Source organism: Tauraco erythrolophus, chromosome 10 (genome assembly GCF_009769465.1).
Source record: "Tauraco erythrolophus isolate bTauEry1 chromosome 10, bTauEry1.pri, whole genome shotgun sequence".
In the NCBI taxonomy this organism is placed as follows: Eukaryota; Metazoa; Chordata; class Aves; order Musophagiformes; family Musophagidae; genus Tauraco; species Tauraco erythrolophus.
In genome coordinates, this window is record NC_141474.1 from 16,765,554 (window position 1) to 16,872,589 (window position 107,036).

The 107,036-nt window shown below is 37.3% G+C and overlaps 5 protein-coding genes across 8 annotated transcripts; 1 reads left to right on the plus strand and 4 right to left on the minus strand.

Moving 5' to 3' along the window:
- Positions 1-9,064: 9,064 nt before the first annotated feature.
- On the minus strand, positions 9,065-20,614 carry DR1 (down-regulator of transcription 1). The gene is made up of 3 exons (XM_086617666.1): positions 20,359-20,614; positions 14,643-14,806; positions 9,065-11,286 (listed from the first exon to the last, which is right to left on the minus strand). The coding sequence occupies exons 1-3, from the start codon at positions 20,576-20,578 to the stop codon at positions 11,140-11,142; spliced, it is 531 nt and encodes a 176-aa protein (XP_086473792.1). The 5' UTR covers positions 20,579-20,614; the 3' UTR covers positions 9,065-11,139.
- A 2,152-nt stretch (positions 20,615-22,766) lies between these two features.
- On the minus strand, positions 22,767-36,524 carry LOC104370483 (retinol dehydrogenase 8). Of its 2 annotated transcripts, none has more exons than XM_086617112.1 (6): positions 36,492-36,524; positions 29,266-29,427; positions 27,830-28,009; positions 26,631-26,724; positions 24,327-24,510; positions 22,767-23,411 (listed from the first exon to the last, which is right to left on the minus strand). In XM_086617112.1, the coding sequence occupies exons 2-6, from the start codon at positions 29,414-29,416 to the stop codon at positions 23,178-23,180; spliced, it is 843 nt and encodes a 280-aa protein (XP_086473238.1). In that variant the 5' UTR covers positions 29,417-29,427; positions 36,492-36,524; the 3' UTR covers positions 22,767-23,177. The 2 variants fall into 2 exon arrangements, with proteins under 2 accessions (XP_086473238.1, XP_009986309.1); XM_009988007.2 differs by lacking the exon at positions 36,492-36,524 and adding an exon at positions 30,475-31,159.
- CCDC18 (coiled-coil domain containing 18) lies at positions 36,300-58,858 on the minus strand. Its single transcript, XM_086617111.1, has 24 exons — positions 58,832-58,858; positions 57,798-57,945; positions 57,464-57,620; positions 57,052-57,219; positions 56,018-56,127; positions 55,006-55,134; positions 52,328-52,424; positions 51,441-51,562; positions 49,882-50,191; positions 48,782-48,885; positions 48,513-48,673; positions 47,612-47,832; positions 46,899-47,009; positions 45,579-45,710; positions 44,674-44,808; positions 44,210-44,287; positions 42,862-42,978; positions 41,349-41,516; positions 40,629-40,771; positions 40,008-40,171; positions 38,906-39,119; positions 38,233-38,332; positions 37,082-37,198; positions 36,300-36,635 (listed from the first exon to the last, which is right to left on the minus strand). Exons 2-24 carry the CDS (start codon positions 57,926-57,928, stop codon positions 36,450-36,452), a joined length of 3,375 nt encoding a protein of 1,124 aa, XP_086473237.1. The 5' UTR covers positions 57,929-57,945; positions 58,832-58,858; the 3' UTR covers positions 36,300-36,449.
- Positions 58,859-59,297: 439 nt separating this feature from the next.
- On the plus strand, positions 59,298-72,757 carry TMED5 (transmembrane p24 trafficking protein 5). Of its 2 annotated transcripts, XR_015222354.1 has the most exons (6): positions 59,298-59,486; positions 60,742-60,839; positions 61,515-61,698; positions 63,664-63,911; positions 66,974-67,035; positions 72,721-72,757. XR_015222354.1 is itself a non-coding variant. In XM_086617092.1 (4 exons), the coding sequence occupies exons 1-4, from the start codon at positions 59,298-59,300 to the stop codon at positions 63,880-63,882; spliced, it is 690 nt and encodes a 229-aa protein (XP_086473218.1). In that variant the 3' UTR covers positions 63,883-65,740. The 2 variants fall into 2 exon arrangements, 1 of the variants encoding a protein (XP_086473218.1); XM_086617092.1 differs by lacking the exons at positions 66,974-67,035; positions 72,721-72,757 and having other exon boundaries at positions 63,664-65,740.
- An 864-nt stretch (positions 72,758-73,621) lies between these two features.
- Positions 73,622-99,376, minus strand: MTF2 (metal response element binding transcription factor 2). 2 transcript variants are annotated; one of them, XM_086617090.1, is made up of 15 exons: positions 99,294-99,376; positions 87,476-87,674; positions 87,251-87,332; positions 85,609-85,704; positions 85,134-85,234; positions 84,632-84,780; positions 83,309-83,404; positions 82,225-82,293; positions 81,264-81,387; positions 77,925-77,992; positions 77,389-77,559; positions 76,605-76,713; positions 76,376-76,434; positions 76,128-76,232; positions 73,622-73,986 (listed from the first exon to the last, which is right to left on the minus strand). In XM_086617090.1, exons 1-15 carry the CDS (start codon positions 99,296-99,298, stop codon positions 73,632-73,634), a joined length of 1,788 nt encoding a protein of 595 aa, XP_086473216.1. In that variant the 5' UTR covers positions 99,299-99,376; the 3' UTR covers positions 73,622-73,631. The 2 variants fall into 2 exon arrangements, with proteins under 2 accessions (XP_086473216.1, XP_086473217.1); XM_086617091.1 differs by lacking the exons at positions 87,476-87,674; positions 99,294-99,376 and having other exon boundaries at positions 87,220-87,251.
- Positions 99,377-107,036: the final 7,660 nt, after the last annotated feature.

Here is a 107,036-nt window from a genome sequence, read left to right on the forward strand (position 1 = left end):
GAGCATATGTACACTATAAAGAGGAGCAATCGAAAGATATTGCTGAACAGGTTTTGCACAAGCTAACACCGGAATAGGCAACTGTATCGTTGCATTAGAGCACTACTGCAGTCTGACTAATTCTTCACATTCAGTGGTTAATAATTAGACTCGGGAAGCAAGGCTGATTACGCCAGAAGCTGTACACATTAACACACTGTTTCTGGGACCCAGCTTAGTGTTTCTGCACGGAGGCGCAATGAGCTGTTCAGCTGCATCAGTTCATTCACAACTAGCTCAGATCTCGGACCTTCATTGTGCAATGCAGAAACACCCCTAGACGATCAGCACAAAATTTGACTCAAAGGATACAGTTCACAATTGTCTGAGATACTGCTGATAGCCGCTGCTTCTTCAGGTTGAAGTAAATGAAACAGATTGGGGACAGTTGGACAACTATAGGGAAATGGAGGGAATGATTGCCTCCAATATTCCTGGAAAAGCAGTAAGTATTTCTTAATCTAATCTGGACATATTGTTATTTTAAAACATCAAAAAAACAATGTAAGCTTTTAAAGTCTGTGTGATTTAGGATAAAAACCTTCATACTGCCTTTTATACAGTTTTCACATTACAGGATTCACAAAAAATTGAAGTGCAAAGTCTGTTTCTTGCCAACAGATTTCAGTGGCTTTATTAGTGTTTGAATTGAAATATAGGCAACAACTGTTTTCAAGATTGGTTTCTGATTCTTAGTTTGCTATTCATCTGTACTTCTTCCAAAACCAGAAGTACATACATGTATCAGGTATGTATACAGATATTTGCACTTCACCTTTACCTCAACTAGGAGCCACCTCTTCATCCGTAAAGAGAAGATCATAGCTCATTACAACAACAAGCTACAAAGGTATTTGATTCTAAGTTAGTTAAAAGACAAAAAGCACTTAAATAAGTTATCACATAACTTGGAATTCATAAACAATATATTAAGATCATGTGATCAAATCAAATTTTAACTCATTAAAAATAAAACAGTCTTAGCAGCAGAACACTTACCATTTCAGCTTAGCAAGAAGTCTGTCATCAGTCATCATTAGGCCCTTTCCCTGCTTGAATACACTCTTGCTTTAGGAGATTCCCATCTATATAGTGAGCTACACTCTCCTCCAGTTCAGCAGTTCAGGATGTGAAATGACCTAGATGTAATATGAGGGGAAGCGTCTACTGCATCTCTGCAGGATATTGCCGGAAATGTTACAATTAATCATTTATAATTTTGACATTGTTTCTGTTATCGGGGATTGCAACTGGCCCTAGGCCTGGAAGTAATTAAACAAATCACCCTACATATTTTTATTCTTCTAGTCACATCCTTAAAAACATTAGTCAGGAGGGGATTACAAAAAGTCTCACTAAAGGGACTCAAGAATATATTAAAGATATATTGAAGTAATTTTTACATGCATCAAAGGCTTCATGATAAATTGCATTGTTCTAGTATCCTTGTAAACCATTATCATTTTCTGGAAGATGATGACAATTTGAGCTTACAAAATTTACTGTTATATTTAGCTGTTTTCCCCATCAACTAATTAATGCAGGCTTTAAAACTGCCTGACTTTATTTTTAGACTGAATCCACATCGCTCCCATTATTACAATAGTTATGCATTTTGTTAATTCTGTTCACTTCTCAATAAAATCTACTTCAGTTTACAAGTGTACCTAAGGATATCATCTTGGCAGAACAACAATTTGCATGATTAATCTAGAAAGGCAGAAAAGCTGTCTGGCACTCCCAGCGGGCACACTTTTCTAAAGAGAGAAGCGGCTTAGCTTTCCATTGCCACAGAAAATCAGCAGGACCAAACAAATTACTTTCAAATATCTCTTTCTCAGTGTGAGGTGCCATTAATCCTTTTCTCTGCTAGCTAGCAGTCTCTTTGTCATATTAAAATTGGATTTTTACTCCACAAAGAAAATGTAATGTTGCAAAAAACATACTATCTATTTCTGCTTCAAAACGTATTATCTATTTTTGCTTCAAAACCAAAAGAATTTAGCTCCCTCCCCTCTCTACCCATGTATTTCCCCCATCACCAGCACTCTAAGTGCTCCAATTTTTAAAAAAATTAATGTTCATAACACCTTCCTGTGGTGAGTGGGTAATCATTACTTTACAGCTCAGGAAATACTTTGAGACAAAATAGGTGTCTTGCCACTTCAGCTTGTGCCGAGTTCTCCACAGACTTCCTCCGTCTCCCAGAGGCTGGTTATTTAACCACAACCAGCAGTATGCAAAGAGTTCGTAGCTGAGCATCTGACTCGAGGCTTACTTCCATTGGGTTCCTATTTCAACTATTAGGCAAAATAAACTTACAGTTTTACTCTGAGTACCGACTTTTTTTTTAAGCAAAAAATTAGCAGGAACTTGTATTTAGACCACACCACCCCTGCTTCAAGGCAGAAGGAAAACTGTGCTTATTAGTAGAGCCTCAGCCACTGCTTAGGGTGACCTAATTCTAATGTTTCTCCCATCTCTGAATTTTTTGTGGGAAGAACTGTATCTTCCCCTTTTTTTCCAGTCTGTACTGAAATGCATTTTCTATAGCAGAAGAAAGCTATGTTTCTTCTTTTTTTCTTGTCTCAGCAAGCAAAACAGAAAGACATTACCAGTGACCGGCTAACAGAACTGAAAGGACACTACTTACACCAACTATAAAATAGGGGGAAAATGAGAACTGACGGTCCATCTGCTTTTATGAAATACCCTGTCTTCACTCTTTTTGCCTGCACTATAGCTAAGAGCACATCTTTCTGTGCCGTATGTAGCAGAGGAAATGTGGTGTCAATCAGCATCAACTAGCGATATTCTAAGTACAAACAGCTTCTTATTTCACAGGAATTTGCTTTTCACCCTTGAAGCAAGACTGTCACATGATAACTCAGCATTTCCTTTTGATAGCATACAACTGTATCCCGAGCTGGAGGCTGGACAATTACAAAATCTCTGGGAATACCCATAAATCATGATCTCAAAATACGATTTTCAACTCTAATGCTTGCATTACCTACTTCAATGCTATAAATCCATTAGTTTTCATTGCACTTGCTTTCAGAATTATATTAAAACATAACCATATATGGCATTTGCTACCCTAATTTCTGATATCTCCAGTTCATCTAACCCATGTCTTCTTCATTCTCCCACCAACCTCACTGATGCACATTTCTTTACATTAAAAGAACATCAAGCTGTATCGAATATGCAGTTAGGTATAGCTATGGTGAATTCTGATAGTCAAAATTTTTCATTACCATATTATCTACAGGCATAAAGATTATTAGTTTTGAGATAATAACCAAAGACTTGAAGAGTAGCTGCTATCTGCATCAATTAGCCCAGCAGCTTTCAAGCAGAGTGTATAGATTGACATAGTGTATCAATACTGAAAAACTGAGCGTGTGTCATGGTACTAATTTATGCTGTAGAAAAATGAATAGTGGATGAAAGTGTAGATAACGATCAGCACCACCCACTTGCAGACTTGCTAAAACATTTTACTATCATCTGACTTTGAATTATGATCAGAAACACAAATATATATGCAGCTGTGCAAAGTCTGCCATAACATTTGAACTTAACCAGTATCCCACATTACTGGTTAATCTCATTAAAGGAATTTTTAATTTAATTCATGAATTATCATATAAGGTTCAGTTCACAGGTTTCCAGTAGTTTCAACACATCCAGCTGAAACTAATTTCTGAACTTGACAGCCGCCTGCTGGCAATCGAAAGAACAAGCAGTGTAACACAATACCAACCTGTTTCTGCTGTAATCAAACAGATCCTGTTTCATTGAATACGGTATGAGTTACATTAATTTGAAACTGAGAAGGCCAATGATCCCTTGATTGTCCTACCTTCCATACCACTGCAGGTCTTGACTTCTCTGCTTTAAAGGGTTTCATTTCAGTGGTCACTGGTTTAATTTCACATGTCCCTCCCTTGCTTTTTAAAATCTGTGGTGGTTCCTCCTTTTCTCTTCAGAATGTTGATGCCCATATTGCGTAATACCGCTTTTAATTGGTGCATGAAAAAAACTGTCAAAGGATCATAATCTGGAAGGAAACTCAAGATTAATTCACATATCCGAGAAAACTCTCTCTTTCTCACTATTAATCACTTTAGAAGAACATGAATCAGTAAATAGATGAACAATAGGAATGAGAACACAGTATGCTGTGCATAGAATAGATATCCCACTAAGCAAATCAATTACCTTTCCGTGTCTCTCTCTCACATTAATAGAGATAGCTACAACTCTGTTTATCATTCTTATTTGTCCAAAGTGAGATTCTGATCGGAGACTAACTGCAGAAATTTTCAAATAATCCCAAAGAAACAAAACCACAAATAAATCACTCATTTAGGAAGGAATTTTATTTTTGACATTACATTTTTGAAGCTCTATTTAACTAAATTTGAAGACCAGCGCCTGCTCTTTGGACTTAAAAGGCAGATCAAACTGAACAGGTAACCAACTGAATCCTAGGAAGAGACTTTCCCTCACCACCGCTTTGTCTTTGCATGTTCTTCCCTTTGAGACAAGGTGAGATGAGAAGAGAGAATATACACAATTTCTTAAGACTGTTCTTTTTCCTCCCTAACACACTCATTTTCTAGTAGCCAAGGTTTTTCCCTTTGGATTTACCACTATCTTGGGAACTCTCTTTATGTCCAAGATCTCCTCAGTTGACAAATTTTTGAAAGTGAAATACACAGAACATAAGGGTTCAGTTTTGTTGCTACTACCTTTGTGTCGTCTTTAATAGCAAGTCCACAAAAAGAAGTTATCATGTCACTATTTCCTATGACCTTTTTTCCTCACAGTAAAAAAATGCACCATTTTCAGCACCAAGTAAAAAAACTGACTGAATTTGAGGACAAAACTGCCCCTCTCTGGGTTGGAATACATACACCACTGAGGCAGGTTACAAAAATATATCCAAAACAGATACATATTAAAAAACTATTTCAGCATTCAGAAGCTTTATTCTACGTTCATAAAGGAGAAATTTTTAAAATATGCTATTATGACACAGTCAATACCAGAGATTTCATGTTAGGGCAACGTTCAATTCTCATTCCCTTTTTCACATCATTAAAGCAAAAACACAGTTAAAGCAATCAATAAAATGCCTTCTCCCTCCAGGCTTGTCTGCTACTACAGGTCTTCCCACAGGACTGTGATTCATGCCCTAGATCCTTCTCATCTATGAAGAGAAGCCAGTTCCTTGTTTTCCTGAGAGAAAAGTTTGAGGGGTGATTTTTGTCTCAGAACATCAACTACACTTTTAATACAGGTAAAATAATGTTTTTCCACATTTTGGAAAAGATAAAACAACAGAGACAGACAGTTTAGCCCTATGTTTTCACATCCTGCAGACCGCATCTCTTTTTCCACACTCAGTCAAATATTGCCCCTTTCATTTTAATGATACAATATATTAAGAGAAACTAATTTCATTTGTTTATAAAACTTTGATTTTGTTTAAATTTTATTTAGAACTATATTTTTAAAAACAATTTTGTAAGCATCTTGAAAACTAAAATTTTTGTAGGAATGAAAACATGATTGTTTCCAACATTTTCAGGTTTCAAAACATTAGAATATATTGAAAGCAAGAAAAGAAAATTCATAATTTAAGAGTTTAGCTGCATGCAACTTACCCAGCAATCCCAGACAATTAAATTACCATAGGTATAGAATACACAATACCATCAGAGAATATGGAAGATGTACATAAGTGCATATTTAAGAAGCAACAGTCTTTATTTAAAAGTTTTGAATTTTACCTGCCTGAAAAATAATTATCTATGCATGAAAAGTTGTACCAGTTAACTGTTTGCATTGCAGTAGGGAATAAAAAAAAAAAAAAATCTTTGTTGCTCATATTCCTCCTCCACGATGCAGACTTTCTAACATTTTTAGAAGTGAAGTCTCCTTTACTACTGGATGGGATGGTGAAGACAGATTTTTTTTTTTTTTTCCATTACTAACGCTGGCACTGCCCTGACAAATTTAGTTCTCTTCCATGGGTTATGCTGCTGCTTAAATGAGAAAAAATCGTACCTGAAACAAAAAGGACATTGAATTCAATTTCTAATTCAGCTGTGTTTTTTTCACTGTGTGTGACATAGTGAAACTTGAACACAATATTAATGAAAACAAGTCCTAGCCCACACCCAGCAATCCCAAGCACTGTACTATTACAAATAAATGCTTTCATCTCTGACAATGACTTTTATAACAAGCCTGTTTGTTTTTCCAATTACTTGCTCTCTAGATGAGTCACACTTCCATGAAGTTTGACATGAAGATAACATCTTTTTCCTCTACACAATGCACTACCTTTTAGTTCTGCAGCATGTGAAAGGGTTAACTTCAAAGCACAGCACAGACTGCTCAAACACCAACATTACACTGGGCAGTGTAGCACAGTACCTACACCTAATTAATGCTTGTACAATGCTTTGAAGGTATAAAAGTTTATGATTACCGACTAGTAACAGGATTGAACTAATACCAAAGCTGGACAGTGAAATAATTCCTACTGAAGTGTGGAAATCGTTCTAAGTTACACCATGCAATACTTCAACTCCAACATTAGTTACCCTAGGTGGGGGCTGCAGGGGAAGGGGAGAAATCAAGCCCAGACCTTGCTATGGTGAGATTCTTCTGCCTCTGATGCAAATGAAAACAGAGTCCAGTGCCTCTAGTTTAACATCCACGACTTTGAAACAAGCAAAAAAAATAACCTCCAAAGTATCACAAAAACTAATCACATGAACATTCAGCCTTAAAATTAAACGTAATCTTTACATAATTTAATATGCCTCTTTACCCCAGATATGTAAAGCATAGTAACTCTTCACATTTAAAACTCAGGAAAAAGGAGACAGGTTGCAGCAAGTACTGTCAATCCTTATTTGAACATTTGGTTCAGACTGTGGGATAGAGATCTTCATGTTCTATTCTTGTAGTTGACATGACAATAAATCACAGCCATGCATAATTAAAATCAAATGTCCCCTTCCCCACCATATGCACAAGCATCATCTGCTACATATTTCTACCCTAGATTATTCAAGTTTATGCTAGACTCGTCCATACAGCAAAACTCACACTTACTGGATTTACAAATTACTGATGTATAGGATCTGGCATATCCCACTGGATTCACTGTCTAATCATTTTGCTGCAAAGCCTCCACTCCTCAACCATTGGCTCAGCCGCAGTGTAGCGCAGTACCACAGAAAGGAACAGCCTTTAATTCAAGCATTCACTGGATCTCCTTTTTTCCAGGAATGTACAGCTCTAGCATACTTGTTGCCTCACGTACTCAAGAACTGGGATAACTACTTCCAATGCCGTTATTAAATTCTTAAAATTACTAATTTCCGTAGCTATGTTTGCATAGAACCAAGAAAACCCACTCATTTCAATCAAGAAAAAAAAAACCCAAACAAACTCAAACTAAGCACAAACATCTTTTGAAGAGTAACCTACAGTTCCTGATTGCCAGAAAACCTTAACTGGCCTACGCTATGTCTCACTGACACCCCTTTTCATCACTGAGTTGTACTGAGTTGTACCCAGCATACATACTCTAGTCACAGATGGCACATTCACTGAATAGACTTTTAGCAAGACCAAGGGATCAAAGGGCCAGACTGTCTAATTTATGTAAGCAAAATCCATCTTAACATTGGCCAGTATCCCACTGATGTGCTCCCGCTGTGTAAGCTGCAAAGTAAAACTTTTTCATCTTAGACAGATTAATAGTGTAATACCAAAAGTAAATTTAACCACGGCATCCTTAACCTTTCGTATTACACTACTCCTTCCACATTATTTTATGCATGGTTTACTCAAAATTGCAATCCAGCACTGCGAGACTAAAATGAGGTGTATCTTAGGGTAAGGGGTTTTGCTGTTCCAAAACAATCATAAGTCACTTTATGCCCTTGACTTGGCACTGTTTCAAAATTACAAAAAGATCAACACAGGCATTATAACACAGAGTCCTCCTTAATGGAGGTACTTGTACAAAATCTGAAGAGCACCATTTATAATTGTGGCTTTTGGACACTTTTTCCATTCTTGCAGAAACTTCTTTCCAGTGTTTCAATACCAAACTCAACTAGCCACATTTAAGTAGTGAAATTCAAATCTCATTTTAAGTATTTGATGTTTAGAATCCTTAAGACACTTCCTTTAAAAGTACCTGTGTAGTAAATACAACTATATTCATTATCCATGATGTCATGCAGACATACGCTTTATTAAAGTAACAGAAAAGAAAGATTTCGCAAGAAAGTCACTTGTGAAAGCACTCTGAAACAGACTGTCAGAATAATGGAAAACCCACAGATAATCTCATCAACTCAGTATTTAAGAAACAGACACATCCTTATACATGTTTCTTCTGAGACAAAGTAACAATAGAGTTCACTAACCAAACTTTACACTACATGTATCTGGTGTACCAAAAAATGAGTGGTACCACAAATTCAGAAATCTCGTCGTCACTGAACAGCTAGTACAAGGAAGCACAACAGGAAAGTAACACAAAAATTCTTAGTTTGTTGAAAGATCAGTGAAAGTTCTCCCCCTGAAACTGCCAGTTTACTTTTCATACTTGAGGTGGAATGGCTGAATACGTAAAGTAGCCTCTAAACAAGACTATCTATATGAAATTAATTCAACAGGAGACTAACATACATTTCCCCAGCCTCTGCCTGCAGTCTTTCACTTTGTTAACTGAAAGTATTTCAGTAGGTTATACCTGATGTACAGGGGTTTTGTCCAACTTTTCAAGTTAAGGAGGTCAGGTTTTAAAAATGCATATACAAAAAATGCAATTTCCAAGACAAAAGAGCGGGTCAAGCCCAGAAATATTGTTTGCAAGCATTAACAACCCCAGTGAACAGCAATGCCATCCAACAGCACTCAGGTTGTAAAGACTTTGGTCACAAGAAGTGTTCAGTGGGTCAAAATAACAGCAGAGTTTAAGTAGTCTTAACTTTCTTCTTTATAAATGTAATGAAGAAGACAGACTATTCATTAAATATAAAAGCAATTTTATAAAAACACATCAGAATTTTATTGCTTGAAGAATACAGCACATGAAAAAGCACAAGAATGTCCAAAAGAAAGGTCACAAGGATCCAAACATATTACACCATACATACCAGATGCAGTAAAATGTTAACCTGAATTCTGCATCAGAAAAGAAAGGTGTGAAAATATATCTAATAGTATTTAAAAGGAAAAGACTCATTTAAAATAGAAAGTGTGAAGGTGTTACAGTACAAATTAGAAAAGCCAACACTGCACATTAACATTGCATCACTAGACTAGATTTTCTACCTTTGGTACTTAAACCTTTACAGAAAACCACTTCCTTGATCAAACCTTGCCTAACATATTTTGTATAGTATCCATGAAAGGTTTTTGTTTTGTTTTTCTTTTTTAAACTTAAACATTCAACCAAATACTTTTCTGAGTTTTCACTGCAGTAATGGATTTAAGGAAGTGTTCACATTTATTCAATATGCAACTTAATGTATCTCAAATTTAAATCAAAAGTCAGTAAGTGACTGAGATCTGAATATATGCCAATTGTATGCTGTTCAGATCTTCATGTAAAAATGGGCACACGATTTTCCATTTGCATCCTTATGTAAACAGACTGCTGCAGCCCTCATCAAGAATTCGAACTAGAGTAACTTGCTGAGGACATAAGTTAATAAAACAATCCACATTGTTAGAGAGCTATGGGATCATCTACAGCAGCATGCAAGTGGCTTTTCTAGTCTGTTCAGATTAGTGTACCAGAAGATATGCCAGTATTACTTCAAGTAACACATTAAAAACTCAGCAATGGACACTACTGTGCTTTATTTCAACACAAAGAACAGCTGCTCATCCATTAATCAACAGAATTTTCAAATCAACTATCAAAAGGACTACTACATCATTTCTGTTCCATGTATTGCTGATCACTCTTGGGGAATAGTTTGTCAAAAACCTGGACTTACCTACGAACCAATCTGAACGAAGATGATGTTATCTTTCAACAAGGTATTTTAGTAATCCAGTGGCAATCTAGTCTGGAGAATGTTAGCATTATGCTGACAACAGTGACTAATCAAGGTTAAATAAATTACCTCTTTAATGGTAAGGATGCTCTTAGCTTCAGCTTTTGCCTTTTTAGGCTTGAATATTTAATCATTCCCAGTTACGTCAGTGGAATGAAAACAGTTTTGTTTCATCAAGTTCCAGCTTTGTATTTCAACAACATGAACAGATCTGTACTATGAAATACCATCAACAACAGTTAACAGTAAACTGGAGTGAAATAATAGAAGAGTTAGTTCTTCAAACCAGGCAGTCTTTGAAGTGAAATATTGAGTTAGGACTGTCAAATGATGTCATAATAAAACCATGGGTTCATTTTTTTCACCCCTATACAAAAAAATTACTGAATTTGTACAACTCCTATTAAACATACCTTTTCCTAGCTTGGTGAAAATGTATCATTTTCAAATTTTAACAAGTGTGGTATTTGAGCATATATAATATTTATTGCCATATACATCCTCATTTTTAAAAAGAACTAAGAATTCAGACTCTACTATGCTGAACTCTGCTTTTTTTCTCCATTAACAGATGTCTACTGTACCACTCCCCCCAAAAACAATTAAAAATTCTAAGTAAGATTTTTATAGCTTAGTTAAAAGGGAAGAAATGCAAATGTGGATTTGGAGCTTTTTGTATAAATCTCGCTGTATTTTATAAACTCGCTGTTTATTGTAATACTGTTTATTGATCAAATAAATGATGCACTGCTATCTAAAATTTCCATATACACCATTAAAAATCCAAAGTTGATATGATACTGAACCTTAAATCTTCAAGAGTTCAAAAAAAGACAGTTTATACATGTACAGCACACAACAGCAGACACCCCCAGAATACCAATTGCCAGTCCATGATGCATACAAACTTACAGGTAAGCATTCATTTCACTGTTTTCATTGTGCAGGAAAAACATTTCTTAGTAAAGACAAACTCAGCTGGTGAATTTCAGATATCATCTTCATCATCTTCATCCTGAGAGGATCCTGCCTGATTGGATGCACTGGCTGAGGCAGCAGCAAGCTGTGCCTGTTGAGCTGCTTGTTGCATCTGTAGCCATTCCTGCTGCGCCAGTTCTGCTTGCTGTTGTCTAGCCTAAAGACATGAATTTACTTGTTAAGGCCACATACAGCTTGTGAATAATCTATGGAGCACCTTATCTTTAAAAGCAGTTTTATCTGTACCTGCAGATTCCTTTTGTGTAATTGTTATTAATTGTACATATAAAAACACATCTAAAAGTACCATAATTATTTGTACCAAGATGTTTAGATATAGTCTCTCTTCCTCTGAAAAGACCACCATTTGGAGGTTTTAGTTACAAAAACAAGAGGCAGGAGCTAGTGTACTGAAGTTCCATTTTAAGGACTGTGCTGAACCATTTCTTGATGGAAAAATTAATTTAGGCAAAGCCACGGAAATTTTAGGCTTCAAATTCAAAGGACCTCAACACTTAATCATAGTTCAGAAAGAGAACAGCCCTACTTTGTTGATTACAAATATTAAAACTTGCAATTATGAAATCATTCAATTGTTCCACAAAGGCACACATTATTATAAAAACATAGAAAGCCATTATCTTACTTTGCTAAGTAATCTTTGGTAAACAGAGCAATGCAAGGTCGTCTCAAATTCAGGTATGCAGACTGAGGATGGCTTTGCTACAGAAAGGTACAGTCCTTTACCAAAAGGTACAAGACATTCTAATAAAACATTTCAAATAGTTCAACTGACGACCTCTCATTTTTCTATCTACGATTTTCACCTGTTTTTCAGCAACTACTATTGATTTCAACAGTATGTTAGTCAATTGTTTTAAAAGTTAAAACTTCAATTTCTATTTTGAGTGAACATTAGGAAAAAGTTCTTAAAATTAAAAATCTTCAGTCATCTTTACTTCTCAACTTTTACAAGTCTCAGTGATGACTGTAATGATTTCTTTTCTAATCCCACCGCTCTTACTGAATTTTCCTATTTTTTCCCAAAGCATCAACAAATTTTACAGTTTTGCAAACTTCAAGATGCCAAAAGATGACACTTTGGAAAACGATCAAAATCAGTTTATCTACTTAGCGAAATGAAAAAACAGGTGTCTTCCCTTATTGTAAGAAGTGTCACATTTCCTCAGCATTATTGTACATATATTTTCTATATTTCCTAATTTTCTAGCATTAAAAGTAAATATTTTTACAGAGGTAGAAATCTCTACTCAATGAAGACTCTTCAGTATTTCCAACTTCAAGTGGTAGTGAAGTTACAAAGGTTGGAAAACAATTTAAGGCATTGTAGTTTTAAACAAAGGAAGACTACAGCATTGGTACACAAAGGAGAGGCATAAATATTTATCACACACAGATAACAATAGGACTCTCTTCTGACTCCGCTACAATTAAGTTTACTGTACACTCAATGAGGTGATACACATGCATGCACCAGGAATTAGAGGCTCAGCACTTCACACTGGATGGATCGTTTTGTCAGGGCCTACCCTCACTGCCATACTTATAATGATATCACTTACCCATTTCAAAAATGGAAAAAAAAAAATATTCCACAGAGTTGGATTGACTAAGAAGCTTTATAAACATGTGGTAAACTTGACTCATTTATTGCACAGATGAACTTTAGTGAGGAAGCCTCAAAAAACCACAGATCTGTTAAGGCCCTCGTCTTGCACAGAAACTTATAGACATGCATGAACACTGGGATAAGCCATTCCTCTGAGTTCAAATATTTACAACTATCCAAGCTACAGGTGTCAAACATTCATAACATTAACAGGCAAGTATTTTAAAACCAGAGCAAGAAGTCAGCATTATTGTTATGCTCTAGAACATTAACAAGATTAGCACAAATAAATGAACATGCTCTTGTGTAACTATTTTTAAGAATAATTACAGTACCTCCAACAGTATATCACAACTAGTATTTTTGAAAAATGAGACTGCCATGTTGAATCTCAGCAAAGATTTTCCATATTACCAGAGACTATTTAAAAAAAATCATTCATACAATATCATCAAACTTGCATGCATTGCCCTAATTTAGGCACTAAGGCACAGTATTATAGAATTTAAAAAGAATATACCTCAAGGCGTCATTCTTTAGATAAAGTGTGGCTTACATAAGGGGGCCATGGTTTCAGCATTTTTATTTATTTTTTTTAATGTTACTCAGCAGCTAGTATTCCCTAAACATGCCCTACCTTTGCTGCTTTTTTATTTTGTGTACTATGCTAAGTTATTTGAACAAAATAATAAGTAAAAACCAGGTATCAAACTGACTATTATTTGCAAATCTCACCCTTAATCCAGAAGCAGCTGTATTGGTCTTTCTAATGTCAGTACAGTCAAACAAAAGTTAGGCACACATGAATTTACCATAACTAGTTCACTGAATGCTGACAATAGCTACGTGATATGCTGAAATTCTAAATGTCTTAAAATTTGTCATGCAATTAAGATTAAAATAGTTGGCATGTTATAATATGAACAACAACAGTTATTGTTTCAGCAAGACACAAGCATAGCAAAGGGGGGAGAAGGTCACAGTAATCAGACACGACAACGCATAACTGAATAAACATTTTCACCAGAAGAAATTAATGTAAATTGAGAAAACAAGACTCATGCCTTGGGTAAGAGGAAAGAGAAATGCAAGATAATTTTCACATCACTTAGTTTAGAGAACGGTCTTCTTGTCAAACTAAGAGAATAGAAGAAAGATAGTGTAGAAAGATAAATAAACAAAATTGGCTTTTAGTCATTTAAACTTGGAGATGTTCACAAAATATCTTGGAAAACTAGGAGGGGAGAGGCTGGTATGAAGAAGAACATGTGTGCGTGTGTACATGGACAGTATTTGCAGGCAAATGGTCTTCCTATGCCTGAATTGCCTCTTTAAAAATTTATGCATGAATTCACTCAATTAGAGTCTTGCCAAGAGTAAAGGAAGATGAGAAAGAGCAAATTAGAAGTTTTGAACAATTAAATGTTTCTTTCAAAGCGTAAGAAAAAACATTTCTTACACTTAACACTGACAGCAAGAAAGAGAAAAGATATTCTCAATTTTTAATGCATCAAAACTGGTAATTTTCTACAACACCAGCTGTCATTCTTTTATTTCCTCAGCCAAGAAATTCTTAATGTATTTTCTACAGTAGAATGGAAATACCTAAGTAGCAGCAAAAAACAATGCTTTTTAAACCTAGAGTATAAAATTTGTTTGCATACAAAGTCCTGTATGTCGAATCACAGAAGTAAAAAGTAGCAGCATCTTATTTGTTGAATTTACTTTGCCCAATTCAAATAAGCCCAGGTAAATAGAACCTTAGATGCCACAGAAATTCACAAGGAAGGGGATATTTCTTGAGGTGCACACATGTTTTTGTGGCACTAGATCTGCAGTATTAATTATTCCAACCTCATCAGTACAAGTATTGCTTCACTTACTTTTGCAAATAATTCCTGTTGCTGCCTTAGAAGCTCTTCTTCCGGAATGCCGAGGTTCTCCAAGCGTGAACTGGCCTTTCTTCTCTTTAGTGCTACTGTTTTGCATTCTTGTAAGACTTCTTTTACTTCACTGATATAGGAGCCAAAACCCAAACTTTCTAGTGCTAGAAAGAAAGAAAACACATTGTTCATCTTTTACAGAGATTTTGATAATAGATACTAACTTGTTTATTTAAAAGATTAAAAAAAAATTATCACTTTTCTATCATCTGGTGATGAAAATCTATGTTCATAAGAAGATCTGACAGCTATTTTCCCTGTCTCTTCTCCTATGCCATTTAAGAGTGCACGTTTTCAGCCTAGAAAAATTAAAGTTAGTTAAGTACAGACAAAGAAATCTGCACTTGCAGAGGATTTAGGGCTTTCAGATACGTTTTGCTAGATAGGCATTATTCTTCAAAACATGTCCTCCTCCCATCTTCTACATATCAGAATCAAGCTGAGTTTATACAACTAAGAAGTCCTTCCTATCAGAATTGTTAACCTTTAATCTCTCATGGATTCCATCTTTCCAGTTTTGTTGCAAGTTTTCAGTAGAAGGTAAATAATAACTATTATTACATTGGACATGTGAAGTTTTTCTTTTATCTTTTAATATCTAAATTCATATTTCAAGTGCCAAGAATTTAAAAATGGATAGTTCACGCACATAAAGTTATATAAAATTACATATGAGCTCTTCATCATCTTGTTTTTCAGAAGAAATCCTTTTATTTCCACATGAAAATGTATTCAGAAACTAAAATCTTGCACATTTATCTGACAAAGATATCTGAGATGCAGCTATACCCTGCAACAATAGTTTTTTAAAGAATGCAAAAGTACCAGGAAGGATTATAGAAACCCAGGCAGAACATGTGACAAAAAGCACACTCTGTTTCCAGATTCACCATTCACTACACTATGCCTCCACATATAACACACACTCCGAAGTGGAAACTATTACCGAATATGCTAGAAATATTACATAAATACCAATTATACTAGAAACGAGTCTCAGTTTAATAAAACACCCTGTTCATTTCCAGTATATACACAAATCAGTTTTCCTTATGGAATGATAGTTGTTTTAACGTTTATCTTACTGTATTTCAACCTTATGTCACAATCTATTCAACAAACAGCACCGAAATAAACTGCACAACAGCAATCAACAACTTGTTATAAACAAGCTCGTAGTTACAGCAACCCAGACTACATTCTAACATTAATTTTGTAAGCGATGTTTTCCTACCCATAATTCCAGCAGCATGCCATTGTATCACACACCTAAACAATAACCCAAAGGCATTCTCTAAGTTTTCAGCTTCCAATCTGCACTTGAGGAGACAATTACTACACTGTCTTCAACAGGGCAGTACAGCACAGCTCTCTAGTCATGCAGGACTACCGTTCCTTTAACAGGTAACGTTGGGCAAATGAATTTACATAATACCAATGTCTTAAGAAAAATAAAGTTAAAAGACAAACTGATTTAGAGATAACCAAATTACTTCAGAGACAGCATGCCAGTTCAGCCTCAGCCCACACACAGATACTGGAAACACTTCCCCCCCCACCTTGAATCAGCACACAGTTACTATGAGAATCACCAAAAACCTTCAGAAACTTGTTCAATCCAACCTCAGCAGATGGGAGGCAAATCCATGTCTCAGCCCAGAACTGGTTACCTAAGCAGTCTACAAATAAGAACTCATTCAATTTTAAAACATAAACAGTATATACAGTAAGATATCCAAAGTCATATTTATTTTTTTTACACCAAAGTATAAAATTTTAAGAATCCTACAAGTCTAACATCACTAAGACAAACCATCACAGCCAATACATAGGTGTTCACCAAAAGAACATCCACAGTGATCAGAGCTGGCAATCTGCTACATCACAATATGAACAACTGCCCAATCTGAAGTCAACAGCAAGATGTGTTTTTACAGAAATTTTAAATGGTCCTTAAAAGAAAATAAATTAATGGAAAGAACTTACAGTTATGTACTGAATACAGCACACTAAAAAAAAAAAAAATCCAAAAGAAAACACAATATAACCAAGACAGATCTGTACAATTGTTCAACACAATAAAGCTATGAAGAACTATGTATGAACCATAGGTCTGGTGCACCAAAATTCTTTTGGCTGTGAAATGACTTAAGAAATTTATTACCTTGTTGAAACACATCAAGGCTTTACAGAACACATGCACGGAAGGAATACAAAACCCTTTATACCAGCATGGTGCTAAACTGTGGGACAAGCGATCACTACTTTAGCAGAGATACTATTCCACCAAAACTCAAGAGTCTTTCTGTTTCTTGAGTCTGAAACCCACATGTCTAGCCATACTGCTGAAAATTCAGTATCTTACTAAGGTTAGAATGATCACACCAAATTTTAAACAACTGAATTCCAAAATACAGGTTTTGAGAGTTGGGGGGGTTTTTTGATTGTTTTTTGTTTGTTTGTGGGTTGTTGGGGTTTTTTTTGAGGGGAGAGAGAGGTGTGGAACTTTTCATATTTTCACAGCTATCCTTTCCCCAGTTTCAAACCAGTCTTAAGGACAGCATGAAGGTGCAGATCTCTGATTAGTCAGTTAAGCATAATTAGTTCTACGTTTGTTTTTTATACAATTAGGTCGTTCATACCTGAGATTTTTAACTTTTTATTCTCCTTTCAAAGAAAAATAACTTTCAAGGTAATATCCCAAACATTAACAGTTGTTTAGTTTTTTTTAACATTAAACACTAATGTAAACACTGTCAGTATCCTAACAGTCCATGAAAAGAAGCTACAGGATTTGCCATCAATGCACAGCCTACCTTACTGCACAACAGTTCTATTAAGACCAAGTAATCAAAGAGATTAACTTGATAAAAAGGGTTATTTAACATCTCACCATTTTTAGAATTCAGTGGAATTTTAATTTATCATAAAAATCCTGCTTCATCACAACTCACATAACAACCAAATTAGGCTCTTTCTGTTCCAGAGTGGAGGAATATTAATTCACTTCTTAGAGTCTCAGACTCACAGCTGGGTTCGCACAACAAACATGGAGACTATCTCCACTCACGACTATTGCGTAGCCTTGATGCCTTTGAGTACTCTCCAGGGAAGCTGCTTTGTGTTTTATTGCTAGTATTAAGTGCTTGGCATAGTCTGAGTACATCTACCAAATCAGATCTCCAATGGGATGCAAGAAGCCTCTGCTCTCCTTTCCCTATGCTGTTGGCAGCACTGTGCCAATCAAGTGTTCGTGCTACCACACACCGAAACAAGGCAGAGACTTCATCTATCTGAAGCGTAACCCAGTGGTATGGGGAAGAGCTCTAGCTCAGCACGTGGCCACACAACCATTTTAATAGTGCAGCAAAGGAGGGGTGTCTCAAGCACCACTGTTGCCAAACACACAAATACAGTGACAAAGCGCAGTTTCACATCACTTCTAACACAATTCAATGGCACGGTGTCATCAACTGCAGTGTCTCTTTTCCCTTCCTCCTTCCCAGTGAAATACCCTTCCTGCTCCTTGCTTCTAATCTATTAACTTCTTGTTTACAGGAACAGTCAGACCAGCAAACTCACCTGACAGAAAACTGTGCTTCCCCCCCCGCCCAGATTCTCAAAAAGCCACAGGGTCAATTTGGATCAGCTCTTGCTAGAACCAGCTCTAGGGAGGTTACAAAAAGATTCCTCTTGGCAGCAACCTGTGTTTAGACTGGACCAGGTGTGATGTGATGGCCGTTAGCCTCATTTTACTTCCAAATGAACTGGTATAAGCATTTAAAAGGACAGAGATATCTAGATGACCACAACAAACATATTTCAATTACCTAATTTATTAGCATCATTGCTATGGAGGTACATTAAGAGGCAGTGAAAATAGCAAGTATCTAGAATGTATGAAGATGGATGAAAACACTATGCCTATATACTCATAATCACTGTTTCCAAAGTTAGCAACCTAAACCCTCATGCCTCACAGATGGATTATCTGCCAACTGACCAGCATCTGGAAGAAACTAATAGCACATACACTTCCCCAAAGACAAGAAGAGCAGAAAATCCAAGAACAACAACTTCCATCTCCAGAGCATTATGAAAACGGACACATCTCCAAAGTTTTCCTCAGCAATATTTGACTAAAAAGCACAGATCTAATTTGAAAATAATTTTTCCTAACTCCAAGACATAGAACCCAGCAAAACACTTGGTTTGGGACCACTCACTGATGATATGCACACAAACGTGTGTATATACACACACACACATTTTAGTTTCAACTTGTTTTCCAAAAAACCCAGACTAACTCTAGGGCAGTAATAGGTGAGATCTTTTCTAAGGACCACTGCCACTGAGTTAAAAACACTTTCATACATGATTTTTTTTACTGTCCTCAATCTTAAAGATCACATCTGTTCCTGTGTTAAGAACTGAGCTCAAACGTTTTGGTGATCACTTGAAGAAACTATCCCTTAAGAAGCATCAAACCCAAAGTATGCTTCCATGTGCAAGCACAAGTTTTACTCTTTACATCCTGAGCTTCTGTGACAGAGTCGCTTTTGTAAACTTCCAGATTTACATGCATTTTATTTAATATTAAAGCTCCTAAACACTATATATTTTCTTTTAGCTGCTCTTAATCAAGTCAAGTACTTAAAACTCTTCTGGTGAGCAAGTTGATACAACCCAAAGTAACTGGGTTGTTTTTCTTTTGTTTCGGAGAATCGTTATCAAATAAACACAACATTTTTAAACTAACTTGATACCATCACAGTCCTGAAAATAGTTCTACTACAAACACTACTGTTAATATCTCTACTAGGCAGCAAAATAAAGTACTCTTTCACTATTACTGATATAAATTTGTTTGCAGCAGACACTGGTATCGACCACCTTTCCTTAAGCAGCAAAATGAATGATTCCTGGTAAAAGATGCCTGTTGCAGACTTAAGGATGAGTCAAGGAAACTCCCTGTTTGGGACAGAATTTAAAGAAAAGCAGATTAGAGACAGAGAGAAAACTCCCCTTTTATTTAAGCAAAGGTAAGTGGAAGTCAACAGCAGAAAAAGATGCAAGGGCACAGGTCACGTTTAAATGCTTTCTACAACACAAACAAATACTTAATTTTAAACAATCAGACTCCAAGGATGGCTCTAAAGGAGTATTTTACTCTCCACAGGATCCAGACAGGGCGACTCTCAATTAAAGCTTTGGTGCCCACATACCCAATCATACATCTTTTGTCAATCTCCAATTAGAAAGACATTAAATGAGTTCAGGATCTTAAAACATGCTGTAAAAGAAGTCTACGTAAGCATTCAAAAAAGCAAGCCTCGTTTCACAGGTGCGGAAAAGACAAACGGATCTGGTGACTACACTCAAAACACCACAGACTTCCCTGAACCACAAAACGCGATCTGGTCCTAAGCACACTCATCGCTCACTCTAACTACACAAAGACGACCCTCCCTTGCAATGCGACTGACAAGCCAGACAACATGAACGTTTCCTCCAGACCCTTCAAAGACCTTTGCCTTTTGTCTTCTGCATAGCTACAAGAAACCACAGAGGAAAAAGTCGGAAGGGACAGGAGCGGCTCCAAGCCTGAATGACCCGCGGCGTACCGGGCAGAAGCGCATCGCCTCCGGAAGCTCACCTTGTATGACATGCTCCGGGGAGATGGTCTTCTTCTCCGATTTGTTGCAGATCTCGTTGGCCTCGGAGGAGATGAGGTGGATGAATTCAGTGCAGCAGTTCACCACCAGCTCCCGGGCATCGTTTGCCACGCGGACGTTGGGGAGCGTTTCTTTGATCATCTTGTTGATGGCAGCCCTGGGGATGGTGAGGTCGTCGTCGTTGCCCGACGACGAGGCCATCCTGGCTGCCGCTGGCTCCCGCGCTCACGGGCTCCCCCTCAGCTCCCGCGCGGGGCTCCAGCGCGCGGGGAGCCGGCGAGGGGCGGGCGGTGCCGCGGGCGGCGACGCTGCGGAGGGGCGGCGCCGCCGCTGGGCGAGCGGGCCGGGCCGCGCTGCCGGTGCGCGAAGCCGGGAAGCGCTGCTCGGGCTCAGGGCTCCTTCGGCCGCGGCGCCTGCCACTGCCGCCTCCGCCACATCCTTCGGGCGCTGGCGCCGCCGGCTTATGAGCAGCCCGAGCGGAGGCGAGCCGCCGAACTACCCGCGCGCGGCTCCGCACCCTTCTCCGCCAGCGGCGGCGTCTGGCCCGGCGGTGAGGGCGGCCGCGAGGCGGAAACGGTCTGACTACGGGAGGGACGCTACTTCCGCTGGAAGCCAGCACACGCTTCCGCCGCCGCGCCCCTCCCACCCCGGGAGCGCCGGAAGCGTGGCGGCGCGCGGCCCGTGGCCCGCGAGTGGCGCTGCGGCGGCGGCACCAGCGGCTGGGCGGCACCGGCGGGGCCCGCCGCCCTCCTGACCCTCGGGCGGGGGCTGCGGACGGCCGCCTCGGTCCGGCGTCTCCTTCGCGCTGCTCCCCGTCCCCGCCTGGGCTCCCCCGGGCCCGGCTCGCCCGTCCCCTCAGTATCCGCAGCAGACGGGGATTCACACCCTCGGTACGCTCGTTCCGGAGCAGGACGAGCGGCCGGTGCTTGGTTCTTCCGTGGTTTATCCTCGAGGTGCAGCCATTGCTGGGTTCATCCATGAAGCTGTGTTTTATGGTGTCACCCGCTCCACAAACAGAAGCGTAAGAGTCCTATGAAACGAAATGGACCAAACCACGCACCTGGCAGTGGCGGCAGGCTCGTTAAAACCGGTGGTCCCGGTAGTTCCTCGCTGCTTGGTGCTGCAAAGGGAAAACACGGGGTGAAGCAGCCCAGTCCCAAGCTGCAGCCCAGAGACAACCGCGCCTAAGCCACCCTGAGAAAAGGGGATGCTCCAGCTGCAGCTTCCACTGCTGACAGGTCCTGCTGTTCTTTGGACCTGTGTCCAAGCCATAACGCTGTGTTGAACCCTAACCCTCAGCAGGTGGCACTTTGGGTGCTGAGGGGCAAGCAGCCATGCTCCCTTCAGCACTCCAGTGTCGTTTAGTTCCTGCCTTCCTATTTGCAGGCTAGCTGCTCTTTCCGCCTCTCCGCCATCCACACACTTGTCGGGGTGCAGGCACAAACGTGATATTTTAGAGGAGGAGGTCTGAGTTACAGGGGCTGCTGCAGACACTGCCTTCCAAGCGCTCCTGCCCGTGGTCCTGGGAGGTCCCTGTGCACTCCCATGCCTTGGGCCTCACCAAAGGGTCGTTACTGCAGAGCAAGCCCAGCGTTACTTGAAGCACACGGTATCTGCAGCAGCTGCCTACATGGGGGCTGCTGCTTGGCTCCTCTTTGGGGAGAGGCAGTGCAGGGCCACGAAGTCCGAGCATGGGGTTAGATTTAGGTGTAGTGAGAAAATACAAGAGGGGAAAAAGAAGGCCAATTCTTGTATCGCCAGTGAGCTCCTGTTGGGCTCTGAGTGAAACCAGGAGTGCTGCTGGAACAGGCTGAGAAACCGCATCCTATACGCTGGAGGCACTGGGCCTTCATCTCAGCCCAGAGCAGCGCTGAGGCAAGGCTGGAGGTCAACAAACAAGGCGGCCACGCAGGAACAGCACTTAGACACAGGCCCCTGGCTTAGCCCTCAGCTGACTTGAAGCACTTCCATGACTAGAGTGAGAAACAAGAGGGAAAAGACCTCATGCTAGAATTTTGGTTTAATAAGTACTTATTAGGATGCCTTGGCAAAGGAGAGCCTGTGGCTCAGCTTCAGCCATTCAAGGCACTGAAGGCATTTGTTGGATTTAAATTACTTCTTACTGACAATATTTTGTTATTTCTGAAAAAAAAAAAAAAGCACCTAGACAGTAAGAAGATACTTTATTTTAACAGACGTTTTATTGTCCACTATGTGTAGTATGTATACCAGTAACCACTGCATATAAAGGAAGCATTCAGAATATTGTAACTTATATGTATGAATAATAAATACTCTAGTTGTGACATTTTAAGACTGATGAGACTTTCTCTTATGTTACTGGCAAATAGACACAATTTCTGAAAATGAGAATGAATGCTATTGTGATTGAGTGATTACTTCAATAATTCTATTATATTCCAATAAGTAAATAGATAAAATATTTTTATGATATTAAGAATCTAAATAATTTACATACGGTACACATCTCAGTATGTATTCTATTCTAAAAAAGTTAAGGGAATTGAGTTAATATTGAATACACAAGTATCAGTCAATGTTCACGTTCCCAAAAAGCAAACACTAAACAGAATAAACGTATAGTTAGAGGATTTTAATTTCAAGGTTCTGCAAACTGTGACGTTCAAGAAAAACAAATTGAGCTGAATATCTTAGTTAAGCTCAAACAAACATTTGAATTCCGTTTCACAATTACAGAGCAAACGCATCTGAATAACAACATACTGCGTTATCAGTAGCTACAACAAGTAATTCCCATTTGCACTATATAATCTCATACTTATTGTGAGGGTTTTCCCAGATCAAAGCTCTTTCTACTTCTCCACCTTAGCAATTTGATGAAGTTAAGACTTGCACTGAAGATTTTGTCATGATGAAAAACCATTTTGTAGAATATATCAATGGGTAGATCTCCATTTGGATCTGCATATTTCAGAGTTGTCATCGGAGTATACAAAGTGTTGGTCTGATGGCGAAAAGGTGGATTTTCTGCAAGAATTATTTTTACTGTATGCTGTCAAGAATGAGAAATAGAATTGTTAAATAACTTTTACCAAAATAATAAAGAACCTAGTTTTCAGTTAAGCAGAGAAAAAGTGTAAGAAAAAAGAGCTAGAATTATGTAAAACCTTGTATGTAGTTTTATTGGAAGTTAATGAGAAATTTTTCTTAAAATAATTCTGAGGCCATAAGTAGTACTACTTATTTATTCTTAGACCTATTTCTGTTTATCTATACCATGGTGATAGCCCCTTACACTTAAGTATCCTGAATAGTCCTCCAAAATTATGCCAATATGCCCACAATAGGTAGACTCTTTCTTCGCTGGGAAAGGATCAGAACAGTGCACTTCGCAGCAAGATCTGGGAACCTTCAAGTTGGCACTGAAGCTATTTCTTAGCCACAAGCACCTGAAATCATTGTCCCCTTCCACAGCTTGCCTAAACCTGTTTTCCTGCAGGAAGCCCCAAGCACCAAAACCGACATCCATCTATCTTCTATTGTGCCTTGGTGGTCTGGGGTAGCTGAGTGAACTTCCCATTAGTGGAGGGATTACTAGTGAGATGAAGAGGAGAGCGGCTTTAACCAACAGTGTGAACCCTGTTTAGATGCATGGTGACACCGCAGAATGGCCAGACTTCACCAGATGATGTATAAGTGCATGTAATACCTCAGTGGTATTTAAATTATGATTCAAAGTTGTCTTCAATACTTCAAAATGAGCATTCTTTTCATATTCTAAAGGGTTTTGTTTAAAACTCTTGAGATTATTTTGAGTTTTTTAAAAAAATTCTAAATCGTGTAAATTACATGTAATTAAATCTAACATGTCTGCCAAAAAACCCCACCAACCAACCAGTGCATTTGAAAATTACAAGAAAAAAAAAAAAATCAAGAAAAAGAAGATGGAGAATTGTTGATGAGTTACCTCTGCAACATCTTCAGCACTTTGTCCCAGGCTCTGGAAAATCTGCTTGTAATTTTTAAGGTAAATATTAGTAAACATCTCAGCTGTTTCCTCATCTGCAGCTGAAAGATCCATTTTCATCCCATCTTCAAACACTTTTCTCTCAAACTCTGTAACCACTGGGCCTGGTTCAATCAAACTTAACCTGTTCAAAAAGCAAAGACACACTGGTTATTGACTATCCTCCACGGGAAATACACCTCTCCATCCTTCGCAAAAAAGAATATTGAAGAGCTCCGCAGTGCGTACATGTCAGCAAGCACTATTAAACAGTGCATTCTGTAAAGGCAACCTGTATTGTCGCGGACCGCTGGTATCTCGTCTTCAGGAATCACAACCCAAAAGGCCGTTGTGATTCCCCTCGTATACCAGAAGGCTTTATCTCAACTCTTAAGGGTCTCAATCCCAATGGACCCAATCAAAGGCTATCCAACAGAGAGCCTCAACTCACTGCTCTCTCAATCAGAAGGCTATTCAACCAAGAGCTCCAATACACTGCTCTCCAGGGGCTCCTACCACTCCAGTACCCAGGAGGGAAATGCCCCCACTCCTCTCCGGGGGCTCCCTCCTCTCCAATCTCCAGGAGGGAACTGCCCCACTCCCTTCTGGGAGTGCCCCGCCTTTAACCATCCACGAGTCGCGTGGTTCCTGGCTGACCAGCATGACTCACAGCACCTGTCTTGACGAGGCACAGGTGCTTTCTATTTAGCCCATGTAGCAGCCAGAAAACTTCCCCGACACTGTACCACATTACTGCTCTCATGTTCCCACCCATCACATGTAGTAGTAGAAATCTGCACAGCTTAAATATCAGCGAAGTGCTGTAACTTAATTCACAGCAGAAGTGAGTGCGGTTGCCACCTGCTGTCTCACAGCTGTGGAATCTAAGGATGATTTATCCACAAGAACTTATCAAATATTAAGAAAAATAATTAAAGTATGATAAAATTCATTACTTTCCAGACAAAATCCTACATAGATGTCTTTATTATAGCTTTCCCATTATAATACTAGAAGTATCTGAAAGAGAGGGGAGAATTAACCAAACATGGATTTTCTTTGTCAAGCTGTCAGTGTTACGTAATTCAAGATCCCTCCACAATATTATAATAAAATACAACATAAAGAATTTTGCTGTGAGTGGACAGATTTTGTCTGCTGTCAAATCTGGAAATTTTATTTTGCTCAGTAGTATATTACAGCAAATCACTGAAATACAGTTACTGGTCAGTTCTTTCCCAGTTCTTTTCTCAGCCAGTAATTACTCCCAGTCACTATGTTTATCAAAACACTCTTTGGGATGGGACCTCTTCCTAGACTTGAGTTCTAATCAGGCTCTTCTTTAGAACTAAAACAAGCTATTGACCTTGACAGCAGAATTCCAGCTGCTGCTGGAATTAAAGCCTTATCTCTTGCATCACTCTTCACACTGGACCTTAAACTTTTCCCATTCAACTTTCTTTTTAAACCTCCTTTTTGCTGTATCTTATACAATATATTTATTTTACATCCATCCAAACTTTTCAGAGTGGTATGCAAAAATCACAGTGTGGATACCGCTTTGCCTCTGAAATCCTGCAACAGCAGCTGTCTCTTCTCCCACAGCACAAGGGCTAAATGCTTAGGCACACAGAGATGCAATGGGTACTTAACAATTGTTGGATTTCACACAGAAATCCACAGAATAGTAGCAGAATTACATGAAAGTGAATATACATATGAAAAATCAAACTCTGAAGTCCCACAGATGATGAACAGGACCATTCTCTTAAATACTGTCTTAAACATTGAGAAATAGAACACCACATTCTTTCTTCTCACTTTCCTCCCACCTCTTGCCATTATAGGTATTTCACCCTATTCTGTTCTGATGGATTTCCACTTGCTGTCTCTCTATGATGAGCCCTTGAACATTTTTATCTGTGAATTGCCTAAGAAGTTTGTTATCCTTTCTAAAGGAAAATATTACAGGTTGATATTACAATTTCATTCCTATGATATTGTATGCAAGAATCTGTTTTCAGATTACAAGTACAAAAATCTGTATTTAGAAGAGAACATGTTTATTTTAACATCTAGATCTTTTTATTTGCTTATGAAGTGTGAAAAACGTGGACATTTCTACACCTTTTGTGATGTACAGTTTCCATGGGTTCCTCAATCTGTTTCTCCTGGATAGCAGCGAGATTTAAAAATTTGTTTACTACCTCTGAATATATTTACAACTATCTAAAATACAATTTACACCAGTGGATCAATACTTACTGCAGTTTGAACTTGAGCGCTTGTATAGCTAAACTTTCACAGAATCCTTCCACAGCAAACTTAGATGCAGCATAAACATCATTAAATAAGATACCTGATGGTACAAACAAAACATCCTGAGAATGTGATTGTATTCAATATAAAATAGTTTAGTTTTAAAAATTTGCCCAAAATTTCTAGTGTCTTGCTGGCAAAACATTAGAAAAATCCTTGTGTATACTGAATCTAAATACTGATTTTTTGCATATGTTCTCAGAATTGCTCATTCTAGGAAGAGATGCTTGACTAACGCTTCTCCTCTTCCTAGCTGATGCTGTGATCTCTTTGGATGATATTAAATATTTTGTAATCTAAGATACGAAATTGTCTGTGCATACAATCCCATCTGCATTATTTATCAGCAAGACTTTAATAGGCTGTAGATGAACACAGAAGCTGAGTGCAATGCAGGAGATAACGATCATGCAAGAGATCTTGCTTGCATCTGAGTGATTTAGAAAAAGGACTACATCGATCCATTTAGGTGGACGGTAAGCATTGTATTAAACAACTACAACTCCTGCAGTTTGACTTAGGACCCTTGCAAACCAGAATAATCCAGGTAAGATCAATGCCACTGTTGTAATAATCGAAACAACTACAGCTAGACTGGATGGAACACAAGAGCAGGAGCATCATTATCTGTCGCTAAAATTAGACTCTGTGGAATTTTATGAGAGGAGAAACTTTACAAAAAGGTGGTGCAGTTGTCCAGGACGTGATAGGATTTTATTCTGTTATTACTGTGCAGAGTGTAGTAAGCATGTTTGCCTGTCCTCATTATCTTTTCCAAGAGGAAAGAGTAAAGTAGTGCTACAAAGCCCTGTTTTCCAGATAATAAAAATAAAATTATAAACTTTAAAAAAAATAAATAAAAATCATTAGTTTGAGTTAAAAATCTTAAATAAAAAAGTCACTCTGCAGGTTTTGTTGTTAAAACATCTTAAGAGTATACATACTACCTAGATGCATTAAAAACATCAGGTCTAAGTGCTGTGATTTTATAGTTGGAACTTCAGCATTACAGAGCACAATAGTTAGATATGCCATCTCCGACACACTTTTTTTCCAGATAAAAAGAGGTAAGCTTTAGATTTTGCATACTCAACTCTCTAGTTCAAAAAAAAAAAACCAAAAAAAAACCAAAACAACAACTTTGCCTTGTATTCCCATAACACTGCTTATTATAACTATATGCCCGCTCTTTCTCCTCTTCATGTCCGGTAAAATCTCCTTCAGGAGTCGAACCAATCCAAAGAAGTTGGTATCCATCACAGTTTTCATGTCATCTATGGTCTGACATTCAATAGGTCCAATAAGCCCCATTCCAGCATTGCTAACTGCACAAAATGGAAGACAACAATGAGCAATAACCTCCATAAACATTAACTTGTAATCTTCACTGGAAAACATTTGAAAGTAAAATGAGGATTAAGGATTAAATGACCCTTAAATAATCCTTAAAGAAAGGATTAAAAGATGTTATTCTGTCACTAAAGCTTTGCAAAAGCACTTGAAATTTCCGTATTTTTTATTTTTAATTATGCTTTGAATCCAATTTAAAGTATCTGATATTTTGCATTTTAACTAATTTATTTCTGATTAGTCCTTTTTCTTTAAATTATAAAAGGATTACAGGAAAACAAGCCGAGACTGATCTATATTTGTTTATAATTCAGTATAAAGAATTAGAGGCTACAGTCGATATCCATAGGAATGAACAGAAGTCTTCAGTTTATTCCAAAAGATGACAGATCAGGCCGTATTTGGGTCTGCTTTTTGTTTATTTTTTAACATTCATATATTCAATAAAAAACCCCACCAAAACGCACACTTCCATTGATTTTTATTTGTCTTCTGGATACTTGTAAGTGGGGAATGATTGATAGAACTGGCATCCTGGACTAAAACTAGAGAGTCAAATTAGAATATAAGACAGTTTGCAGAAGCAGCTTGTTAAGCAGTGCTTTAATAATTAATCAAAATAAAGGCAGGCCCCAAATTTTCTATTAGAGAAGATTTAATAGTTGGTGGTGTAAGCAATTTCCATCTTACTAATATATTAATATTTATTTTTAGCAACACCGTATGGAAACACTTCTTGTTGAATTATTTGTAAAGTACAATTCTCAATATAAAATGAAAGTACTCTTACTTTCTTTGCATTTCTTCTTTTACTTGCTAATTCCCAAATGCTGTTGCTTTCTCAGTACAGGGAGCTGTTGCCTTCATAGTAAATAGGGCTATGCTTCACCGGTAGGGCAGAAAGACTTGTGCATGAAGATGCCAGTTTAGGCAAAAGTTCTCTTCTCACATTTACTAAAAACTGTATCCTCTTATCCAAGACACTTCTCTGTGATTATGTTTCTCCTTTGTAAACAGGGAAAACAAGCTTCCCTACTCCATAGAAGTACGGTGAGATTTAATCCACTCCTGTCTGCATGAAGCCTTAAGAATCTTGAACAGAATACACTTTATCACTGTTAGTACTTCAGTCTAACTAATGAAATACCCTAATGAAACTTCTCCAGGGTATTTCAGAAGATGTTAAATAGAAAACCAATATCTGTTCATAGCATACACATCCTGTACTTACCTAGGACATCAATCCTTCTGTCAGGAATACTATTCACACAAGTTTTAATAGACTGTTCATCACAGACGTCCAGTTGTTTAATTTCGAGCGTTTTGCCCAGCCTGCGACCTGCCGCTTCCTCGAGTGGCTCTTTCTTGGACAGATTCCGCATTGTGGCATACACTGCAACACACCAGAAGCAACAGTTATCAGAAGTAAAACTTTTTCTGTGGCAGTCTTACTGAGAAGTATTAAAGAACATCGCTTTCATCTCCGTATCTTAAAGATCAGTGATAGAACCAAGATAAAACTTAAAGTACAAAGGATCTATTTTCAACATATGTTGCCACTGATTTCTCAGACTCTGGTTCCGAAATCTTCAAGAAATTCAAAAGGAGAATAAACTGCTATGCACATGAAGAACATGCAGCATATGAAGATATTATCATCAAAACTTTAAATAATGGGTATCAAGTTATATCACAAAATCATTTTTAGGTACCTAAACCTAACTTTAAATTCTAGACAAAATAGAAATTAGTTTTATCATTATTGTGGCCTAAGTACCCAGAAAACTGAATTTGCATCCAAGCAGTCAGCAGTAAAATACTGCAAGATCAAGCATGAGAAACTGAATTACCAAGGATTGCTGTTTGCCTTGCCATCCATTTTCAGTCTTAGTAAATATCCCATTTTTCAGCAGAAAGACAAATCCCAGCCCCTTTGCTCACCTACTGAGCTCACCTACCAACTGCTCACCTCTGCTTATGCCTACACAGGGTTGGAATTATAAAACAGGCTTTAAGGAAAAAATTGCAAATTTAAGAACTGTTTGCCTAAATTCATTTGTTTGGTCCTCAAATGGGCATGCATGTTTCATTAAACAAAGATTTTAATAGCCAGAAGGAAAGCTAACTACAACTGTGATCGTATATCTAAGGTAGCATAACTGCAGACGTTTTCAGATATTTGTTTTTATATTACTTTTTTTTTTAGTAAACTGTTCAGTTCAAGTAGCTGTTCAACTTCAATACAGGTACAGAAATATCATCTGCTTACAGAAAGCAGTGTATTTTCACTGTATTGTATTTTCATGACAGTAGGAGGAGGGAAACTAACAAGAAACAAGTCACCAAACTGAATATAATCACCTGTTAAATCACAGAGGAAAAAATAGTACTGCCTTGCAGAATATATTTTCATAAAGATAAGTAACAGATACATTGTTACCTTTAAATCTTTTCTGTTCATCTTTTGCCATTTTTACAGCTAAGGCCAGTCCAATTCCTGAGGAGCAACCTGTAATGAGGACATTTCTTCTTGCCATTCTTTTCACTGGGTGGTTGAAGCAAGAGTTCTTGTTCAGAGGAGCAACAACCTAAATGTAGCTACAGTATTATGTCACTGGCCTTTAATGCCATCTCCAGCTTTCCTGAGTCAACAAATCTGAAAATGCACACCTGCACCCTACATGATTAAGGGATAATCTCCAACTAGACAAAACCAGAAGCAGATGTTCTTGCATGAGCTTATAATCTGCATTATCAACATGGACTATATTTAATACAAAATTAGATGAAACTTTAAAATGAGACATTTATAAGCTACACGGATTTTTTTTAATAGTGGAATAACCAGTTTGCAAACTATTGGGAGGAAAAGCTTTGCCACAATTACAATCGGTCCGTAGTGTCAAGTACTCCACTCACGTCTATGGAAGATAAACCGCATCCAAAATAGAATCCCACTGCTTACCCCTCTCCTCACTCTTTTGCAACAGAATGACAAATGGATTTCTTCCCTGATGCCTTACTATTGTAAGAGTCCTAATAGGCTTTACGGAAAAAGTAAATTGAAAAATGGGATGTGGATTTGGAAAGAGACAAGTTGTTTAGACAGATTCCTCACATTTCTTTTTGGCATTGTTCCCAACCAAGAATACAGAAAGTAAGCTGGCAGCAAACAACAGCCAGGAAGACAGTGAACAGACCGGACTACATCCTTGCTAACACTGAAATGTCTTTGAATACTTTCTATTCTTCAATTGACAAGTTGAAAAAATAATTAAAAAAAAAAAAATCACAACTAGCATGATGTTTGACTCAGTTTTAGTTTTGGAGAAAATATTCCACCAACTTTGCCTATAAACTCTGAATTAAACAGAGGGACATTTGGACTGGCAATTTGGTGCCTTTATGTTTAACACAGAGTAACTCTAGGCATACTACGTTCAGAAAAAAAATCAGTCTCTTGTAATATTTATAACCCATGCCAAGTGACAGAAAAAGAATCACCTTAATAAGCAATTAGCCTTCTGAACAGCATTCAGCTAACTGCAATGCCATTATACACAGAAAAATGTTTTCCAAGATTCAATAATCCTATGTTAATGCAATGCAGTTCAGAAGAATGAACTTCAGTGTTCCAGGAATTACATAGATGTAAATTGGTTAGTAACTCAAGAATAGGACTCTACAGAAACATTTAACTGAAATTATGATGTTAGGAAAAAAAATGTCCCTCCTTTCCAAAACAAATAAATTCACTTGAACAGTATAACAAGTGGAATCATTAACTTCTCAGGCAAGCAACAAAACAGCAAGACAGCATCTAAAGTTAATGAGAAAATGTAATTATGATTCTACTTATTTATTAGATTTGACCCATGGTTTTACCAGAGTAGTAGTGAGATACACAATTTTAGCACAAATGCTCTTTAGCTGATTCAGATATTAGGCAAACTGCTTTCGCTGCCCAAGCACATTTACATTTAGTGCATGTAGGAGGAGCAAGCAAGGCTTTATGCAACACTACCTTAGTTGAATTCCACTAGTGTTGTGATGCAACAGGAATTACAGATTGGTTATATTTTCTACTTGAAACCCTGGTTTGAAGGGCTTACGTGTTCCTTTGCTTTAAAAAAACCCCAAAAGTCTGAAATTTGATGCATAGATTTCTAGCCTGAAGGAAACTGATATGCCTAAAGAGAGGAAAAAATTAAGGTAGTTTAATATTTTTCAATTATTACACTGGTCAAACTAATTCTAATGTTTTTCATTTACTATTATGTAGAGAAACAAATAACTTGATTTAAAACACACAATATATTTCCATAAGTAAACAATATTTTTTTGCTACATCATAATTTTCACAATAGCAAAATAAATAATCTGAAATACTTTAGATGAGTGTATCTTGACCCTGTCAATGGTAGCAAAACACGTGCCTGGTTTTATATAACCACCTGAAGTAGAACAGCTGCATTTGTGGAACATGTTTGTATAAACAATGAAAAGAGTTTAGCACACTTGCACCTGCAGAGTTGCTAAAATACAACAGATAAGTGTTTTGTGTATTAAAAGTGTCTCAGTCAACAAACCTAACTTAGACCTAATCTTTAAATTGCAATACATTCAATTTTGTTCCTCTGCTTTATGTCAAATAACTTTATCAACTTGATTTTCTGAAATCTGAATCACGTCTTAATGCTTGCATTAATCATACTCAGATTTAGGCCTCTTATATTTGCAGTTTCTCACGCTTATATAAACATAAAAGTGTTAGAAACTGGGTTCACTAGCCATTTGTACTAGCTAGATTATGTAGTACTTTTGGAAAACTGGAAATAAATGTTTTAGAATGCAAAGCTATGATGCCATTTTAATCAAAGGTAATTTTTGTATGGATTTTGGATTAGGAAAAAAAAAAATTCAAGCTTTATGGCCCTGTCCCACACCCCTTTGCATCTGAAAGATACTGCTTGGAGTAAAGCAAGCAGGTTTTGCCAGTGTCTATGATCAAATCAGTATCCTAAAATGTCTTACAAACAGGTCAATTTTAATAAAATATTGTGTCTGCAACATTGTATGTGTACCAAAAAAAAAAAAGAGATAAGATATTCTCAAAGCAAAAATTGTTAATAAGGCAATACCATTATGCTTCTAATTAGAAGTTACATGTGAAACACAAGTACACAGTTTAAAATCCTTGGGAAAAAATGACTGCTGAAATTAATTCCTCAAACTCAGGATACTTAAAAAATAAAATTTATTTCTCAAAAATAAATATCAAGGCAATAATCTCTAAAACAGTTGGAAAAATAAAAAGTTTGTCATTTGTGTAAGTGCAAATAACCACATTCATTATTTACAAATACAATGTTAAAATTGCCTCTTTGAATACACAATTACATTGACAGCAGCAGCATTCCTGGGTTGCTGCTTGTCCAGCTGGCAACATTCCTTCCTTCACAATTCTTGCCCCTGAAAACAAAATATCTGTCATCAGAACCTTCCTTTAAACTTCTGCACTCAATTTACTAAATCCCTTTGTATCAAGATGTTACTTTTCATTATTAAGATTTACCTTACAAATTTAAGAAAACTAGCTGCAGGTCTCAAGTCCATAGCTTCTTTCTCAAATTCTGTCCCCTGACTGAAGTTAATGCATTTTTGTTCACTGTTCTAGTAACTGAAGTGCATTTGCTTTCAAAATTACCATAATTTACAATTTTTTCAACATATATTAAGTGCTAGCAGATATGTAGGATATTTTGAGAAGAAATCTTCATATGCAAATCCCTGTAAAAATTTTATCCAGTTTAAACGAATACTGTCTTTTGAAATAACTCCTCTGTGTAAGGCTGAAGGTTTCACATTGAACTATGCTATTGTGTTTAAGTTCCTAAAAACTTAAGTTTCTAATAATTCAGGAAGTGTTTGTAAAAACCCTATCAACGGTGTCAAGGTATAAAGTATCAAGAGGAAAAAAGTCTATGATTGCTACCAATATAAAGTAAGGAAAATCTTATCAACATTAATGTAATTGTTCTGGATTTTCTACAGTATACAGAAATAAATGCAGCCAAGCACAGTATGTTTGGGGTTTGGGGTTTTTTTGTTCATTTCTAGAGGTATAGCTTCCCCTGCCTCTCTCCTCCTTTAAAAAGCAGGCTTACATGCTGGACCTAATTGACAATTCATTTATAGAAAAAAAACAACAGGAGTATTAGGCGATGAACAAAATGGTCTCTCTAGCACATGATCCACAGCAGCTATGTTTACATTAGCCAGTACTGCGGCACAACAGAGGCCATATCAGCCACTAGTATTTCATAACGTCACATAATACTATGGCTCTTGTTAATTATAAATATAAAAATGATTGTTGTATCTATTCACGTTTAGCTAAGTGCTTATTCTTTATGATGAATGCTATAAATAGAGTACAGAGACATCTGTAAGTAGCATATAATAAGCTTACAGCTAATGAATGAAATATTACAATTTTTTTACTATGTATACTTTTACAAAAACTTTAAAATTACTCTTTTTATTTTTAATCAATCTTTGTAAGCACTAATTTTTTCTTACTAAACTTATCATTTTAAACACAACTTTATTTCTCATTTCAGTAAAGAACTGTCCCCACAAAACATTAACTTGCTGTAAGTCAAATCTGGGTTTTCAGGTTGTTTTTGTTTGTTTTTTAATAAGAGGAAGTTACTTCAAATTTCCCAGAAAAATGAAAAAGACATTCTGAATGTTCAGCAAGATGTTTCCACTTCCTTTATTTGGAATAATTACAATTTCTAATGGTAGCAGAGTGCTGTATTGTTAGATCTTCACTGCAGATTAAAGCAGAGTAAGAACAAAGAATGATTCAACTGAAAAATCTGTGACCTGGTTATTTCATGAGTTCCAAAAGGGCAGAGTGGACCAGAACCGAAATCAACCCTTGCTAACAACTTCCGTGAACTAACTTATTTCCTGTAATAAGCAGGGAAGGTAGCATATTAAGGGGAAAAACAATGAGACAGACTATACCCCTGGGCAAAATGCACACACCCCCACTCTCTCTCTCTCTCACCACCCTCCCCCCCGGCGTCTTCACAGATAGATTAGGAAACTGAGTTTTTACAAATAGGACAGAAAGTTCCTGTAGAAGATTGGTCAGTCAGTCTGCAATGTGTTACTAATGGAGAAAGTCTTTTCTCACATCATGCTAATATACACAGTTTTTAAACAAAGAAGCAATCATATAGTCTATGTGGAACCAGACCCTCTCTGGAATATATTTCATATTTTATGCAGAATGCTCCCGAAATCCAGTGGTTTATCTGCTTAGCTATGATGAAAATAAACTTGAAATTTCATTTCCTTCATCCCAAGTCTCTAAAGGAACATGACTGGAGTAGGTCTACTTCCAAAGACTTTCTTGTACCACTCTTGGGCCTCTCCGTATATAGCATTCCATAGCAAAAACAATAACAAGGCAATTTGCCTGGAAAGGAAGGGTCTAGTCAGCAGTTGTATAGAGACTAGCTGGGAAATCCTTTCTTTCAGAATCATCTCCAAAGGCTTAGGAAAAGCTGGAAATATGTTAATGATGTGTGTGAAGGGTTGCAGCAGGCACTGTCCTGTTCTCAACTGTCTTAACCTTTAACGGAAATCAAGATGGAAAAGCTGAGTTTCACTGCTTTAGTTTGCAGTGAAAGAACCTTCACATTCAGCTGTGGCACAGCCAAGCTCCCATGATTGAAAGTACAAATCAAATGCCTTTGGTGACTACACAAAAAGAAGACTCTCCAATGTCTTACCCTAGGGAAAGAAACAACACACAAATGCAACATATCAAAATGGCAGGAGCCATTTCAATTTTGCTGTTTATCTCTAGCTGGCAAGCATCTTTCAATGAACTTATTTCTGCAGAAAGCCTGTTTATCTCAGATTGCATTTGTACTTGTAGTTACTGATTCATACCCCAAACCAAAGATTTGTATCATTCATAAAATAAAATTATCTATCTTCTCTACTCTATCTGTATGCTCCCATTCACTATGCCAAAAAATTCTCTGTGTTCCTATACGCATGCCAGATCTCAGTGCTCTTTGATGCAATTATTTTCACAAGATAGATACCTAAGCTCTCATCATACAGCGTATTGTTCCATTTCATTTCAAGGAAGACCACAGCTATAGCCAGAACATCAAGTTGCTAAAGATAATCAATACTCAAATTTTTTTACAAAGCAGACAATTAAATGTGACATTAAATTTGTAATTTTAAAATCATTAAACTGGTTTAACTTTAAGGGATAAGATTCAGCAAACACGAGGATATACAATACAATTACTTGGGCAGAAGTAACGACACTTATTCAAAGAGACACCATATCGTTCCTTCTAGGCAGTTACGGTAACGGCATTAAAAACTGATAATTTGTTGTGTATCTGAAGAACATTTTACCTTTTCAATAGCTTCTAGGCTCTGTTCTTTTCTTTCATTTTTTTTCTTCAGCTGATTTATTTCTTGATCTCTCTGGAGCAATTCAAATTCTTTTTCACGAAGCTCATTTTTAGAACACTGGAGTTTCTTCTGTAAACTCTCAATCTGAACAGAAAACGCAATCAGAACAGATATTTTACCGAAATCAAGACAATTTGAAAAAAACATAAAACACCCCAAACAAAACTCTCAAATACCATCAGTATTACCTCTGACTTTAGATTCCCTTGTCTTTTTTTATTTTTATTTTGTCAACATTTTCCTTTATTTAAAAGAGCAGTTTGGGAGCTATATTATATCAAATAAAAAAAAAAATAAATTCATTTTTATCCAGTTATTTCTCTGAAAAATTTTTAGTTTTAGTTGACAAACATAAAATATTTTTGCTGGTACGCTATTAAGGTACTCCCTTCCCTCTCCCTACAATAAGGATCCAGTTTTACTCTTCTAGATTAAACTTGGTCAGCTATCGTGTCCTAGGACCAGACTTTCTCATAGAATTAGCTGCCCTTTGTTAGGGAAACTGAGTTTTTAATTTAAACAAGAATTACCTGTTTATTGCATTCCTTAATTTCTAACTCTGATTTCTCTAAATTGCACTCTAATCGAATTATTTGTTGTTCCATTTCTCCTCTATGTTCACGAACTGTCATATCCAACTGTGTAATCTAGAGATTAAAAAAGAAGAAATGGAAATATTTTATTTTCAACTAGTATGCAGATTTTTAAAAGTAGTATTACAAAATATGACAGCAAGAAGAATGAAACTAAACCTTTGCAGTCTCATGAATATTCTCTCAAGCAGTCAATATAAAAATGCACCTTAGCTATCTTGTTTAAAAAACTGGGGCCAAAGACAAGAGAAAAAGGAAAAATGAGGAAAAAGTTCATAACTCAATATGTTTGGTCCTCAGATGCACAGAATACAAACCTACTTCTCATTCTAAATGGAATGTAATAAGTAGCTTAGTATACTAATAAATCTTGTTAGAAAGTGCCCAATTTTGCCAAAGTCAAAAAAATCCTATTTCTTTTATGAATTCCCAGAGCAGCTCATCACAGAGTACTGCAGAAAGAATATATTGGAAGGTCTGTCCTCCTTACAGTGTCAGTTCCTTGACCAGATTTTATTTATTTTTTTTTTTTTAATCCCCACTCCTCCTTCTCTCTGCACCTCAAATATTCTTGGATACAAAGGCTGGTAACTCCTGTAGGAAGTAGCTATTAGAAGGCTAATTATAAGTGACAGAAGAACTTTCCATGATGGGTAACAAATCCTAAAGCCAGACCAAAAGACTGAAAATATTTCAACTGAGCTACAAAAATTTTTTCACAACAAAGACATTGTTTCATATGTAGAGGCTGCTTTAGAGCTAATCAGATATGCTCCAGTGCAAACAAGGAAAGGAATCTCCAGGCATACTTCAGTGCAGATCTTTCCTTTGTTTTATCAAACATCAAGATGACCACCATTGTCCTACAACTTTATCACTAGGGAATAATTATAAGACAGGTTTGCATGAACAGGCTTCTGTTCTATGCCAACAGTAGTCTGTGGTCCCTTACAGGAGCACAACCTGATTGTCTTGGTACCATAAGGCTTTTGAGGTTGACACTGTGGCTATATTAACAGTACAGTTTGGAACGACTCGTGAAGGGTATTAAAACCTAGTGATCAGTAGCATACTTAAAGTGAGCTGACCTGAGCTGCTCTTTGTTTCAGTTCCCAATTCCTTTCTTTCAATGCTTGGTCCATGTCAAGGAGTTCTTGTGTTTTCTCTTCAATTTCTCCCTTGCAATACCTGAAATTCTCATATGTTTAGTTGCTTAATGCACATTCAGTTGCTTAGCTTCAAGTATCCAGCTTGAAAATCATGAGATCTATTACTTACTTAAAAAACGTGAATCAACTAATTGATTGCAAAGAAAACAAACTCAAATGGAATAATTCTGAACTATATTCCAGGTGGTAATTTCCCAATAACTTTGTTACTCAAGTTATTTAATTGGGTTATCAGGACAATATATTCTTAAAAAAGAAGAAAGTATCTACTACAGAAGAAAGTATCATTAATTTATGGTCAGAAAGGAAACTGGATGATTTTACTATAGAAGAAACTAATTCCTCTTACAATTACTTCAGAAAATAATTTTAGCAGATTTTAAAACAGAATTGTCAAAAAAGAATTCACCACCACTTTTAGAAATTAAAAGTGAGCTGAGGAGCTACTGTATCAAGTTATCTTACAGCCACAAACCACCTAAAAATTATAGAGCTGATAAGAAGGTTAAAAAAAGACCATCCAAACTACTTGCTACTCCTAAGGAAAAACTAACAAAACTAAGTTTTCATGATGGAAAAGATACCAGCTTACCTGAGCTCAGTTGTTAGATCCATGATAGCAACATGCTTCTCCTCCAGAGAGGACTGCGCATTCTGTAACGCATCTTGCGATTCCTGAAGCTGTGTTAAAGTGATTTTTAATTCTCCATGGGCATTCTGTAACGCGGATTCTAGTTCTACTATTTTCTGTAAGGCTTCCCTGTGGCAAGTCTCACTTTGAAGCAGCTTATCTTCTAAATCATTCACTATTTTACACACACACACAACACAAAACACAAAACGTTTAATCATCAGTAAGTCAGGGTCTTTAATGCAACACCACTGCCTGCTAGCACTTGTGGTCATAACCAATTTTCAGTATCGCTATTTTTAGGAAAATCTAGAAAAACAATGACTTCTGAGATTACACAACAACCTTGTCATGGCACAAGACTTTGGTGTCTTTATTCAGCTCATAATCTATAACTGACTTGAAATATGAGGATGTATCTAAAAACATTTGGCCAAGGAGAAAGTACAAAGGCAACATAATAACTGGACAAGTATGCTATGGAAAATGGAAGCAGAATTGCTAGGAAGTCTCTGGTTTAAAAAAAAATTGTAAAATTAAATGGAGGAGGAGGGGTTGGAAAGTTTTTATTTCCATAGACTCTCTTGTGGGGTTTTCTGTTTGTTTTTAAGAGCTGAATTTCTTTAAATAGCATATGCCTTTTTAAAATCCGTGTGTCATGTCTGATTACCACATTAAGAATCTGCATTACCAATTTACAGGGAAAACTATTCATTCATTTCACCTGGGGTCAAGGTGCATCCCACAGAAGTGAGTATTTGCAAAGATACACTAAAAAAAGTTAGTGTTTTTTTTGAGGGGAGTGTTGCTTGGTTGCAGTGAGGGGAGGTAGGTTTTTTTTCTGTTGTGGGTTTTTTTTTCTTTTCTTTCTTTTAAAAGCTACAGAATTACCAATACATTTTGGGGGCAGGGGAAGAATAATTCCTCCATCAAAATTATCATATTTTCACTCTCATGTACTTGATTATAAAACAACAGGGGGAAAAGGAAAAATGTCTAATCTAATACATACAGAGAAATAGCACGATGAAAGGAAGCCTGAGAAACAAAATAGTGACATTACCCTCATTTGCTTTTTCATTGAGCTCTGATCGTGCTTCTTCCAAAGTAATATCCAACTGATTTATCTGCATTGCTTTGTCTTCACCATCTCGTTTTAATTGCACTACTTCTTTTTCCATACCAGTAAGTTCATTCTTGCACCGATCCATCTCCAATTTCATTTGCCTAAATAGAAGAAACCAGAAAAAAAACCACCTTGTAAATACAAAACCAACGCATATATGTCCTTACATGCTCTACGACAAGCATTTGTGAATAAAATAGTAATAAAAAAGTCATATTAAGTAGGCTTTTCTTGCAGTCAAAACCTATTGTTTAAGACTACCAAGCCCTCCTAGAATCTACTATCTAGAATTGCAAGCAACTTGATGTATTTTTTAATTGAACTGCATTATGAAGTGCCATCTTAAGGCTAGCTGGGCTGCTGAGACATGCATTAATTCCATTGGAAAGCTGTTCCAGAAACTCATGCCTCTGCTAGTTAGAAACTTCCCTTCTGATTTTCAGTCTATGCTTATATGGAGACTGAATTGTATAACTACATAGCTGAATATCAAACAGCAATCTTTCTTATTGATACGTCTATGTGCAGAAATATACCTCTAAGTTACTCTAAACCTACCTGATTGTACTATTAAGTTCATCCACCTTCTGTCTGTTTAAAACTGCTTCTTGAGCAGCTAGGCGAAGTTTCTCCTCTACGTTTCTCAACTCATCTTCCGCATATGCTTTCTGCTTCTGAAGCTCTTGTTCCAAATTGGATACCTATTTAAAATGGTATTTTAAAAAGTGTCGGTACTTTTAAATTATATATCAAAGAAATGCACATCTTTGTCTTGCAACTCACATAGTGAGTTTTAACACAACAGATTTCTTTATCATTTAAAATTTTATATAATTTAAGACTAGAACTTTGCAGTCACATTTGAAAGACAAATAGTTTCTAGTAAATATAACAAGATTCAACTTTCTGAATTTCAATACACCTCTCTTTAATTGCAGTCTACGGTTTGATTTTCCAAGTACTTAGCCGCTCTAAAGCTACCTAGAGTTTCTAGTAGCACAGAATCTGGTTTTAGACAAAATGAAACAATAAAATATTTATTTTAGATATATCTAAAATATATTAGATATATTTTAGATATATCTAAAATATTATTTTTATTTTAATATTTAATTTATTATTATTTAAAATAAAATATCTATTATTTTAGATATATCTAAAATAATAACTATCAACTCAGTTATCAAAGAAACATTCAGATTTTAAAGGTATTACAAAAACATACATAAAATCATTTCATTATCTGTCTCTGTGTAGATACTTCTCACCATACTGTACCTGGTTTTCAAGTTTAATTTGATTATCTTCCAGCTCTCCATTTCTAATAGTTTCTTGCTGTAACATTTGCTGATGATGATGCAAAGTTTGTTGTAGGAGAATATTTTGTTCATTTGTGTCTTGAATATTCTGATTTTTTAGTTTTATTTCTTTCTGTAAATAATGAACCTGAAAACACATTTATTTTCCATTACAATAAAACATTTTTTTGTACTTGCATCAGCTATTCTCTTTGTTCTTAATGAGCATAGAATCACACCCATGATTCAGTATAACTTGACTCTGAATTTAGTTGCATTACAGTTTCAACAGTACATAATACCTCTCAATTCATCACCAAGTTGTGCTTTATAAAGTGAGGAAAGAAGTAACTTATCAGCACCGGTATTTGACCTCTGCTTTCTAATTATACCTAAAACGGTCAATATTTTAAAAACATATATAACAAAGATTTTTCATTTCTAAATTACTAAACTACTTTTCTTTCTGTCACTCTTCTTATTTTATTTCTCAGAAATTCCTTGTTTTCCCCTTGAGATTTTGTTCTCAGTCCTCCCTTTTATTTCTTCCTGCCTCTATGACAATAGTCATGCCAACAAAAAAACAGGAATTCTGAATGCCCAACTTGTCACATGTTGAATGGACTCACTTCTCAATGATGAATGCAAAGAATTTTCTACAAAAAGGAAGGGTTCTTTAAAGAAAAAACAAACAAAACAACGCTAACTGCTCACCTCCAAGTGGAAGTAGTGACTCTGTCACTTACTTATGAGAACTGGTCACAATTACAAAGCCTCACTTGCTACCCTGGAGCTTCTCACAGCATCCAGTCTCTTCTTATGCAGTATAAGAACAACAGATTTTAGTGCTTAGAAAGCAGCAGTAAATATCACAGGCTTATGCACAACACAGACCATGGATTTCCATCCGGTGACTCCTGTACAGAGTCTAGTAATCTCCGGTTGCCTACAACCTATCTCTCAGCAGGTAGGGCAGCGCTGACATGAACAGCCTACTGTGATAATTAGTTCATGTGGTTACTCATCCCCACAAATAAAGATTCATACTAATATTTAAACTTAATTCTTTCTTGCTTTCATGTAGTAGTGGAAAGTATGATAAAACTCAGGAGCTTGAAGTAAAAATTTTCTTATGCTCAGGACTTCTTCCCCATTAAGACACTTGAAACAAATCAATTATGTGCACCTAAGTTTGCAATAGCAGGCTCTTCATTTTTTTTTCCAAGATAATGCTTTCTTTCACTTAATTCTGATTTTTTTACTTTTCTCAACAATTCATTTACCTTGATATTGCCTTTTCCCTAAGCTTACCCAGTGTTTTTTAGTTATGACCTTCCCCTTTACCCTCATAAAATGTATACTCTTTTCCCAGCTTACTTCCTATTCACAGCTCCTGCTGCAAATGTTTTCTCTTGTTTCACAAACTTTTAGATTAAATAATTCATAACAAGTGTTTTCTGCAATATAGAAGAGTTTTTAAAACAAGCTATTACCTCTTCAGACTTTTTTTTGAGGTGATTTTCAAATACCTCTTTATTTTCTTGTGATTGACTCAAATACAGTGCAACTTCTTCCTTACATACGTCTAGTGCTGACTCAAGTTGTCTCACCTAGTTGAATGTAACAGATTACTTAAAACTGCATGGTAAAATGTGAAAAAAACATTTTTGTATAAAATGTGTGAAAAGCTACATTAGTATCTAAAGAGTATCAAAACAGGCATGGAATATTATGATAAACTTCAAAACTGAAAGTGTTCAGAAATTAAAATTATCTATGAAATTAACTTACAATACTTTAGACTGTGTTTAAATCAGATGAGACTATCAGTTATGACAAGATATTCCAGTAAATACTGGATTCAGTAGCTAGAATTTAAAAGCAAACATATGTCCAACACCAAATCATTAACCCACCATATTTTATTACATATTAAATGTTACATATAAATTGTATAAATAAATTTGGAATGATAATCAGATGTGGGTTGTGACAAGTCTTTTCCAAAAATAACATTCAGATCTTAATACAATTCCTCTCAGAAAGCTACCAAACAGCATTTTTTTTCCTTTCTGCACTGACAGTGCCCGAATTCTGTCAAAAGGGAAAGGAAAGACTTCTAGCCATGTCAACACTGTTAAATTTATTTTACTCTTTTACTATTAATTTGGATTTGAGTAATTTCTAACAAATAGCTTATAACTTCAAATAGATAAAAGTTTTAATGAACAAATCCCCAGAGGTCTTAAGCCGTAATAATTACTTTTTTTAACTGTTTGGTTTCAATGCTAAGAAGATTTTTCTCATCACCGAGAACTGTGCTGAGTTTAGCTGCAGATTGGCTACTGCTTTCAATGCTACCAATTTTCTAAACCATATTGATAAAATCCTCTCTCCCCACCCAATTCAAGAGCTTTTTGAAGAGAATTGATCTTGGGTCCTAATTTTAAACCTCTGGAAAACATCCCAAATACTATAAAGCCACTTGGATAGAAAACTGGTCCAACACAAGTTCAGAAACAGCATGCTAACAGATAAGTCCACATATGTCTAAAAATATATTTCGTATCTAGAGCAAAAACCTACATAATATTATCTGTTAGATGACGTCTTACTTTAAGAACACAACAAGCACAAATCTGCCCTATTTGTAACTACAGCAATTTTATAAAGCAATTTTGCATTGCATAATCTTTTATTGCAGGTTTCACCATACTACTTCTAATTAAAAAAAAAGGGAATTCTTCAGGTTAATGACTTTGTCTATAGAGGATAAAAGGAAATACACCACTACTGCAAACTTTAAAACTATTACTTGAAAATTACAAATTGCTTACTAACTTTGATGGTTTCTTCTGTTAACTGGCTTTTCAGCATCTTCAATCCTTGATCCTTCTTGACATTTTGGTTTTCTATTTTCTGTTTGTGCGCATATTTTTATTCAAGAGAACAAAATGTAAATATAGTAATTTAACTAATAAAAACTCATACTAAGAATCAGGGAAAAAAAACAGATCAGTGTATTTAAAACACAATTGCTTGTATACTGTATTTGTATACATCAATCTTTGAAGTGAATTTGGTTAACGACAGGTGTCCCTTCATACTCTGCAGCAGCAGCAGTTATTAAAAGAATAAAACATTGACATAATAGATCATTCTTGGTTTTCTACCTAGTGCAAAATAACGCAATTGTTCTTTAACCAGATCATCTCCAATTTTCCCATGTGTTCATGGACAAACTTTTCACCATTATTAGTCACTTGTTTGATTTGCTTTTAAAGAAAGCCCAGAGCCAACCTTACCTCTCTGCTTTCTATCAGCAGCCCATCCAATGATTCAATGTGATGCTGTTTATGTATAACATCTTGTTGCAAAATAGATATTATTTTCTCTTGTTCAATGAATTGTTGATGTTTCTTCTCCAGCTGTGTCTGAAGCTGTCCATAAGTAATTAATGATTATTTTAATAAGGTTTTTCAGAGACTTCGTGCATCTAAATATGTAATTCAGTTCCATTTAAGAATGAAAATTAAATATACTGCTGCCATCAGTAGTATTGCACAGTATTAACAATATCAAGAAATTTCAAACCCTTAATATTTTAAAGCAACAGGAGAATCAAGAGAATGAGGGCAGGCAGAATAATGTAATTGCCTGTCATCAGCCAAGACAGTAAGACTTGCATACCTTCTTTTGTAAAAGACGACAATCTTCTTTAACAGCTAGAAATACCCACGGTTATATTTCTAATCACAAGAAGCAACAGAATTCTTCTCTAAAGACTGAAAAACCCGACTGACAGTTCTGCCTGAACACAGATGCTCATAAGGCTCAGGCTAGCAGAGGCTCAGTAAACAAGAGAATATTGTTAGAAGCTGTCATGCTTTAGCCTTGGTAGGCAAAAAAATCTATACTACTTTTTTGTGTGTGTGCTAGGTGTTTGGAGCAAAGGACATCAGTATTCTTCCTAAGTTCCTATTTCTCTTCATTTGAGGAGAAAAGAGGATATTATTTTCTCAGAGGGAAATAATGAGATTGTGTAGTGTTAGATAGGAAACAAACTAAAATCAGGAAGTGTCAGAAGAAGATAATATAACTTTTTAATTGGACATCTGCCTCAGAATTACTAAAAAGACAAATAAATTAATACAGGAGAAAAGTTACAAGTAGATCATTCATACATACTAGCACACAAAGAAGGTCTTACTAGTTCAATCTGTTTCTCCATTGCTTTGTGCTGCTCAAGGTGAACCAACTTTTCTTTCTCAAAAGTACAAGTTATTTGCTCATGTTCTTTGCTAATAGTGGTTTCCAGCTCATGAATGTGTCTGTTTTTTCCCTGGGAAAGAGCAACAACAAAGAGAACTTAATAAAAATGTTTAGCTGTGATATTAAATAGTGTTTTATCTGATGATTGAGTTCCTAGATTTCATAGGCGAACAACACAGAAAATACTGAAGTTATACACAGCATGTTTTATCTCAAAGGATGTCACACCCATAATACAGGTGTAAAATGCCACTAAATGCAGCCACTACACAGAGACAAGGTGTCTGCCGAAGTGGACTACTGACAGAGATATAGCAACTGGAGTAAGGAACTTTTGACAAAGACAAAAAGAAATTCTATGTTCACATGGATAGATGGAATCTTTAAAACCCAGGTTTCCATTTGAAAGGGACGACATAAGTATTTTCCCTTTCTAGTAACCTTAGACCCCTTCCCAAAACTAAATAAGTTTGTATGACAATATCCAGACCAGAATTTACAGTGCTCTAAGTGTTAGATCACCATCTTATTACCATTTAGAAGACTTGCATTCACAGGTCTACATGTATTTCTTAAATGTACACGGTTTAAGAACAACAATGAAAAAAAGAAATAGAGAAGTGATTTGTCCAATGTCCCAGCTGACATTTGGAACCAACCTTTATCACCTCTTACCCTAATAATTTCATACAGAAGACTACTTGAGAACTTCAGAAAAAGAAATAGAGAACAGTGCCAACACAGTACAGTCTAACGTATTAATGCTACACACCAAATCAATCATGTATATGCTATTTTAGGAGTAGTTTTATTCTGTTGGTGGGGAAGATAACTTTACTAAGTGGGGATTAAAAAGAGATTTATAGAGTGAGCTCAAAGGATGGAAAACATTAATCCTGACAAAGACAAAAAGAAATTCTTCATAGTAAGGATAAAATTCTGATCTCACTGAAACAAATGGCAATGCTACAATTTATTTCAATAGGATCAGATTTTCATTACATATATCATCACAAAGAAAAAGTAATATGTCCATTAATAACTTACCATGTTCAAAAGCAGGAAAAAAGGGATGTTTTATTTCAAGAAAGATTATTCTGTTTTTTAAAACAGCACTGTCTAAAAATTGCACAGGTAGTTTAGCTGATCTAAAAGTCTATTCATTTTTAATACAGGGAATAATACTTTTTTAACTTAAAATTTGATCTCCATTTACGTCATTTTACATAAGTGTAGTTTGTCACTGAGAACATTTTACCATGAGTTCCTGTTCCAACTCAGTATTTCTTGCTGCAGCAGTGGAATAAGCAATAGTCTTTTCTTCCAACTGTTTCTCAAGTGCAGAAATTTGAGAAGATTTACTTTTTATCTGAAATTAAATATGGCATAAAACGGCATGAAGACAACTGTTTCGGGATTATTCAATTATTTGTATGTACTTTCTTACCACCAATTCCATTATAGCTACTACTATTTCCTAGTATTTTTAATGAATTATTTATTTGTTTGTTCATTTTTGTATGATCTATTAAACTTTATTACTTACAGAGAAGAATTCAGGACAATTTACCTCAAATTTATCCAATTCATGATAATTATCAGTGCCATATAAGCAAATTAGCTGTTACAGATTTATAACATTTATGGCAATTATGAGGAAATACTGCAAATCCTATAATGCTGGACCAGAATGTAAACATTAGGATTTTAACTTATCCAACCAGAGAAGAGCAAGCTGAAGCTGAATTTCTTTCTTTTGTAACTGTCTGGTAATGATGTTAATCTCTGGCAACTGCACTAAAATTTAATGAAGTAAAATACAATTGTTTTTCTGCTTGCTCGAAGTTTATTGCTTAAATAAGCCAGATTTTAAAATTAATATGTCAATTGCAGTTTTTCCATAACTACTGTCTTAACTATCTTTGATTACTGAAAAAGTGACAAATTTTTTCAGTGCTGCTAGAAACTTACTTCTCTCTCCAAGCTACTAGCTTTTGAAGCCTTCTTCAGTAGGTCCTCCTGTATGATTTGAAACTGGCTGGCTCTCTGAGTCATGCTGGTCTTCAAAGAAGAATTCTCATCATCTGCTTTTGTCAGTTTAGTGCGTAACTCTTCTATCTCTTTCTGGAATCTTTGCCTCTCCTTTTCAAACTGCTTGCTGATAAGTTCCAACTGTTGGCATTTTCTCCTCTCTTAAAGTAGAAAAAGTAAATTTAAGATTAATTTATAAAAGAACATACAAACCAGCACTCAAGCAAACAATCATACGAACCAAAGAGAGGAAAAATATAATTTAATGACAGGATGTTTAACTAACATATATAGTATTCAGACCCAAGACTGTTTATTTTTTCCCTGTAATGTAACTGAAAGCTGTGACTTTTAAAAACAAACAAAACCCTCACAAATAAACACACACATCCCCCCAAACAAACAAAACAATTGAAGACAGAATCATTATATAGGTGCCCTGAAGTCATTTCATGGAGCAGTCCTAACAGAAATTGCAGAAGCAATTGCAGAAATTCTGCAACAGGAGGATACAGAGAAAAGAATCAAAGAAAATACGGAGACGCTAGCATAACCTGCATAAAGAAAAAAATACATGGTTCTATTTCAACACAACTCATAGCTTGCATACTGCTGAACAAGTAACTTAACTAGCAAAAGGAAAAAGAATATCATGCCTGGAAAACATGACAATTTCCAGAATTCCAAGGTGGCAAAATGCTCTGTGTTCAACCAAACCTTATCCATTAGTTCACAGAGATGTATTTTAAAAAAACACTATTCAACTACTTAAACCTCACCAAAAAATACCTATTCTGTGGATTAATCAGACAGAACTGCACAGCTGTTTTGGTAAGCTTACCTCCTTGACTTCCGATCAATTTGACAGGCTCTGTTTCCAGGCCACATAACCTGCTATTTTCTTGTCCTTCATTACCATTAGAAACATGCTCAGGTCCATTAGAGATTGTTAAATTTGCATGAGGCTTTTGAATTTCTGCTTCTTTCATTGCCAGTTTAATGCTATTATAAAAGAGGATAAAATTATTTAACATTCTTTCTACATGCTACTTCTAATACCACCTTATTCTCTCCCTATTCTTGCCATAATTCAGTAACCAGAAGTTATACCTTAGGTCTGCAATCGAAGGTTTATTTGATTCACAAGAAGATTCAGAGAGAGCTGCCTTTGTTGAGGAACTGGATAGCTGGTGTTTCAAGCGGTGCCATTTAAACTAAAAGTTAAGGGAAAACCAAGGTCAATACAAAAATCACCTTTTTATTGCTTCACAGTGCGAATAATACATGGGTTATACCAGCATATAATTTCTAAGACACATATGCTAGGATGTTAAAAGTTTGGATAACTTGATCTTTAACATTATTCTCCTAAGCACGTGCTTGCAGAGCACTGCAGGTTTGTCTCACATTAGTAGAAGTTATAAGCATTAAGGCCCTCGGAAATGAAGATCGTTCCTTTAGGTATTTTTGAACGGGTACTGAAGCATGAATGTTTTCACTGCAAAAAATTAAGTAAATGGAGAAACTATCACTAATTCCACATTTTGAACGTCTCACATTATCCTTCCTTTCAGATTCAATGACTGCATTTAATACCATTTTTTCCTCAAGTTACAGAAGGCTTCCGAATATTCCATTAAATTACAAGAATAATTTGGTGATAAGCTTCACCAGTACAATCGTCAAGCTCATAAGCCAGGGTTCATCCTGGTAAAACAAAAGTTCATTTGCAGTTAGGGAAGGTGTGCCTTCTCTTTCCTGACAAAAAAAAAGTCCCTACAAACGTCTCTCCTCCTCTAATCTCTCCATTGCTGAGGCTGACACATCGACTCTGTGTGACACAATGCATCTGCCATATAGGAAATGTCATACTGTTCCACTGAGAACCAACTCAGTGTCATATAATAGAATGTCATAATGTTTTAGAGAATATACCTACATCTGAAGCATTAATACATAGAACAAAGGAACAGAAAGTGCAATTTTAAATGCTTGCTGATTAATCAATTCCGAAGCACCTATTCCTTGTTCTTGAATGAGAAAACAAATTAAATGTATTTAAATTAGGAAAACATTTCATCCATGCATCTTGAAAACCAAAGATATTTTACTCAGATTACTTCAAGAACATCACAGGACTTCCATGCAATGTCAGTTAGAGTTGTTTAAGACACATAATACAATTTGTAAGGATGTATCAGTTACTGTACCTCTTCAGATGTACTTAGAGACAACTGGAAAATAATGGTTTCTAGTATGTTGAGCTCTTCCCTTGAATCTTCAATTTCTTGACGGCATAATTTCAAGCGGTTATGTTGCTGTGCGGTAAGTGCTCTCAGCTCTGCATTTTCACTTATTAGAGCTTTTTTCTCTTTAAGAACTATTTCTTGTTCACTGAGTTCACTCTCAAGCTCAATGATCTTCTGATCAGATTGAGTCAGCATTGATACCATTTCAGTGTTCTTTGCCTCTAGAGTCTTAATTTTTTCTTTTGTGCTATGATTCTCCTCCTTTAAATGCCTAAAAAAGTATAGCCATGTAAAAGGTACAGCTCAACATAGAGAAGTAGACTCAGATTTTCAGTATTAAAACTACTAGAAGAACGCACTGTAACTATACTGTTTTACTAGTTTTCTCCCTCCCAAAGTCTAGGATTAGCTCTATACACAGGATAGAAAAATTTTCACTGCTTTACTATGCTTTCGCTGTTCCTAAGGACCAAGATGCAAACTGCTACCAGCAAATAAAACGAGAGAATAAATTACTTCTCCTTCTTAAGAAACTTAAAGTTTTAAGTGCTATCATGAGGGTCACTGGCAGGAAACAGATTGAGGTAGCTTTAAATGTGCTGAACCAAGGAAATTTAAGAACAAGATAAAATAACTATGTAACTACATCTAAAATGACAATGGATGAAGACTAAGACTGAGCTAGTCAAAACTCCCCTCATATCTGACTGCACAGTGAACCAATTGCATTTTTAGCCCACCACAAATTATACAATTTTTTAAGCACCTGTTGATTTAGTAAACTGAATTAGCTCAGCAAAGGCCCTGATGAGTGCCAAAGCCAGTGCAGGTTAGCAGAGAAAAGAGAGCAGTCTAGAGGAAAGAGCCCAAACAGCAGCAGCAGTGAGCTATTAAACAGCCTGAAGCTAGCGTAAGGGTGCTCACACACTGCCCAGCCTTGCCAAGTGGCCTAAAGAACCATTGTTAAGACAGAAACATGGGTGTGGACAGTGCCTGAGTGCAGCCTCCCCACTGGATGTCACAAGCATGCTGCATTCTAGCTAGGGACTGACAATATGGTGGGTGACAAGTAGGAACTCGCACCTGGCAGTGTAGGTGAACTCACAGGGTGATCTCTCATCTGCACGTACGTTAGCAGACATAGGCAGCAGAAGAGGAACACAAAGCCAGAGTATCCACATCTCCCACAGAACCAGTGTGTGAGCAAGGGAACTTATGCTCCTAGAAGGCTTGGTGGGGTGTTGCTTATTACTGTGAATATGTGTCAGTGTGTGGTATTAGGACTTTCAAGGATTGGTTACAGAAAGCATTTAGAAATTTTAAGTGTATGTTAACATTTTTTACCTGTTTAGTATTATGGTTTATCTGTTGTACTGCTGATACTGATTCTAAGTGTTCACTGATGCTGGTCCTGGTTTGGTTTGAACTACGCAAATTGTGCAGCACGTTCATAGTGATGGTTGTAATACACAATTTCTTTCAAATAACTGCACGGAAATTTTGAAAAGCCTTTGCATTACCTTAATTGCTCTTCTAGGACATCTAGGTCTTTTCTGTAGCTGACACACTTCTCATTCAACTTCTCTTTTTCTTTTTCACAATTAATTAAACGTTTTCCCAAGGCTACTTCTTCAGCTTTAACCTTAAAAAGCAATTTTTTTCATTACTGTACAACAATAATCTAAGGTTCCACGGCTAACAGGCTTATTTAAAACAATACTATAAACACTACGCTGTTTCTTTTTTTTCCTTTCTGGTAAGCCTGAAGATAATTCTATTGCTCACTGTTGTGAGGAAAAGGAGAAGGGCAAAGAAATTTCCTTTTTTTATGTCATTTGGGGAAAAAGTAATGTTATTATGGTTTAATATTTTAAGGCATATCTGTGGTTGGTGATCTCCTTCCACAAGGAAAGAAGTCTAATAAAATAAAAATTGTCTGTAAGAACTAACTGTCTCAGGCCTGTATTTTCTTTTTCCACAAGGCAGGAAGCATTAACAGTTTTGAACACTAGAACTTTGAGAGACGATTTCATTTTCATTTTAGCTCTTCTCTAGCTCATGTTTCATTTAACAGGTTATACAGATGGGATCAACAGAGTTCTTTTAAAAGGATCGTATACTTTTAAAATGTAAAATTCCCAACTGCCAAGTAAGAGACAAAAGAAACAGCAACAGTATTAGGATCTCTCAAAGGTGCAGACTGTCCAGACTGTGCGAAGACAGTTTATAACTGTATAACTGAAGTTATCACCACAAAGAGTTGCTTACCCTGTCTCACCTCTCTCAAGACCACCAATAAGCAGAAACAATTGACCCACTGGTGAACCCATTGCTGTTTGCTGTGCAGCTTATTGGAAGAAGCAAAATCCTATAAGTGTGGCAAAACAAGCGAACAAAAAACGCTTACCTTTTCTAATTCTTTAGTTATTTTCTGTTTATACTTTTTGAAAGCTCTTGTCAGCTCCTCCGCATTCAATAAAGCTTCATTTCTTTGCTGTTCTGCTCTGCAAAGAAGCATACCAATTTTAAATATCACAAATTTCAGTCATTATGTAAATGTCCCCCCCAGATACTAAAAATAGCTAATAAATTAACTGCTCCATGTAACTTCCTTTATTCTCCCAACTTTTCAAGCCCTAGATAAAAAAATTTCATAAATTAATTTTAAATTTAATTTTTAGATATTAACATAAACAAAATTCCAGTAAGACTAAGAATGTAAAAATAAACCTTTTTGATTCCCCTTCAGAAAGAGTTTGATTCAAATCATCCTCCTGTCTCTACCAGTAAAAGCCCATTTTAAGGACTGAGATAGCGTGCATGATAAGGAAGCAGGTAATAGCAGTGCTCCTAAATATTCACACTGCTTAAGGGGAACTAGAAAAGATTTTCATGCTGAAGGGAGCTCTTATGATGGAATTATGGTGAGACTGACAGAAACTGATCAAAGGATATTTGGGAGATACAGGAGAGATGGCATCAGTAATAGTAAAGGAAGCTGAGACCGGCATGATATTGGGTGATTAACTGTTCAAAGCAGCAACTCAGACTGCCTGCTGTTTCGTTCTATTACTCCGTGCCCTGCCCCTCTCTTACTTTCCCCTGTCATTATCACTCCGGAAGAGGCTGTAACAGTAACCTTGGGACAGCTCAGGTTTGCAGTCTGTTAAGGATACCCAACAAGAGGCACACAAGAATTACTGCTGCTCAGTAACATTTGTTTCTCTTCCACTAAGGGAACTGCGGGGCCTGGAAAGTGCCTCATCTAAGTACAGCCTACCCTCAGACCAGTGTTTCTCAGTCTGAGGACCACTACCCATTTGGAGATGGCAAAAGTATTCAGAAAAGGGGACAAAAGGATTTCAGAATAACAAACAAAATAGCATCAGTCTAAAGCACTTCAGTTTGCTTGGTCAAAGAATAGTAAGTGGTGGTAATTACTGATTAAAAGTAAACTGTAATAATTGTTAATACTAACCATAACACTGCATGTTGCCTTTAACACCTGGCAGAAGCTCAGTTTTTCTAAAGTACAAAAATACTGAACACAGCTAATTCCAACCCCACATGCTCTGAATGAGCAGTGAACATAAATGAACACAGTTCTTCACCAGTAGCACAAGCCCCACAGTATTTCCATTTGTCTAGCTATGGGAAGATTAGAGGTAATTTTGTGGGTAGATAGACAAGCCAAACAAGAGTTTTGCATTCAAAAGGCTAAAGAAATGCTTTCCTAAGTCATTAATTCAGATAATTTTTGCACCAGGTAATGCAGTTAAATGAGCTGGGCAGGTAGGAATCTTTTTATTTATTCGTCTCAGTTCTCAAAATTCTATTTTGGAGGTGATAGGATTGTAGAAGGCAACTTCCAACAGTTGAAAGAAATTACCTAACCCTCGCAGTAGACACACAACCATCAGGCTAAAGGAGGTAACAGGAAAGGGAAATAGGGATTGGGATGGAATTACAGCACTCTTTTCAGTAGTACCATATAGACAAGTAAGATTAAGGATAACATAAAAACATTCTCTCGAATTGTGCTTCCATCACTGTCCTGACACCAACCACAAAAATGCAGCACTCAGTACTGTTGCACACTGAGTATGCACTGCAGGTTCTTGCAAGGCAAAGCCTCTTGGTTTAGCCCAGCCAGCAACTAAGCCCCTCAAAGCTGCTCGCTCACCATCCCCAGCCCTGGGGAATGGGAAGAGAATTACAGGGGAAAAGGGAAGGACACTGATGGGTTAAGTACAATTTAACAACAAACAAATGATGTACAGTGTAATTGCTCTTCACCCTGTGACCAATGCCTGTCTCCACACAGCAAACAATCCCAAAACAGGTAAGTCTCAACACCACAATCCCAGACAAATGAGAGGCACAAAAAGAGAATAAGAGAGAGCGAGCACTCTGAAAGCCCCCAGAAGAGAGTCCCAAGGAGAGCAAAAGCACTTCTTCCTGGTCAACCCTCATCTATATACCGGGCATGACACTGAATACTCCATTGACCAATTTGACCCTCAATCCTAGGTCTAAGTTCAAATCGTAAGAGGAGTTGTGGACCCTTTGTCCCAGCTGTGCTCCCCCTCAGCCTGTTGTGCTCCTGCACACTGACAAAACATGAGAAGCTGAAAGGTCCTCAATGTCTCAGCACCAACTATAAACATCAGTGCACTATCAATGTTCTTCTCATAACAAATCTCCAACTAAAACCAAAACACTGAGCTCTTCTAGCTGCTAAAAAGAAAAACTAACTCTGTCCCAGACAAAATCAGGACACAAAGTCAAAAATAATTCAGGAAAAACATATTCTGGACATATTTCAACTCTCCACTGCAGAACATCTGTTCTGAAGGCAAAATAACAGGTGATAAACTGGTTACTACTGTACAACATCAGCCTGCAACTACCAGCAAATTTTAAGATTTTAAAAAATAAGTATCTTCACACAGAATTTCCCCATATTAAAAATAATGTTCATAAAGCAGAGAAATAATTTGATTCCACAAAGCAAACATCCCCCAATGGAAATAAACACTTATGCACTATTATTCTGTATTTGATTTCCTAAAATTACTTAGCTACCTCTTTCCTTGCTTGCTTCGTTCAATTAACTCCATTTTCAGATTTTTATAGTCCTTTTTATATCTTTGCAACATGTTTTCTCTTTCCATTCCTGTTTTCTGGCTTTGATCTAATTTATCTTCTGTATCTCTAGCAAATAAACAAAGCATAATTAAAAAATAGGAACTTTTTTGTAAAGAAACCAGATTTTTGTTGTTCTTTTCTGCACGTAAGGTTTGAGAAGTGCTAGTCAAACATGCTGCAACTCTAAAAACAAGATTTACAACACCCATAGTCTCCAGACTCCCCAGGAGCATGTCTGCAGTGGTGTCTAAACCTCATCAATAGGCATCAGGCATCACAATTGCCATGGACTCAGATGGCTGACTTTGTGTCACGAGATCTGAAGATAGAAGTCACTATTCTTCTGGCAAGAGGTACGATTGGTGAGGATATACACGTGGGAAATCACACTAAAACATAAATGAAGTATTTTTACTTGTTTTGTGAAGACAGACTGTTGAGATATTAATTGAATATTATATAGCATGAGGTTGTTAGATAAAGCGACAGCCAGGTACGTCTTCCTGACAGCCTCTGGACACTGTTTACATTAGCTTTATTTGGCCATTTGCGTTGATTAATACGTTCATGAAGAAAGAATCCTTTATGCTACATGCTGCACAGTCATGTTTGAAAATATGTATGCTTATTTTCTAGAAAAGATACACAGTCATGTAGCACACGACCACTCTAGTCAGTTATAAAGGCACATTCATGTTTAGCATACATTATAAACTGTTTTCTTTTACCAGCCTTCAGTTTCTCTTAATTTCTTGAAGTACATTCCTCATATACAAGGTATCAGTTCAAAATAAAACAATTCCCTCCTCCTACATATGGCTCTGAAACGAAAGTTTCAAGCCTCAGATTACATGACCCACACAGTACCAGTAATTATGTCATCCCGAAAAAGAGACTGGACTAGCAAGCAGACCACAATAACACGATGATTTAAAAGTACACTTATTACCTCAGAATTTTATCTTGAGCTGAAACTTCTGCTTCCAAGTTTACAATCTGTTCTTTTAACTTCGGAATGGTGACTAAATGTGTACCTGAAGTCGATTCAAGATAACAAATCTGAAATATAAACATATTTGGGCTTTCATTAACACTTGTATATATACCTTCAGGTGAGATGCATAAGAACAATCTGCTTACTGAATGACACAGTGCTCTTAACCTTACTGTAGATGCTTGTTCATTACACAAACTGACCTCCAATTTTCTGCTCATTGAACACCCCTCCAGTTCCCTAATATCATTCCAGCGTGATATGCTGCCTAGCAGAGTGATTTCTTTATATGTTGTTCTTGTCCCTTGCTTTTCCCCGAAAGTTTTTATTCTATTTGTTCTTTCTATATTTTGTTTATCTACTTATCTGTACTGTCTTGGAAAAATTATTTATCACACAAAACCAATTAAGCATAGCTATATTTTATTAATGTTACAAATAACTCAAATACAAGAATATAGTTGTCCTGAAAAAAAACTGTACATACAAGTGCATATTAAATCAATAATGATTTATTAGACACAATATTTCCTTCTAACTCACATTCACTTTTTCAAAATAGCAATATTAATCCAGCCTGAAAGGACATAATTTTTCATTTCCTACACAAATGACTTCTGTGCCACTATTATTCACATTAAGATTAATGTGGCTTAGACACATGAATGTACAGCGCTACATACATTATTGAACTATTTTCTTACATAATGTATTCTTCATTCTGGGACTTACTGGCTTTAGATTAAACTTTGGAACACGATTATATAGAATTCACAATTAATATAGTTGTTTTGCTCACGGAGAAACACATTCCAAACTATTCTGTTCCAAGATTATTGCTGAATATTATGAAAAAATAAAATATTAAAGTTTAAATATTAAATTCAGACTAGATAAATCTAGATAAATTTAGATTAAGATAAGACAAAAAAACAGTACGTTGTGCTTGGTTTTGGGGTTTTTTTTATGAATACACTAAAGATACATACTCTTGTTTTTGACTGCATCAATTCAAAGTTCATTGTTTTCACTCTCTTCTTTAGGTACTGGTTCTGAGAAGCCAAAGCTGCATTTTGCTCATGAAGGACATCCAGCTTCTCCTTAAGACGTTCAGTTTCTTCCATGGTTTTATCAGAAGTTGTGGATACTGAGTAAGACTAGACATAAAAAAAAAGTTTTACATATATATACACACACACTTATTATGCATATGTAAGCAATACGTACATCAATGGAAACCCTGCAGAACAAATGTATTTAAATCATATTATGTTTAACAGTGCTCCAGTTGCCCAACGCTAGTGTGTATGAACTTCAAGCCTTAAAAGCAAAAAAAATAATTCATAAATATAGCAAAGAATAGAAAAACAAAAAGTAAAAGTAATGAAGTGCAATATTTACTTCGGATTCTCTTTGAAAAACCTGGCAAGATGGTTTACCAGCATTCTTCTTACAGTTGGAAAAGCCTCGATAGTTGCAATTAGGCTGAAGAAGGTCCTCCAGAGTGAATTTCACAGCCTCATCAAAGCAGTGGCCATAATGTTTACTTGTACTAGTGCTAGAAGGGAGAGTAAAAAGTTGCTACATCATTTTTTCTTTATTATTCTTCAATTGCTTATACAGAGTATTCAAAAGAGAAGCACAAAAGGAGCTACATGCAACAATCCATTATGCTTAGTAAGACAGTTTTACACTACAAAAGACAGGCTGTTCTTATTCCCAAACACACTCATACCTGGAAAGCTCTTTCTCTACAGTTTGTAGGTTTTTTTCAGTTCTCCTCAGCTGATTCCGTAAAGACTGTAAATTTGCAAGCAGGTCTTCATCAGCAACACTTTTAGAGCAAGTCCCCATACTATATTCCATTGGTACCACAGATATAGCTAAAATAATATTTAATATTAAAGCATTGTTAAATGTAGGTGAATAGTGTTTGCAATTATACTTTTAAAGATACTAAAATAAGGCAAATAGAAAAAAAGAAAGGCGAAAAAATACAAAAAGGAAATACAGGATTTCCAAATGTAAACATAAGTTTTGCGTGCTACCTCTTCCCACATTCACTAGATAAAAGTTACTCTGTACAAATTGCCTTTTTTTGAGAATGAGAGTTCTGTGTGCATTCATGAAGTATGAGAAGCTTCATGAATTGCCACTTATGAAAACTGGAAAAACCTGCTATACATTAGTTGCCAAAAATACGTTACACAACACATCTCGACTACTTCAGAAGTCCCATGCAACTAGCAGGGTGCCTTAAACGGTAACACCACATACACAACGAACACGCAAAACTTGCCTCGCCGTCCAGCGACCAGCGAAACTAAAAAAAATGTCAGAGCAGCGAGGACTTGACAGCACAGAGGACACAAGCTACTTAAGCTAGGGGCAGCCTTCGCCCCAGCAAATAAGGCTTTGCAGATCGGAACTGAGATGTTTTAGCAGGACGCGGACAGGCGATTCAGAGAAGCCAACGCTCCCGGGCGAGGCGGTGCCGCCGCCGCCCCGCTCCCGCAGCGCGGGTCCCTCCGCCGCCCGCCTGTGCAGGCCGGCGCTGGCCCGCCCCGGCCCGGCCGGGATCCCTGCGCTGCCGCCGCGCCGCCCGCCCCCAGCCACGGCTGCACCGGGCGGCCGGGCAGCATCGGCCGGCGCGGTGGCGGCGCGTCTCAGCGACGGCAGTCGCCGCTCCCGAGGGGCGCCCAGCAGCGGAGAGGCCGCGCCCCGAGAGCCTGGAGCGACAGGGCCGAGAGCTGACCGCGCTGAGCTCACCCGCCTCAGTGCTCTCCACCAACGGGCCCAGGCCGCCAGCCCGCCCCGAGGGACAGGGAGCGGCGGGAAGGAGCCATCCCTCGGCTCCGAGGAGATTCGCGTCGGTAACGGCGCCGCGCCACCCCGCGGCCCCCTCCGAGCACCCCGCTTTCCCCTCCGCGGAGCCCCCGGGGCCCGAACCCTCACCGCGCTTCGAACGGCGCGGGCCGCCGCAGACGAGGCCCGCCCTCTCCGCGACGCCCTCACGGCACATGCGCGCGGCCAGCAGCGACGGCGCAGCCCCTCCCGCCACACCTGGGAGGCGGAAGCGCGAACCGCGCAGAGGTGAGGCCAACCCGCCGCGGTGCACTGTGGGCGGGCGGAGAGCCGCGCTGCGATTGGCGCAGAGGCGCGCGGGGCGGGCTCAGCCCCGCCCGCGCGCCCGGGGACCGGCGTCACCCTTCGCTCGCTGCGCGGCGTCGCCGGGATGGGGCCGTTGCGGCGGCCTCGGCTGCTGCTGCCGCTCGGGTGCCTCGCGCTGCTCCTGCCGCCGCCCGGCGCCGCCGAGTTCAGCCCCTCCCTGGACAGCGACTTCACCTTCACGCTTCCCGCTGGCCGCAAGGAGTGCTTCTACCAGCCCATGCGCAGGGACGCCTCGCTGGAGCTCGAGTACCAGGTCGGGCAGGGCAGGGCCGGGCGGCGCGGCTGCGGGCCGGCCAGGGCCGTCCCCGTGGGGCAGTCCCGAAGGGAGCCGGGGGGTTCCGCATCCTGCCGCGGCGGATTCGCCACCTTCCCTGGGCCGTGGGCGGGACGGGGCGGTTCGGCTGCCGGTTCCCTTTCACACAGGCGAGGCTCCACCAGCGGCGGCGGCACCGCCCGCCTCTGCTGCCGGGAGCTCCTTCCCGCCTTCCCGGGGGTTCCCGGCCCTCGCCCAGGCCACGGCTGGAGCCGCCTCGCGGTCCTCCGCCCGAGCGGCCCTGCGAGTGGGCAGCGCTTGGGGAAGACGGGGGATCCCGGTGCCTTTCCCGACCAGCGGCCCGGGTGGCCCCGCCAGCCCTCCCCAGCAAGCCGCGGCGGCAGGAGGCCGCCCCGCTGCCCGCACGTCCCGGGCCGGGCAGAGTGCGCGCCTTGCCTGCTGCTCGCCGCCGCAGCCATGAAGATGGTCCCTCTCTGCCCCTTTATGCGGTTATTACCTTCTCTGTAGGGAATTTCTACAGGACAACATGCAGCAATACAACCGTAACCGCGTTATACAGTTCAAAGGGCACAGCTTGGTAGTACTGTATACGCTCATGAGCTTAGACAGCTAAATGGCCTTAACTCCTTCTGCCTTTGGGAAGTGAGAATGCCCTGGGAGAATTCAGGCTTTAAATCTGCGTTAAAGGTGAGAAGGTCTGTGGTACAGCTTTGATTGGCATAAGAAGTCTAGTGCTGTCTTCTACACTGTTAATTGACCCAGCAAAGAGATCTTGGGGATAATCACCACGTAGATTGTGTTCTTGTACAAATTCATATTTGTATGTACATAAAAGTGAGATCTTTGTTGTAAAATGTCTTTGCGACTACTGAACTAGCGCTGGTACTTGCAGATCCATGATGTGTCATAGAAATGCTGGAGTTCGCTGTTGGTATTCTTACAGGTTGTCTAACCCTGCCTATTGATAAAACTGCATTGCATTCTTAAAAACAGTTAGGGAAAGGTTCAGTATGAGTCCAGCCTAGCATCATATTTAGATTAAGATTTGAAATTGCTAAAACGCCTTTGGGTTGAACCAGTTTTTAATGTTTCTGGTTAACTTGGTGTGAACTCATACAGACAGATTCAGCTTTCAGATTCTTCCTGTGTCAGTTCCCTTACCTGAAAAAGTTGTCATCAGCAACGCAAACAGGAATTCCACTGATTGAAGGGGTTTTGTTTGTTTGTTTCACAGGTTCTAGATGGAGCAGGATTAGATGTTGATTTTCATCTACTGTCTCCAAAAGGTGAAACTCTAGTTTTTGATGAAAGAAAATCAGATGGAGTTCATACGTAAGTTTAAAATCTTCAAACTTAGAAGTGTTACATAAAGTACTTTTCTGGTTTCTTTAACAAATATAACTAAGTTAAAGGTTAAAGGTACAAAAAACTTTCTAATAGAGAAATTTGAGAATACAAATTACCTTGTTTATAAACACTGAATGCTTTTTACATACATCTTACCATGAAGTGAAGGATATTTTTATTTTAGTGATAGCTGTTAATGGACAGTGAACAAAAATAATTATTGTGGAGTTGAAAAAGTTCTCCATATCTAATATCACAAGTTTTTGTCAGTCATATAAATAATAAGTTGAAGTGTCTCCTATTTTTCCAGTCCTTTTATCAAAATATGTAGTAATTATTGTAATTTTACTATAGAGTGTAAGAATTCTACTCATATTACAGCTTTTTTGTAATTATTAACAATGATTCAAAATCCCAATAAAGGAAAATGAAAGTAAGCCATGATCTTCATTGTTTTAAGCTTTGAGAGTGAGTGGGATTGTTTTGCTGTGACTGTAATTTGTAATGTCTTTAGATTATTTTTATGTAAAAACCATATGCAGTTATTTCTAAACGCATGATTGTCAGTCTTAAAAAGGAAAGGTTGCTTACTAAAACTCTTTTTTCAGAACCAGCACAAAAAGCATAGTTAAATTAATGACATTTTGCTTATATACGCAGGGTGGAAACAGAAGATGGGGATTACATGTTCTGTTTTGACAACACATTCAGTACCATTTCTGAAAAGGTGATTTTCTTTGAACTGATCCTGGACAATATGGGAGAAGACGGACAAGATCAGGAAGACTGGAAGAAGTACGTTACAGGCACAGATCTCCTAGATATGAAATTGGAAGATATTCTGGTTAGTATTTGATCCTTAATTCTTTTCAATATAAGAATGTTAGGAAAAACCTCAACGTCATTTAGCCATTGTGCCTTGTTTTGGTATGTCATCCTGGAAACTATTCCAGTTCCATACATTGCTTTTACTGGTAACATGAAGCCTAGCACCATGGATTTCTTGCTTCTACACAGAAGATTGACAATATTTTTAGAATAGACTCCAAATCAGCAAGAAGAAACTGCCTAGCTCTCAAAGTCAGTCTGTTTCCAATTCATCTTCCTTTCTTCCTACTGCTAAAAGGGACATTTTCCTTAGCAGTGAAATTAGTATTTATCATTAAAGTATTGATTAATGCCAATGATGTAGTTGGAATCACTGCATAGATTTCTATCAATGTTTGAAACTGAAATACTGTGTTAGCCTCTCACTGCAGAATTGCCCCAACCAGTGTATGGATTAATATTTCTGTTTTCAATAATTTATATATTATTTTTTCCCCCCCAAATTTTATTTCATCTTTTCAAACTAATAAACAGGACAGGTGTTAATCTGTACTACACAGCGGGTTCACCTTTGCAGACATTCTATGCATGGTAATGTTTGCTTAAACTGTATGCTGACTCTGTCTGATGTAGGATGAAGACTACTGCCAAGTCAAAGCTTTTATTTCCTTTCATGATCATTAAATGTTGAGATTACTCTAGAAGTAGAGGATATTTTGGTATTCCTATACCACTATTCTGCTTGGTAGGATGCAGTAAGCCATTGTTTGTTTGCTTATAACTACAGAGAACAGGTATCTTAAATAAAAAAAAAAAACAAATCAAACCAACATTCACCTACGCTTACTGAATACACTAGTACAGAGAAAGACATTGTGTTCTATTTATTGCAATAAACAAAATGCAGATTTTTAAATAACAAAACAAAGTTAAGGTTTACAATCTTTTATAGGTGTATGATACATTTTTTGAATAGTTAAAACCAAACACGGAATCTGAAAAGCTGTCCAGATCTTCTTTAAAATTGGCAATCAAGACAATCAGAAAAAATAAAGTTTATAGGGGAAATTCTGAAGAAAATCCCTGTTAGACTAATCACAAGCAATATTTGAATAGATTTGATAACTACATGTGTACATACTGGTATCTCTTCCAAAAGAAAAAGAAATGCAGAACTTCTCTTTGAGAGCCTTACGGGCCTTATAAGGTAGGTAATTTTTGTAAAGTTAACAGTATTTGATGCCATGGTTTACTTAATCAAGTATTACTTTACTTGCAGGTTCTGTGAGGACTTATATAAACACTTGTTAGTTTAACTTTTTAAAGATAAACAATGTATTTGTTGGGGAAAACAGGGAATTGTGTCTTATTTTTAAAGCTTTTACGGTGATCATTATTTTTCTCATTGTGTAACATACGAACTTTAGTATCATAAAATTATTTGGCTTCTAAAAATAGCTCTTTTGAAATATTTGTTAAACATGCAACAGAGGAAATGTCCTTGGAGAAAACGTTATTGCTGAGTTTATCTTTTTTTAAAAAAAAAGCAGCAGAAAAAAACCCTACATTTGTCTGCTACTACATAACTTGTTTTGAGACTAGCTGTGTAGAGATCATTGCTTTTTACTTGTCTGAACACCTGAAATCACAAGTTTCCCAAGACACATGAAATATTAAAAAAATTATTTTAGGTTTGATTTCTCTCTCACCTCCCTAGCCTTTAAAAGAGAAAAGCCAAATTACTATAGAACCTTAATACTATGTTAATTAAGCCTTTTTAGGTGATATACAATAAACAGGCTAGACAAATCAACAAAAACTCTGTGATGAGGTATATATTTTAAAGGGAAATTAACTGTCTACTTGCAAGAAATTAAATTATAACTGTCAATACAGTAGTAATATTTTCTATGTGTTGCAAGCTATAAATTTATTTCAGGTGTTCTTTTTTTCTTCTAAAAATACTTTTGTTACTTACCAGGAATCCATCAACAATGTCAAAACCAGATTAAGCAAAAGTGTCCAGATTCAGACGCTGCTCAGAGCATTTGAGGCTCGTGACCGAAACATACAAGAAAGCAACTTTGACAGAGTGAATTTCTGGTCCATGGTCAACTTGGGAGTAATGGTGGTGGTGTCAGCCGTTCAGGTTTACATGTTGAAAAGTCTCTTTGAAGATAAGAGGAAAAGTCGAACTTAGTATTCAGTATGATCATAACAATATAACAGGTATAAGGGGAGAGGGGGAGCAATAAACTACAATAAAGAGGAAAAAAAAAACCATCAAAAAAAACCCATGACCTTTCATATTCTTTTGAACAGGCAATAGACATCAGGTTTTCAATTCATGTTGGGTTTTTTGGTTGGTTTTTGGTGGTGGTGGTGGTCTTGTTTGTTTGGGTTTTTTAACATCAACAGAATGCCTTGCCCCAAGCTCTTCCATTTTTACAAGTGCTACTAACAATATATTTTTTTTTGTACTTGTAGCATTTGTTAATGACTAACTTATGTATAGCACACAGGATGCTTGGTGCATATGCAAAGTAAAGTTAATACTGTCTTCTTTTTCATGTTCAGATAAAACTTTAAATGGTAACTTAGACATTGGTTTATTTGCTGTTAAATGTTAAGTGAATTTACATATGTGCCTAAGTGTTTACAGGATTGGGGCCTACAGGGGTAATCTGTAGTTACTGTCATTTATCTTCAAAGTTACTTACATGTTTTGAAACATCCTCAGCTTTTGTTGTACAGCATCATGGAGAAACACTGGGCTAACATCGTGGGAAAAAAAAAAAGAACTTTTTTTATATATAGATGACTGACAAACATCAGCACTTTAAAAAAGCACCACTAATGTGAAAGCAAGTCAGTGTTGAAAAGAATTGGAGAAAATGGGTGCAATTCCTGTTCTTAAATCTTTGTCCTGTATTTGTACAACTCTGTTTTCTTTTTTGCCTGTTTCATGAGATTCAAGAGACAAGTGACTATATGGTATATAAACAAATGCACACACACCTTGAAGTATTGTTTGTGAACTCTTAGTTACTGTAACTTCTTGTAATAGATAATAATGAGAAATGATTTATTGAAAATTATTTCCCTTTAAATAAAAGGGGGGCTGTCACAGTATGTGAAAACATGACCTTAACATTAATTTTTGTAGTCTCAAAATCCTTCTTATTTGCTAATTTATTCGTTTTTTGTCAACTACATCTATGACTAATGCAGGAGTTAATAGGATGACTTTTTCATAGGCATGAAAAACCAAAGCTCTTCACCTAAACTTTCCCTTTTTGCTTACCTCACAAGTCTTTTAGGTGCGTAAGTACACTCAGTTCATGAAAGCAGCATTTCTTTATCTAGCTGTTTATATGAGTAAGGCATGAATTATAGGAGCAAAAAGTACAGGCTTCAAAATTTATCATCAACTGAATATGTAATGTCACTTAACTAAGGCAAAGCTATCCTCAAATCAGTAATCTGTAATTTCTAGATGAAGTAGCTTTTAACAATGTAGAGAATTTTTGCCAAAACCCCTGGTGTGTAAGAATTAACTTTTTTTAGTAGTTCAAAGTTAGTAATTTTTACAATATGCCTAGTCACTGAAATTTCCTGTATAAATGTGTTAAACTATATTTCATCAGAAAAGTGTTTTTAAAAAACACTTTCTTAAAAAAACACTTCAAAAAAAGTGTGTTAAAAAACACGTATGTATTAGTGTTGTACTTGTTGAGTCATCTGGGTATGAACAGCAGAATTGCAACTTTGAGACTTTGTGATTAAAAATTATTTTGTGGAGATAACACAGGGTCAATAGATGCATGAAGAAACACTTTGTCCAAATGAAGCAGATGCTAACAAGGGCTACAGTACATAGAAACAGCACTTCAGCTTCAACTTCAGACAATGGAACCTAGCAATAATATTTCTAAAGTTTTTACAAGCAAAAGTATTCCTTACAGAACTTGTTATAGGGGCCTCCAAAGGCTGTTGAGCTACTACTTCTTTCTGCAAAGCTGTGTCCAAAATAAAATTGTTTCCTTTTAGGGTTCTGCGTATCTTCTTTATCCACATGATGCTTTCTATTCTAAACTGCCTGGAATTGGAAGGCTTATTTCTGTGATCAGGACAAAGTCTAGGAAAAATTAATTCTGTCTGTGAGAGTGGCAAATAATATTTTTCTGCTCTTTCCCTGTACATCTCCCACATACCATGTATCTACATCAGGGCATAAGCCAAAGCTCACTGAAGTCAACTACCAAGGTTCTGCTCAGGTCCCTTCAGGACAGGCAAATTTGATTCTTAGGGCTCTGCCCCTTTTGCTAGAAGAGGAGATCTATCTTCACTTGCATCACCATGAGCATGATGCTACAAACCATCTGCACAGTGCTGAACCAGCTCTGTGAAGCTGTGACCAAAACATCTACCTCTTATATTAAAGCTACTAGATTCTAGATTTCAGCTTAGACCTCCAACAGATAAGCTCTGCCAAGTTTTTCAAGGGTACCTCAGGGGATTAGGCTTCTCAGCTGCTCTGCTGTGACTCTCCGACAGTGGTTGTACTTTCAGTGGTGAAACAGTACGGTCTATTAGTTTAAGCTGCTACTGAATGCAGACTCCTCTGATCAAAAGACACGAGACTGAACTGCAGCAGTTTCTCCGATTACAAATAGCAGTCTCTGGTAGAAGGAAAATAACACAACAATTGTCAGCAGACTTCATGTGGAAAAAAATCATTATTTTGCAACCAAGAGCTGTAACTGCATTTTCTCCCCTTTCAAGGTTCATTACAGAAAATGAAACAGGGAATAACTAAAGGTAACTGTGCTTTGACTTTGGCAGCTGGAACATGTTTATCATAAGTGAAGGATTTAGGATTTAAACTTCCAGCTAAATTAAATTTCATTTGGATTTTGAAGAGTAGATTGCTTTTGATTGTATAAAATTTACAATGAAGAATTTAATTTTTTTTTCTTAATGGACTTTTTATTCAGAAGTAAATGTTTAGACTTGCAGATGCTGAATAAGATTATGCAAAACTCAGATTTTCAATAAATGAAGTTTAAACCTGTTTGTAGTCTTCATTTTATACTTCATTTTATAATGAAAGAAGAATGCTTTACCTATGAATGCTGCAGGAGATCAAGATGCTAAGCTAACAAGAACTTTTTTAGTAATGCAGCTTTTTAATTTCCTCTTCATGCAGTGTTCAAATTCTGTTCTTATTCCCTGTAACCCAAAATCATCAATGCAAATAACTTAAAAGCTATATGTATTTTCTGTTACAGAGATCAGAAGTTGGTGTCTTTCTGATCTAACACCTATGTAAAGCTTATCACATGCATATCAGGTATGAGACAATTTATTTTTTTCAATATTTGCACCTTAATTAATATTTACATTCCATACTGCACCTGCAGTTTACTACACACGAACAGCATAGCTTCTAGTTACGCAGGCAATAACATCTCATGCAAAATTATAGTGGAGGTCAGTAATGTTCCTGAGACCAGTAAAGTTCTGTGTTCAAAGCAAGAGACAGCAAGACCCTCAGGCAAGCCTAAGCCAACATAGTTTTATATTAAATCAGCCAAGATAGTTTGATACTAAATCAGCACTTCGGGAATCTGTCTAGTTGAATGTTACTTGATAGTAACTGAACCAAGTCCCAAGTTTCTCACTTGGGGGAAAAAGAAAAAAAAAGGGAAACATCCCAAGGAATAGATTATGGGAATTTGTGAGCTTGCGATACCACAGAGACAGCAGCAAATTGACACTTGAACTCAAAAAACATCAACTGATATCATCTGATGACCAGTGAGTGCTTCCATTATTATATTTTCCTCCTCTAAAGAAACAATTTATTTCACAATATAAATGTTTTCATTTCTGATTAAGTATAGTCAATATATTAAAAATAAACACCTAGAGAAAAAATAGAAGGAAAACAGGAAAGTACTATTCACAGAATATCAAACTGTAGCAATTAATAATCCTGTAACTATTAGTTATTAATACCTAATAGTTTCACATTATTCATAAGAGAATATGCAAGATCTTGAGACTAAAAGCTCAAAATTTTGGAGCAGTTTTTTTCAGCTTAGTGAAGTAACGCACATGACAAATGTGAGTTTGTTTACCAATTCGTAAGACTCCCAGGAAACCTGGGCTTGTCCGGAAGCCTGCTAACCACATTGTTCAAATAATGAAACAGGAAATTCCTTTTTGTACTGTACTTTGAATCGATGAAGTAGACATCATAAAATACTAAGGCACAACATTACGTTGCCAGATTGGTAGAAGGAACAGTGGTTTGTTTTGAAAATGCAGAGTGAAAACAATGAAAAGCCATTTTGGACAAAAGCATCAGAAATGCATGCAGAAGTTCCCTCTCCTGGTGTTTCAAAGTGCACGCTGTGAGAAATGACATCTTCTGCCTTAACTTCTTCCTGTGTACAACACAAAACTCTCGTACCTCAGACTGGCGTAAGTCCATTGCATCTCACATACTCAGCAGCGCAGCATTTCCTTGTTTAACTCAGCGTTTGTCAGGTTGCAGCACTATCCTGAGTCCATGGCCATGTGCTATGGTGGTCAGACCACCTTGTTAGAAATTTTATTCAACCAGCCACAGCAATTACTTTTTTTTTCCCTTTCCTGAGTATTTTTAAAATAAATACTTACATGGCAATCTGTCCTAAAGACTCATTATCCTTAACAATTAATTAAAACAGCCTAGAACTAAGCAGATGGAACTATATCCCATGTCTTTAAAAACAAAACAGTTCCTGTGCCTTCCCTAGTTTCAGAGAACAATTCCATTTAAGACTTTCATTTTAAAACTTACCAACTTTTGGTGCAGACAGGAGACATATAACTCTTATTGCTAAGAAAAGGTTTATGTAAAGCCCTTCCTTTTCCATGCTTTCCCCCTGCTCCAGTAGTACCCTGTCAAAGGGACTCACTTCATACAGGAGGAACGCTCACAGAAGTGAGCAAGCACCATATTTGTAAATGATTGCAAAGCAGATCAAAAGCTATATGCCTTATTGTATGATTTTGTTTTCAAACCCAACAATTTACTTAAGGTAACTGTTGATTTTTGTCACAGGTAAAGATAATAGAATCATAAAAATAATAAAAGTAATTTTTAAAAATTAATAGTAAACACACCCACACTGCTTAAGTTTCACCAGAAGCATCTGAATTCCATCATCTTCTCTCACACTATCAATTGCTATAGCTGAGGACAGTTAGTAAGATGTGGAACCCATACAGCTCACAAATCCCTTTTGTCTCTGAGTAACCAAGATTCTGGAAACAAGATGTCCTTCTTCACTCTCCATCTGCTACCTGCCAAATTGGAATACAGGTGTATAAGGAAGGCATAGAGTTGCCAAGACAAAAGCATGTATCTGTAGTTCATATCTTTATTTCAACATTATGTTAAAGGACCCGACATAAACTATCTAATAAAGGTCATTTTTTCACTATGCTGGAGGATTTCAGGGAGTAGTTTAAAAAAAAAAAAAATCAAAGCCAAGTGAAAAGATACCCATGGCTGTCCATACAAAAAAAAAAAAAACCAACACAAAAAACAAACAAACAAAACAAAAACAAACCTGACAGTTCCATCAACCCCAGTTCCCAACAGTTAATGTGAAAAATCTTGATTGCATTCTCTGGACAGGAGGACAGAACCAGACTCCACCACCCCACCTCCAAAGCCTTGAGCATTCTTCAGCCATTATACACTTATGCTGCCTCTCCTGAAATCATTCTTCCCAGTCACTTCTCTCCCACAAGATGACACCACAAGACTGGGAAGAAGGAAGCAGACTCAGGCACAAAGTAGCTAAACAAACAGGAGTTCCCATTTTAAAACTTCAGCACCTACCTCTAAATGACTGTGAGGTAGGTGAGCACCTACAATACTTGGGCTAATTACCACAAGCAGAGAAAAAAAGCATGAAAGGAAAGGCAGCAAGGATCCAATTAGCAAGATTTTTTCTTCTTTTACAGTCTATCAAAGGCTGCCTTTTAATAAACATTTCAGAGCCCACTTAAAGATTTCCTTAAAAATACTAAAATCCTATTGTTATTGAATACATTCAAGCTCTTTCTCATTGTATTACTTGGACTTGTGTATTTCTACACATAAATGTACATATTTATATATACACACTTTTCTGCAACAAGCCAGTTAGCCTCCCTAGTCAGTTTTTCAAAAAAGGACAGTTCTGAGTGTAGATTTTCTACAAAAAGCATCACTTTCCCTAACCAAGGAACTCTGTATTGTTATCTTGATCAATTCTTAGTTCTACCTTATAATCTTCCCCTTTTTAGGCTCACCTTTTCCTCCTGCTACCACTGCCAATATATTTTACCATTCTACAGCCTGAAAACCTTTAGAATTGTTCATTATTTCCCTTTCTCTGAATTTCCAACCATTGTTGATAATCTTCAGAGTTTTATTTAAATCTTCCTCCTTTCCAGTCTCTGTTATCATGCAGCCAATTGTTAGTTTTTTTCCCCCTCATGCATTACTATGTCCTTCTGACTAAACTAGGATCTCATCTCACACCTCCACAAGTGTTTTGCCATCAGCTTAAGTTCAGCATCGACCAAGCACAATTCACCATCCTAAACCCTTTTCTCCATTTTTAGAAAATACCATTTTCTGCCATCATACCCTTAGCTGCAGTGTTACTTGTCACTCAGGCAGATGTGAGGGAACTAGAGAAGGGACAGTGTAAAGCCTGAAAATGTTACCTGCATAGCATTTGCAAGATTCATCCTCTTCCCTCTGAGCACTGAACTGATGCTCCTCTCCAGTTAATCCTTATCATTATGTTCTGACTATCGCTCCATCTCCAGCCTTGGCATGTTCCATCTCAATTCACCAATTTCCTTTTAAAATATAACACTAAAGATCCCTTGAGTAGAGTTCCAAAGATGTAACCGTTTTTCTGTTTATCCACTTATCTTTTCCCCACTCTCTAGACAAACTGCTTGTCTTCACCTTCAAGGCCTTTTTTTGGTTTATTTATGTCTTCATGTTGAATCAAAACACTGACTTTCATTTCACATATCATACACAGATTTTTCAAAATTCCTTTGTAATCTCACTCAAAATGCCTGTTACACATAGAAAAGCAGTTTTTTATTCAGAATTCATCTAAGTTGTTGAGAACAATGATTTGACAAGTAGCTTGCCATGACGATTATTTTACAATTCTGACCAGTAATGTGCCATTGTTCCTTTGCTGTCTCATTCATGTGATGTCTACATTTTCAGAATGGCCTCAAGAAAGACTTCACCAACCACATACTACTGTAATACAAATAATAGATAATGGAAAAATATTGAATCTGATACACATAGAAATGGTTCTAAAGCAGTGACCACAACAAAGCTGAGTTACATATATTTACACACATGCATACATACAATGATCAAGTCATACCCAAATGAAATCATTGCGTACAGCAATATTTGTATTTTCCTTTAGACACTCCATTACTACATACAATGAAATTCACATAAAATGAGAAAAGCATTTGCAGGTGTGCTTTAATTACTACTCTAGCTATATCTTCGGCAGCACTATTGCAGCATTTTCCAGTACATGACACCTTGTAACAATGTATCCCTCAAGAATAGCCAGAACACTAGTTAGTGTCTATGTGCAGGGCAAGTGTCTCCAGGACAGTAACAGGAAAGCTAGATAGGGAAACAATGGATGGGAGGAGGCCATCAAGTATGTACATCACAAGAATATAGAATCAAAACTCATTCTTCTCTCTCAAAAAATTCACACATTTAATGTTGGTCTTTTAATTCTAAGGAAAAAAAAACAATTCCAAAAATACAAACTGAACATCAGAGTCAACTCAACCACCATAATAAAATGAAACAATGACATTCACAATAGTTAAGTCTATGGACAGCTTAAGTTTGACAAATATTTTCTCCTCCCGCCTAAAGTCCCCAAGTACATTCCAATATTTATCTTTAAATGAAGCTTCATGAAAAATACTGCTGGTGTTCAGTTAGAATTAAAGGACTTCAATAAAGTGAAACAATAAAGACAGATACAGACGGTGTGAGTAAGGTTACAAAGGTTTTACAGTTTGCATTATCCCAAGATACAAACATTCAAAAATTAACAAGAAGTTGCTGTGTTATCAAAATATTGCAGCTATAGGCAAGGCAACATTAAATTAATAGCTGAGGGTGTGAGAAAAAAACCACACATTTTAGTGAAGGTAAACAGCAGTGGCAGTTTTTAATTAGCGTTTTTATAAAGCTAATATTACCCGGTCAGCCAAAACACAAGTACAGGATAAAAAAACACTTTTGCTGCTTCCTTTGGCTATAAGGTGACAGGAAAAAAAAAAATTAAAAAAATCACCTTTTCAAGATGTTCAAGATGAGCAGAAAAAGTCAAATAATCAAGTAATGGAATAAACAAGTACTAACCCAGGCAGTACACTTTAAACCACTCTGTCATTTGTAAATGTCACAATTTTATTTTGGTGGTAAACTGTAATCATGTAAGAAAACTAACCTTATGCAGTACAGTGAATAACCACCAAAATAAAAATATTCTTCTGTTTACTCTTTGGCTAAAACCCCCTCAAAAGTAGCAGACAAAGAAAAAACATCTAATACTGGCAAGAGACTTTAACTTTTTTTTTTAAAAAAAAAACAAGTAAAATAAACTTATCAATTTAAAACTTGGTACATTTCATAAAAACAAAAGAGGTAATGTTGTCATAAAAATCAGTAATGTTACTTCAAATGGCAACAAACTATTTGTTGACCCTGTGCAATAACACACTTTGTTCACACTACATTTATCAAAATATGACTGTTTCTACAGATATGTAGGAATCTTGTGTGTGACTCCTGTCAACTTGGTTTATAACTGGGATACAGTATTTACAATCGGTGTGCCACAGTAACTTTCAAATTGTTATTTCTAGTAGAGTTAACTTCAAAATGTTCTGATCCTGCTTTTTTTTTAAACAGCTAATTCACATGGAAAATAATGGAATATATTACCTAGATCATATGAACATCAATGACCGCACTCATTGCCAGAACGTGCTGCACCAGTTTGACACTTTTCCTTAGCACATAGAAAGCAACAGCACCCAATAAGCCTGAGAAGAAATGCTGCTGTGTAAATACTGGCAACTATTCCTGAAAAAAGAATTATGGGATGTATTCTCAGAAGCTGCCTGATCCCATAATTTGTATTGCATAGGTCACAATCACACATATATATACACACACAAGTAAGCATGTGCATGTATACATATGTATATACACACACACGCGCGCACATGCACACACACAAAGAATATATTAAGAAGACAATGACGTCTGGTCACAGAGCAATTTACAAGCTCAATATATTTTTTTTTTCTTTTTTTTTTTTACACTTCAAAAGAAAACTTCAGTATTTTACAGTCTTCAGTAGGCATTATATACACTGCACTTATGAAATCTAGAAATTATTGAAATAGAAATACATTTCTGCAAACATTTGGGTAAGAAAAGAAACCAAAATTTTTCAAGATTTGTGCTATCTACATAGTATTTTCTCTAAATCACAATAACTGTATCCATGGAATGTTCTCTAGAAAATGTCTTTTTTTTAAAAACCACCATGCACATTTTTAAGCAATTGTAACCCAAAATATCCCAACCTAAAACAATCTAACAATGTTCAGATTAAAAAATTTAAGTTTCAGATCAGATTTTAAAAAGATAAGTCTTTATCACAAGAGCTGTAATGGTAACAATTACATGTTAAGGCTAAACTGGTTTTGTTTTGTTTTTAGAAACACGCTTAACGACACGTTTCTCTTGTGGCTCTGCATTACGAGCTGTACTTACAGATGACAGTGCAGTGAACATAATGTTCCGTCCTACAGTCAGGATGCAGTTGCTCCTTCCCACTCCACAAGATACTGCACCTTTCCATCAAGTGTCACCCGACGAGCCAAAACACGGTATTTTTCCCCACAAGCTATCCTACCTGCTGCACCAAAGTAACTAGTAATAGAGTTCTTTAGATGATTGAGCTGTAACTCCTGATCTGCTAAATTGTTAAGTATCTCTGTATTGAGTTCATCATACTGGTAATCTTCTTTGCTTTCATCATCTTTTACAATTTCTGAATTTTGAGTCTGGAGCGCTTTTCGTGGAAAGCGACCTCTTCTTCTCAAATGTGGTATTGCAGCAGGCCAAGTTCTTCCTGTACGAGTCCTTTTTCTTGAATCAGATAAACTATTTAAAAAAAAACAACCACAACAAAACAACAGCATTAAATCCAAAGAACTTATTAAAAATGTATGCTTTATCATCAGTTATTTCCATGCAACTCAACTTTTATTCTATTTTTCACTGATACAAACACTTGTTGCATATAGATGCCTATAAGTATGACAATTGCAAAATAAAATTATTTACATACGGAAAATAGGACTAATTTAACAAAATGTCAGAAAAAGCTTAGCTAAATGATATTAACTTATGCCTAGTAATGTTGAGTACTATTTTGATACAGCTTAATCCCAGCTTAAGCATGTTAAAAAAATTGTCTTCAAAGTCTGCACCAGATATGCTTAAATTTACAAATTAAAAATACAGCTCTCACACACAAGTTGCCCTCAATTACAAAAGCTATACTAAAAAAGAGTTTGAGACTCGATGTTAGTTAAGACTGTAAACAAAAAAATAATTTCTGCAGTTATTTTTTCAAGATGAATTTATCTCAATAAATTAAAACTGAAATATGAAAGGTACTGCAAAGCCTAATCTATATCATTACTTTCTATAGTACACATGACTTTCTAAAGATTTATGTGGCCAGAAAAATTTATATATATCCAAAACTCACACAGATTTATGAAAAAAGAAGCTTTTGACATTACTCAAGAATAAGCCATCATCCAAACATTAAAAGTGTCTGAGATATAAATCCATATGTAAAAGTCTACATCTATGATTTGCACACTCTAAAACATGTTTGATAAAGTCATAAATTACATGGCATGTGAATTTTGATGTTCAAGACTCCTATGAAATACACTTGAGAAAAGGACATCTTTTTAACATTAAAGAATGGAATAAAGGGCAGAAATACAAAACAGTGATTTAAGTCCTTAGGTTACAATTTTAGAAGCCTAAGTTAAACATGAGTTTTTGAAGATAGACTATTTGTAGCAGTAATGCACACAAAAATTACTTATGAAAGCACTTGATAGCATAAATCTGAAAGACAGGAGACAAAATAAGCAGACCGAGGATCCATGTACCTCAATAAAAGAGAAACTTATGTTTGCTGAACTTGAGAGAGGGAAAAGTTCAAGTAACAATTTATTTGCAGAAAAGCTGATTGTAGTTAATAATTTATTTATGAAGGCTGTGCCAAAAATTTTTCATGCTCTACTGACTGTAGAAAAATCACAGCTTACTTACTATCCTTCAACATGAATACACAAACCTACAAAAATAAAGCTGCTAAAACTAATTCAGGGTACACATCAGCTCTTTTGTGGCCTTTTTCAGAAAATTAGGCTTAGGAAGTGTTTATGGAGTTTAATTCTTTTCAGTAAATGTAATTTAACTACATATTTTACATCAACAAAGAACAGTAGCCAGTGAGCACAAAACAAAAACAAAAAAATATCACCTCTCACTCCATGTGTTGTAAGCAGAACTAATAAAGACTAGTTTTCTTTTGTCCTATTTCTTTAGATTTCCCCACGCAATTTACAGCTCTTCCAAGTCTCAGTTGCTCATTACTCCAAATCTCAGTGAATTACTGCATCCTCAATGTTATATCCCTTTGCAATATCTTCCATTCTTCTCTATTCTCTCACCCTGTTCTCTGTTCTGCAACACCCTTACCTCCGTTTCAAATCTACTACGGCTGCCTCATAACTTAAGTCAACCTCCTACCTTATCTTCTACCTTTGTTTTGCCAAAGCTTCAAGTTAAAAAAAAAAAAAGGCAACAGAACAGCACTGGCAATGACTAGCTCACAGACAATTAGAAAATTGTTTGCCTTTCTGTAAGTGTGGGTTGCTAGTTTGGGTCACTCTCATCCAAGCATCTATCTTCATGAATCTTGCTGGAGTGTTATTTCTTCGGAACTACCTGGATTAGATTTCATGGAAGTTAGCCAAAAGGTTCAGAACAGACTGGAAGTACAACAGAACCTAAAGTTTTAAGAACCCAGACTTCGAACATTACATGTCATGCTTTGGCAAGATACCTCTTGTAGGATCCCCGAAACTTCTGTTTATTAAGGGTGAAGTATTGCTGAACCAATTGTTTCCTGCTCCGCCTTTCATAGAATTTTATTAGAATGACTACATTGCAAATCTCAATCTTGATAGCAGATTGAGTAATTGAATAATTACCTATAATGTCTGGAAATGCTAGATGAGGTAGTTTCTTTCATACTGGCAGCACCTGTGGATTCCACATCTGAGGTATTGGATGAATGTGCAGTTCCATCAGATCTCCTGATACACAAGATAACAGGGTTGCCATGTAATGAAAATAATCTTATATTAAAAACTCATCTAACATTTCAGAAACAAGACAGATTATAACACCGTGTTACTTCTGTTTTACAGGGATTTTTTTAATGTTGTTGTTAATTTACCCAACAGTGCAGGGTAATTCCAAGGCTGGGTTCTCTATCGCTGGAACTGGTTCATTATCCTAAAGAGAGAAAAAAAGTATTTAAAATTAAGGTTTAATTGCTGTTATCAATTTTGTTTAAGGGTTAATGGAGGAATATCATGATTCAGATTAATTGGTTACATTTTTCTTCAAAAATTATAATCCAGTTACAGGGAAAAGGGAGGGCAGAGGAATAACCAAAACCTTACCAGAGGAGACGACTCTGGAGTTTTGTGAATCATTTTTCTTGTATAAGGACCAGGTGGACGACCTACAGATTTTTTTTTCCCCTTTCTCTCTATACCATTACTTAATTCCCTAGAAGAAAATTTATATTTTGTTCTGTATTATTGAAGATAATTTTCACTGAACACATGTTTTCCTTTGGCAATGAATACACATTTAGATGTCTATTGCTAAAATATTGTGCTAAATGAGGTTATTCTGGTAAATCAAAATTATCAGGTATAAAGATACATATTTTTGCCTCTAGAATAACAAACAGACACAAGGTCTTTCTAGGGACATTACCAATTCTCTAATGTTGAGGAGGAATGAACAAGTGTTAAATATTTTTTATTCATATGATTACACTTAGCAAAAAAGATGGCACATTTACTAATAGAAGTTAAAACTTCACATCACACTTCCTATTTAGAATTCTAGTTAGATTATTGTGTAAGAGCTCCAGAAAGGCAAGAGATTTTTGTTTCCCAAATGGCAGTGAAGTTGGGATATTTTCTATTGTTCTTACTGCTAAAGATCATGTTGGGGTTTTTTTTGTTGTTTTGTTTATTTTTTTTTTACAAGGATACTATTAGAAAGCTAATTAAATTCATTCAACGACCTTGTTCAAACAAATAGTCCATCTTTACAGTTACTTTAAAAGATACACTATACAATGAAAAGGCCTTTTATTTTGTAGGCACCAAAAACATACCCAAAGTAGCCTCGATTTACCACCATGTTACTAGAATGACTGAGTTATTTTACCTTACATCAGGGATTGGTTTAGATGATTTTCTGCCTTTAATTTTGAACTCATGAGAAGTTCCTTCTGGTTCTTTCTCAGCCTTCAAAGCAGCATTTGGTGGTACAGGAGGAACACGAATTCTCAAGCCAAACAAATGCTTCTTTTTCTTTATCTCTTTTCCAGACATAAACCTAGATGATTTTAAATTAATTGTTAAAATTCTGAACCCACGGAAAGCAACTTTTTCAATAACAGTGTACATGCAAAACAATACTCCCCTCCTTCCCCTAACGCAATCCTCACTCTCAAACAGAGAATGTGAAGTGGAAAGAGGATGGAAGTTAAAAGAAATTTTTTCTCATGACCTGGGTTCCACTCAAATAGTTATGTAATATTATAGTTTGAGACAGAAACAATGTTTGAAATTTAAACATTATCTGCAACCAAAGTGCTGAAGTGATTATTAGATAGACTGAGCAAAGGAGACTGAAGACTGTAATCTACATCAGATTAAATAGGCAAACAACATTTAAAACAAAAAGTACCAATAACTTACATGGTCTTGTAATCATTTAATGCCTCCAGTACATGCTCATATCTTTCAGATTTTGGTGTATCTGCCAGCTGTGAAGTATTAAGAAATCATTTAACCTGTCAAATTCTTTAGTAATAGAATGATTCCAGTTACTTTGACTTACTGTAACTACAGATTTGGATGTGAAGTACATTTATGAAGTATTAGCTGTGGAAACTACTTAACCCAAAGGACAGCAATCATTATCCCATATATTGTGTGATTTGCATTCACAGAATTCATGCCAGGATCAAGCCCACGCCAAAGAATTTGAGTTTCACCTCTAAGAAGTGCAAAAAAATAATTTTAATACCTCAAAGAACGTAATACTAGCTTGCCCTCCCAAGACTGCTAACAAGAAATCTTCTGTGGCATTATGTACTCTCTAATTAATAGGGATAGCAAGCAGAAGATAACTATATTAACACAAGAACTTAGTTATTTTATTGGTGATCATTTTAACAAAAATCTTGCCATGGGACCTAATTTCCATTTTTGCCAACAATACTCAAAATGATATAAAAAATGGAAAGGGTCCAAAAAAGTTAAAAAAAAGGAAATAAAATTTCATGCTCCTTTTGCTAAGACTGAGTCTAACCTCCCTTCTTGCACCAAAGCCTGAAGTAGCTGGTCCCTATCAAGCCACCAAAACATGGAATCTTCTAGCTGAAAAACTGCATACTTATGAATTACAGAGACAAAGCAGAATACAGTATGGTGGTGACAAAACAGTCATTGGAAGTGGACACATTTATGTAACAGAATTTAAAATAAGATTATTTTTATATTTAGACAGTTATTTTTAAAATTCAGTGAAGCTACCATATTGGCAGTTGCCATGTCAAAGTGTTCCAGCATTTATATCCAATTGGCTCTGCAGTAAATTTATCTTTAATTATAGAGCTGACAAAACAGTTCAAGTTTCACTATTGGTATGAATACTACAGACAGACTGTATAACATTTGCAGCTCAAAAAAAGAAAAATAAAAGAGCCTTCAAATACGTTCTAAAGAAGAAAATTCTGACCAAACAGGACAGATACAAACGCTCAAAGGATTAAATGTAGTAACAGCTAAATAAATAACTGAATAAAATATACTCATAAAACCCAACCTTTTAATACCATTTTGGGCAAGAGTCACTGTCTACCTGACTATCAAAGTTAAGGGAGGTATTCAACCAATTTTAGCCAAAGAAAGTAACAACTGTTTTTACACATCTTTACCATATGCATTCAGTACAACCCATTGCTATCCAGAGGTCTTGCAACTCCACAGGACTTAACTATAGAAAACTGTCATATATTTATTGCATCCTAAATAATAATATGCTAAAAATCACTGGCTTGAGAGGTCTGATAATTCCACCATTTACTCCTACCTTACCTGTGGCTAAAAAACCTTTTCCTCTTATTCAATTACAAGCAGCTAGAGAAAGGAACCAAAAGTGTCACTTCTAACAGTGATAAGCTAAGAATATTACAAAAACCCTAAAACCATTATATTGTAAATGCTATTCTTTCTGTGATTAATTTTTGTTTAATAAACCATATTAACCAAAGAAGTAAAATACATTTGCCTCAAATTTTTCAAGACAATTTTTCCCAACTTAGTGAGAGACATTTAGAATCTTCTCAGAATAAAGTCTTGAAGATTTCCTCTACACAGCTTTTAAGCATTTATTCAATGTCTATCCCTTCAAAAATGTAGTCTTCAGGCCTAAAAGAAGTAGGTTTCTTGAAGGTGTAGAAATATTGATTAAGGAACTGAAAGTACCACTTAAAGAAATGAGTTTCCTTATTTTGGATCTCCCCTCTCCTTCCTCCTCCTGAGTTATGTGTTTTTCACATAGATTGAGTGTGGATGGACTGAAAGCAGAAAGGAGGACAAGCAGCATAGTGAGGACTGCAGCCTTTCAACTTCAAAATGGCATGTGTGCTCCAAATCAATGGCAGCTACATAGATCCACTCTCCTCATCCACACCACAGCTGCTCTGACCAGCCATTCTGACATGAAATTATGTTAAATCTAAGTAAAATTATATCATGTGAAAAACAAACATTTCTTCTATATTTCCCTCAATACTAAAAGAAACAGAAGTCAAAATTAAACGCTGTTTACGTATTTGTTAAACTACACAGTAAGACAGCCAGAGCATTTCATTCTACTGAAAAGATGGTGTGAGAATTACTGTATTTTGCAGTCTTTTTTTTAAATTAAAGCTTCAGACTTGATATGACAGAATTATTTACTTGTTATGACTTAACTAAGAGATGCCATCCATTCCAAAGTAAACCAGATGATTATTCATAATACTAGTTGTCATTTTTAGTAATGCTTGAGTGTTTGCTTGTTTAACAAGCTATTGACACTCAGTCTAAGCATACATATTAAACTATTTTCCATTATTTATGAAAAGTAGTTAACTCATTTGAACCAAGAACATGCATTTGATTCTCAAATTGTGCCTGCTAATAAAAACGGATTACTGATGCATGAATTTACTGAAAAGTAGGATGTACTCATGGTTAAGAAGACTTCAAACCAGTCATATGCCACCTCTATTAGAAAAAACCCTTCAAAACCCTAAGCAATTTTCACAGATGAAAAAAGTGCACACTACTAACGGTATGCCAATTAGAGTTTAGACATATATTTTGCATCCAACCCTTACATGCAGAAACAAGCATTTACACTGCTCCTCTTCATTAAATATGAAGTCAGTCTGCTTGGGGAAATGGATTTCCTTTAACACTAAGACAACCGCCCAGTAAATCAAATAACTGGAAAAATATCAATACTATCTTTAGACCTGGACACAAACTGATCACATCCATGTTTGGAAGACAGGGAGGAAAGAGGAAATGTTTGCGTACAATAATTTGTTATGTGTTACACTTTAGAGACTTTGAAGATGTCTTTATATGCAATATACTCTGCATTCAGTTCTACGTTTAGATTTTCTGGTCTGTGCACATGAAAACACCAAGAGAACTACATTACAATTATAAAAGAAAAGGAAAATACATATATGCAACAGGATAAACAGTTGAGTATAAATAAAGCTGCCATGCAAATAATAAAGTAACAGTTACATGGACCACTCGCGAAATTTTACAGCTCAGAAAAACACACACCACTTAAAAAGCATTCTTTTTCTGCAAGGAAATTTAAGACGGTGTCTTCATTGTTTGAGATTGCCAGATTTAAAGGTAATAAAGAATTTCACATCCAGAATGAAACAGTCCATAGGTTGCTAACTTTCAGGACATATGTATGCACTGTGAGGAAAACTAAGAAAGAGTATTCCAATTACTTACCTCACCAGGATGCAATCTATCCCAGTTTTCATTAATGTAGGCCATAAGTTCAAGCTCCGAATCAAAGTATTTCTTCTTATGAATAACACTTAGGTTGTAAAGGCATAGATGTGCTATATCTACCCTAGAATTCACAAATATTTGAATAAAACAGAGGAAAAAAGTCTTTTTCTTCCAATTGCTTCTCTTTGAAATAATTCAGTAGAAAAGATTAACATGATATAGTCAGAGGAACACAAAACACAACTTAAAACACTAAATCCAGGGAACAACATTACAAAGCCTCCTGTCATTTCTCTTCAAGTGATTCCTTCTACTTTGAATCTTACTTTCATCTCTGTCTCATCTCATTGACATGTTCTTTTAAACTCCAAAACTTATATAAACCATGGGATGTTTAAGTAAGTTTGAACTCATACTTGAATGTATCAATTCTAAATTCAAGCAAGTATTTTCATGAATCACATTTAACAAGGTAATTTCCACCATATATTTGTTAACACATATATCCCCTAAATTGGACAAAATTTCTAATATGGGTTAGTTAAAAGATTTCATACTACAACTAGTCATTAAGCCTTATCAAGGAAACTATCAGAAAACATGTCAAGATGAGTATTCTAGTACTCACTACATTTGTCTTATCTAATGGCAGGATTGTAAACCTTCAAAAAAGACTTTGTTCAGCTATCTCCATCTTCACATATACAATAAGTAAGCAGTTGCTTGCTACTTCACTGAACAATCTCAGGAATAAATCCCAAGAGCATACAACTGCAATATATCTCTAAAGACAAACTTTGAAGAAAAAGTTGTCCCTGTTCATACAAGCAGTAAGAACAACTCCAGAAACAACTCAAGACAGCAAGTGGATTTTCTTTTTCGCAAGGAGAATCAAACTACCAAAAAGAAAAGCAGAGCATGTATTTGACTTTTTTTTTTTTCCTAAATTCATACTTACCATCTCAAGGGTAAACGTTTGAGGTATTCAGGTCCAGAACTGCAAACTGAGCAAATGAACGTATAAAACCTAAAAATACATAAATATGTATATGTACATGTGTCTGGGTGGTGAGTGTCTGTACACATACACTCTCCTAATTTTTTAAGACCCTAGTTACGAAAAAAAAAGTTAAGCAGGCTAGAAACCCAGTCATATGATATTTGAGAGTCCCTTTGTCCTCCACCTTCCCTTTATCAACTTCTACAACCTATGCTGGTACCTACTGGGCCAGATATAAGGTACTTCTTTAATTTTATCCTGGTATCACTGGTTTACACTCCTTAAGAAAATCCCTCAGCCTATGACTATCACTGAAGATGGTCTGTAATGTCCCAACTCCACTCTCTCAAATGCAGAAACCTGCGCACCAGTGTAAGCACGCATTTAAACAACCCAAGCATTTGAGTCCTAACTCAGTTTGTTCATACAAGTATTCCAGCACAACCAACAGCTAAAAAGTGTAATAGAAAACAAATGAGATACTCCTTGATTTCCTTCTCCAGTTCACTCTCATCCAACTGCTCCAAGTTCCTCTTAAAATGAAAACACAGACCAGCATGCTTTTTCAGTTCCTTTTTGTCCTGACTCATTGCACGTGAACAGAGGATGTATGGAGTTCCTTTCAGCCTACCTATCCTTTCAGCTTTGTCCAGTTCCCTATACTGTTAGTACAGAGAACTACTACTGCACACACACACTGACAGCCTACCTTGAAGCATGCTGCCTGTTGCTTCCAAGAGATTAATCACCTACATAATGTGAACTTGAAAGCCCTTACCTAACTTAAAGGGTCACTGAAGTGGTCTGCTTTAAAGTTTCCAATCTCCCACTAGCCAGCATCTATAGTATAATGCACTTCCACACAAAGTGAAGTCAGTAATAGTTTGAATTTAACTATCCATTGGTTATCTCTTCATCTTCTACACAAAACTCACCCTATTTTTGGAAAACAGTGTTGTATTACAGATATCTTAATAAAAACTCATATGTGAGATTCCCTCCACATTTTAAATAAAGACAACCACAAAGTACAGCTTCTTACCTGTCACCAAAAAGCATTGGCTTCTGGAGGCACTGCACGCAAGCCTCATGAAACCACTGCTTACATTTGCAGCACTGCAACATCTTTAGATACCAGCTTCATCAACAGAAAGAAAAACAAGATACGTTAAATTAAACAGCAAGGAATCTTCTCACCTAAACTGATTTTCACAGTTTGTAAAATAAACAGTCATCTGTAGGGATATTTCAGTAACAGAGTTCCATAATGAATCATTACTAGAAAAGTGTGACTAACAATAAAAGATAGTTTAGTAAAAGGATGAATTAAGCCATCAAATGAAGAAAACAAAAATTTTCTCTGAAAACCACCTTTTAATTCTCAGTCATAAGAATTAACTAACTCATATAATCTCCTTCTCACATACCAGATTAGCTTCCTTGTTACTTTCCACAGCATAGCACAGCCGCATTAAGTCACAAACATTTGTTCTGAGGATTCAACTACTTCAATCCTCAAAATGAACCTCATAGTTTACATTTATTTTTCTTTCCTTTTTCAACTTCTCCCTTGAGCAAAGGAACCATGCAAAATTGAAGGCGATGTTTGTCCAAGTCTGCAAAATTCTCAAACCAGAGCTCTGTCCTGTGAGTATAAACTCAAAAGCTTCACTTCTTTGTGGGACTCTTGACTTGCCTTGACTTCAATTCTTCAATGCTATTCTATTCACTCATCCATGCAAACACCAGAGTATTTATCTCCACCTGCTTAAGAAGTCTGCTTCTTGTCTTTCTTGTAAGAAAGAATCAGCAGAGGACTCTCTAATGCCATAAGAGGAAAAATGTCTATCTCCCCCATCAATAAGTACAATCCAGGGTATGATGTTAGGGTAGAATCAGACAGCTGTCTATTCCAACAAAGCTTATAATAAACTAATCTCTAGATATGTTTTTATTTGTGACTAATGACAGCTGAGTTAGCATCAGAAAAACACTGCCTCCTAGAACTGCAAGATGATGAACAAGGAACTCCATCCAATCAACACAGTAACAATGCAAAAAAATATATTCTTGCTTGCTGTAGAATGGACTGTGATGTTATGTGATGGTCATATGACAAAACCAAAACAAATCAGAAGAATCTGATGGGAGAAGTAAAGTCATGAATCACATATTTCCTATGAGACATTATAAAAAATAAAAATACATATATATAAAAATTCAACATTCCACTTTGCATCAAGTTTAAAACCTACACATAACAAACAGAAACTAGTAAGTTCACAAGTAAAAGTCTACAGTATCAGGTCCGAAATTTGCAGCTGCATTACAGAGAAAAGTTCTTACATATTATCTGTTTACTTACTCTCCAGGTCCTCCACAGTAGCAGTAACACTGCTGGACATTGGTTTTATGACCTGCATCCCATTCAAGGTCTGTTGCATTATATGGTAATGTTTGTTTCATGACTTGCAGTGCTTTGGCATTTGGTCCTTTCTTAAGCGCACCACCCCTCTGGGCCCAAACAAATATATTAGTTTACAAAAAAGGTAATACATTTCTGAAACTTTCAGATCCTTTAATTTGGAAGTTATGAAAATTTGTCTATAATCAAACAAAATACGTTAACCTGTACTTATGTTTTAATAATAGCATATTTGTTTAAAAATAAAGTGAAAGCCAAGTGTCATCTATTTCTAAAATAAATATAAATTCCCAACATAGAACGCCTCCTTTCAAACTAATGTTAATAAAAAAGAAACCACTGAAAAAAATGCTATTTCTTTTACTCTTTTTTGTTTCAACTTCAAAAACAAACTGTGCATGCAATATGGGATGTATAAATAAGTGTTTTTCCAGAAACACACCTTTGTTGTTGTTGCAAAAACACACTGTCGACAGAGCCATTTATCATCTGAATCAATCACGCTGGAATCAATATTTGGTGTGTGACACAGCTGATGGTAACCTGTATATAAAATGATCAACCAAAGTGTTACTAAAATGGCAAAAGCTTACACAGAATTAAGTATATATAATTTTAATGCAACTATAAAGCATTCTTTATCATTAAGTGCCAAAAATGTGATCAAGAAGATTGGTAACACATTCAAAATGGTCTTTTAAATTTTCTTAGTGGAAAAAATAAACTTTACTTACAGAACAGGTGATTGTCACTTTAACATGGATTATCGCTATTCACTGAGCTGTTAATAGCCGCTAAGGGCTATAAAATTTAAGATCAGTTGAGCAGTCAGTCATAGCCAGGCAAATATCCTCCTTCATAAAACAAATCAAAATATCTTTTAAAATACAGCAAATAGAAAAAAAAAATCTAGTTACCTTGCCCACATTTATCACATATAACCATTTCATTCGGTGCTTCTGAATACTCTTCCTGACATATTGTACAGACCATTTCCCCACTTTCAGTGGCTCCTAGACAAAGATGAAAGTGTGATTGTTTTTTCGGATTACATCTGCAGTTGGAATGGTTACCACTTGTATGGCTTTTTTCATAATTTCAGTTCTAGATCCATGGATTGTAGAAACATTGTTACAGAGGCTAACTTCCTAACGAAAACAAATTCAGACATTTTGTACAAAGTGTACGTGCTACAGATATTTATATCACTTATCATAGGCTGTTGAATATTTATAGATTATATATCACTTATTTACTATGCAGTCCATGGTTCTTGGATATCAACAATAAAAAATTAAATAAGGAATGTAAATGCAGGCTAAAAAACATGTATAAACAAATACTATCGGGACAACTGACAGATACTCTGTATTTACAGTAGTGTTTGCTTTTTTTCATGTAAATATATGCACAGTTTGGTGCATATCTTTTTGATATGATCTGCCCAAGGTGCTTTAATATTAAACTCCAGCACTCTTAGAAAGTATGTTATTACTTCTTATACTTCATATCTGCAAGCATACAAAAGCACACAGTAACAGTACAGGTAAGGAAAAAAACATTAGCTTGCAAACTGGAAACAAAACTACATCTTGCTCCAATCATATCATGTATCAGTGTAAAAATCTGGATTAAAATACAAGTTACTTAATCTGCATGTTATCACACTCATGCACTAAAGTTTTATTGTTACAAGAAATGAATCAAAGATCATAAACTAGTTCTACACAGAATCAGAAGAGCAGTATTTTAAAAGCTTCTCAGAAATAAAGCAGTTTCTTTCTTGCTATTATGAATACAAAGCCTCTCCCATTAGCAAGTAAAGTGCTTAGTTTAAACATCAAGAATAAGTGAGAGCCAGATTAGATTCTCATTGCCTTTATATGATTAGGAAACTGTAACTGATTTTCAGAAGAAATTATCACTGAAATCGTCATCCATGCTTCATTAGCATTAGACCATCAAAATACTAGCTACTCCCCAAATATCTGAAAAATCAAAGCTAGTATACATTAGATGTCTCACTTGATAATTGCACATTTCTTTATATCACATGAATACTCCAAAATCTGTAATGGTTTCTTATGTGCAACAGTTATGGTGTTACTTTTAAATGTGAAAACTCCATTCAAATCTAGGATTTTCCAGTCTTTGGTCTCTTTCCATGTCATGTTGTTTCAACTAAAAACAACAGGAGGACATAAACTCAGTGTAAATTAGGGCCTGGAGTATTTTGTTAAGACAGGGTATTATACTCTATGCCCATTCAAATAAACTCAAATGTGATAATTTTTAGAAGTGTTCTCCCCTCCCTGTACATAGTTATGTCAAAACAAAACAAACAAACAACAAACCCACAAAAGGTAACTGTAATGATAAAGAGTTGTTTGAAAAGAATTTACTATTATTTTTTGTAATTGGCCTGATTCAGGATCTTAGGTAACATTAAACTATATATTCTTCAGGATACAAGAAAATAATGTAATAATTTATTTTAACAGATAGAGTGATCTAAACAAATAAAATACCAAACAATGACTACTTCACTGAAGTTCTTGCCTGTTTGTATGTCCTTCCAGAGAACCCAGGATTTGGAACTGTCTTCAAATATAATGAAGCAGTTCTGTTTCAGTTTGTTTATCTGAAAAACAAAAATACAATGGAAGCCATGAGTAAAAACAGAAGAATGTATTTAGTACTATGGAAGCGATACAATAATAGTCTAGTATTTTAACCAACATATGATACCGTGAGACTCCAGTGTGAAGTTAAAAAATTGTTTACCTTTTTGATAGTTCCAAGATAAAACAAGCCATCTGACCATCTAGCTAGGACATCCTGACCTTCTTCAAATTTACACAGTGGCTTTTTGGCTTGCTGTCCATCACGTAATGACAGCTTGGTCAGAGATGCTGAGGTCTTATGGCTTCGACGTAAAGGAGACCGCTTATGGACCAGTGAATTACCCACCGCTGTAGAGTCTCTAAAGAAAGAGAAGCAAGAGAAAAGGTAATCAGAATCAGGTAAGAAACCATGTATTTTACACATTAATATGATTCAAGCTAGAACTTACTTGACTAACCTCAGAACGTCAGGTAACTAAAAATCTGGTCATGTTTTCAGACTTTACACACCTATAAGTAGCAGAGGCCCTGTTACTAAAAGAGTCTACAAAATTTGAGAGAAACAAGTTTATATAAAAAAGAAGTCTTCTATGAAGTCAACTAATGTCTATGAGGATGGGGAGACACAAACTTTCCAACTCAGAGACTCTTCATAAAGTCACCAGAAGCACTGAAGAATGCTTCAAAAGCATTCAGTATAGGATTGCTTACGCAAAACTTTAGCCACCTGAGTCACTGACAGTTTCCTAAAATTCTAAGGAAGTTCAAAAGGTCCTAACTCATTTCTAATTACATTACCTTGGTAGGGAGAGCAGCAGTCAACAACATGGTACTCAGCAGTTAGTTACTCAGAATCAAAAAGGAAAAACACCCCAACAAAACCATGAGTGGAGTAGGAGAAAGAAATCAGGTTAAGCACTATGCTAACTCAATGTCTATACTAACCCAGGTACCTCCAACACAGCACCATGCTTTGCCACTAAGCATAGCTGTAGTTGCTTCCAGCAGAGAAAGAATTTCCATGTATTCAATTGCTAATGTAAAGTAAGTTTTCATTTCTGTTAGAATCAGAGAGGAAAAGAATAAGGAAGGAAAATCAAAACATCTTGCAACCTTTCTTCACACATGAAACTCAATTACAAATTACTTGAATCAATAATTTTTTTTCCTCCAACAATTTCACCATATATAGCCTATTTATATGTAAGTATACATAAGTGTGAATATGCTTTTATGTCAGACTAGCTATCAAACACTATGCTCCAAGTACAGGAGTAAAACACAGAAAAATATAAAATAGGTAACGCACAAGAAAGAATCATCCTAAGTAACAGGCAGAATCTGAGACTATAAAACAAAGTTACAATTCCTATATATAAATATATTTTCTCTTTAGAAACTAAACGTATGTATAACTGACACAAACACAAGGACAGATCAGGAAGTTAAATAGGACAGAGTCAATTGAAAGAGGAAAGTTTCACCTCACTCAAGATAGCTTAAGTATAATACAGACGTTTCTGGTGCTGATAATAATCACAAAGCACCAATAAAACCAGTAAATGAACCAGTATTCTATAGAGTTTGATGAGAATTCAGATGTTAGAGAAGTTACTCTAAAGTTTCAAAGAGAAGGGAATCCCTTCTCCCTAAAAAGCATACTTACAGTCAGTCTAAGTCTGAACAATGACATGACAGTAAGAGCAGCCATAATGGGCCAGACGAGTGTTCCACCTAGCCTAATAACTCTGGCATCCTCATGCACAACTGGGTCACCAGTTTAAGTCCTGCCTGATCCCAAATACAAAAATATTCAGACAGGTAACTAGGAAAGATCAGAGGAATAGACAAAACTTAGAATAGCACTCTTATCCCAAATATTCTCTACGTCTTTTACAGGCTGTGGATCCAAAAATCTCAAGCAGTAGTGTCTTTATTTTTTCAGTCCTTAATGGAATTTTCTTCTGCAAGTCTTCCTATATGTTCTTTGAACCTGTCAAGCAGCACTTTTTGGCTTGTTTCACAGCTCGCACCTTGTCACTTCATTTGACACCTTTCATCATTGCATCAGAAAACTAAACTGTCATTTTCCATCTTCTCCCTTCATGCCACAGCAACAATGTTTAGACCCGCCCAGACATATTTCCCAGATAAAGAATCCTACCAATTCTGCTGCTTCTTACATGAAAGCTGGTTTAAGTTACTGCTGCTTTTCCCTAGTTCTAGGTTAACCCTCCGATAAATGGGGCACGATGCATGCAGCTTTCAAAAATAAGTTTACAATAACAGGGTAACAGCATAGCAGCCCAGGCCTTTTTTCATTCTTTGCTTGTTTCCAACTAACAACATTTGTAGCCTCTTCCCCCATCACTGCAATTAGATATTGAGTTAAAAGTTTCAAAGAATGATTAGAAACTGCAGGTTCTCATTCTAACTGCTCCCGGACTATTGTTTCTTTTCCCACTGTGTATTACTTGTTTGCACTGGATTTCATTTGCCACTTCATTATCCAGTCACTCAGTAGCTTGAAGTCCTTCTACGCTTTCTACATTATTCTGAATAACCTTGTACCCTTAGAATACGTCACCATTTAAACTTATCTTTTGTACATCACTGCAAGATTTTGCCCTTTATCTTGTAAGGTAGCCTAAATTTTTGCAAAAGCCTCTGAAGTAGGGCCACAGCCCTTAACACTTGTTGCAATCACATTCTACTCACTCCTTTGTATCCGTACAACCATTTACAGACTCAAGTACCAAACAGGCTCAGAAACAAACGTGTGTCAAGTCAACCAGTCAAGAGAGGAAAAAAAGGTTTTACCTTCATCAGTTTCCCAAACCTCTCTGACTACGCACACGTCCAACTTAGCACAAAGCAAGCGATGTTCAAAGGCTAGGCAAGGCTTCATCAAGGCAGTCTAGAAATAGTTGTTCAAGCATAACCTAGTCTCAGCCAATAATTATTTTCTTGGAAAGGACTCCACATTACAAAGTATTAAAGTATTTAGATACTTCAAATTACATCCATGAACTTGATTTACCATATTAAACAGATCAATAAGTTGCTGTGTGTAGTTCAAAGCACCTAAAGCAAATTCACTAGTGCACCTTGAAAAAGTTCAACAACTGTTTTGACAGAACTACTCTCTTCTAGAGGTTCAAAGATTTTCTTTCCAACTTTTTATCTAGTTTAAGAGACTAGAGAAAGCAGCTAAAAGGTAGGACTGTTGGCTCTTCTTTTCCAGTACTTGAAAAAAGGTGTGAAAGATTTTGTACAGAATCAGTAAAAAGACACAACTGATTCATTTATTACATGTAATCTAGTACATATTTCCATTTAAAAATCAACAATTACTTGAATGAGTTTTATATTCAAAAAGTCTTCAAAAGCATATGATATTCTAAGTACAGAATTTTATCCCATAACTCCATTCAAATTACAACAAAAATGTGTTGTTCATAATCTTCTGGCACAAAGCACTTGTATAAGTCAATGTATAGACTCATTTAACAGCCTAAATCCACAACAGCTTCTTCAGACATCGAAGTATCTTGACACACAGTAAAGGTCTGAGCCAATAAAGCAGATGCTTCTCCATTGTCCACACAGCTCTTTTTGTGGAATATCGCACTGCTGAAGTGATGACTAAACAACTCACCATGTAGCTGCTGCTGTGGCAGTTGATGGTTCATCTAACACGTAGACTGAAAATAGGGTTAGTTATCACAATAGGCTGACACTTGGAGCTAGCTTAACAGTTGTTTTCCACAAGTATAAGAAGTTCCTCTTCAGGAAAACATTCCCTCAATGTTTTGATGGAGATTAAGTGGGAAGAGCTACTATTTTAACAAGTTGACTTTAATTAGCAAGCCATAAGTTACTTAAAGCAGGTGTCTCTGAAGTGTCTTCTGGGAACATTGCAAAGAAATAAGAAATCCAGTGCAGATCAGCATTAAAACTACATGCCCAAAATGTTAATAACTTGGTCTGTCTTGCCACAGCTCTCTCTGCTGTAGTGGAGTGCTAAAAAGACTCACCAATCATTAAAACAAAATTTCTGTTGGAAGTTAAGTGAAAAGGCAAACTGTCGTTTTGCCATTTTTGAAATTAGTTTAAAGGTTCCACATTTTCTAGGAACTTGCTTTCAAGTCTTCCCTAAAGTTGCTCCATGGCACCTTCCTACCATACCATTTACAGTTACCAACAAAATTAGTAATCTTTAAGCAACAATTTCTCCATCATCTTAAAAACTCTCCAAGAAAATCGCATTGCAAAATATCCAACAGATCTCTTGTTTTTCAGAAAAACTTAGCAATATAAAAATCTACTTTACCTCATTTAACTTGCACAACTAACCTACACTGCATGTGACACAGCATGTCCAACTTACCTTGGCTTTACATCCTTTACTCAATACTGAGTGGCTGTATTCTTAATTAAGCACTTAAAATGCACAGAAAGTACTTACGTACCCATACGATCTTTCAGAAGTTAGTGGGGGAAGTCAGTAAAATGTGTCTGTATGTTGAAATACGCTTTGAAATGGAAGCATACTTTCATCATTTCTTGGTAAGTTGATCTCAATAAGTACTGAAAATGCTCATTGATTTTTCACCTTGGGCTCTAGATCATAACCAGATACTCTCAAGCAAGACAGGCAGAAGAATTCATCTGCTTCATAAATCAGTTTATAATATGCTGCAGCAGCAGGAGATAGCTGTCATTCTTTGTCAACAGGAATGGCAAGCTCCCTCTGAAGGTAAGTTACCTAAATCAGTCTGATTTGTGAACCATGACAACTTACTACGCATAGCATTGTATTTATCAAAATCAAAACTAGATTTCTGTTAGTTTTGACTTGTTTGTAACTCATTCTAACCTCTTTATTAGAGGTTAGAAAGTGTCAGTGTTCATTTGGTGCCCGACTCCTGTATCTCTACAGCAATCCTACAGACAGAAGTAGTGGAGAAGTTAGGGAAAGAGATGTGAAGGATTAAAAAGACTGAGCAACCTCTCTCGTTTCCAAGTGTCTTTTTCCTCAGCAGCGCTGCCAGGTTAAGGTCATTCGTACTCCTGTACCCCTTCAGTTGTAACAACTGCTGTGAAACAACTCTTGTTAAGAAAAACTCCCTTGACAGAGTTATTTTTTCAGCCATCTCAGTTCACTGATCTGTTTCACAGAATGGTTTGTCAGCACAACAGAACACATGCAAACAAGCAACTTGGGACACAAGCTCCCTCAACTGGCACTGCATGACTGAACTATAGACAGTTTCATTGACAATCCATGCAATTTCAGGAAATTTATTCCTGAAGGGCTGTGTGATTCACAAATACTGCAACAGTAACAGATGACAGCTACCTTATGAGTGCAGACAGTTTTTGGAAGCCAATTTAACAATACTAAATTTTAACAACAAAGTGCCCAGAGCATATTAAGACAAAATTTCAACCCGCTGAGACAACTCAAAATGGGACCTACAGTTAACTCATTTATTCCCAGTAAACACAAATCATATTGAAGGGAAGACGAGTTTAAAGAGCCCAGCAGATTTAGCGGAAGGGAATTCAGACTAGAAATCACACAGAGCATCCTTCTAAGACAACAAACATACATCCTAAACCTATCTCAAAACTGGAAAAAGTGGTATCACATAGAAGAGGAAGATCTAGTGAAAGAACTTATTATAACTAGAGATAACCAGCTTAATTTCTGAAAGTGTGACATTACTGCTGATTAATCACAATTGTTGTGTCTGAAGTTAAAGAAAACAACACTTTTATTAAACTTTAAAGAAAACTGAACTATGAAGAAGGGCTGTAAAATACCAGCAGTCTGTTCTGCTCTCCTTAAAGTAGGCCAGTTAACATCCCACAGGGAATGGAGGAGGGAGAGGGGAAGGTCTAGCAAGGGCTCAGAACGCACAAAACCAAGGGCAGTTTCACAAATGGCTTATCCAATACGGCAGCTTCCTCCCCTCCCACCAGCTCCAATGACAAGCTGACTTCTCCATAAGCTTTCTATTCAGTTTTCTTTCTCTTCATATGGATTACTTTTCTCGTATTTTAAACAATTAAAGCACCTGACAGGAAGGCCTGGTGACCAGACAATTCAGGTAAGCAGAAAGTGCTCACAGAGAGAAGGCAGCAGAAAAGGGAAATGAACCTTTTCTCAGAGTCATAATCTTGGCTGGTTTACCCAGCACTGCATAACCAAACCCAAGCCATGCTTCCAGCATAGCTGTTAAGCTGTGAATGGGATCCAGTACCTCTGTTAGCAGCTGAAGAAATGCTGGATCCCCACCACATATTTCTTACCATCTTCCTTCCATTTTCTCTGCCATTTATGAAATCTCATGCCAAGCGTTATCTGTTCACTGTGTCAACCATACATACCTTCCACCCCCAAATACGAAGATTCTGCTGGGTCAAGATGACAGACAGACTTAAAAAGATACTTCCTCTGCCCCAACCCAGGCCTAAACTTCGGATCAATCTGATTCAGAAACCAAACAGCTCACTTTGCTTTTCAAAACGGCAACTTTATTGAAGTCACTGTTCCAATTATACACAAACAGACTGTTATATTAGTAAATTCCCATAAATTTCTTTCAAGCAGAGGATCCAGTACAAGACTAGATTACACTCTATCCTTTTACACTACTGCTTCATGTAGCCCAATGAATATTGAGCTTCCAATGTGCCATGTCATAGAACATCTACAAGATACACTTTGAGGTCCTTATCTTTACACTATTTTGTATTCTGGTACAATCTAAAGCCTAAGCCACGTTGCCAATTGTACAGAAGGATAAAGGAATTCTAACCTAGGCATCCCTCAGTCTAGAAAAGCAAGGAGTAATGGTTGGAGGATAAGAAATACATTCTCGAAATTATTCTGAATTTTTACAGTTGTTTAGGATAATAAAATAATTCAGGTTAGAAGGGATGTCAGTTCTCTACTCCTGCTCAGTGTAGCATCAGCCATGAGGCCAGACCAGGTGGCTTTGTCCAGTCAACCCTTGAAAGCTTTCAGCAATGGAGGCCACACAACCATCCTAGGCCCCTGTTCCACTGCTGAACTGTCCTCATGGGGTGGGAGGGTGGCAGGAAAAAACAAACATTCCCTCCCCATACCCATCAGAATCTCTCTTATTTCAACAGGGGTGTTACCTCTTGTCCTCCTGCCATGCACTACCATGAAGAGACTAATTCCATCTCATTAGTCTTCTCATAGAAGCTGGAAGGCTGCTGTTAGGCCTCCCTGAAGCCTTTTGTTCTCCAGGCTGAACGAACCTGGTTCCCTTAGCCTCTTCTCACAGGGCAAGTGCTCCAATCCTGGACTGTCTTGGTGGACCTCCACCAAACTCGTCTAGTTTGATGTCTTCGCAGAACATCTAATGAATTATGTGTAGAAGAAAAATAATCACTTCCCCTCAAACTTCTGCTTCTTTCATGTTAATATAGCTCAGGATACCACTTGTCTTTGCTCACAGCACACATTGCTGACTTGAGTTCTCCTTTGTCTGACAGAACCCCAGCCAATCTTGCAAAGTTGACCCCCAACCAGTCTTAGCCTGGGGTTCTTCCTTCAGCCTTGCTGAAGTTGAGGTAAATGACATTCACTTCCCTTCACTTGTTCACAAAATCCTGCCATTTTCAACACAGAGGTTGGTCAGGCCATGATTTATCCTTGGTAAACATATGCTGACTGTTCCCAGCCACCACCTTTCCATGCATCCAGAAATGTCTCCAGTAAGACTTACTCCATGACTTTCCTACAGACCAAAGTGAGGTTAACCAGCCTGTGGTTCCCTGGGTTGAACTTTTGGCCCATTCTGCAGATAGGTGTAACATTTGTCATTGTCTACTCATTAGTGATTACCCCTGTACTCCACAACCTCTGATGGTAAAGAACAGCCTCACAAGAACATCACATAGTTATCTTGGTGCCTTTGAAAGCTGTCTGTCTGGTCCTGTAGGCCTACATGAGTCAAGTTCACATGTCTCTCTAAACATGTGCAGCACGCCAATTCACAGGCTACTCAAGAAAGCAGTGCCTAACAAATCCATCATGGATAAAAGTTAAAATATCATTTAAGGCAGAAAAACTTTGTCTTATCAACGATTTCAGGGCAGTCACTCTATATGAGCTGCTGCTTGTCAGCAAGACAAATTGTAACTTGCTTACTTTTCAGCTCTACCCAGTCAACCATAATACCACCCATCATGATCATATGTGACTTTCATGCAATACATTACTAGCCCAATAGGGTTGTTGTTGGTTGGGTTTTTTTTAATCCTTTGAAAGAGTCTTACATTTCTGCTATAATTTGTGCTCTGAATCCTCCTGTCTGGCCAGACACTTCAAAGAACTCTCTAGTAATCACAGAACATCTTTTCTATAGTGTGTGTTTTTTAAGTAGCTCTATGCTTCCAAAACTATATCTATCATATTACATGACAATAAGTTTTGTTTCTAAAAAATAAAACTGGTAATAAGAACTAAGTGAGTCCCTGCAGCCCATTCAGCTGATTAGCAGTTAGGTTTATGAATCTGTTGCACATTGGAAAGAAGCTTAGCCAGAAGATTGAGGAGAAGCGATCATTTCCTTCTACACATAAATCATTAGATGGCATCTGGAATACTGTGTTTTGGTTCTCCTAGTGCAAGACAGACATCAAACTAGACGAGTTTGGTGGAGGTCCACCAGACAGTCCAGGATTGGAGCACTTGCCCTGTGAGAAGAGGCTAAGGGAACCAGGTTCATTCAGCCTGGAGAACAAAAGGCTTCAGGGAGGCCTAACAGCAGCCTTCCAGCTCCTATGAGAAGACTAATGAGATGGAATTAGTCTCTTCATGGTAGCGCATGGCAGGAGGACAAGAGGTAACACCCCTGTTGAAATAAGAGAGATTCTGATGGGTATGGGGAGGGAATGTTTGTTTTTTCCTGCCACCCTCCCACCCCATGAGGACAGTTCAGCAGTGGAACAGGGGCCTAGGATGGTTGTGTGGCCTCCATTGCTGAAAGCTTTCAAGGGTTGACTGGACAAAGCCACCTGGTCTGGCCTCATGACTGATGCTACACTGAGCAGGACTAGAGAACTGACAACCCTTCTAACCCAAGTCATCTTTTGACCTTGTGAAGTATGATTGTCCTTAATAAGGTTAATTCATACTATCAGAAAAAGGTAGCCACCAGGATAAGTGCATTCTCATGTCCATACTACTACAATCATTTTTGATCTCTTTTATTTGCTCACACTCTCCCTTCAGAAATAACAAATAACTCGAAGTGTTTTAATTCTATTTGATATGCAAAGTGAAAATGTTAGCCTTTAAAAGATCATTATAGAATAACATATTTCCCTACATATTTAGTGTGTAGAGAAATAGGGTAGGGCAGTCCTGTATTGTAAGAGCCATTTGTTTGGGATTGATCATGTGTTTGTACACAAAGAGGCAGAAGATAGTAACAGGGAGAGAACAATTGCATCAGGTCACAATCCACCTTTTCAGATCAGATCTTCCCTTACTTGTATACTTAGCACTCCCTTGAACACAGCAACTGCCTTCTGGGTTTCTACAGTATCCACACACAGGATACCCAACAACATATGTAAGGGAGTACAGCATGAGCATGCACTCCAGCAGCAAAAGATAACAGACAACCTGCTGACTTGCACTAGGAGAAGTGGGGAACAAAAAGGATTTCAGAGGTGATCAAAACCCCACAAATTTCCTTCTTTAAGGTTAGCCTACAAGAACAGCAACCTTCATAAGCACTCCACAAAAATAAATTAAAAATAAACCAGTCTAAAACATAATTAAAGCATTATTACCCTCCAAGATATTTAGTGAATGAAATATGTCCAGACTCATCAGGAATGGTCTCATCATTAGCGCTCTCTCAAAGAAAATTACATCTCTCGACTTCACTCCTCCATAGAAATCATGTCTTCTCAGAAGAGACCATCAGTTTGAAATCTAGATTGTCCAAAGTGTAAATTCAACTAGTTTCAGTGCTTTCAGTAAGAGGTATCATCCTGCCCAAGGACCCTCCAGCAATTTTAGAATTCTTCTGCTGGTGTATTTTACTCAAAGACTTACTTCCCCTTCACTTCCTGCAAGGAAGGCCTGTAAAGAAGGAGAAACCAACTCTACATCAAGTTCAGAGGTCAGTCACGCAAAAAGAACTCACAAACTAAGACAAGATTCACGTTGGCTTCTAGTCTAGTCATATTTCTTCCCTCCAAGCTTTCTCCTCCACAACTAGCGTGAGGAGCACAAAATATGCTTTAAAGCAATTTTAAGTGTCTCTAGTACTATATTCATTTACATCTATTTCCAAGGAATACACAAGTCCACTCTCGACTAGGAAATAAACTGTAACTTATTTGTTACAGTTGCTCTTCTCATAAAGTTTACCTGATCTCCTGACAGAAGAAGGACAAACATAACCACATCCCAGGCCAGCCTTGGTACTAACTGCCAGTGCATTGTCTTTCACCTATTTAGAAAAACTATATACTTCAACAACTGGTGACTAGTCATATTAAGCCAACTTTTGAGAAGCAACCTCTATCTGATTTAAAATTCCTCCCAGAGCAGAAAAGAGAAGTTCTTGAGAAGCCACACATCTGTATTTGACAATAGAAGAGTTAACCGTGGAAGACATTACTACATTATACTCTTCAGTACAGATCCATATTTCATCAGCTTGTAGCTCCTTGCAAAGATCATTCTCACTTTCACTACTTTATTATGCATCTTCTTTCATGTTTTCAAACTTTGTTTTTCCTTATTCTCCTTCCACTAAAACGCTAAGAACCTATTAACCTATATTCTAATACTACAGGAAGCAAGTTTTGTGGGTTATTTTTAACCTCAAATGCTTTCAAATTAATTGTAACTTGAGCTCTCAAAAAAGGGACAACATTAACTTGTTAACTTTTACCAACCTGATTACAGACAAAAAAACTCACAACCAAAAAAAAAAACCCTCTTTTCTTACTATCCCATGCTTTTGACAGTTGAAGTATAAAGCATTGATCCCTTTCCCTTATACTAAGTCAGGAGAAAATTATGCTGTTATCCATTGCTGTGTTTGGCCTTTTAAAATCGTGAGCAGGGCCTAACTATGAGAAATTTAAGAAACAAGCATAATGCTAGACAGCTTTCCTGACAGGCCTCTTCATTTAATTATGCGGGCACTCTCTTTTAAACAGCACCCAGATACTTCATGAATGGATGATAACCCCTAGTATTTCAACATCGGTATCAGTGTCCAGAGCATCCGACACAGTACCATATTGTTCTCTTCGACTAACAAAAGTATCAACCCATTCTTCCCACCGAATTCAAACACCAAAGAAAAGAAAACACCTTATCGCATATCCTTTCAGCCAGCAACAGTTACCATTTTTAGTGGACTAAAAACGTAAGATTCTGAGCACATTCGAATTGTCTAGCTTGACAGAGACCAAGAGGTGAGGCGCTGCAAACAAAAAAAGAAACCAAAAACAAAGTTACCAGCGAACACCACCGCCTCTTTTGTGCCGCTCTCTTCGCAGCCAAGCGAACGCAGCCTACTCGGACAACATCCTTAAACGAGACGACAAAAACACAGCTAGCGCAGCCGGATCGCAGCCTCACCGCTGCAGCACCTCCACGGGCCCAGCTGGGCGGTCCGCCTCCCTTCCCTTTGTTTTGGTCACCGACGAGCACCGCTGACCCCTTACTCGCCGCCGGCGTCCGCCCCGGAGGGAGCTTCCTCCCCCGCTCCCCCTCCCCGAAAGGCCCCCGCGGCCCCCCGCGCCGGAGCGGGGCCCCCCGCGCCCCCTCCCCGCTGGGCAGCGCGGCCGCCGCGGGGGGGTGGGATGCGGCACCGGCGCCCGCACCCCCCCGCGCGCAGGGCCCCGCCGCCCCTCCCTCCACCCCCCCGCCGCTGCGGCCCGCCCCCCCCCCCACTCCTCACCTCATTCGGTCTTTCCAGTGGTGCCAACCGCCTCATACAGGGAAATCAGCGAGCTCCGGAGCCTCCCTCCGTCGCCCCGGTGCGGCCGGGCCCTCAGCGCGCAGAGGGACCCCCCCGAGCACGGCCCCTGCGGCGCGGCGGAGGAAAGGCGGCGGGGGAGGGGTCAGACCCGCTTCACAGACAGCCAGGCTCCGCCGTAGCCCCTCGCCATTTTTGTTTCCCGCGGAGGAGAAGCTGGTGCATTCTGGGAGCACAAAGGGCCTCGGCCCCGCCCCACCGGGCCCCGCCTGCGCCGACAGGCAGCTCCTGGGCCAGGGGGCGGGGAGGAAGAGGGCCGCGGCGGAAGAACACAGGTGAATCTAAACCTTCTCCGCTGGTGAACAAAGAGGGACTACTTTAGGCGTGCTGACCGAAGGAGAGATCCTTGCCTGCCGCCCGGGACTTGTTGCGGCAGTGCCGAGGGGTGCGCGCTCCCCCGCCAGCCGCTGCCTATTGTTCCTCGCCGCACCTGCGGGGAGGCGGCCCGTGCGCGGGCAGCGGCGCTCGCGGAACCGCGCCCGGCGGCCCCGGAGGTGCCCCGCCCGGGCTCGGTGCCGCGGCGCAGTTCCCCCCATCAGTGGGGGTCGGCCCGGGCACCTGGAATGATCCGGGGAGGGCAGGAGGGCAGCCCGGCTCTGCGGGCGGCGTGGCGAGGTCGGGCTCGCACCCGGCGCAGGTACCAGAGGCCGCTGCGGCCAGTTCGTTGGTCCCAAGGGCGTGGGGCTGCGGGCTGAGCAGCGTGGTCCTCTGCAGGGAGAGCCATCAGGATACTGCCATTTTAGGAGACGAGTTAAACCGCAGTTTCTGTTTTTAGCGGTAGCTGTGTTAGCCAAGTGAAACAAGCTTTGCACTTTCTGTCGTTGGGAACAGCTTGGCTTTGTGAAGTTTCTTAGACCCTGGTGCTGGACCAGTCTCCACAGTCCCCATGATTAAAGGCAGCAATTGCCCAGTGCAGTGGTGACACCCCTTACAAAGCCTGCCCCAACCCCACAAAGGGCAGTTATTCGGCACTGCTCAGGCCTCTGAGCAATACTGAAATGCAAATATTTACTGGATCAGATCTCACCAACTGGTACAACAGACGCTCAGGGGACAGCTGGATTTGGTGGACTGGAGGGAGAATTTCCAAGTCCTGGTTCTGTCCTGCTCGCACTGAGTTCTCAAAGCTGCCTTCCCTCCCAGGATAAGCCACTGAAAATAAGACACTGGATCAGTTTGCTATCGCAGGAGGGGGCACAGGGAGGGAAGCCTGGGCAAAGCACCAGAGTACAGCTTACTCTGGCCAACTCCTAGTTACATCAGAATAAAGCAGTACTTATGATCAAAATATCTTTTTCACAGTTGTTCTAAATGCAAGTTTTAGAGGATAGTTCTCTCCTGGATGTGCTAACTAGACAGAGTTCAGTAATCGTGATGGTGTACTGCTGAAAACAGACTCGCACACACAAAGGCCCCTGGCTGCACTCCACAGATTTTCATGTACTGTGAACAGCAGTCGGGTACCTCTAGTGCTAAAGGCACTAAAGGTACCAGCAGGAGAAAAAAAAATTGCACTCAGTCCTAGATAACACCTGCATACAAGTTTTCATTTTTAAACCACAACGGTGGTGTGAGAACCAGTATTTAGCTAAGTTAAAAAGCAAACTCTCTAGTCAGCAACAGAATAAACATCATTAAATGTCAATAATTGGCTCCCTCACAACTTACATTTTTTAGTGTCATACATGGAGAGTCTTAGCCAGCCTTGTCATGCTGTGTCTTCAAAATGACTTAAATCAAAACTTCTCGAAGTAGAATCACTCCCCTGTAATGTAAATTGTTTGTTTCACCACCACCACCAAAAAAAAACCCAACACGCAACACAAAAGCTCCTGACCACCAAGACACATGCTACCTCTACCCTCCTTGTCCTTAGAATACTGCTTCCAAAGCAGTTTGCAGAACCCCACTGCAGAGCTGCAGACCTGCATGGCTCCATCCTACCCATAAAGCACCACTTGTCACAAAGCTAGGAGCTGCTTCTAGAATAGCGTTATCTGAGGGCAGCATGAAAAGAAACTGGGAATCTCTACGTTATAAAAGAATAATTAGAGTTTGATAAACTGATTAGTTTGCTATTTCAGAGATTGCGCTAGTTAGGCCAGAAAGTACCTCCCAAAATTTGTTAACATTAGCTTTATTACTACAAACAGCAGACTTTATCAGTATTTTCCCACAACCTAGATTCCACATAATATATTTCTCCTGTAATATCTGGGAAGCTCAATGTTAGCTTATAGCCAAACACCAAATAAAACCAATTTAAACTCTATAGCCTTTAAGGCCAGCTATTACTGATAGCTAGAAAAATTCCAAGCCATATATCCCCCACATACACCCCTTGCTCCCAACCACCTCAATTTAGTAACTCATACTATAACATCCTTTTTTAATCAATCTCCATCTGACAGGAAACCCCGTTCTAGAGCAGTGACCGCGTGACTCCTACCCATCCGATCCATCTGCTAGACCAAGTACATCAAATGGCTGAGGTATACGTAGACACAGGTGACTTAAGTTCAACAACTTGTACTCTATGAGGAGAAATCTGCACTAGAAGAGTCACTTGCATTGTTCCTTTGCCCAACCTGACCAGATTATTACAGGGTTGAGGATCTTACTGGAAATGTGCAAATGATCCTTTACAAATGGTTTTCAAGTTAAAATGCTCGAGTCAGCAAACCTTTATTTGCAGCAGCAGGAGGATCCTTGTTATCACTGGCGTATGTGTGGCAAAGAAGTCAACAGCAATAGTAAAAAACCTAGTTTAAATACTCTTTCCACAATTCCCATTACTATACTAGGACAAAGGTATGATTAATCTGATTTGGAGCAAGTTAGAATCTTTGTCGGCTTTCTGTTCAGTGCTAGTAATAAAACAACCAGTTATTTCTTCTGTTAACATATGGCAAGACCGTATGTCATGACTTTAGAATGAACCTTCCTTCCCGCCTTTCTTTTTTGCCTTCCACTAATACCTCAAAAGTGTTTGAACATACTGTTAAGGCAATCTCTCCTGTTGTGTTTTCAATTCCAGACATACTATGTATGTACTCTGAGGCACGGAGTGACCAAAGCCAAATTAAATTATATTTCCTGCAATGTCAGTAAGGGCTTTCTTGGGTAGAAGTTTCAGGAAAAAAAAAAAGTCTTCGGATTATCTATCAGATTCTGCTTAATAACAGATATGTTCAGCTTTACTCAATCTCATCTTATAAATACCTCTATTTCAGAATGAAGCTAAAGAGTTAAAAACCTGGCACTGTCTTTACCTCTGTTTATTTTTTTCCATACACAGTTAGGCAAGCTCTTGCCATAAAGACATGCAAAAGCAAAGTCTTAGCTTTTTAAAATTTTATCTTGCCTTGCTGGCACAGCAGAGAAAAATTAAATTTCATATTCAAAATGTAAATTACCTAGTACCTGGCAGAGATGGATAAATTTGAAGAGTCAGAAACAGTGGCATTTCCCTTAGCCAATGGCCCTTTTCTCAAATATTAATATATTTTTTAAAGGCTGGTGTCATGTTATATACTTCTCTTACCACAATGGCCACATAAATATTAAACAAGCACACAAAACCACACAAAACCCAAAGGTGTAAGTCAGCATTATATGTAGATGAGAGCACCAACGGCTGCACAGTATTGTTTTCCATTATCTTATTGTATCACACAACATAATGTCAAAATTACACCCTTGAACAAGACAATACTGTAAAGCTTATCCTTGTACAGATGGTTGTCATGACCACAATTCAGTAAGGAGGGAAAATTAGATCCCAGGCCATTTTGTCTGCATTGTTTAAGCATGGGAACAGCAAAGCAGCTCACCTGGGATCTTCCTATCTTAAATCAAGATAAATATGGTACATCTATTTTTACATAAATATAATTAGTGAGACAATGCACAAATGTGGCATTTATTATGGCTCAACTCAGAAAAGAATCTTCCATTTCAAAATTTAAAAAATAGGCAAGTGATGTTATACGATATAAAGAATTTTGTATTGTCTTACAACTAGCTAACAATTGTTATCATAAAATTACAATATTCTGTCTTTACACTAAAGATATAAAAATAGCACTGAAAATATTTTAAGAGACATCTTTAAATATTTTTCTAGAGAGACATGAATAATTTTTCATCTCCATTTTTCAACAATACAGAGAGAAATAAATTAATATTACTGGCTGTAAGGTACCCTGATATTGATCTTCACACAGAAACACTTTTTTTCTAGTACAAGTCCTTTACCATTCCCATCTTGTTTACAGAGGTATATCTTCCCAGAGATGAGGAAATTCTGAAAAAATGTCGTGTACTGCATCATCTTCTTCTCAATGTCGAGATCTTGCTTGATAAAACTTACTGTAAATATCCTTTTAAATGTGTTCATTATCGTGGTCATTGTTGACCAATTTAGCCAGTCAGGTACTATCTTTTATTTTTTCTGTTAAATTCAGTGTATAGAAGAACAACAACGTATTTTCCCCACTAATCCTAAGCGATTATTTCTTCATTCTTATCTCCTTAATATTTAACAATCTACTGCTTGTAACTTTTGAAGAGAGAATATTATGAGAGTATTGCAGTCCTGGTTTTGACTGTAAGTCTCTAAAGCGCTTCTGCAACACATGCATTGAACAGCAATTACTAGGTAGGTTAGTGTGTGATCTGTGGGTATCACAATCTTTATTAGCCTTTGAATAAGCCACAATTAAACTTAAAAACCATTAGAAGTTTGTTTACCTTCTAAAAAGTAACGTTTAGCAATCTAACTCTCCTCTTTAAATCCTTCCCTGGCACTATTACTCAAAGCATCAAAGACTTCAAAAAAAACCCACTATGGATGTTATCTAAGCATCTAATACTTCACTTCAGTATTAGTACTAATACTACAGCTGCTTAAAGAAATGTCAAACAAGCTGCAACTTTAGAAGTCCTTGATTCACTTCAAATTTTATTCCAGATGTGTAACCTTTCTGAAATTACTTTTAAAACAAAAGTCAGGATTTTGTACGTCTGAGTGGTCTTTGTTAAGTGGATAGATAGTTCTTCAGGTGCTCTATGTTCACAATTCAAAGCACTTACAAGCTATTAAATAATTCTAATATAAGACCTTAGTTATCTTAATTTGTAGTTTGCAGTTCATACTCCACCATGGCTGAAATCTCGGTTTGCTGGAAGTGTCTGAATACCTCAGTTATCGTATGTATAACAGTGGAAAAAATGAAACTTGTAATAGACTAAGATATTCAAGGACTGACAGAGTAAGAGCTTAAGACATAGTGTTTCTACATTATTTACAACATTTTTGAGTATGCTTGCTGAAGAGTGGGAAAGGCTTTTATTGTGAGAGAGTATCTGTGTGGCATCTATCTTAGTTCTATTAAACACTTCTTTTGTACCTCAGGACAGTGAGTGAGGTCTGAAGGAGAAAAATATAAGTGCTTGACTAGGTTTGGCCTTGCTGAGGGTGCTAATGTATAAGTTACTGTGTTCCTACTGGTAATACTGTCTTTCTGTAGTGAAGACTTACAAGCATACGTAGCATTATTTTAGCTCCAGAAAATAGCTGAGAGAACTGCAGATTTTTACTATTCTACCTAGTGGGAATTTTGTGAAGGTATGCAAACATAGTTCTGAGTAATATTTTTTCCTGTCTTTTTCTTGTGAAACCAGTGCATAAAAATATGAGCTTATTACTCAGAGCTGGAATTTAAGAGAGGTTTACCACTCTCTCTGCACTGTCTTTCTACTGCTGTGGTCATATAATCTCCTTCTTTCAGAAAACAAACAGCTGCCAAGACTTGAAATTTTGGTTAACTGCCTGGATCAGAAAAAGGTTCCAGTTCCCAAACTCCCTGAGAATTCAGTCATGCACTGGTGTGATGCATTCCTTCCCCTACTCTCTAAGTATAGATCTGAAAGCAGTTACTGAAGCTCTAGTGACTAAAGTTAAAATGCACAGTCAGCATTTCAGAGTTAAAGCCTAAGCAAGCGTTTTATTCATTCACTTTAGCTCTGTTCTGCGGATTTGCAAAACTAATTGCAGTCTCAATTATTTTACATCATGATGGTTTGTATCGTAACTTCTTGAAGACTGTGGCATCTTACAGTTTTATTGCAAGGTTTTGTCTGTCAGCACCTATGCCCCTTTGTGTACTGTAAAAATGTCTGCTAGAGCAGAATTTCTAGTTCTTGTGTGGTTAAATTTTTTAACAGTACAGACCAGACTTACCTCTTAACTCTAAACTGAAGTAAAAAAATGTTTAACGGCCCCTCAGGACACAGTTACATGGCAGAATATTGTCATTTCATCTGTGGTGAAAAATCTGTTCTGGACATCAGTCTGGCCGGAGGGAGTATTAGTACAGCATTCCTTCTGCTCTCCCACCACCTGGAATGCAGTATGGGCCTTCTCACAAGCTTTCAGCAGACCTGTCAAGTCCCACTGAGATGGAAAGTCCCTCACTTCTCTTGGTTTCTTTTTTTTCTTCCTAATAGCATCTCTCTAGCTGATGAAGATGGAGACAAAATACTTCCGAATGGTGCAGCATGACAAGATCCTGCTAACACTTACAGCTGTTTGCAGTCCAGTAAATTCAGCTGCAGGGCTGGAATATAAAGCAGTAGCCCTTTCTGTAGCTGCTGCCAGTCCAAGAGGGCTGCACAGAAAGAACTGTAAGTGGTCCCAAGCTAACACACTACCCAAGTCATCAGTTCCATACTTCATTTTTCCACTGCTTATAAAATAGTGATACTGTTAAATTTGTTAACTTTGATATACTTAAGTAAAAGGTGCGATGTAAGTATCATTGTTTTGGCTAATCCAAATGTAATAGCTATTGTCAAACATATATTTTGATCTTTCCATACTGATGTCTTGTTATCTCAGCCTGAGAGCCCAGATTCTGTTCTAACACAGTGTTGCTTATCTGCATTTTGCTAAAAAAAAAAAAAAAAAATAAATTATACAGGAACAGGATCAGAATAAATTCTTATTACATCAGTCATTCATTCTCTATTTTGATATCCTTCATACCAGCACTGACATCCCCATCTATACAGTCCTGACTCTATCTCTAAAATTTGGAGCTGCCAGGACTGATAATTTTTAGGGGTTTTTTTCAGGCTATGTGCTTTTGTGATAAGTTAAAAACATTAGTTAAATATCAGTATAAAACCAAAGTAACAGTACGTTCACTTGCAACATCATCAGGTTGCAAAAGCATATTGCAAGCCGGATTGTGCCTCAGTAAACTAGTGAAATTCTCCTAATGTATCAATAAAATAGTAGAAAAATATTCTTATCAACACAGAAGAGCTATATTTCTACTAGATTAATGTAGTTAAAATAGTACAATCTGAAGTTGTCGTAGCATGGATGTAGTTACCAGACAGCTAAACTTAAAAATGGGTATGGGAGAAGCAGGGGAACGTGGCACATGCACACAGCCGGCACAGGCCCTTGCCCTAGCTGTTGCAGCCAGGTGGAAGTGTGAATTTTGCGAAACAGCTAATGTGAGCTAAGGGCTGGCAGTCCCGCTGCTTCCCTCCAGGCGTGCTGCCAGGGCTGTCCTTGAGCCCACCTGGGTGCTCCTCTGACGTTACAGTGACCTGCTTCATGGCACTAAATAGTATAAACTAAACCCACAACAG

What these genes read in the sequence shown, in the direction of transcription:
- DR1 (XM_086617666.1), bottom strand. Translation starts at nt 20,578, where the DNA reads ATGGCCTCGTCGTCGGGCAACGACGACGACCTCACCATCCCCAGGGCT. An exon ending in CCCGGAGCATGTCATACAAG is followed by an intron (nt 14,807 to 20,358) that starts GTGAGCTTCCGG and finishes CTTTCTTTCTAG; the next exon opens with CACTAGAAAGTTTGGGTTTT. An exon ending in AACAGGAATTATTTGCAAAA is followed by an intron (nt 11,287 to 14,642) that starts GTAAGTGAAGCA and finishes TCATGTCTTTAG; the next exon opens with GCTAGACAACAGCAAGCAGA.
- LOC104370483 (XM_009988007.2), bottom strand. Translation starts at nt 30,571, where the DNA reads ATGGCAAGAAGAAATGTCCTCATTACAGGTTGCTCCTCAGGAATTGGA. An exon ending in TGAACAGAAAAGATTTAAAG is followed by an intron (nt 29,428 to 30,474) that starts GTAACAATGTAT and finishes GGTGTGTTGCAG; the next exon opens with TGTATGCCACAATGCGGAAT. An exon ending in CAGTGTTATGGGAATACAAG is followed by an intron (nt 26,725 to 27,829) that starts GCAAAGTTGTTG and finishes TTGTACCATCAG; the next exon opens with GTATCTTATTTAATGATGTT.
- CCDC18 (XM_086617111.1), bottom strand. Translation starts at nt 57,928, where the DNA reads ATGGAATATAGTATGGGGACTTGCTCTAAAAGTGTTGCTGATGAAGAC. An exon ending in GTAGAGAAAGAGCTTTCCAG is followed by an intron (nt 57,621 to 57,797) that starts GTATGAGTGTGT and finishes TCTCCCTTCTAG; the next exon opens with CACTAGTACAAGTAAACATT. An exon ending in ATTGATCGGAAGTCAAGGAG is followed by an intron (nt 47,833 to 48,512) that starts GTAAGCTTACCA and finishes TTCTACTTTAAG; the next exon opens with AGAGGAGAAAATGCCAACAG.
- TMED5 (XM_086617092.1), top strand. Translation starts at nt 59,298, where the DNA reads ATGGGGCCGTTGCGGCGGCCTCGGCTGCTGCTGCCGCTCGGGTGCCTC. An exon ending in AAATCAGATGGAGTTCATAC is followed by an intron (nt 60,840 to 61,514) that starts GTAAGTTTAAAA and finishes TTATATACGCAG; the next exon opens with GGTGGAAACAGAAGATGGGG. An exon ending in TGAAATTGGAAGATATTCTG is followed by an intron (nt 61,699 to 63,663) that starts GTTAGTATTTGA and finishes GTTACTTACCAG; the next exon opens with GAATCCATCAACAATGTCAA.
- MTF2 (XM_086617090.1), bottom strand. An exon ending in ATCTTGGAACTATCAAAAAG is followed by an intron (nt 87,333 to 87,475) that starts GTAAACAATTTT and finishes TTTGTTTTTCAG; the next exon opens with ATAAACAAACTGAAACAGAA. An exon ending in ATAGATTGCATCCTGGTGAG is followed by an intron (nt 77,993 to 81,263) that starts GTAAGTAATTGG and finishes AATACTTCACAG; the next exon opens with CTGGCAGATACACCAAAATC.